We start from the raw sequence: 144,179 nt of genomic DNA, 5'->3' as shown, positions 1-144,179 counted from the left end.
AGCCAGCACGTGAGGGCCAGCTCTGAGCAGGCTTCTTTTATTGTCGTCGGCAGGCAGCGACATGTGGGGAGAGAGAGGTTACAATAGTGGCTCCTCCCCCTGCGTGGGACTCAGCAGTAGTGCCCTGCTTCCATGGCTGTCCAGTCTTCCTCCATAGGCATTCCCTGCTGCGGATTTCTTCCCTCCCGTCCCCTCAGTCCGTCTCCCCACAACCAACAGCAGTTCTCGCTCTGAGCCTGTTCTCCAATCCCCACACACCAGCTCCCAGCCCCCTTGCACACCTGTGAACACACATCCCAGTGCGGGGCACATAGGGCCGAGGTACGGACCGTCTGTGTAGTTCTCACTCTGTTCCATCTGCCACAGATCAGCAGCTTCAAGCTCTTCCGACAGCGTCAAATGCTTCCATTCTGTCCCAGTGGATTTCCCCATCGGAGAGGGGGTATCCCCATTACAGAGGGGGTTTCTCCGCATTCGGGAATCTCTCCTCTGCTTCAGCTCCCCCTCCCGAGGGTGCAGGTCCCATTCCGCTTCCTCTCCTCCTCTTTCTCCCTTCCTTTTTTCCATCCTACCCAGTTATGCAGGGATCTTTATAGTCCTTTACATTGTCCAAGGTCTTCTGCTAGTTTTCAACTGGCGTTCAGTGAGAATTGTTGCATCTGTAGATGTATTCCTGATGCATCCATGGAGAGAGATGAACTCCACGTCTACCTACTCCTCCGCCATCTTGAATCCTCCTAAATTTTTGTCTTAAAGTTACTCCTGTAGAAAAATACTGTAAACCTTGGAAAGTATGTGCTTATTTTATATAACCATTTCAAACTATATGATAAAAATCAAATTTTGAATATTAGTATTTAGCTCTCTCTCATCCCTTTTTACAATTCCTCCAGTCCAGTACTCCTTTATCTAGTAAACTTCCTTTCTGCGTTTCCAATTTCTATTCACATCACCCTCAGGTAAGTACAGAAATTTGCAGCCAAGTTGAGAGTATGTACCCTCCATTTCCAGAACAGCATTCAGAAAGGAAGGAAAAAGGCCAATAACAGGATGACCACACACTCAGAGCACTGTGCTCCCAGCAAAGCCACCTATGGGCAGGTTTACTAATTGACCCAACTGTGCTGTACAGCCACTGCCAACCTGCCAGGAGTGGAAAGGAGCATTTGAAAAGGAGAAGAGTCAGCAAATTATCTGTGTTGTGTCTGGAGAATGATTGCATTTTCATATGAAATTCAAAACATTATACACATTTTGAAGTAAAAGGATATTACTACAACTTTTGGCAAAATTAGAGTTTACTTACCAGCCACATCTACATTCTAAACATAAGATATACGTCAATGCATGTTTGTACATTTAAATAAGTTAAATGTGTTTATTTTCACTTCACAAAGCTTATTTTCACTGTTACAAAGATAGTAGTTTATAAACCTAATCAGGAAATACTTTCTTGTTAAATTCTATTCTCAAAGCTTCAGAAAAACACTTTGAATTTTTAAATTTCTTTAGTTCTCTTTATTAAGGTAAAATTGAAAGAATGTGCAAATACCTTAGCATGAAAAGGTAAATATGGGTTCCTATTTCTTTTTAAGTGTGCAAAAAAAAAAAAGGCATTCTTCAAAAAAAAAAAAGAAAAAAATCCAAATTTAATCATATTTTTCCCCCAAAGGGGCTAACTATCCAAAATGTGCATTAGTCATTTTCTTGTTCCTCTAGAAAAAATCTATAAACGTTGGATGATTTCAGCAGTCTCAAATAGTTTAGCTGTAAGACTACCTATAGCTCATGAGAATGAAATAAATGATTTTAAAATCCTTTCTAAAATTTCCATCATCCTAGAATTATATATTACCTCTTGGTTCCTTCCACTGGAACTAAAAAAAGTTAAAATGAGTAGCTCTTAAGCTCTGTGGGACTGATAATATGAAGAGGAACAAGAAATAAAAGATGATAACTTACAAGGCAGAGGTTACTCGATCCTGGAATGAATCTGGGGGAATCCAATTCGAGCCTTTCAGAAATATTGGAAGTCCATTAATTTTGAAATAGAAACTCAGACCACGGGATCCTTTTATGGGCTCTTCTATGAGTTCCACTGTCCTAAAATAAACCTGTTATTAACAGAATTAAATAATGAATACGAAATTTAAAACATAAGCATATGACAAAACCAAACTGTATTGTTTACTATAGCCTTAAAAAAATAAGCAAAAGAGGTTTTTTTGTGTGTGTGTGATACGCAGGCCTCTCACTGTTGTGGCCTCTCCCTCTGCGGAGCACAGGCTCCGGACGCGCAGGCTCAGTGGCCACGGCTCACGGGCCCAGCTGCTCCGCGGCATGTGGGATCCTCCCAGACCAGGGCATGAACCCGTGTCCCCTGCATCGGCAGGCGGACGCTCAACCACTGTGCCACCAGGGAAGCCCCCAAAAGAGATTTTTTTTAAAGTAAACTTCTGAGCAGTTTACAGGAACATAAATTAGTGTTAATTTTCTATCTGCTATGAAGTACTTAATATGGAAGTGCACATTTTAGAAAAAATATATATAAAGAAATTATTGCCAGGTCCTGTTATTTCTCTTTGAAAAGAAAAATACAGAAACCATTAAAGAGTGAAATATACTGTAGCCTTCCCCATGATGTAGGCATTTGCAATTATGTCAAAAGAAATATATTTGAGATAACACTTCAAAATTAAAACAAAAACTGATACTATTTCACGAAAGTGGGGAAAATATGTCACCAGTTAATCTGATGCATCTTTGAAAAACACATTCTCATTTCAGTGTTATTAAAATGTGCCAAAACATGCATTTTAGAATCAAAGAAATACAGTACAAGGTATTTCATAATCTAACAACTTTCCAATTTTAATAGCACATTATTATAAAGGCATTTTGCTTAATGGGCAATTTAATCCTAACTAATTATCACATCAAACTCAATGTCTGAGACAGCACTGGTATGGAGACTGGAGATGTAAGTGGTGCTCCAACTGGAAGAAAAGATGGAAGCACACAGTCCAGTGTTATCCTTGCTACGTGAGAAGAAGCTGAGACCTTTGTCCCTGTGACAGTCCAGCCAGGTTTCCCTACAGTTAAGAAGTGAGCAGCAAGACCCTAGATAGCAAAGATTGACATTCTTATCCAAATCTTCATTCTTTCCAGCCATAAACTGGATCAAGTACTGAGAGACACATTTCTATACCAACAAAGCCCTGTCTTGAAACCAAGATCATGCATTTCTTCTCTAGTTAAAAATAATTAATAAATCAACTTATTTCATGTAATAAAAGTGCCCACCATTCTTCCACTTTCTGACTCTTGCCCTAATTAATATGACATGACAAAAGATATCAGAGTTAACTTTATGAGAAGACACGGAACAAGGCCTGGATGAGGAGGATCTTGACATGGAATTACTACACCTGTTTTAGGATGCAAAAAAATAATGGTTACTGCCAGAGGTAACTTTTTTTTTTTTTGGTACGTGGGCCTCTCACTGTTGTGGCCTCTCCAGTTGTGGAGCACAGGCTCCGGAAGTGCAGGCTCAGCAGCCATGGCTCACAGGCCCAGCCACTCCGTGGCATGTGGGATCTTCCCGGACTGGGGCACGAACCCATGCCCCCTGCATCAGCAGGCGGACCCTCAAACACTGCGCCACCAGGGAAGCCCCAGAGGTAACTTTTAAAACATCTTGATGGTAGATTCAAACATCTAGAACAGCAGTTCTTTAAATGTGGCCAGGGGACCATATGAGATCCCTGGGAACCTTTCAAGGGGGTTCCTGAGTTCAAAATTATTTTCACAGTAAAGCTAAAACATCATTTGCCTTTTCATTCTTACTCTCTTTTGAGTGTACAGTGGAATTTTCCAGAAGCTATGTGATGTGTAATGACATGGTCATTCTGACAGCTAATGGAATGTGTGCTTGTGTATTCTGGTGTGTTCTACTTCTCTAGCAGAGGTTGAGGGTATGAAGAGGTACATTTCCAGAGATTAACTCAATTTGTTCTCAGTACTACTGTGCTCTTACTAGCTGCCGCTGGTTATTCCTGCTATAATCTCTGTAGCCTCATTACTGTTCAATAAATTCTTACTTTGAATCTCAAAGTTTTCCTTGCAACTTACCCAGAAACACAAAAGGACTAGGTACTTTTGTTAACTTGTTTCATGTAATATTCTTAAGTTTTCAAATAAAAACAAATTTTAATTTTAATTGAGACTCATTTAAACAATATTTTATCTCATTCTAAAAGAAAACTTACTTTTAATATGCTTTTCCCTAATTTTTGTCTTAAATTGTTGTCTTAAAATGGGATTAGAAAACTAACATTCTCACCTACAACCACACTGTCTACATTTAAAAGTGCTGAAAAAAATGAAACTGACATATCAGAGAGTCTTCTGACTCAAGGAAGGGAGGAATCTACTCCAAAGAAACTGGGTGAAATGATAAATAAGAAATGAGATTGTGATGAAAGCCATATTGCCCTCCACTTTGTAGATGTTAATAATTTATCTTATTGTATCTTATGCAATGGAACACTTAAAAATAATATTTATGGTGCCAGTTACGTTGTAGTATCATTTTGAGACCAATCATTCTAAGTATAAAGAAAAAGGAACTGAATATTTTAAACTTAGATGGATAAACTCTTCAAAAGGCTAACATTCTTTATTACGTTGTAATACATTGTTTTACATCATATTATAATGTTTTAAAAACTAGCAATGACAAAAAGCACTAGAGTATCTCATAGGGTTGGTTTTCACACTGCATTTGCTGGAGAAGCACACATATTAGCTGAGAGAGTTTTACAATGGGTAACACTGCTGGTGCCATGGCAAAAATCAAGGCAGTGCCTCCAAACTGTGCTAGTAGCCACTGTATCCTTCACTTTCATGCATTATTGGAGGGGGGAGCGGGGGGGCAGTTTCACTTCAGGATGTCCTTGATAAAGCAATAAAAATTATTAATTCTATTAAACCCCAACCTTGAGTACACATCACTGTACTAGACTGTATGATGAAATAGGAACTATGAATAAAGCATCACGCACAATGGATGTCTTAAGGAAAAGTATCTGGGCCACAGTTTGAGTTGTAAGCTGAATTAGCCATCTGGTTTATAAAACCTGGTTCTTTTAACTTGAAAGAACTGCCACACAAACTATGGTTATTCAGACTTGGTGACTTGGTAGACATTTTCTTGAAAATGACTGAAGTGAGTCTTGTCAGTTCAAGGCAAGTAACAGTTAAAAATTAGGATTTAGTAAAACTTGTATACACAACCATGAGCTTGACAGCTTCCCAAAAGTCATCAATGGTAATGTTAACAAATTTGAATGTGATTTATATACTAAAATGGTTTAACATTTGAAAACATTTAAAAATCTCTAGACGCCAACATTTTTCAAATAACCAATGCATTATATTACAATAACATATATGGATAAAAAAATCCATTATGGGAAGCAAGAAGAACTACAATCCTTCAGCCTGTGGAACAAAAACCACATTCACAGAAAGACAGACAAGATGAAAAGGCACAGGACTATGTACCAGATAAAGTAACAAGATAAAACGCCAGAAAAACAACTAAATGAAGTGGAGATAGGCAACGTTCCAGAAAAAGAATTCAGAATAATGATAGTGAAGATGATCCAGGACCTCGGAAGAAGAATGGAGGCAAAGATCGAGAAGATGCAAGAAATGTTTAACAAAGACCTAGAAGAATTAAAGAACAAACAAACAGAGATGAACAATACAATAACTGAAATGAAACCTACACTAGAAGGAATCAATAGCAGAATAACTGAGGCAGAAGAATGGATAAGAGACCTGGAAGACAGAATGGTGGAATTCACTGCTGTGGAACCGAATAAAGAAAAAAGAATGAAAAGAAATGAAGACAGCCTAAGAGACCTCTGGGACAACATTAAACACAACAACATTCACATTATAGGGGTCCCAGAAGGAGAAGAAAGAGAGAAAGGACCAGAGAAAATATTTGAAGAGACTATAGTCGAAAACTTCCCTAACATGGGAAAGGAAATAGCCACCCAAGTCCAGGAAGCGCAGGGAGTCCCATACAGGATAAACCCAAGGAGAAACACGCCAAGACACATAGTAATCAAACTGACAAAAATTAAAGACAAAGAAAAATTATTGAAAGCAGCAAGGGAAAAACAACAAGTAACATACAAGGGAACTCCCATAAGGTTAACAGCTGATTTCTCAGCAGAAACTCTACAAGCCAGAAGGGAGTGGCATGATATACTTAAAGTGATAAAAGAGAAGAACCTACAACCAAGATTACTCTACCCAGAAAGGATCTCATTCAGATTTGATGGAGAAATCAAAAGCTTTACAGACTAGCAAAAGCTAAGAGAATTCAGCACCACCAAACCAGCACTACAACAAATGCTAAAGTAACTTCTCTAAGTGGGAAACACAAGAGAAGAAAAGGACCTACAAAAACAAACCCAAAACAATTAAGAAAATGGTCATAGGATCATACATATCAATAATTACCTTAAACATGAATGGATTAAATGCTCCAACCAAAAGACACATGCTTGCTGAATGGATACAAAAACAAGACCCATATATAGCTGTCTACAAGAGACCTAGGGACACAAACAGACTGAAAGTGAGGGGATGGAAAAAGATATTCCATGCAAATGGAAATCAAAAGAAAGCTGCAGCAGCAATACTCATATCAGATAAAATAGACTTTAAAATAAACAATGTTACAAGAGACAAGGAAGGACACTACATGATGATCAAGGGTTCAATCCAAGAAGAAGATATAACAATTATAAATATATATGCACCCAACACAGAAGCACCTCAATACATAAGGCAACTGCTAACAGCTATAAAAGAGGAAATCGACAGTAACACAATAATAGTGGGGGACTTTAACACCTCACTTACGCCAATGGACAGATCATCCAAAATGGAAATACATAAGGAAACAGAAGATTTAAATGGCACAACACACCAGATAGATTTAATTGATATTTATAGGACATTCCATCCAAAAACAGCAGATTACACTTTCTTCTCAAGTGTGCACGGAACAATCTCCAGGATAGATCACATCTTGGGTCACAAATCAAGCCTCAGTAAATTTAAGAAAATTGAAATCATATCAAGCATCTTTTCTGACCACAATGCTATGAGATTAGAAATGAATTACAGGGAAAAAAATGTAAAAAACACAAACACATGGAGGCTAAACAGTACACTACTAAATAACCAAGAGATCACGAAGAAATCAAAGAGGAAATCAAAAAATACCTAGAGACAAATGACAATGAAAACACGACGATCCAAAACCTATGGGATGCAGCAAAAGCAGTTCTAAGAGGGAAGTTTATAGCTATACAAGCCTACTTCAAGAAACAAGAAAAATCTCAAGTAAACAATCTAACCTTACACCTAAAGGAACTAGAGACAGAAGAACAAACAAAACTGAAAGTTAGCAGAAGGAAAGAAATCATAAAGATCAAAGCACAAAAAAATGAAATAGAAACAAAGAAAACAATAGCAAAGATCAATAAAACTAAATGCTAGCTCTTTGAGGAGATAAACAAAATTTATAAACCATTAGCCAGACTCACCAAGAAAAAGACGGAGAGGACTCAAATCAATAAAATTAGATATGAAAAAGGAGAAGTTAGAACAGACACCTCAGAAATACAAAGCATCCTAAGAGACTACTACAAGCAACTCTATGCCAATAAAATGGACAACCTGGAAGAAATGGACAAATTCTTAGAAAGGTATAACCTTTCAAGACTGAACCAGGAAGAAATAGAAAATATGAACAGACCAATCACAAGTAATGAAATTGAAACTGTGATTAAAAATCGTCCAGCAAACAAGTCTAGGACCATATGGCTTCACAGGGGAATTCTATCAAACATTTAGAGAAGAGCTAACATTCATCTTTCTCAAACTCTTCCAAAAAACTGCAGAGGAAGGAACACTCCCAAACTCATTCTATGAGGCCACAATCACCCTGATAGCAAAACCAGACAAAGATACTACAATAAAAGAAAATTATAGACCAATATTACTGATGGATATAGATGCAAAAATCCTCAAGAAATACTAGCAAACAGAATCCAACAACACATTAAAAGGATCACACACCATGATCAAGTGGGATTTATCCCAGGGATGCAAGGATTCTTCAACATACGCAAATCAATCAGTGTGATACACCATATTAACAAATTGAAGAATAAAAACCATATGATCATCTCAATAGATGCAGAAAAAGCTTTTGACAAAATTCAACACCCATTTATGATAAAAACTCTCCATAAAGTGGGCATAGAGGGAAGCTACCTCAACATAATAAAGTCCATATACGACAAACCCACAGCAAACATCATGCTCAATGGTGAAAAACTGAAAGCATTTCCTCTAAGATCAGGAATGAGACAAGGATGTCCACTCTCGCCACTATTATTCAACATAGCTTTGGAAGTCCTAGCCACGGCAATCAGAGAAGAAAAAGAAATAAAAGGAATACAAATTGGAAAAGAAGTAAAACTGTCACTGTTTGCAGATGACATGATACTATACATAGAGAATCCTAAAAATGCCACCAGAAGACTACTAGAGCTAATCAGTGAATTTGGTAAAGTTGCAGGATACAAAATTAATGCACAGAAATCTCTTGCATTCCTATACAGTAATGATGAAAAATCTGAAAGAGAAATTATGGAAACACTCCCATTTACCATTGGAACAAAAAGAACAAAATACCTAGGAATAAACCTACCTGGGGGGAAAAAAAAAAAACCTATGTAGGGAAACAAAACACCTGTATGCAGAAAACTATAAGACAATGATGAGAGAAATTAAAGATGATACCAACAGATGGAGAGATATACCATGTTCTTGGATTGGAAGAATCAATATTGTGAAAATGACTATACTGCCCAATGCAATCTACAGATTCAACGCAATCCCTATCAAATTACCAATGGCATTTTTTATGGAACTAGAACAAATCATCTTAAAATTTGTATGGAGACACAAAAGACCCAAATAGCCAAAGCAGTCTTGAGGGGAAAAAAAACAGAGCTGGAGGAATCAGACTCCCTGACTTCAGTCTACACTACAAAGCTACAGTAATCAAGACAATATGGTACTGGCACAAAAACAGAAACATAGATCAATGGAACAAGATAGAAAGCCCAGAGATAAACCCACGCACCTATGGTCAACTAATCTATGACAGAGGAGGCAAAGATATACAGTGGAGAAAAGACAGTCTCTTCAATAAGTGGTGCTGGGAAAACTGGACAGCTACATGTAAAAGAATGAAATTAGAACACTCCCTAACACCATACACAAAAATAAACTCAAAATGCATTTGAGACCTAAATGTAAGACCAGACACTATAAAACTCTTAGAGGAAAACATAGGAAGAACACTCTTTGACATAAATCACTGCAAGATCTTTTTTGATCCATCTTCTAGAGTAATGGAAATAAAAAGAAAAATAAACAAACGGGACCTTATGAAACGTCAAAGCTTTTGCACAGCAAAGGAAACCAAAAACAAGACGAAAAGACAACCCTCAGAATGGGAGAAAATATTCGCAAACGAATCAACGGACAAAGGATTAATCTCCAAAATATATAAACAGCTCATGCAGCTCAATATTAAAGAAACAAACAACCCAATCCAAAAATGGGCAGAAGACCTAACTAGACATTTCTCCAAAGATGACATACAGATGGCCAAGAAGCACATGAAAAGCTGTTCAACATCACTAATTATTAGAGAAATGCAAATCAAAGCTACAATGAGGTATCACCTCACACCAGTTAGAATGGGCATCATCAGAAAATGTACAGACAACAAATGCTGGAGAGGGTGTGGAGAGAAGGGAACCCTCTTGCACTGTTGGTGGGAATGTAAATTGATACAGCCACTATGGAGAACAGTATGGAGGTTCCTTAAAAAACTAAAAACAGAATTACCATATGATCCAGCAATCCCACTACTGGGCATATACCCAGAGAAAACCATAATTCAAAAAGACACATACACCCCAATGTTCACTGCAGCACTATTTACAATAGCCAGAACACGGAAGCAACCTAAATGCCCATCGACAGACGAATGGATAAAGAAGTTGTGGTACGGCTTCCCTGGTGGCGCAGTGGTTGAGAGTCCACCTGCCGATGCAGGGGACGCGGGTTCATGCCCCGGTCCAGGAAGATCCCACATGCCGTGGAGTGGCTGGGCCCGTGAGCCATGGTCACTGAGCCTGTGCGTCCGGAGCCTGTGCTCCACAACGGGAGAGGCCACAACAGTGAGAGGCCCACGTACCGCAAAAAAAAAAAGAAGAAGTTGTGGTACATATATACAATGGAATACTACTCAGCCATATAAAGGAACGAAACTGGGTCTTTTTTTTTTTTGGTACGTGGGCATCTCACTGTTGTGGCCTCTCCCGTTGTGGAGCACAGACTCCGGATGCACAGGCTCAGCGACCATGGCTCACGGGCCCAGCCACTCCGCTCATGTGGGATCTTCCTGGACCGGGGCACGAACCCGTGTCCCATGCATCAACAGACGGACTCTCAACCACTGCACCACCTGGGAAGCCCATGGGTCATTTTTTGAGATGTGGATGGATCTGAAGACTAATACAGAGTGAAGTAAGTCAGAAAGAGAAAAACAAATATCATATATTAATGCATGTATATGGAACCTAGAAAAATGGTACTGATGAACCAGTTTGCAGGGCAGAAGCTGAGACACAGATGTAGAGGAGAAACGTGTGGACACCAAGGGGGGAAAACCGCAGTGGGGTGGGGATGGTGGGGTGCTGAATTGGGCAATTGGGATTGACATGTATACACTGATGTGTATGAAATTGATGACTAATAAGAACCTGCAGTATAAAAAAACAAACAAACAAACAAAAGAAAACAACTAATACTAAACTTTCTTTGGGTTATTTGTATGGAAATATGTTAATATAAATGTTTCAGACATTACATGAAATTTCTAAAAATCTTATATGTTCTGGTATAATGTTATAAGTCATAATTCTAGTTATTACTTTAAAATGTATATCTCAGAAATAACTAAATTTCCTTGCCAATTGCATTATTATGAACTTTCATCAAATCTTTAACCATGGTCATTTTTAAGTCTTTTGTCATTTACAGACAGTTTTGTGTGTACTCTGATGCTTTCACAAAAATGTTCCTATAAAAGGGTTTCATCTTCAAGGAATTCATGGAAAAGACTCTGACAAGTACAGGTTTCTGGTAACTGACTATACTGCTGAACTGAATGAATAAGCATTTTCAGAACTCTAATGGAAAACTGATGAACTCATAAAAGTGCTAACAAAAGATCAAGATGAAAAAAAATTAATTACATGCAACTGAGTGAACTGATGAGGATGATTATAATTTTTGTGAGTTTCTGTTTGAATAAAAAAAAAAATCCCACAAGGACTCAGAGGCAAAAAATATACAAATCAGTTTTCACTGCAAAGTAAAGGAGCTGTTACAGTGGAGGATTACTGGACTGAATGTCAATATTATGACATTGTATGAGTGTGTTTCGTGTTTGGTAATTGCAATCACTGTTGCTTTTGCTGTGGTCATCCATTTACAATGCTTGCTGTCAGTTTATTTATCTCTTGTAAAAATAAAATACAGTGTGTGTGGGGAAAAAAATCCATTATGAAGAGAATGGTCTCATACCATACACAAAAATAGACTCAAAATGGCTTACATACTTAACTATAAGACATGACACCATTAAACTCCTAGAAGAGAACATAGGCAAAACATTCTCTGACATACATCATACCAATGTTTTCTTAGGTCAGTCTCCCAAGGCAATAGAAATAAAAGCAAAAATAAACAAATGGGACCTAATCAAACTTACAGGCTTCTGCACAGCAAAGGAAACCATAAACAAAATAAGAAGACAACCTATGGACTGGGAGAAAATATTTGCAAATGATGCAACTGACAACGGATTAATCTCCAAAATTCACAAACAGCTCGTGTGGCTCAATATCAGAAAAAACAAATAACCCCATCTAAAGATGGGCAGAAGATATAAATAGACATTTTCCAAAGAAGACATACTGATGGCCAACAGGAACGTGAAAAGATGCTCAGCATTACTAATTATTAGAGAAACGCAAATCAAAACTGCAAGATACCACCTCACACCAGTCAGAATGGCCATTATTAAAAAGTCTACAAATAACAAATGTTAGAGAGGGTGTGGAGAAAAGGGAACCCTCCTGTACTGTCGGTGGGAATGTAAATTGGTGCAGCCACTATGGAAAACAGTATGGCGTTTCCTCAAAAAACTGAAAATAGAGTTGCCATATGATACAGCAATCCCACTCCTAGGCATATATCCAGACAAAACTATAATTCAAAAAGACACATGCACCCTTATATTCATAACAGCACTATTCACAATAGCCAAGACATGGAAACAACCTAAATGTCCATCGACAGAAGAATGGATAAAGAAGATGTGGTACATGTATACAATGGAATACTACTCGGCCATAAAAAAGAACAAAATAATTTGTGGCATTTGCCCATTTGTGGCAACATGGATGGACCTAGAGATTATCATATTAAGTGAAGTAAGTCAAAAAGAGAAAGACAAATACCATATGATATCACTTACATGTGGAATCTAAAATGTAATACAAATGAACTTATCTATGAAACAGAAACAGACTCAACCAGACAGAGTGGTTGCCAAGCAGAGGGGGAAGGGATGGAGTGGAATTTGGGGTTAGCAGATGCAAACTACTATATATAGAATGGATAAATAACAAGGTCCTACTGTATAGTACAGGGAACTATATTCAATATCCTGTGATAAACTATAATGGAAAAGAATATTAAAAAAGAATATAGGGCTTCCCTGGTGGCGCAGTGGTTGAGAGTCCGCCTGCCGATGCAGGGGACACGGGTTCCTGCCCAGATCCGGGAGGATCCCACGTGCCGCGGAGCGGCTGGGCCCGTGAGCCATGGCCACTGAGCCTGCGTGTCCGGAGCCTGGCTCCTCAACGGGTGAGGCCACAACGGTGAGAGGCCCGCATACAGCAAAAAAAAAAAAAAAAAAAAAAAAAAAAGAATATATATATATGTATAACTGAATCACTTTGCCATACAGCAGAAATTAACACAACATTGTAAATGAACTATATGCTTCAATTTAAAAAAATAAAAATCCATTACGAGTGCAAGATATACCAATAGATTTTAATGCAACGGAGTATAAACAGCTCATCAAAATGGTTTTACGCTCCACATTGCAACTAACCTTTAAGAAACCACCACTTGTTAAGTTCTAGTGCAGTACCAAAAAATACCTACAATTACCTGAAAAGGCTATTAAGATACTCCTCTCTTTTCCAACTATGTTATCTGTGTGAGGCCAGAATTTCTTCATATATTTCAACAAAAACAATATATTGCAAATTAATTGAAAGTAGAAGAAAATGAGAATCCAGCTGTCTACTAATAAGCAAGACATTAGACCTGTAAAACAATCATTATTCTCACTAAATTTTTTTATTCTATAAATATATTTACTTTTAATAAAACGACATATATTACCATGTCATGGGTTTAGTACTGTGAGTTGAAATGAATAAATAAAGATTTAAACCTCTGCTTTAATATTTACCCACAAACAAAAGCACTTTAGGGTCCTCAATAATTTTTAAGAATATGAAGCAGTTGAGTCCAAAAAATTTTGAGAATCACTAATCGAGAAAAGAGAACTCACTTATTTCTTTGTATCCATTAATGCTACAAATAGTATTAATGATAAAACACATCTTCTAACATAGTTTTTCATTTCTGTGCAAATTTTCTCATGAAAAGACAGCTATCCCTATCTCCCAGTTCCTACAATAACAATTTTATGACCCCAGTCAAAGTAAACCCTAACCCACCTGATAGCACCTCCGAGGTGAAGCAGTAATTACCAGGCACGTTTCCCTCTGCACATTCTTTGAGAGGTTAAAGGCTGGTCTGTCTATGATTAGTGTCAGTAAAACCATGTCCTCTGGCAATATTGACAGGTAACATAAAAGCCTTCTTCTACAGCAAGTGATTTTACCTCAGAGAAAATAATGGGCTCTGAGAAAGGTTTCTTGAAAAGACCCCTGAGTAACACATTTACAACCAGAGTGAATATACTATCTCCCTACAAAATCAAAAATATTTTAAACAGCTCAACAAAGTAAGTTACTGTCTAAAAGTAGAAGAGGGTCTAAATATCTAAGAACCTAAATGTGTAAGTCAAGCAGTTTGAATTTAAAAAATTTTTCATTTCCAAACTTTTCTATCTAATGTTGAAGGTTCTATTAGCAAGTCACTAAATTACTTTTTAAATTAGCTTCATGATCTCATTTTTAAAATAGAAGGATTAACTTTAAAAGTACAGGATAGCTGAACACATTTTTTTAGACAAGAGTTAGGAATATCTTAACTAAAGGGCTTAAGAGGTTTGTGACTAATAAGTAAATACCATATACTTCTCAAATTTCTTTCTCTGGCAGACCAGACAGATGATGATGTAATGAAGCATTGATTCATAAACTGAGTATTACTTCTCAGCTGTCTATAGTCAAATACTTAAAAAGCTGTCATAGTATCACTACATTTTCAAAAGAATAAGTTTCTTCTTTTTTTAAAAAAATAACTTATTTCTAAACATTGGCAAGTGTTAACTGAAATATTTTTCAAATAATTTTCATGCATTTCCAAAGTACACTTTCTAAAACAATTTCATCTCTACTGTCATGCATTTTTAGTGACAACCAACCCCACATTTCTGTCTGCTCTGAAAGTCCTCTAACATGCAGAAATACTGAGAAAACTGGTGCTGGATCTCCACAAAGAGCTCTCCTCAAACAGACCTGCACAAGAACATGCCAGAGTGGCTCTCCTTGTTGTGACCTAGAAGTCTGCAGACAGCAGCACAACCAGAAGTTAACAGATTAAAGTTCACATCAGCATAGTTACCTGATTGATATCTTTGTAGCCAGATGTATATTTCGTGTATCTGACACTAGATAGGATCACTTTTTAACATACCCCTCTTCTATATGACAAAACTATTTTCAGTAATAATAATGAAATAAAATGAATAATGATGGTGGCCAGAAAAAATGCAGACACTGCAAGGTCTCTTGTATTTAACTCCATATGAATAATCACACCGTTTTTTAAGTAAAATAAATGTTAGAGTATAAAAAAGGAAGAAGTACTGGATTCATGAATTTGATTATATTAATTTTTTTAAAAAAGAAACTAACATCTACATATTGGTTTGTTATAGTAATGGATAATATTTGCTAATTTGAGCCTTAACTTCTAAAAATGTCAAGAACCTTGTCAAGGGCTTCCCTGGTGGCGCAGTGGTTGAGAGTCCGCCTGCCGATGCAGGGGACATGGGTTCGTGCCCCGGTCCGGGAAGATCCCACATGCCGCGGAGCGGCTGGGCCTGTGAGCCATGGTCACTGAGCCTGCGCGTCCGGAGCCTGTGTCCGCAACGGGAGAGGCCACAACAATGAGAGGCCCGTATAGCCAGATTTGTCAATCTATCCTTGAATAATTGATGGAAAAACACATTTTATTAATTTTAATTTAGAAATGTTCTTTCAAATAAAGCCAAAGATATACAATATTTTGGGAAGGTATTAGATAAAAAGATAAGTCTGCCAGAGATTCATAAAAATTCCTCTTCACATTAAATTCCAAAAAAAGCTTAAGTATCCATGTCCATTTCCTTGAGATCCATTCAAACTGCTTACAAATGCCCCTGGGTTCAAAATTTTTCCACTTCTCAAGTATTTCTTCTGCAAAATCAGAGAAAATGGCTGAATGATAGTGAACACAGATATATGATCCATTGCTTTAGAGCAAATCTCCAGCTCTTGGTGAAAACGGTTGGTATAATTCAACATTGCTATTTTGATTTCTTCAGGCAACGTAAGATCAGCATCTCCTGTTGTTTCTCCCGGCACTCTTCTTCAAATTTTTATTCTTTTTTTTTCTATGTAAATGTCCATTTCCTTACAGTTTGTTTTTGAAAAATGAATAGCCTTCAAAATTTCTGTGCACTTATCTTCAAAGACGAGTTTTAAAAGCTTGGAATTTCACTGTACATTGCTCAAAGCATATATATTTGTATCTGATTAACCTCATCTAAAATTCTACACTAAGGAGAAGAAAAAAAAAAAAGATAATTCAGACGAGAAAACCCACACTAGCAGAGAACAAAATCTGAGCTGATTCACACATGTCCACATTTGCTTTGGCTCACACAGGACTTCAAAGTTGAGATTAGCTTTTCAAAATTTACCTTTATGGTGCCCTAGCTTCATAATGAGCATTCCTTTTGTCTAGGAAAGACTTTCTGCAGCTTTTTCCAATGATGAGGTGAGATTAAAAAGAATGAATAAAATTTTTCCAAACTTCCAGAAAATGTCACACATGAAGAAATGTTTCCAAAACAGCAAATTCTGCAAGGTTCAAAGAACGATTTTCAGGAGGCAGAAAAAATATATAGGATTAATCTCTTTGATTTTTGTATGAACTCCACTGTGAATACTGGCCACATACGCAGTACTCCTATAGAGCTGACCACAACAGAGGTTTAGAAAACCTCTAAACCTTTAGAAACAACCTCCTGTTGTTTCAAGATATCTTCTGTGAGTACGGAGGCAGTCTTTCCAGAAATAAAAGAATGACTTCTGTATTTCAATTGTACCACCTTCTCTACAGACCTATATGATTAAGTCACACAGTTGATCTCTGTATGAAGCATCTGGAGTGCTATCAAAAAGATTTCCAAGGTACTTTGGGGTTTTTTAATATCTGCCGCTACTAAAGCATATCACTGATGTCATGTTTTACTTTGATTCTTTAGTTTTAAAACAATTATCAAGTAAAAGAAGAATAAATTTCAACTCTGAAGGTATTAAAATTAGTAAAAGATTTCATATATGAACCCAAATATGCACTTACCAAGCAAAATATTGCATATTAACACATCATAGTTAACACTCTTCTCTATTTCAAGTTTTTTTAAATAACAAGTTTTTTAGAGCAGTTTAGGGTTCATAGCAAAAGTGAGCGGAAGGTACAAAGATTACCCCCGACCCTACACATGAATATCCACCCCCATCATCAACATCCCCCACCACAGTGGTACATTTGTTACAATCGATGAACCTATATTGACACCTCATTAATCACCCTAAGTCCATAGTTTACCTTAGGGTTCACTCACAGTGTTGCACATTCTATGAGTTTGGACAAATACATAACAGCAAGTACCCACCACTATGGTATTAGAGTCGTTTCACTGTCCTAAAAATCCTCTGTGCTCTGCCTATTCATCACTCCCTCTTCCTCCCGACCCTCGGCAACTACTGATCTTTTAAATGTCTCCGTAGTTTTGTCTTTTCCAGAATATCACATACTTGGAATCATTTACAGATTGGCTTCTTTCACTTAGTAATATGCATTTAAGGTTCCTCCATGTCTCTTCATGGCTTGACAGCTCATTTCTTTTCAGTGCTGAGTAATATTCTATTGTCTGGATAGACCACAGTTTATTACTTTATCTACTTAAGGACACCTTGGTTGCTTCCAAGTTTTGGCAATTAGAAATAAAGCTGCTATAAACATTGATGTGCAAGTTTTTGTGTGGACATAAGTTTCCAACTTCTTTGGGTAAATACTGAGCAGCTTGATTGCTGGATCATATGGTAAGGGTATGTTTAGTTTTGTAAGAAACTACTAAACTATCTTCCGAAGTGACTGACTGTACCATTGGACACGCCCACCAGCAATGAATGACAGCTGCTGTTGCTCTACATCCTCACCAGCATGTGGAATTGTCAGTGTTCCAAAGTCTGTCCATTCTTATGGATGGTAGTGTTATCTCTTGTTGTTTTAATTTGTATTTCCCTGACGACATACGATGTGGGGTATCTTTCCACATGCTTATTTGCTATCTGTATCTCTTCTCTGGTGAGATGTCTGTTAAATGTTTGACCCATTTTTTAATTGGGTTATCTGTTTTCTTATTGTTGAGTTTTAAGAGTTCTTTACGTATTTTGTTTAACAGATGTGTCTCTTGCAAATATTTTCTCCCATCCGTGACTTGTCTTCTCATTCTCTTAACATTGTCTTTGGCAAAGCAGAAGTCTTTAACTTTAATAAAATCCAGCTTATCAATTATTTCTTTCCATTTAAAATTTTAAACATAAAAATAAGAACTCCAACAGGTCACAATGAAGTAACTCAGGTTAAGTTTCTTCTTTTTTATAACTACTGTGCTACTGTTTCTAATCTACTTTTAAATGCAAGAATATGTAATAAGACAGGGACTAGGGACATGAAGTATGCCCAAAACAAGTTTAAACAATTCCAAACTGTTATGAACATACTTTCAAATTGACTGTATGAAGCTAAGTCCCCGTGAGCCTGGGGACAACCATATAAAAGTTCTCCAAATTCACTTCCATGTAGAATATAATATTTATTAGAGGGTTCATAATAAAAATATGCTACGTTGAAGCCTACACATATGGTATCAAAACTCAAGTACAATTGCACACATGGGTAAAACAGACCAACAAAAGATTTTGGGGGGAGGAATATTTTATCACTGATGTTGCAAAGAATTGCCAGAACATACTACTAATAAAAGACAGGCCACCTGTCGTCTACACACAATGCAACCACTTGCTGCCTACACCCAATGCTAACTGCTCCCATAGCCCACTCTGGGTAAGCCACTGCCTGTAGCCATTTTGGAAATGTTTAACTTTGACAGGGAGAAAGATAAAAGAAAGGTGTACTGAGTTGAGCAGTGTTTCCTCAAAATACATGTCATTCAGAAACTCAGAATGTGACCTTATTTGGAAATATGGTCTTTGAACATGCAGTTAGTTAAGTTAAAATGAGGTCATACCAAATTAGGGTGGGCCCTAATCCAGTGGCTAGTATCCTTATAAGAAAAGCAGAGGGACTTCCCTGGTGGTGCAGTGGTTAAGAATCTGCCTGTCAATGCAGGGGACACCGTGCAATCGCTGGTCCGGGAAGATCCCACATGCCACGGAGTAACTAAGCCCATGGGCCACAACTACTGAGCCTGCGCTCTAGAGCCCGCGAGTCACAACTACTGAAGCCCGCATGCCTAGAGCCCGTGCTCCGCAACAGGAGAAGCCACCGTAGTGAGAAGCCCACGCACTACAACGAAGAGTAGCCCCCGCTCACCGCAACTAGAGAAAAGCCCACGCTCAGCAACGAAGATCCAATGCAGCCAAATATAAATAAATTAAATTAAATTATCAAAAAGAAGGAATGATTCATTTATTGATCTGAAGGGGTGATAATGAGATACAGCTAACTGAGAAAAAAAAAAGAAAAGAAAAGCAGAGGCACACACAGGGAAAAGGCCATATGACAACAGAGGCAGAGATTGGAGTGATGCACCCACAAGCCAAGAAATGCCAAGGACTAGCAGTAACTACCAGAAGCCAGAGGAGACAAGGAAGGAGCCTCCCCTGAAACTTCAGAAGGAACACGGCCCTACCAAAACCTTGATTTTGGACTTCCAGCCTTCAAAATTGTGAGAAAATAAATTATTTTTATCTTAAGCTACTCATTTGTTATGGCTGTCCTAGGAAACCTGGGAAATACAGAAGGAAACACACTTCACATCTCTGTGGACCCTCAGTATGGATCAAAAGTACAGAAGTGGTCAGAAATACACCTTGATTATTCTGAATTCCATATTTTTTGGCTATGTGCTTTTAAGGTCTTGAGAGAGTCAAGAGTAGCACTTTGCAAGAGGAAGTGGCACTGGGACCTCCCTTTGAAAGAGGAAGTGGCACTGGGACCTCTTTCTGCCCTGTGCATATTGCAAAGATGAAACTGGGAACTCAAAAAACAAAGAACAAAGTGAAGTTTTTAAAAAACAAAACAGTAAAGGAAATCTCCGTTATTTTTCTAATTGTAACAGCTAGGGGCAATCTTTTACCTCTTCTGGCTTGGGAACTGTGCAATATAATTTCTGACTGTGGAATACATATGATTACATTTTTTTCTTTCCCTACAGTAATTTAATTGGAGAATCTTGATGCCAGGTCAAATATAAACAGCAACTACCTTCTCTTGCTTTCAGCAAAAAGATTTACCTTATATAGGGAATACTTGGAAGAGTCTTACAAAGTAAGTTGTGCTAAAGTGAAATATCAACTAAGTGATTTCCTAGTTTTCCAGAAAGGTAAACCATAACAGTCATTCCAAAATATTTATTATGCCTTTAACACACATACTACCTAAGCAATTCAATACAATCAATTAGTAGAATACAAATATTCAATTAGAGCAGAAAATGGCAAAAACAGTCATGGGGAGGAGTTTCTTTTTTATTCCATTTACCCAGAGTAGCCTCTCCCACTACCATTTAGACACAAAACTTTCTTTTGTGTTAAAAAATCAAGTTGGTTTCCTAAACTGATAAAGCCAACTCTCCCAGACTCACATTCTAAGGTCCCTCTTGAAATAACTTGCTTGACAGACTTTATAATATCCCAACATTTGCTTTTATTTTTTAATTAATTTTTTTTTTTTTTTTTTTTTTTTTTTTTTTTTTGCGGTACGCGGGCCTCTCACTGTTGTGGCCTCTCCCGTTGCAGAGCACAGGTTCCGGACGCACAGGCTCAGCGGCCATGGCTCACAGGCCCAGCCGCTCCGCGGCATGTGGGATCTTCCCGGACCAGGGCACGAACCCGTGTCCCCTGCATCGGCAGGCGGACTCTCAACCACTGCGCCACCAGGGAAGCCCTAATTTATTTATTTTTGAAGTACTCATTAATTATCTCCCCTCATACTTAAACCATTTGCTCCGAAGTTACTCCTTTTAACAACACCAACAAAAATCTCAGTCATCAAGATATTCTTTCCCGTCCAAAAGAAATAGAGTCAGCACTTTCCCTTCCCCACAGCACCTGCATTCTTTTTGTGACCCAGTACATCTCTGCCTGCATGGGCTGCAACCAAAATCTGTAACTTCCCCAAGGCGTTCCGTTGGAGACTGTGCTGTCGTCCTCTGACGTGCCCAGTAAACAAAAGATTAAAACGCATACGTCTAACGTCGATGGAAGACAGGCAAGAAAGATATAAACCTAGCAATATGGATTTCAGTGAGATACTTTAAAAACAGAAATATTTCTGCATAAAGCAAGCCCAGGATAACAATGAAACCATCAGGAAACATGAGCAGTAGAGAGCAGATAGGGAGAGGCCAGTGATGAAGGAAGAATTCCCCTCTGACACAGTACCGAGTGTTAGCGAACATGGGAGCGTGCAGAGTAAAGGTGAAATACAAACACTTTGGAAAACAATTTAGCAACCTCTGTAAAAGCTGAACCCATGCCTACCCTATGATCCAGCAATCCCACTCCAGCAGGAATGCTGTTGGGGGCATATGTGCTCCGAGTGTCATACGATAAAGTTCATAGCAGCATTATCCGGGAAAGCCAAAACTGGAAACTACCCAAATTCAACAGCAGAATGTGTAATACAATGAAATAGTACAAAGCAATGTAAGTAAACAAACTACAGCTACACACCACAACATATCTAAATGTCACAAATATAATGTTGAGCCAAATTAGCCAGTCATAAAAGAATATAAACTATGTGGTTCTATGTACATAACATTTAAAAACAGGCAAAAATAGAATATAGTGTTATAAGTCAGACAGTGGATCTTCGGGAAGGAAAGGGGGCAGTGACTGGGGAAGCTCGCACAGTGGGGAAGCTCTGAGGTGCTAGTAATGCTCCTGTTTCTGGATCAGGATGACAGTCACGTGAGTGTTCGTTTTCTGATCATTCGTTAAGTGTTCCATTTATGTTCTGGTTTTTTTCTCTTGTGTGTTATACCACACAATAAATAAATAAAAAGAAATCCCAGTCTGACACGTTCCCACCAACTAAAGGCTGGAAAGAAATCAAACTGAGAGATTCCCGCCAGGAAACAGATACTGACGGCACAGAGCAGTCGAATTTCTTGCTTGCTGAAACACGGGCAGGTCTGAAAACATTAAGAAATTCGGGACTGCCAAGAAACTGAATTCCCTGTAAGACCTACCCTGGATGGAAACAAAGGTGAATTAGGTATCAGCTCTCTTACCAAATTTGGCAATAACCTATACTTTTAATCTAAATTTCAAAAGCAAACATTGATTCCTGAAACTTGCAAAACAGCTCAAATTTTTAAAGCATCCTGGTTTCCTCTTTTGAGCAATCATGGAAGTGCAGGGAGGCACAAGAGATCATTCAATCCAACCTCTACCATCCCAGTCAAGTGGACAAATAGACAAACACTTCTTTAGCGTTCCCACTGCAAATGAATTCTGAGATGTTCCTCAGTTACCTGTTCTAGAATAAACAACCTTGACTAGGGCATAGCCTCTCCTGAGAGTAACCTTGATCTTATATGCTCCACTTCAAGCTCTCGTCCTGCCCCACACCTAAATGAAAAAATACCATAGGGCTTCCCTGGTGGCACAGTGGTTGAGAGTCCGCCTGCCGATGCTAGGGGACGCAGGTTCGTGCCCCGGTCTGGGAAGATCCCACATGCCGCGGAGCGGCTGGGCCCGTGAGCCATGGCGGCTGAGCCTGCGCGTCTGGAGCCCGTGCTCCGCAACGGGAGAAGTCACAACAGTGAGAGGCCCGCATACCGCAAAAAAAAAAAAAAAAAACACAGTAGGAGAATATTTATAAATAAAATAATGTGCAAAGTCTGGTCCGTTAAAAAATATAAATATACACATACCAGAAGCTTTTGAATGAATATAACTATTACTACTAATTATCTCTGAGTGGTGGGGTTGCAGAAGTTTTGTTGGTTTCTTCTTTTCCTACAAAGATCTGTATTGCTATTTTAACAAGAAATATACTTTTTTTTCACAAATATCTTAAAGTATTTGCTTACCTTAGCTGATTTTTCAAAACTTAAGCCTCCATCCAGCTTAAAAAGAACTGTCATGTTGTACCCAGTCTGGTTTCCATGTCCATGAGGCCACCAAGTTTCTATAGTAACACTCTTTAAAAAAATAATATATCAGTCTAAGTAATCTGTGGCATATTTTCAGCAAAATAATATAGTAATTCAGAGCATCACATCAATTTCTCATAGACGAGCACAGAGCAATATAAATCTCTCTCCTTGTATTATGCCAAATTATACCAATCCATAGATAATATTTAAAAATCAACATGCTAGGAGTTTAGCATGGATTAATATACCAGAAGGGAAGGGAAATAACAAAATAACATGGGCATTCAGAAAAACAGCTCTTCCCATTGCAACACTCAGCTAACATGTATTCTACATTCTTAACATTTAGAATTGGACTTTGAGGTTAACTCTTCTTTCAAGCCCAGAACTAGAAAAGCGTTTTGAGTTCTTACTTTATCTGAACAGTTACTGAATGCTGATTTGCTCTATCCTTTTCAGCTCACAATTGTCAATTAGAGGAATAAGAAAAGGTAAAATCCAGTTCACTCCTACTTACGAAAGATCATAAGTTTAGAATTAGAATTCTGTATGTAGAATAAGTACCAATATTCAAAATAGTTTACAAATACCAAAAATAATCACAGCATTGAAGTATGATGCTTAGAATGTATTTTGGATTTAGGATACTCCAAATACTGCAGAAAAGTTAAAATATAACACACCTGACTTTTTGAGAGGAGAGGATGCCAAATTAATCACGTAACCTCCGTTTTCTTAATCTTAAAATTTGGGAAAATCATTCCTTAGCTTGCACACACACAAAATGTATAACCGATTAAAAGTAAAGAAAAAAATGGAAAAAGTACACTTTTCTTTAATACTCAGGTCCTTTTTTCTAAGCATTTCTTTTGAACAACACTGCTTTTCATCTTAGTGCTTCTCGGGAAGTACCATCATTCACCTTGTCAATTTTCACAAAGAGTTTAACAATCCTTTCCCCATGCTGAAGTTCAACGCTGTTTGTCTGTTGTATTTTTAATTCAGGGATGGCTATAATCGCTTGACCCAAAACTGGCTTTGAACTGATAACATCAAAAGAAGACTCTATTTCAAGATTCCACTCCTGGATATTATTATCTAAGGTACAAAGAGAAAAAGAAAAAATACATATATATTATGTAGGATTCACTGAAAAAAAGGCCAACGCAGCTTCTAAACTATAAGTGCTCCACAAATGCAATCCTGATCAAAAGTTCAGTGAAAATTCTCTTTTAATGTTTAGAGTTTAATCCTTAATTCCGAAGAAGAATAACCAAAATTATATTTTTATATATACTTCTACTCTAAAAATGTTACAATCATAAGTCACAAAAACTTTATAAATACGGCACAAATAGAAAATTACAAATGAAAAGATAACATAAATCTTCCAAGATTTATCAGTCTTGATTTATCAAACATACTTGCTTGTTCCTTTTTATAAAGTAAAAATACTGAGGGTTTTTAAGCCATATAATAAGTTAGAAACTTAGGTGTATTCGAATTAATCCAATGTGGAAAAAATAAAGATGCATTTTAAATGTAATTATTTATCCAATAAATGTATACTGAGAACCATCTAAGTGCCATGTTCTTTGCTAAGTGATGGAACTTAAACAGTCACCAGGGTAAATAAACATGGCCCCTGCCCTCATGAGCTAAGGGTCTAATGGGATGTGGACAAGTACAAACGTGTGATAATACTAGGATAGGAGAATTAAAGGTTGTTTAGAAAAATATTCATATTCCCTTTACCACATTTTTATTGTTCTTATTGTTCTATAAGGTAAATTCCACTACTATCATCATTTTATAAATGAGAAAACTGAGACAGAGAAATTAAGTAACTTGCCCAAGATCACACAGCTAGTAAGTGGCAGATGTGAACCAAGACAGTCTAAAACTAGAGACCTCGAAAACATTTAACCTCTAAATTCTGCCAACTCAATCCACATAATTTCCCCCAAACCACATCTTAGTGGTGCACAGGAGTTTTACAGTGGGCAGAGGATCTTATTATATAGGAGAACATTTAACAATGTCAAGCTATGCTAGACATCAAATATGTCCTTTGGCTGAGTCTTTGACCAAAACAGCACAGATTCACAAAACTGGTGAACTAGAAGTATGCTGACAGATCACCTGGTCTACTTTCTGATGTGTTTGATTCCCTCTAGACCACAGGCTAGCAAACTATGGTCCTTGGGCCAAATCTGGACCACCTCCTATTTTTATAAATAAAATTTTATTGGAACACAGCTGCTATGGACTGAATTGTATCATTCCCCCCAAAATTCATATGTTGAAGCCCTAACCCCTAATGTGATTCTATCTGGAGAGAGGGTTTTTTTAGGAGGTAATTAGGTTAAATGAGTTCATAAGGGTGGGGTCCTATTCTGACAGGACAGTAGCCTTATAAGAAGAGGAAGAGATCCATTTCTTTCTTTCTCTCTCTCTCTCCCGCACACCCCCTCAGCCCCCAACCACGTGAGAACACAACTAGAAAGTTGGCCATCTACAAGCCAGGAAGCAGGCCCTCAACACAAAGCAAATCAGCCGGCACCTTCATCTTGGACTTCCCAGCTTCCAGCACTGTAAGAAGTCAATTTCTGTGGCTGAAGCCGACCAGTCTTTGGTATTTCGTCATGGCAGCCCAGCAGGCCAGACAGCAGCCATGCCCACATTTTACGTATTGTCTTCAGTCGCCTTCATGCTACAAAGGCAGAGTTGAGTAACTGCAACAAAGGCCATATGGCCCCAAAAGCGAAAATGCTCACTAGCTGACCCTTTACAGAAAAAGTTTGCTGATCTCTACCTTAATATATTTCCCCTGAAAGGCCATTCTAATCTGTCTTTAATATCTTTAATATAATGACAAAAACCTCTGCCTCCCTTTCTGCTAGCCTTGACTATTGGAAAGTCGTCCTCTACACTGATGTGAAATCCACTTTTCTTTCATTTCCACCTAGAGATTTTAGTTCTGCCCTCTAGGCCTCTCCTACCAACCAATAACCACCAAGTTCAAGCACGCTCCCTGGGACTTCCCTGGCGGTCCAGTGGTTAAGATTCTGCCTTCCAATGCAGGTGGTACGGGTTTGATCCCTGGTCAGGGAACTAAGATCCCACATGCTGTGCAGCATAGCCAAAATTTTTTTTAAAAAGGCAGGCTCCTTGGCCGTTTCCTATCACTTCTTCAGCAGAGAATCAGCTGCTTGTAAGGGCCTCCAGAAGGAAGACAAACAGAGTAATTCCCAAAGGTTACTGGCAAAATTGTCCAGTTTCTATTGCTTCTAACATGGAAGGTTCTAAAGTAAATCGGCACCCCTCTGGAGCTCATCCTGTTAACTCCCTCGGGTGCCACTAAATGAAAACACTAAAGCTGAGGAATTAAAAACCCAACATGAGGATTTACAAGCCTATCGTGTCATTACCAAATACCCTACAACAACATATTCTGCACTCTTTTCTTCTTCCAAATGAAGTACAACCCTTCCTTCCAGGAGGAGAATTCCATGGAGAATTTCAGTAGTTTAGGTTCACAGAGCATACTGAGAGTCTTAAATAATAATTTTCCTGGTATTACCTGGTCACTTCTTTTCACTGGCTAATTTTAAAATGTATAATCTTATTTCTAGTTAAGGAGAGTGCCCCCTTATAAATCAAGATCCATTTCTAGAATGGAGCTTCCCAGCATATCTCTTCCAGCACTAACAAGTTATCCTTTCCTAAAGAATACCTATCACCCCCAGCTCTCCTGAAGTGGAATGCAAGATCATTTCAAAAATGGACAAAGTACCGGGGATGGGATAAGAAAGAAGAAAGTTTACTAAATGACTTAAAATCCCCTCCCAGGTCTCCCTCTCAATGACACCAAGTTTTGCATCCTTCCTCACCCTGACTAATCAACCCTGGGCCCAAACAGGACAGGAACTCCTTATCAAAACAGGGTGGAGAGCAAGCTGATGAGCTCTCTCTACAACTTGAGGCCTTCCCTGGCCTGGAGCCTCAGCGATGTCCTAGCTGATGCCCTGCTCCCTGCAGAAGACACTACAGTCTATAGTTTGTTCCATTTAACCTCAACCAGGTGGGCAACCCAGGGCATGGCAGAGAATGTGGTTCTGGCCATTGACTCATTTTCAGATTCTTCCAAAGCTGATTCAGTGAGGTTTCTTCAAAAACAAACAAACAAATCACCATGAGTCTGACTCGGATGGGAATTTGTAGAAAGGGTAACCAGCCTCACAGCCCAGATGAACGTGTGCTGCTTCTTCATGCAAACAATCTTCAGGACAACTCCAATTTGTGTAGATGTGGCCAATACATTTAACCTTTTCTTCTGTTTTAAATTTATTTGGCTGTGTCGGGTCTTTGTTGCGGCACACGGGATCTTCGTCGCAATGTGCGGGATCTTTTGTTGCGGCATGCGGGGTTCTCTCTAGTTGTGGCATGCAGGCTCTACAGCACGCGGGCTCGGTAGTTGCAGCACAGGGGCTTAGTTGCCCCGTGGCATGTGGGATCCCTACCAGGGATCAAACCCGCATCCCCTGCATTGGAAGGTGGATTCTTAACCACTGGACCACCAGGGAAGTCCCAGTACATTAACTTTTAAAACCTTCTAAAATGTGCCAGCTCCTTTTATAGTCCCATATAGTCCACTTCTTTGTCAAGATGTGGTCAGGATAAAAATTAAAAAAAAACAAAAAACAGCTTTATTTGGTTGTCTAAGAGAAAAAAAAAAGTATAGGAAGACATGGAGGTAGAAAAATAAGAAGACGGATGAATTACATTAATTCAAGTGTGTCCATAACTACAGAAAGAGTTACTCTCAAACTACACCTTAAGCCTTGCTTTAACTGATTGTAATTAAGCCTCAAATATCAGTACCTTCATTTAATCATATATCTAGCTTCAAAAAAAACTGGTTCTTCCACACTTACACCCTCACTAGGCTGTAATGAGTGCTGTAATTTACAAACACAGGGAAAGAACTGTAGAATGTTAGAGGCAAAAGAAACTTGGCCATCTCCTAGTTACTTTGCAGTTGTGGTATTTGAGGCCTTGACTGCAGAACTAGCTCAAAGCTCCCGAGCCAGTGGACAGGACAAGGGCCCAGGTTTCCTAACTCCAGTGCTCTCTACCTTCCACTCATCTCCCACAGAGGCGCCTATCAAAAAGAAAGACACTAGCAGGCACGCACAGATTGAAATTTGCATATGAATAATGAGGAAGACCAAAAGCAAAGGTGCTTTTTGTCCTTCAGAATCCTAAGTCCTAATAGCAAATACGTATAATGTGAAACAAAGCATTTGAAGGGACTGTAACCATAAAATATTAGCCTCTGAGCGTCTTTCTAAAAAAGAAAAAACACTGAAATCTACAAACATAAAGAATGTGTCTGACCTTCCACTAAATGCATAATTACATGGTGCCACAGTTCCTCCATTTGTCAAAACACTATCTTTGTAACCTAAACTACCTGACAAAGGCATGACAACAGTTATGTGAGCATTTCTGCCAAACACTGGAAATATATTTCTTGAATAATTACTGTCTGTGAAACTTGACAGGCACTATAAATTATACCCCAATCACAAACAGCAAAGATGTTGAATCTACTTAAAGAAACAAAATACACCCGAAGGTCACAGTTAAGAATACAGGATGGGGCTTCCCTGGTGGCGCAGTGGTTGAGAGTCTGCCTGCCGATGCAGTGGACGCGGGTTCGTGCCCCGGTCCGGGAAGATCCCACATGCCGCGGAGCGGCTGGGCCCGTGAGCCATGGCCGCCGGGCCTGCGCGTCCGGAGCCTGTGCTCCGCAACAGGGGAGGCCACAGCAGTGAGAGGCCCGCGTACCGCAAAAAAAAAAAAAGAATACAGGATGGCATTTGGAAGGGCTAAGAACCAGCAGGGACATGCAAGCACACTCAGGTCAGCATGGGATGGATCTGCAAACATTGGTGGACGGCTCATGTAAGATGTAAAAGATGCTTCCTCTCACTGGGGGGCAAGCTATTCAAACATGGCTGCCCTGATTAGCCCTACTGAGCGCCTCCCAGCTCCGCCTCCTACCTGCTCGCTTCATCTTGCATCTTTCATAGGTGATGCAAAGCTGCAATGAAGAGATAGCCTTGTGCATCTGAAGGAACAGCAATGACAACGAGCCACAGAATGCTGAAATTCAAACATAGGATACATCCCCATGCTCCTGCCAGAATTAGAGGACAGACTACAGTAGCTGCTTTTCAAAGAGCTAACAGCTTGCATTAGCCAGAAAAGCAGGCTTATAGTTAGTTACAACAGCTGTTTTCCCCTTCTTTCCCAAGCAGCAAGATCTCCTTGCCTATTCAGCAGGACAAAATCCTCAAAGATGAAATCAAAACAAAACAGACACAAAGCAAAATCCCACCACCCACCCCCCCCACCAAACAACATAAATTGGTAAGTTCTAGAGAAAAAAAAAAATCGACTTACACAACAAGGCAGCTACTCAGAGATCATTCAAGCAACCTACCTACCCATAAATATATTTTCGAGGGTGAATACCATCATTTTATGGGTAATGAAAAAGTGATTCAAAATGAATGTAAGAAAAAAGTGAATGCATGCTTGCATTCAAAAAGGAATGCAATAAACAAGGCACTGAGCAAGACTGACAAATCTTTGCTACGTTGTAATATTATATTCTCTATATTAAGCTGTAAGCAAAGGGCAGCAATGACCTTCAATAAAGGCCACTGTTGGGCAGGCTAGGGTCTAGCTAGGAGCTAGGCCCACTCTTCCAACTCAAAGCCTATGTCTTCAAGAATGAAGAGACGGGGTGCTTTAGGCTAAGGCCGCAAGTAAATGTGAATACGGTCGGGAAGGCAGCATCTCTGAGGAACGGAATTGCCCAAGCACAGGTCAAAGACCCACAGCTCACCTCAGCTCAACAGGAAGATATACATGTTGAAAAACATCTCTATTTTATTTCTTTCTAACTGCGGTAACAGAAGATTAAACAATGCAGTGTTTCATCAGAACATACTTATTATATATTTGGACTTAATATGTCTATGTAACCTTAAGAAAAGTTCATAAAACTAGACAACCATCCCTCCCTAACAAATTTTAGGGCCTAATATGAACAATTTACATCAGATTACAAATATGAAAGACTTAGCATGGAGATGATCAATAAATGAATATATGTCTATCTCTCTCTCTCACACACACACACACAGACATTCAAATAAATATTTTCTAATGACGTTTTAGAGAAAGTCACATCAAGAAGTTGGTATCTCTCAAAACCCAGATAAATGACAAGAGCCTAAGAGATAATGAGAGTAACTCTTGTTTCCCTTTGACCTCAGTATTTTTTCCAAATATAAATTTGCTCTTATTACCTTAAATATTAAGAATATGTGAAAATCATTTAGGAAGCTGAGGTTAGGGCAAAATCAAACAAATGACCAAAGGATATTCAAAAGTATAAAAGTTTAGAAACCACTATGCTAAGGATTAAGAATGCAGAAAAGAAAATATATATATATATATATATATATACACATAAAGCAAATTAATTCACAAAAATTTCAAGTTAGTTTTTAAAAGTCTAACAGCCTTTTTTCTGTCATATTTTATACAATTAAACTGGGGAACTATGGTTGGTCATTTGGTCTTTAGGGTTAAACTCACTAATTTTAAATTAAGAAATAAATTAAACATTTGGAAAAGCAAAAAGGTTATTTTCTTCTAGCCTCAATAGGCAGAAAGCAGAAAGTGCTACAAAGTCAAAGTAGTTTAGCCTTTCATAATAAGCTGGCAGAAATCACTAGATACTAGATTAGTTTAACTGCTTTCTTCCCTTATTATAGAGGCAATATAGGCTCAATATAAAACTTTAGAAAAATAAAATACAAACTATCTGTAGTACTATTATACAGAGATTAGCCACTGCTTGCATTAGTTTTGACTAACCTCATTTCACACTTAAATTTTAAACATGAATACCATATTTGATTTTAAATAAAAATTACATGTATCTACTTTTGATTATGAACTAATCCTTTTAAAAAATGTTTAGTAACTCTCAATGCCTGCCTCAAACTGTGTACCAAATAAATGCAAAAAGTATCCAGAATATATTAGTTTATTCTCTATTATTTTCAACTTCTAAGTTTCTATTGATTTCAGTAATAATTGCTATCTTCCAAATACAAACTGAAAAAAAAATTTCTGAAAAAAATCCTAAAGGAAGTTCCTCTCCTAATGCTTTCATAAGTTTATGCTTCAATTTTCTCTATTACATCAAGTAACCAAACTGAAATCTATAAAATTAATCAAAAATATAAGAATTACTGCTTAATATACACAGGACAAATCTTCTGAACAGGAAAGATATTCTTCCCTATGTTAAGTACAAAATATATTGTAGTCATAAAACATCAAAAATGTAGTTGATATGGATAACTGATTACACCGAGTCTAAATTAAATTTTAAGCATCACTTAAATTGATTTAATTCAAATAAAATTTGCTCAGTCACTAATGGTGAATAAACTGAACCCTAATGACTCATACTCAGGAAGAAATGTTTAGCTTCATATTCAAAATTTTAAATTAAACTAGAGCAGTGTTATTCAGATTTTTTCAGATATCAGGATACCTGGAACTCACAGCACTTTTTGCTAACCACCTAAAACACTGATTAAACTTCAAAACTATTAAATAAATAACTTTTGGCAAAATCAGACCCCTTCTTACAGTAGGTTTTATTATATACACCTGAGAAAAATTACGGGTGGGGATGGGGGGCAGTGAACCATTATGTATTTGATTTCATAGCAAGGCTCAATTCGGGTTGAGCCTCTGAAGAAAAGTTTGAGAAACACTAAACTAGAAAGCTCTAAACAGCCACATTTATATGTGCAATTTACATTAGATCTTCCAATGCCTTTTAAGCATTTAAAAATGCCAGCAGCGGGCTTCCCTGGTGGCGCAGTGGTTGAGAATCTGCCTGCCAATGCAGGGGACACGGGTTCGAGCCCTGGTCTGGGAAGATCTCACATGCCGCGGAGCAACTAGGCCCGTGAGCCACAACGACTGAGCCTGCGCGTCTGGAGCCTGTGCTCCGCAACAAGAGAGGCCGCGATAGTAAGAGGCACAGGCACCGCGATGAAGAGTGGCCCCTGCTTGCCGAAGCTAGAGAAAGCCCTTGCACAGAAACGAAGACCCAACACAGCCAAAAATAAATAAATAAATTTATATAAAAAAAAAAATGCCAGCAGCACCTAGTAACTTCCTCAATTATCAACCGTCTCTGATATGCTTTTGTCTTCTGCCTTTAGAAAACACAGATCTGGCTCTATCAAAGAGCAATCTAGGGTCACCAGGGCCCTAAAGACAACAGAACTCTTGTATGGACACACCACATACTTGCTTACAGACTTCATCTAGTTAGGCCTGCAAGGAACTGGACTGAGCATCATGAGTTATCATTTAAAATCCCATTTGCCTCCACCTTCGCCCTGATTTCCCTAACTTCTCAAATCCTTTGATCTTGGTTTTCTGAACTACTAGGGCTGCCATCCCAAAGACTATGACACAATCTAGTTTGGCTTGATAATTGTTTATATCTCCCCTCCCCACCTCAACCAACTTGCAGGGATGAGTAAACACATTATACTTCTTTTCTATGCCAAATACACACAGTGCTGGGCAAAGAACTCAACAAATATTTGACCAGTTTTTAACCAATTCATTGACATCTGTGAGATTTCTGAGGTTTTCTTTAATGCTCCCTTCAACTGAAAAAGTAGTATTCTTTACCTTATAAGAGCTTCTTTAATGCCTTGTCTGTCTTCCAGTTTATTTTCAACTCTTAACAAGGCTGGTATGTCATGGCCTTCAGAGGAGAAAATGTGCAGTGACAGAAAGTCAGCCCAATGATTTAAGCAAACCAAGAACTCAGCACCATGGAGTTTTGAAAGTGACTACAGGGGCAGCAAAAAGGAGTGCAAGCCAGCAGCCCAAATTCTTTTAAGAAACAGCTTGGGAGAACAGAGCTTCCTTCCTTCCCTCCCTTCCTCTTTCCTTTCTTTTCTTTCTTTCATTCCTCCTCTCATTTTTTATTTTTCAGAATATGTTAAAAGGTAGGTACCCACCTACTTAACTGCTTTATACAGTAAATTTTCATGACAGGGACTTCCTTGGTGGTGCAGTGGTTAAGAATCCGCCTGCCAATGCAGGGGACACGGGTTCATGCCCTGGTCCAGGGAGATCCCACATGCCGCAGAGCAACTAAGCCCGTGCGCCACAACTACTGAAGCCTGTGCACCTAGAGCCCGTGCTCCGCAACAAGAGAAGCCATGGCAATGAGAAGCCGGCGCACCACAACATAGAGCAGCCCCCGCTCGCCACAACTAGAGAAAGCCCGCGCACAGCAACAAAGACCCAAAGCAGCCAAAAATAAATTAATTAATTAATTTTTTTAAAATTTTCATGACAAATCAGTTTGTACATATTTTTCACTTTTCTAAATTTAATGTGCCATAAAATTTTTTTTTAAATAAGTCTCTGAAAAGTACAGTTGTCCCTTGGTATCCACAGCAGATTGCTTCCAGGACCTGCTGGAGATACCAAAATCCACTGATGCTCCAAGTCAGCCCTCCACATCCACAGTTCTGAATCGATGGATTCGACAGACCTCGGATCATGTAGTACTGTAGTATTTGTTGAAAAAAATCCACACATAAGTGGACCTGCACAGTTCAAACCCATGTTGTTCAAGGGCCAACTGTATATATATTCAAATTATAAACCCAATTTTTATAACATAGAGGAGGCTCAAAAAAGAAAAACAAGAAATCACAGCTCTTAGCTTACCATATATGGGGGTAAATGTGAAGTAGTTCAGATGACAAATATTATAGGCTTCAATTCTAACATCTTTCCAGATGCCCTGGGTAGGAAAGGAAGGCCCCCAGTCCCAACTAAAGGAACACTGTGCCTGCAATTTTAAGGGAAAAAAAGAAGATCGATTCTAATTACCATGAAACTTAAACATTATGAAAACCTTTTTCTTTTAAAATATTATGTACATGTGTACTAGTTTGCTAGGGCTGCCGTAACAAAATACCAAAAACTGGGTGACTTAAACAATAGAAATTAACTTTCGCATAGCTCTGGAGGCTGGGAAGTCCAAGATCAAGGTGTTGGCAGGTTTGGTTTCCTGGGCTTACAGATGGCCACCTTCTCACTGTGCCCTCACATAGCCTTTTGTATACACACACACAAACACACACACACACGCCCCTAGTGTCTCCCTCTGTTGTCCAAATTTCCTCTTCTTATAAGGACATCAACCATACTGGATCAGCAGTAATCCTAACGGTCTCATTTAACTGAATCACCTCTTTAAAGACCTCATCTCCAAACAGAGGGACATTTTGACCTTACTGAGGGTTAGGACTTTAATATACAAATTTGGGGGGCACAGAATTAAGTCCATAATAGCGTGTGTGTGTCCCATATACAGCATCTAAAATGACCCAAAATGATCCTCTCCTGGTATTCAGGTCCTTGTGTAATCCCCTCCCCTTGAGTACAGATTAGACCTAATGAATCACTTCTAACCAACAGAATACAACAGCAGTGAGAGCACGTCCAAAATTAGGTTATAAAAGAGTGCACCTTCTGTTTTGGGTGCTCTGTCAGCTCTCTCTTGGCCAAGGGGGAAGTCAGCTGCCATGCTGTAAGGCAGCTCTGTAGAGAGGCCCACATGAGTGAGCCTGGAAGCCCATCTGAGGCCTGCCAATAACCACATGGGTGAGCTGAGGTAGGCCTCATCCAGGCTTAAGGTAACTGTAGCCCTGGTCCACAGCTTGCCAGTAACCTCATGAGTGACCTTGAGCCAGAGGTACCCAGCTAAGCCACACCTGCATTCCTGACTGACAGAAACTGTGATAATAAATGTTGTTTTAAGCTGATAAGTTTTGGTATAATTGTTACACAGCAATAGATAACTAAAAAAATAACTAATCTATCAACCTAGGAAACATAGTTAAATTTGGCAGAAATGTTCTAAGACCATAACATCTAATTATGTACATTTATTCTTCAAAAGCATATTACACTGAAGCAACACAATAGTTACTCTTTAAATTTCTCCCAAATATCTCTGCACCCACTATTATATTTAAATGTAATAACTATAAAGAATGAAGAAACATATTGAAAGATAAAGATACAACAGTTTAAGAAACTCTAACTAGAGTTTCTTGCCAACTCCTATTTCCTCCAGTATGAATTCAGAAATCCTGGTTTCTGAACTTACAGCCCAAAACCAATCAGTTCAACCGGGGCACAGTTGCAGAAGGCTAGTAATAAGAATCACTCATAAACATGAACCCTACAGTCTGGTGAAAAGTTTGATAAACCCAGGTGGTTTTTTAAAAAAATTGTAAAGGGGGAATTCCCTGGTGGTTCACTGGTTAGGACTCCACGCTTCCACTGCAGGGGGCATGGGTTCAATCCCTGGTCAGGGAATTAAGATCCCTGCAAGCATCGTGGCACAGTCAAAAAAAAAAAAAAAAAAATTGTAAAGGTACATTATCAGTCACCTATCTTTCTTCTTTTTCCAACGTTATCTAAGTTCTGAAACACTCCTCAAGAAGGAAACCTAGAAAGACAAGCTCTCTACAAAAATTCTTGTAATTTTTGGTTCTTATTTCTTTTTTTTTTTTTTTTTTTTTTTTTTTTTTTGCGGTACGCGGGCCTCTCACTGTTGTGGCCTCTCCCGCTGCGGGGCACAGGCTCCGGATGCACAGGCTCAGCGGCCATGGCTCACAGGCCCAGCCGCTCCGCAGCATGTGGGATCCTCCCGGACCAGGGCACGAACCCGCGTCCCCTGCATCGGCAGGCGGACCCCCAACCACTGCGCCACCAGGGAAGCCCTGGTTCTTATTTCTAATTTTTAAATCCCACTGAGGGGGCAGGAAAGAGATGCCCAACTTCTGAAATACAACTGGAGTCTTCAAACAAGCATTTCATATGCCCTCATCCCATCCTCAAAGCTAAAGCCCCTCCATTGCGAGACTGGTACCTTGCGAATAAAGTTGACATGGCATTCGCCATCCTGCACACGCGGAGGGCAGTTGGGGGGCACGCTGTAGTGAGTGTGAACTTTACTCCTCTGGTCCGCATATATCACTGGTGACTGGAAATGCACCTCAAGGATGTTTACTGCTTGGACCACACGTGTAATATCAAAGCTCTAAATTAAAGGGAAAGAACAAATGTGAAAGTAGCCTCCTGTGTAAAATTTTAGATAGAGGCAGAATGCATGAAAGATGCATAAAATAATTGACATCTTTAGGTTTAGCCTTTTGGCAGGAGAAAGCGCTTCTCCAAAATAGTATAACTTCGTTGCCTACTTTTAGTTATAACTGATCACATTCTCCTACGCAAACATAGATTTCTAGGTTTTCTCCTGCTATTTTTACTGACAGATGATGGTTCTAGGCAAACAGCGCAAGCAGAGACTATCTTTAGCCCTGGAATGTCTGCTCTGGCTATTCACACATGGCTTTGAATTGCCAAGGATTTCCTAGACACTTCGTGATAACCTGACTCTCCGCTATGCATAGTATGTATTTCTAAGTCATAAGTTATTTTCGTTTTGATAAGTCTACCCTTGAAAGGGGAGATCAGGATACAATCTCTTAAGGTAACTGTTCCAGAAAGGAAGGAACATTTTCTTTTAAAATGGTTTGTCAACTGTCATTTCCCATGAAACTCTGGATTACCAAATTAACAGAGAAGGGAACAGCATTTGTCAAACATTGCCTATGTGCCAAAACTAATACTGATCACTTTATATAATTAGCTCATTATATCCTCACAATAGTTCCATAGGGTTTGAGTGTCTTCATCATTCTACAAATATGGCAACTGAGAGATAAAGTAACTTACCCAGTGCATCCAAGGACCTGTACTTGCCACTCATGATAACAATGAACCCAAATACCTACAAGTGGTTCTTTTTAACCTGATGTCATTATGTACTTACATAGCTTCTGAACATGTTGTCTGTTTCGCCAACAGGAATATTATTGAGCAGGACTACTGTAACTGTATCGACGCCTTCAAAAACCAACTTTACTTTACGCCATTTGCTAAAAAAAGAAGATTTTTAAAACAAGATGTATAGAACATTAACTTAGATAATTAGCCTTTTTTTATTAGTTAAGAACGAAAGGAATAAATATTTCACAGAAAATATACATTCTTAGAAGGGAGTTTGCAATGAAATTTTCAGAAATATTGCTTTAATACATTTTTATGTTGAGTGATCCAGTTTAACTTTCTTCAAAATATTTCAATCACCATAAAATCATGAGCATGACTTCTAATTTCCATGCATTGACTTGTTTCCTAGAACTTCACAAATTCTTATAAGAACCAAGTTAAATAATAGACATAAAACATTGTCACAAACTATTATATTTACTAACACTAAGAGAACGCATTAACCAAGGAACAAGTATCTATGAGTAAACATTATGTGCCCAGCACTCTGCTAAGCCTTACAGGGAACTAAAACAGTCTCTGAATTTAAGGAATCTGCAATCTGATTAGCATTGAAGCCTAAAACACAGGAAACAAAGAGAAAGCTTTCAATCTCTTCTACTTTGTGGTACAGTCTTGTTGGATAGACTACAAGTGCTATCAGAGTTTATGTCATAAGGAAAGACTTCAAGAAGGAGACAAGAGTTTAAAGAAGAACAAAATAAATAAAATGTATACCCATACAATAAAATAGCACTCAGCAATAAAAAGAAATGAAGTACTGGTGAACATGACAACACGGATGAGCTTGAAAACATTATTATGCTAAGTGAAAGAAGCCAGTCACAAAGGACCACATATTGTATAATTCCATTTCTTTGAGTTTTCCACAAGAAACAAATCCACAGAAATAAAAAATAAATTAGTGGTTGCCTAGGGCTGAGAGAGGGATGGGGGATGGAGGTGCAGGAAGTGGTGCACGATTGGCAACAGTAAGCAGCATTTTCACAGACAAGCAGAGAAAATTAAACTTGATCTGCTAATCGAAAGGAAGACACCGTCATTCTTAAGCAAGAATGTCATGGTAAAATCAAAATTCGGGAAAGATGAATCTTATGTTTCTGCATACAAAAGACTGGAGAATAATAAAGGCCTAGGCAAAGGCGGAAACTTGGAAATGAGGAGGCAGGGGCTGAATCAAGAGAAATGATAGGCAAAAATTAACAGGACTCAGAAACAGACCGAATACAGGGAGATGAAGAAAAGATATGATGAGCCAAAAACTCCTTGGGCACAGAAGATTGGGAAGAAGGTATTACAGTAAGAGAAATAACGAGGTTGCTAGAATATAAAGCAAGCTTTCAGTGGGAAAGTCAATTGGTTAAATTTCGGATATGTTGAGTTCAAGGTGAAAGAGGACCCCCTATTAGAGACATTTTAAGTATTATCTGGAAATAAGAGCCTGGAACACAGTAACTCCATGATAGTGAGCACTATTTTCTGGCTTTATTTCTTTTTTAAGAAGCTAGTAAATAATTACCCGAAAAAAGGTCATATTAAAGGGACAAAAGGGTTTTTTTTTTTTTAATTTAGCAATAATGGTGGTAGATACAATCGGGTTACATTCTGCTACATAGAACATTACTGAAAACTATACCATGGTTTTCCTCGTGGCCTCATGACATAATCTAAGGCCAATGCCTTAGTTTCAGTGGCTGGTTAATGCTACACCAAACAAAGGATGTATCTCTGATCCTACTTGACAATATTGTAAATATATACGCTCTATGGATTACTAGGAGGGCAGGGAAAAGGAAAGGCAGATAAGAGAACTGACTAGGTCGAGGTGACTCCATTATAACCACCGGAAAAATGATTGAATAAGACATAATTTTGTGACTAATGATCAGTGGCACCACCCTCATACACAAATCAAAACATAAATCATATATATTCACTTTTATAGTACAGGCTTTAGTCTGACAATGTTCGGATAGGCAACCTAAAGAAACAGAAGACTATCGCAGACAGAAAAAGAACAAAAGTTCAAATAATAATAATAAATGGATAGATATAAATATAGATAGACACACATAAGTACCTCAGGTCAAAAGGGATTTTAAATTTCTTGATATAGGTCCAGTTATCCAAGGCGATCCATCGGTAGTTAAGGTTATTAAATCTGTAATAAGGATCCTGTTGATAAAAATTATGGTAGGTGATTAAAAATGCAAAAATAATTAATTAAATAAACACGAAATACACTATCAATGATAGCTATTTATTACCTAAAAATTAATGAACTCTTGGCCTAAGAGTGCAAGCATTTCGTACACCGACACATCCCATCCTCAAAGCTAAAGCTCCCTCTGTTTAAGAGCCCATCACCTTTCAAACAAAGTTGCCATGGCGTGAGCATACTAAAAATACTAAAAATAATTTTAAACGGAAAAAAAAAGCCCAACACAATCAAAATACCTGAAATGAAAGAGCTCTGAGATACAACTATTACATAGTTTCATTATGAAAGAACATGTGTGGAGATGAAGATTGGCTTCCTCTGTTAAAACCAAGCACAGAACCTGCAAGGTATCAGCAGAGAATGAACGGCAGCACTTCTCATGGTGCACAGCCATCAGACACTCACCGCCCTCTGGTTCTCACTGTGCGTTTTGCTGCCACTATCCCAGCTGGCCTCAAGAGGAACACTTCTCCTCTACTGCCCAAAGATGAGCAAAACTCCCACTCCTTGGATTTACTCAGCATTTACAAAGTTATTTTTCACTCAGCTTTACTAAGTGAACACAGAAAGGATCTCTGCAGAGAATATACAGGCAGCATAGATACCGTCAAACTTACAGACTTCAGGTTTCCTATATTAGCCTAGACTAGGTCAGCAAACTACAACCCATAGGCCTAATGCAGCTCACTGCCTGTTTTTGTATGGCCAGTGAGCTAAGAATGGACAGGTGTCAATAAAGAAAGTTTTACTGGAGCACAGCCAGGCCCATTCCTTTACAAATTACATACGGCAGTTTTCATGCTACAATAGCAGAGTTGAGTAGACACGACAGAGACCAAATGACCCATGCAGCCTAAAATAGTATCTGGCCCTCTGCCCTAGACAACTGGCCTGCTGGGTGTTCACAGATGCTCTTCCATCTCAGGGTCCAGCCCCAAGTCCTCCCTTCCATAATCCTTACCTCTTTCTTCTCCTACTCATTTTCTACCCTTTACCTCTCAGATGAGGGCTCCCAGGCAGGAGGTGGAACAGAAAATGGTAAGAGAAGTTTCTCAGTTCTAATGTCTGTGAACAACACCACGGCTACATAGAGGGACACAGCACAGGCTCAGAGGGCTTCTCCTTTCCAACTGGGACAGGTCCAAGGGTGATTGCCTCAGGAACTGCAACTCCACGTTGAGAGGGAAAAGCCAACTTTGTCTCAGTTCCACAGAGGTAAGGGCTGGCCACTGGCAACAACCAGCTGAGCACTTGCCCAGAGAACAAATCCGCAAGGGGCGCTATAACACCACGGGGTGCGTATCAAAATGGAGAGAAAGGCTTCAGCGAGAAACGGCTCCTGCCTGGAATAATTTTGATAAGATACGAAGAGGGTGGGGGGACTTCCCTGGTGGCCCAGTGGTTAAGAAGCCACCTGCCAATGCAGGGGACAAGGGTTCGAGCCCTGGTCCGGGAAGATCCCACATGCCGCGAAGCAACTAAGCCCGTGCACCAGAACTACTGAGCCCGCGTCACACAACTACTGAAGCCCGCGCACCTAGAGCCCGTGCTCCGCAACAAGAGAAGCCACCGCGATGAGAAGCCCGCGCACCGCAACGAAGAGTAGCCCCCGCTCGCCGCAGCTAGAGAAAGCCTGCGCGCAAAAACGAAGGCCCAACGCAGCCAAAAAAAAAAAAGATACCAAAGGGGCAGTCAGTGGTTGACGAGATTTAATAACAACCAATAGGGCTTCCCTGGTGGCGCAGTGGTTGAGAGTCTGCCTGCCGATGCAGGGGACGCGGGTTCGTGCCCCGGTCCGGGAAGATCCCACATGCCGCGGAGCAGCTGGGCCCGTGAGCCATGGCCGCTGAGCCTGCGCGTCCGGAGCCTGTGCTCCGCAACGGGAGAGGCCACAACAGTGAGACGCCCGCGTATCGAAATAATAATAATAACAACCAATAATCACCAAACTGACTTTTAAGGTCTGGTTAATGGTGAGCTTTTGTTCTGCTAAATGGGGTGTGCCAGGCCCAGCCCACTTGCTTCCTTTTCTTCTCCTCCCCACACGCAGGACTCAGCCTCTCCAATGAACTAATATGGAGTAAATATTTAAGGACACGGGTTTGAAGAGGCACCTAGTTATTAACCTGCCCATGTGTCTCCACCCAGCCCTATTTATAACTCTACACTGTGGACTTAATCCAATATATTTAAAAATATCATGACAAGAAAGGTGTGAAGGCTGATGCAGTTGCAAGACGTTAACCTGCGGAGCCTCAGGGCCGGGTGATGATCAGGCTTGTGGGGCACAAGACTCCTTCCTATCCCCCGGCTCCTTGAAGGAAGCTGCATGTCAAGCTCCAGAGGGTAATCTTTTCAGATAAATTTTTTCTAAACAAACAGAATTTAGAAGTTAAATATTTTCTCTTACTTAAAAGAAGCCAATCTGAAAAGGCTACAGACTGTATGATTCCAACTATATGATGCTCTGGAAAAGGCAAAACTATGGAGACAGTAAAAGGATCAGAGGGTACCAGGGATTAAGGAGGAAAGAAGGATGAATAGGCAGAGAACAAAGGATCTCTAGGGCAGTGAAACTACTCTGAATGATACTATGATGGTGGCTGCATATCATTATACATTTGTCAAAATCCATAGAATGTACAACACTAAGAATGAGCTGTAACATAAACTATGGACTTCTGGTGATAATGATGTGCCACTGTAAGGTTCACTGATGGTAACAAATGTACCACTCTGGTAGGGGGTGTTGATAGCGGGGCAGCTGGGCATGTGTGGAGACATATAGGAACTGTCTGTATTTTCCATTCAATTTTGTTATGAACCTAAAATTGCTCCAAAACAATAAAATTTATTTTAAAAAATTGCTCTAAGGGCAAATGCCTACCTCCCTAAATTAAAAGTTGCAGAGACTCAGATTACATTTATAATAACTACTGCAAATGCTAAGCAACCAACTTAATTTGGTTCCAGAGTGGTCTGATCCCCTTTGCTCATATTAAAATTCTGAGTCCTATTTAAAGCAAATAGGACTACGTTCAGCATTACGTCTGACGACTAAGGACTCATGTAAGTGACTGAGTTCATAAGCAAACCCATGAACCCTAAAGACAGTAACAGTATCACTTGTTGACCATTTACTTTATGTCAGCCTCCAAGATAGGCACTCATTCACTCTTATCTTCATAACAAAGATGTGCTGTAAATACCATTCTATAGAGGAAGAAACTAATGCTCCAAAAGGTGCAGTGTCTTTCCTGAGGTCCCATGATGAAGCAGAAGTACATCCAGGCATGAAACAAACTCAGTCCGACACCAAGGTCTACATTTTTTCAACTGTGCTTCAGTGCCTCACGCCATATTTACCTACTTTTCTGTGTGTGTGTGTGGTACGCAGGCCTCTCACTGCTATGGCCACTCCCGTTGCAGAGCACAGGCTCCGGACGCGCAGGCTCAGCGGCCATGGCTCACGGGCCCAGCCACTCCGCGGCATGTGGGATCTTCCTGGACCGGGGCACGAACCCGCGTCCCCTGCATCGGCAGGTGGAGTCTCAACCACTGCGCCACCAGGGAAGCCCCTACCTACACTTTTATACCAGATGATCATTGCATCTCGTACCTACCATTTTTAGTAGTGTATGTGTATATTTACAATATATTTTCTTCTATTTTTAAGTGTATATTTTGAGTGAGAAAAACTTTATAAAGGAGTCTATGCAGTTATTAAAAATTTTTCTAGATCTATATTTATAGACATTTATAGATACAGAGAGATGTTCTATAGATACAGAGAGATGTTCATCATATATTTTAAATGAAGAAGTAGTTACAAAACCATCTCAGGGACTGACTTCATCTTTATATTATTATATTTGTTTGTATATACTTAGAAAAGTCTGGAAAGATATATATGAAAATTTTTACCTCTGCTTAATAGTATGCTTTTTATTAGCTTTTTCCTTCTTTATATTTCTCTGCATCAATATTTGTACAGTAAGTATTAAGCATTTATTATTCTTTTTAAAAGAATTTTAAAAGAGAATAAGAAAATTCAGTATATAAGAATTTTGTGCATGATAAAAGTAATGTTTTGTATCAGTGGACAACAGAGAAATTGTTCAAATCATTTGATATAGAAAACTGTTTAACCATTTGAAAAAACTCAAATGGATCAAAATTTTAAATACAAAAGAGGAATTATAATAATACTAAAAGGAGGAAATATAGGTAAATATTTATTTAATTGGGAGAGAGGAAATTACTTCCAAAGCATAATACCAAAGACAGAAACAATCATAAAAGAAAAAAAGCTTAAAAGATTTCAACATATAAAACTTTAAAACATGTATATGACAAAATATATCATTAATAAATGGGAAATTTTTGAAAATATATAACAACAGGCCTAACAAATCTATATTTTAAAAGATGAATAGTCAATAGAAAAATAGCTAAAAAACAGGAATAAGTAAGCCCAAATCACCAATAAGCATGAAATAAACATATAAAAGGTGTTTAGGGCTTCCCTGGTGGCGCAGTGGTTGAGAGTCCGCCTGCCGATGCAGGGGACACGGGTTCGTGTCCCGGTCCGGGAAGATCCCACATGCCGCGGAGCGGCTGGGCCCATGAGCCATGGCCGCTGAGCCTGTGCTTCCGGAGCCTGTGCTCCACAACAGGAGAGGCCACAACAGCTAGAGGCCCGCATACCGCCAAAAAAAAAGGCATTTAACCTCACTAGAAAGTAAATTGTTTCTATTTTTATTTTTTAAAATAATATCCAAATCTAGCACTTAAAACAAGTACTCCAATAAAGTCATGATGGGAGTGTAAAACTGGTACAATTTTTATGGAGAACAACTTAGAAGTACATAGCAAAAGACTAAAAAAATGTACACTCTTTTGAATCAACAATTCCACTTTTAAAAATTTGTCCAACAGAATAAGGATGTACACTAACTAAAATGTAGCTAAAAATATCTTCCCATCATTGCAGAATAAAATCCAAAAGTTATTCCCAATGGCCTACAAGCCCTGCATGATCTGCCCCAGATGGCTACTTTGAAATCATCCACCTGCCCCCCAGGTCACAGGGCTACAGCCACCTGGCCTGCTTACTATTCCTGGAACTCATCAAGCATGTTCCTGCCTCAAGGGCTCTCCCCTCCTCACTGCCATCTTTTCTTCCTTTTTGCTGGGAATTCGCTTCCGCTTAAAACTGAACTCATCAAAAGATCTTTATCAAAATGGCTATCTTTAACCACCTTTTCTAAAATAGAATCTTTCCCAACAAGCCTTCGCTCTCTCTTCCTTTAACGTGCTTTATTTTTCTTCAGTGTACCCGCTGTCACTGTATTATCTATTAATCTGTTTATTGTCTATCTCCTCCACTAGAATGTCTATTGGGACAAAGACTTTGTTTTCTTCACCACTTGATTCCAAGCACCTGGAATAATGCCTGCCACATTGGAGGTACTGAATAAATATTTACGAGATAATTAGGTGAATGACTTCAGCAAGATATGTTTCAAGTTCTCATGTAAACACTGTATTTGGACCAGTGTCTGCTCTAAACTATAAAATATTTCCTAGGTCCACACCAAAAAGGGATGGTATAATAAAGCAGGTAGTATAACAACATCATATTACTCCATATTGATACTTGACGATTATTGTCAATAGGCCTGGAGTTCCCCAATCTCCAAAAGCTCCCCATCTCTCATCCCACTACCATTTAAGAACTACATCTACCTTTACTGAAACTTAAACTTTTCCTTAGAATTTCTTAACAGATTTAACAGACATTGTAAATTGTTCCCACGAGGAAAAGTCAGTTATTTCCTTCTGTGAGCACATCATTCACATTAACGAGTAACCAAACATTGTTTCTTGATATGTAGCCCTATAACATGAAACAGTAATCTGATTTACTACAGCCACTAATGATTTCCCATTGCCTTAATTTAATCAGGAAAATGAGGCAAGGAGAAACCCTGCAAAAGAAACACAGGCATTTTCAAAGCATGTTTAAGTGAAGCCTTGGGGTAACCAAGGTCACCTGTGGTCCATGTCATAAGTAGTTTGTTAACTAAAAATAGTTCAAATACTTAAGTCTGAGGATTCTTTACTTAAAAAATAAACAGGACCATGGTCAGTGTCATTTACATTTGCTTCCTTTCTGATACACATTTTTGAAAAAAGGCTAATTGTACCAGATCAGAAATTTTGCATAACCCTAGTTGACTGTCCTGTCATTTAAGTAAACTTCGAATTATATTCCTGACAGTCAACTCCAGTGCTTTAAAAACACATGATTTGTCAATGTGTCACACAGGGTAAGTGTCACACAGTACAGAAGGCTATGTAGTCAGGCCAGGCTGGGTTATAACTCCATTTCTGCCACTCTTAGTTGCTGTGTGATCTTGGGAAAATTCTCTAACTTCTCTGGGCTCCATAATTCATTCATCCATAAAATGAAGATAAGAAGACTTACTCTTTAGAGTTGTTATGCGGATTGGGACAATGCATGCAAACCGCGTATCAAGTACATCTTGTCCCAAGCAAAGCCATTAAAGATGTGCAGCAGATGGAAGGAAAAAGCAGTGGGAGGTGGCAGTCTGTTTGCAAACCTCTAACCACAGGCGGCCAAACAGGAAAACGTCCTCCACCAGAAGTCTAGAAATTGAAGCATCTATTGGGACACACACATCACATCACATCACACGCCCTGAGAGGAAACAGCATCTTTCTTCATATCCCAATCAGCATTAAAAATTATTTAGTCTGTACGCTAGCACTGACAATCCTACCCTTACACTTGCAGGTCTCATTCTCCTCAGCTTATGTGCTGCTGCATCAATTCCAAATCTGACTCCCTGGTGCCTAAAAGCGAAAATGAAAAACTGAGGCATTAATGAATACAGTTAACCCTTACTAGGCGAAAGACTATTGTCCTCTGCAGTGTTCGGGTAGTTGAAACAATAATCCCCCTCTTTAGGCTTTGTCAGTGACAACACGTCCTTTCTAATCTACGCTTCACTGGAGAACTGTGGCAATAACACCCCCAGTAGAACTGTCTGGACCTCCGCTTTCCTGAGTTGCTGCTGTCCCAGCGTGGGCGTGGGTCAGCCTCCATCTAGCCCGGACCCCAGCGGTGATCTTCGCCAAGAGTAGATACATTGCCTCGGCGTCCCCATCCCCACCCCCTCACCACCACCACCCCTAGACCACAAGACGCAAAGGGGAAGTTAGTGCCAAACGGAGGAGAACAGCCCGGGCTCGGGGACTGCCAGGCCGTTCCTGGGCCCCTCTCACCACGAGGGGGACGCGGGCGCAGGCTCCCGGCGGGGAGGCCGCACACAGTACCTGGATAAGCCTCTGGTGGAACAAGGCGCTGTGCACGCAACCGGGAACCTCCGCGGGCAACTCCAGCGAGCCGTTCCCGCTGCGGATCCTCCAGCTTCCCCGCAAGCTGACGCTGACCACCATGGCAGCGGAGCCCGCACCGCACAACGCAAGCAGCAGGAGCAGGCGGAGGAGCATGCCGGTGGCCGGTACCTCACCCACCCACGGGGGTAGAAGCCCCGCGCTTCGGTGAGCCGCGGAAGTTACCCTCTGTTCGGGAGGAGCCCGGGCTCTAGCTCTCCCCGCCCCGGGGCCCGCCCCCAGCTCCCGGCCACGCCCCCGCCTCTCGGCCACACCCCCGGGTCAGCTGAGCTGAAAGGACTTCAGCTGCTCCCCAGGCTCCGCAGGCTCGCTGGGAGCGCGGATATCGTGCCAACTGGCCGAAGCTCGGCGTCGCGAGTGTCGGAGCCGCCACCTCGTGCATGGTTCCGGGCTCGGACCGCTGCGGTGTGGGTCCTCCTCGGCTCTTATTCCAGCTGCTCCGGCGTCTGAACGGGAGGCGAGAACCGTGCACGCTAATTGGGACACACCAATCTCTGGACGCAAAGTGGCGCACAGCCTCGGGGAGCTCAGGGACAGACAGTAGTGTGCGGAAACTACAGCAAGAGAGGCTCCTCACTGCTTCAGAGAACCGAAAACCAAGACACCCCATCACTTCAGTTCCCCCCAGTTTCCCCACACTCATCAGTGCTGCAGGTGTCTGCCCGGCGCGAGTAACGCCCACCTCCGGCAGCTCTGCAGGTTTGTCTTAGAACAGTCTGCCCTTCAAACAATAAATAAGTACTAAAGTGCCTAATTCGTACGGTTGTTGTGAGAGCTGAGAAAATCCGTGTACAGTGTGCAACATAAGGCCCGGCCCAGAGAAAACACAGCACTTTGGCCTGATGTTAGTGGACTACGACCTTCTGTTTTATAAAGCTCTGCAGAGGAGGTTCCTGAGATTCCGGAAACCTGCATTAATGCGCAGGCAAATTTAAAATCCTCTGCCGCTCACTAGCTGTGGGACTTGGGCAAGCCACAAACTCTCTAATACCCCCGTTCCCAGAACTCAAAATTGGAGACAGTACTCCTTTTTGGGGTTGTGATAAGCATAAAATGAGTTAACATACTTGGCTGTTCCTAACAATGCCTAGGTACCCAAGAAATACCACAGGTTTATTTCAAGTCTCATAGTGGCGCAGTCTACTTGAGTCCCATTTTTGCAATAGGATGTAACTGCGATCTAGGAAGTTAAGAGGGAATTTCGCATTGCATAAAATAGACTAACGTATGACTGTGTTGATGTTATCTACCTTATTTCTGTATTTAAGCAGAAGTCTTTGAAGAGAAGTTCTCCCCCCATTAAATCCGAGCTTTGTTTTGCCTTAGAATGGCCCTGGAATTGCCTGAATCTGTAGACACTGGACAATATTTTGTTTTTTCAGAGTCAGCATTTTTCACAAGCCTAGCTAGCATCTTGGCTTTAGGGACATTTGGATTATTCAGCCCAAGCCTCTGGCTTTAAAGCTGAGGGAACAGGGTCCAAAGAAGTCAGGTGACTTGCCTGTCAGACAGTGGCAGACAGGACCCAAACTCTCCTTTCCAGGCCCATAGACTCCTTGCAGTAGAGCCCATTGATATTAAGGCGGAAAGGCTCTGGCTGGTTCAAAGTTTTCCTCACTCCAGGAGCATTTTACTTTTGATAGGAACGGAGCTCTCAATTCAAATTATATTCCCTGATTCATGGCATTAAATGGCCAGCCCTAGTCTGTTCAAAACTGATAACAAGACTTACGGCAGCAAGAGTGGCAAAGAGTTTTTGTTTGTTTGTTTGTTTTTTCATAAATCCCAGAGATCCCATTAAGTCAAAGGAAAATTCATTCCTGTGAATATGTTTGGATATACTCTGTTGTTCTATTAAGAAATATTTTAGGGAATCTATTTTTTTAAAAAAACAAGAATAGAGACTTATCATTCCTCCTTTCATTCCAAGACACAAGTATGACATCATTTGAATTACTTCACTTTGAAAACATACATTGGTCCAAACCCATAGAATGTACAACACCATGAGTGAACTGTAATGTAAGCTACAGACTTTGGGTGATAATGATGGTAGGTTCATCGATGATAACAAATGTACCATTCTAGTGGGGGGATGTTGATAATGGGGGAGTCTGTGCATGTGTTGGGGCAGGGAGTGTATGGGACATCTGTATTTTCTATTCAGTTTTGCTGTTAATCTAAAGTTGTTCCAAAAAATAAAAATTATATATATATATATATATATATACACATATATATACCTGTATGTATGTATATTCATGGGTCAAAGAAATAAAAGACTTCCAGTTACTGTTTTGTCATGTCAGGAGCTTGCAAGTCATCACTCCATCCTAAAAACAAGTAAAAAGCTGAACAAACTGAAAATCAACAGCTTTTGTTAGATCTGTCAGAGAATTCAGGTGAAAGGGCAAACTGCTGCCCCCCAAATTGGAGAAAAAGACAGGTGCATACAGAGAATCACAACTTAACCAAAGCAGAAACCTATGAGTAGAAAGCTCTGCGAAAACCAGTACTAGGGAAGGAAAATCTAAACTCTAATTTCTGGGACTTCCCTGGTGGCCTAGTGGTTAAGACTCTGCATTTCCACTGCAAGAGGCACAGGTTTGATCCCTGGTTGGGGACCGCATGCCGCAAGGCCAAAAAAAAAAAAAACCCCACACAAAATAAAAACAAACAAAAAACCTCTAATGGTTGAGTGGCTGGAGGCTCAGTGTGGACAAATTTGAGAGTTTAAAAACTCCACAGGGGACTTCCCCGGTGGTCCAGTGGTAAAGAATCCGCCTTACAATGCAGGGGACTCGGGTTCCAATCCTGGTCAGGGAACTAAGATCCCATATGCCGCGGAGCAACTACTGAGCTCGTGCACCTCAACTAGAGAGAAGTCCCGGCGCCGCAATGAAAAAGATCCCGCATGCCTCCACGAAAATGCCGCGTGTCGCAACTAAGACCCGACGCAGCCAAAAATAAAAATAAATAAATAAGTAATAAATAAATCTTAAAACAAACAAAAACTCCACCGGAATTCAGTCTTAGTGGGTCTCCCACAGCTTTGTGTTTTGTTTCCAGAAGATCTACCAGCTCTCACATTGAAGATTTGCGAGCAATTCCCTCATGCTTCCAGCAGAGGGACGAGGATAAGGAACCATTTTGAAATACATGATAGCATTCTCAAGAACTACCCTCAAGAGAAACGATTTTATCAGAGCCTAACCTGGGAGAAGGGAAGTTCCTCCTAGCCTTCTTGCCTTACCTAAGGGGCTAAAAAAAAAAGAAGCATTTATTAAATTCACAGCCCAGGACACAAGTTCACTAAAAGGCTAAGGCCTAATCATAAGACTATAGACAGCTTCCCCTCTCCTCATACCTTCCCACTATATCACTTAAGGCCTCTTTGCCACTGTTCATTTCACTGCACACATCACGTATGGCTTTCAACAAAAAATTACAAGGCAAAAAGAGACAGAGCAAGCCCTAGAACCAGACTCAGATATAGCAGGGATGTTGGATTACCAGGACAAGAATTTAAAATATTAGGCCAGCACTGGTCTAATACCAACACCAGACAAAGACATTACAGTAAAAGAGAACTATAGACCAATATCTCTCATGAACATAAATGGAAAACTCCGTAACAAAACAGTAGCAAATTGAATCCAAAATATATATATATATATATATATATATATATATATATATATGAATCATGACCAAGTGGGATTTATTCTGGGTATGCAAGGCTGGTTCAACATTCAATCAATTAATATAATTCGTCACAATAGGTTAAAAAATAAAAATCACATTATCATATCAATAGATACAGAAAAAACACTTGACAAAGTCCAGTACCCGTTCATGATAAAAACTCCACACACTAGGAATAGAGGGGAACTTCCTCACCTTAGTAAAGAACACAAAGAACTACACCTAACATTACACTAAATGGTGAGAAACTAAAAGTTTTTCTGCTAAGATCAGGAATAAGGCAAGGAGGTCTCCTCTTGTCACTCCTTTTCAACATCGTATTGGAAGCCCTAACTAATGTAGTAAGAAAAGAAAAGGAAATAAATAGTATACAGTTTAGGAAGACATAAAACTATCTTTGTTTGCAGATGACATGATTGCCTATGTATAAAATCAACAACAACAACAACAACAAAACACTGGAAATAATAAGCAATTTATAGCAAGGTTACAGGGTACAAGGTTAGTATACAAAAGTCTATCATTTTCCTATATACCAGCAATGAACAATTAGAATTTGAAATTAAAAACATAATGCTATTTACATTAGCACCCCCAAAATAAAATACTTAAGTATAAATATAACAAAAATGTTTAAAATCTACATGAGGAAAACTACAATACTCTGATGAAAGTAATCAAAGAAGAACTAAATAAATGGAGAGATGCTCCATATTCATGGATAGAAAGACTCAGTATTGTCAAGATGTCAGTTCTTCCCAACTTGATCTATAGAGTCAATGCAATCCCAGTCAAAATCCCAGCCAGTTATTTTGTGGATTTTAACAAACAGATTCTAAAGTTTATATGAGAGGCAAAAGATCCAGAATAACCAACACAATATTGAAGAAGAACAAAGTTGGAGGATTAATGCTACCCTATCAGGAACTAAGCTGAGCTGGAAGAGAGATCTGAGCTGTCAGGAGTCAGAGCAGACAATTAACGCAACAAGGAGCCGAACTGAAAGTAACAGTGAAGACTTCAACCGCTTACAGTGATAGTATAAGCAAGAGGCTAAAACTGGAGAAAATGCCAACTCTCCCCTGTTTCATTGCCCAATAAAATGGCACACCAGTTACGGGTCAGGTGGATCAGCACAGATGTGTGTGTTGTCTCACGTTGAGAGAGTCCTGAACAAAAGGCTCTGGCTGTTTTATGGGCCCTGGGGTAGGGGAGGAGAATGAGGAGGAAGGGCTAGGAATGGAAAATTGCTGGGTACTGAGTTTGAGTAGGAATAAATGTATTCAGGGTTTCCCACTTCTCCTCTCCAATAAGGAGATCTCAGTGCAGTCACCCGAAGATGACCTTTGCCCAAGGCCTCAGATAAAGAGAACAAGGAATGAAGTCAATGAAACTAGGAATGTAAATATGTGAAGAGCATGAACAGTCAGAGGGGCAATAATAGGTCCTTCACTGCAACTCCCTTTAGAGATTATAATACTTAGACTGTATACCAAGTCTGATTGGGGAGGACAGCTTTACCTCGTGAAGCCTTTCAGGTAAAGTCTTTGTAATTGCCTATGGTCAGGCCTGAAAAACCACACTTATATCATATGACCCAACAGATCTAACAGTGCTGGAGATATCCATGGAGTGTCTATGGAGCTTTGGGCAAGCTCTAATAGAAGACTCACAGTGTAGACCCTTATACTCTGGAGCAAGGCTATGTGCTTCACCACAGAGAACTGCTCTGTTGGAAAAATAGGTCCTACTGTCCTACTTGGTCTTAGCAGAGACCAAACCTCTGACTGTGGTACACCAAGGGACTATGCAGCCTGAACTGAGGGTCTGCAAATCAACCAAGCCATAAAGCTGGGCAGAGGCTGCAATGTTCCACAGTGGATAGAAAGTGATACATCCAGACTCAAACGGAAGTCCAAGAAAATTACATGAATTGGTAGTCTAGCCTTCCATGTCACCGTCTCTTCTGCACTGATGACGACACTGATGACCTCAAGGGGAGTTCCTCCTGCCTGATTGACAGAGGCCTGATTCATACCTGGGCTGGTACAATATGTATTGGAACTGGCCATAAAACGACTGCTGCCACATTACAGCCCCACTTAGGAGTGGCCCTGAATGACATTGGTGAAGGGAAATGTTCCCAGTGCACAGACTTGTGAGATATATGTTTGTTTTTCACTTCATGTGACAGGAGAGGTGGTTTGAGGCACAGTTATATATTGACACCTGGGCAGAGCCAAAAATCTTACTTGGTTGGTCAGGGCCTTAAAAGAAATAAAACTAGAAGATAGGTGACGTGGAGGTCTGGGTAGATAATATGCGGACGGACTGTAGGAGTGGGCACAACACATGCTGTTTCTTTGTAACTCACATTAATGTTCACAAGAGAACATGTACAGAGGAAGCTCTTGACAGCCAAGTACACAGAAAGACAGTCCTATGAATTTTAGCTGGCCTCTCTATGCACCATCCCAGTACTTGACATTGGGCACATGAAGAGAGTGGCCATGGTAGCAGGGATGAAGGCTATGCATGGACCCAACATGGGCTTTCTCTCACCAAGGATATCTTCCTACCTCTGCTGATTGCCCAACAACCCAGCAGCAGAGACTGATGCTGAGCCCTAGATAAAGGTACCATTCCTTACGAGGACCAGACAGCCACCCGTTGGCACATTGATTACATTGGACACCTTCCTCCTTGATTGGGGCATCAAATTGATATACTGAAATTAATAGATTCTGAATATGTTCTGCCTTCCCGGACTGCAGTGTCTCTACTAGCACCATCTGAGAGTTGATAGAATTCTTCATCTCTTAAAATGGTATCCCTACCAGTGCCTTAGAAAACAGATCCACTTGATGTAAAAGGAGATGTGAAGATGGGCAGGTGGGCTCATGACCTTGAGAAACACTTATTTTACCAAGTACCCTATCACAGGAGCAGCCAACCTCCTCTCAAAAACAACAACAACAAAAAACAACACAACAAAAAACCCAAACCAGTGGAATGGCCTGTGGAAAACTCAGCTTAAGGACAGCACCTTGCGGGGCTGGAGCACTTTCCCACGGGATGTGGTATATGCACTGAACTATGGTCAGCATGTGGTGCTATATCTCCCCAAATTAGAATTCACAGGTATAAAAACCAGGATATAAAACAGGAGTAGCCTCCCTCATCATCAGTCTCAGTGACTCACTAATGGAATTTGTTTCCTGTTCCTGAAACTGTTGATGCTGTTAGGTCAGAAGTCTTGGATCCAGAGTTGGGGAAGGTACAGGGTTCCACCCATTTGGAAGTTGTGACTAATACTGTGGAGTCACTCTGGGTTTCTTATTCTAGTGGACAAGCAGGTAAAGAATGAGCTAATATACTGACTGGGGTAATGAACTGATTACCAGATGAAGCTAGGGTTGCTACAACTCAGTGAAAAGCAGGGAGCATTATGTTTGGAACCTAGGAGAGGCATTGGAACATCTCTTACTACTTCCATGCCCAGTGTTAACTATCAGTGGGAAATTACAGTAACCATAACCCAACAGAGACAAGACAAGCCACCATGGCAAGATCCTCAGTAGCCCCAGCACCCAGGCTTAAACCAATCACTCCCTTGGTGATTCTGGCTTCTATTATCACTTCTAATCTCAGATGAAGCACCATGCTGCAGAACATGCGATCAGGCTTCCCCAGCAACTGCCCAAAGTTGTTTTTCCCAATTCCTCTGTCTTAATTCCTTTTTCCTACACTCTCACTATTCTGGGACTGTACCTCACAAAAATTAATTAATTAATTAAAAATTAGCAATTAAGCTTTGCCTCAGTCACTGTTTGCTAGGGGACTCAGGCAAAGACAACACTTTCTCTCAATTTATATTCATTAGGCTACTCAATCATTCTAGGGCTGTGCAATAAAAATTAGACATCCAGAGCAGTTCGATAGAATTATGTAATACTCATACGTAATTCAAAAATATCTAGTAGTCACATTTTAAAAAGTAAAAAGAAACAGGTGAAATTAATTTTAATAACACATTTTATTTAAACCAATATATTCAAAATACTATTTTAACATGTATTCAATATAATTATTGAGATATTTTACACTCTTTTTTCATACTAAGACTTCAAAATCTATTGTAAATTTTATACTTACAGCACACCTCACTTTTTTTTTTCTTTTATTTTTGCGGTACGCGGGCCTCTCACTGTTGTGGCCTCTTCCGCCGCAGAGCACAGGCTCCGGATGCGCAGGCCCAGGGGCCACGGCCCACGGGCCCAGCCGCTCTGCTGCATGTGGGATCCTCCCGGACCGGGGCATGAACCCGCGTCCCCTGCACTGGCAGGCGGACTCTCAACCACTGCGCCACCAGGGAAGCCCCTCACTTTTGATCTGTATTCAATTTCATAAATTTTGCAGTGAAAACAATTCACATACCCAATTTGTTCTGAAATATTGGAAGATAATTCTCTGATATTTCTGAACATCTTGTGAGCAGAGGCACTGGATTCTTCTGTTCCAGATGATCTTTTAATAAAGGATGTTTGTATATACATCAGCTTTGGAAGAACAGCCATGTTCTAACCTGTGTAGTTAGGCAGAGAGAAAATTATTTCTTCTTCTGCCTTTTTGTTCTACTTAGGCCCTCAATGGATTGGATGATGCCGATTCACAGCAGGGAGGACGATCTGATTTACTTAGTCTACAGATTCAAATGCTGATCACTTTTGAAAAGACCCTCACCAAATCACCCAGAAATAATGTTTAACCAGTTCTCTGGGCATCCTGTGGTCCAGTCAAGTTGACACAGAAAATTAACCATCACAGTGCACAGTTCAGTGAGTTTTGGCAAACTTATATACTTGTGTAATCACACCCCCATTAAGATACAGAATATTTAATCCTAGAAAGTTCTCTTGTGCTTCTCTCCAAATTCCTCCCATTCCAGGTAATCACTGTTCTGCTTTCTAGCATCATGGTTTAATTTTGTCTCTCGGATGTCATGCAAATAGAATCATACACTATGGTTTTTTTTTTACTTCTTTTGTTCAACAGTGTTTTTCAAATTTATCCATGTCATTCATCCTTATTCTTGAAAGATATTTTCCTTGGTATAGAATTCTAGGGTGATAGCTATTTCTTCTCAGTGTATTGAAGTTAATATTCCACTGTCTTCTGTTTCCGTTGCTACTGAGAAATCTTTCATTTTTGCTCTTCCATCAATCAACCTATTGACTTTTTTTTTCTTTTCTTTTTGCAGGTAATCTACTTTATTTGCAGAGGAAGTAACAGCTCTGTACGGACCCCTGGACTACAGGTGGGCTGCACACATGCTGTTCAGGTGTGTAATCCTCCAGGCCACAAGAAACTGTGTGCAGGCCATGCAGGAACTTTGGTTTCCATGTCAAGGGGGCTGCAAAAAGATTATCTCAAGGGGGGCTGCAAAAAGATTATCTCAAGGGGGGCTGCAAAAAGATTATCACCTGGCCAAGGCTGCAAGGTCACAGATGGATTGTGTTCTGGGTCTGTGGACATTTACTAAATGTCTTCAAACCCACCCCAGCCAACCCCCAGCGCATACCAGGAACAGCTGGAGAGCCTCTTTTTTCCTGCACTATCCCTCCAGTGCCTTCTACTGAGAAAGCTTAATATTGTGTTCGTTTTAAAGGGAAATCTTAAAGGAATTCAGTTGTTTATCACAGAGGATATATATATATATATATATATATATAGATAGATAGATAGATATAGATATAGATATAGATATATATATTTCTTTCCTCTCCCGTTTCGAAGCACAGGCTCCGGACGCGCAGACTCAGCGGCCATAGCTCACAGGTCTAGCCGCTCCGCAGCATGTGGGATCTTCCCGGACCGGGGCACGAACCCGTGTCCCCTGCATCAGCAGGTGGACTCTCAACCACTGCACCACCAGGGAAGCCCCACAGAGGATATATTTATTGAAATGTGCATTTAGGGCCTAGAGGCAATAAATTGAACTCAAGCTCCAATTAGACATGTTAGAGTGATTCACATCTCACTCCATGTTTCTTAGACTCTTTACATCTCTTTGTGCTACATTCAGAATTTCTTCATAACTTCCACTGCTCTAATTCTTTATTCATCTATGTCTGTTGGGATATTAAACCTGTCTTCTGAGTTTAAATTTCAGTTATTCTATTTTTTTTTAATTTCTGGAAGTACTGCTTTTGGTTAATTTTCAATCTGTCATTTTTTATAGTCTCTTGCTCTTTATTCATATTTGAAACTTTTATTTCTGGCATAATGATTAAGAGGTAAGACTCTGGAATTTCATTACCTGGATTTATATCCCAACCTCTGCCATTAACTGAGTAACCTTGGGTAAGTCATTTATCGTCTTTGTTCCTCAGTTTCCTCATCAGTAAAGCAGAAGCAGTCATGTAAATATATGTCTGTTAATTAAGTATATGTTTGTTGATAATAATGTAAGTGTAAGTAATAAGTATATGTTTGTTATGAGAATTAAGAGTTAAGAATTCAGAATTCAGAACAGTTCTTGGCACCTAAAAATTATTACCTAAGTGTCGGCTACTGCCTTTTGTGGCTGAGTTTTTGGATAGGAAATTCATATAACATGAAATTAACCATTTAAAAATGTACCATTTACTGACATTCAGTGTGTTCACAATGTTGTGCAACCATCACCTCTATCTACTCCCAAGGTATTTTTATCACTCACAAGGGAGACCTCATACGTGCTAAGCAGTCACTACTCATTCTTTTCTCCCCCGCACCCAGTCCCTGGCACATACCAATCTGCCTTTTGTCTCTCTAGATTTGACTGTTCTGGATATTCATAGCAATGGAAGCATACAATATGTTTCCTTTTACGTCTGGCTTCTTTCACTTAATATAATGTTTTCAAGATTCATCTACATTGTAGCATGTATCAGTACTACATTCCTTTTTATGGCTGAATAATATGCCATTGTATGGATCTATCACATTTTGTTTATTCATTCATCCATTGTTTCCATCTTTGACTATTGTGAGTAATGCTATGGATATTCATGTACAAATATGTGTTTGAACATGTTTTTAATTCTTTTGTGTATATAGCTAGGAATGTAATTGCTGAGTCATATGGCAATTCTGTGTTTAATTTTTTGAGGAGTTACCAAACTGCTTTCCATAGAAGCTGGATCTTCTTACATTCCTACCAGCAATGTACAATGGCTCTAGATTCTCCAAATCCTCACACTTATTTTCCATTTTTTAAAATTATAGCTATCCTATCAAGTGTGAAGTGGTATCTTATCTTGATTTGCATAGTAATGATGTTGAGCATCTTTTTCACGTTTGGTGGCCACTTGTACATCTTTGTTTTTTTTTTTTTTTGAGAAACGTCTTTTCAAATCTTTTGCCCATTTTTAAATTGGGTTTCTTTTTTTTTTTGTTTTTTAAGGATTCTTTATATATTCTGGATATTAGACCCTTACCAGATATGTGATTTGCAAATACTTTCTGCTTTTAGGTTGTCTTTTCACTTTGATACACAGAAGTTTACAATTTTGAGGAAGTCCTTTATCTATTTTTTCTTTCATTGCTTGTGCTTTTGGTATCATATCTAAGAATTTATTGCCAAATCCAAAGTCATGAAAATTTACTCCTCTTTTCTTCTAAGAGTTTTATAGTTTTAGATCTTCCATTAAGGACTTTGATCCATTTTGAGTTGTTTTGTATATAATGTGAGGTAGCGGCCCAAATTCATTTTTTTTTTTTTTTTTTTGCATGTTAATATCCAGTTGTCTCAGCACCATTTGTTGAAGAGACTGTTCATTCCCCATTGAGTGGTCTTGGCACCCTGTTGACCATAATACGTATATGAGCTTACTTCTGGACTCTCAATTATATTCCATTGGTCTATAAATTTATCTTTATGCTAGTACCATACTGGTTTGATGACTGTAGCTTTGTAGTAAATTTTGAAATCAGAAAGTATGAGTCCTCTTTGTTCTTCTTCAAGATTGTTTTTTTGTGCTCCTTTGCAATTCTGTATGAATTTTTGTATCTCCCATTTCTGCAAAAACAATCATTGGGATTTTCATAGGGTTTGCATTGAATCTGTAGATTGCTTTGGGGATCACTGCCATCTTAACGATAATAAATCTAATCCATGAATACAGGGTGTCGTCCCATTTATTTAGGACTTTTCAGAAATACCTTGTAGTTTTCAGTATACAAGTTTTGCCACTTCCTTGGTTAAATTTATTCTTATTTCTTTTTGATGCTATTATAAATGGAATTGTTTTCTTAGTTTCATTTTAGGATTCTTCATTGCTTATAGAAATACAACTGAGGGAGTTCCCTAGTGGCCTAATGGTTAGGATTCCAGGCTTTCACTGCCATGGCCCGGGTTCAATCCCTGATCAGGGAACTGAGATCCTGCAAGCTGTGTGGTCAAAAAAACCCCGAAAACTGATGTGTTGATTTTTGTATCCTGCAATTTTGCTGATTAGCTCTAATAATTTATATTCTATATCACATCCGCTGCCAATGTAGTTTTACTTCCTCCTTTCCAATTTGGATGACCTGATGTTTTTTAATGTCTGAAATTTTTGCAAGTCAATTCCTACTCATGGCACTATGTTGCTTTGTACTTTTATTTTCCTTTCTGATTTTTAACTGTGAGCTATTATTGAGTCCCTGCAGAGTATTTGTTTGCTTCCGCCAGCACTAGGTTGCTCTGACTTGGAACTTTAAAAAATAAACCTTCTGCTTGGGTTTTCTCAGACTACCCATGTAGTAAGATTTAAGGCTACAAATCTTCACAAAGGTCAAACTATTATTACATATTCTGAGAGAATACTCTCCTGCCACAGAGCATCAAGATTCAAGATATGCAAACTCCTCATCGTATGTATTAAGGATGGGTTTATCCTGTTTGAACACCACTCTTTGGATGCATTCTGGGCTTTGCAAAGGTCATGAAAATACATTTCATTGGTCTTCAAGTGTGTTCAAGATGAAAGCTAGTTTCTGATTATAGTCAGCTTCCTTTTTGGGTTCCTGTTTTAATTTGGTTTTGGCTTGAGAGTACTTTCTTTCTCGACAGATTTTTTTTAAAAACACTTTTTAGAAGTGTTTTTTCCCACCATGTTTAGTTGCTTTTTCACAGGAGAGATGGTCAGTGTAATCATCTATACTGAAATGTCCATCCACCCACTGAGGTGGCCTTTAAGTCAGTCAAGGTTCCATTAATTATTTTTCTATACTATACTGAAGTTTTTGGTTTTTGTACTTTTGGAGTTAAAGAAAAACAAGGAATACTTTTGGCAAAGCCTAATATTTAGCTCATAGTCATCTATTAAATATCTGACCACCTAACAATGTGCCAGGCAGTCACCTAAGTCATGTAGGGGAACAAAACAAAAATCCTGTTCTTACAGAGCTTACATTCTGGGGTGAGGTTGGGGAGGTAACAGTAAATATTACATTTAAGGTGGGTATTACAGAATATGCCACAGTGCACTCTATAGTGGCAGTGCTGTGCTGGTATTTTATATAGAATAGTTGAGAAAAAAACAGATGGGTTGACATTTGAACAGAGACTTAACAGGGAAGAAAGGGCTGTACTTTATCTTTGATAATTCCAGGTAAAGGGAAGAACAAGGGAAACATCTTGAGGTAAGAAAAAGCCCGCTGTGTTCAAGCCTCAGCAGAGGCCTGTGTGACGGAGCTGAGGAAGTTGGTGGGGAAGAATGATTAGGGAAGAAGTTAATGTGGTGGGAAAAGTCATTCCAGCCTGTAAATTGCTTTTAGGATTTTGGCTTTTGCTCTGAATGAGGTGAGAAACCATTAGGTTTGGAGCAAAGCGATAACACGATCAGATATGGTTTAAAAGGAATATGGTGGCTGCTGAGTGTGGGATAGATTACTGCAAAGTAAAAAGCAGGGACACTACTCAGGTTATTGCAAGAATCCAAGAGATGATGTAGATTTAGACCACTGTGACAGCAGTGAATATGGTGAATAGGTAGATTCTGGAAAAAAAAAAAAATTAGGTAGAACTGACAGAATTGCTGTTTAATTTGGAAGTGTGAGAAATCAAGGTTAATGCCTAGGTTTTGGGCCAGCGCAACTAAAATGTTTGTACTTACTGAGGACAAGAAGAGGTAGGGGCGTGTGTCTGCATGTAGAAATCAAGTCAGTCATCCTTTAGACAGCCAGATGGGATGATGAATAGGAAGTTCCTGAACAGGAAGTTCAGGAGAAATGGCTGGTAGGTCAACATATCACAATGGTTAACTGTGTTCTTAAGCAACTAGGGCATGAAAGTACTTCATTGTTTGGCCTTGACAATACTCAAATTTGATATGGTAAACAAGGAATCGAGGTTACATAGAGGCTCAGACAATAGTAAGAATGAAAAGTAGTTATTTCATAAAACCATTTTCTACAATACAGAAAAAAATTAAGAGGGCTCTTAAAATTTTTTAAATACATAATTTCATCCAGAAAGTGTACAACTTGGGAAGAGATTATCGACAACGGAATGTTAAAACAACATATTCCATGTAAAAAAGCAACTATCAGGAACACTGTGTACCAGAGTTATTCATTAAAAAATTCTTTAAAATGAGGCAAAGGAACTAGTAGTTTAACAGAGTATCAGGAAAGAATGCAAAATATTGGTTAATTACTGGGGACCTGAAAAAAAAACACTCGGCTAACTGCAATCTTCCTAGTCTTCCTAGAACTTTTTGACCTTTCAACACAAGTTCTTCCATAACTTTTATTTTGAAGGGGGAGGGGCTGTCATGTCTTAAATTTCTGGTCCAAATACCCTTACTGTTTTATTTTTCTGTTATATTGGGAGAGTAGAAAGTTTTAATAGCTACCTTAGGGTATGTTCAGTATCTTCTAAATTCAATGAAGACTGCTAACACCCTTCACATGACATCTTACATTTTCAAACCACCTCCCACAGCCCCCCAAAAGTTGCTTAGGCCACAGAATGAGACCAGGGCTCAAATCCTTGTTCAGCTAGGTTATCTAGCCAACACTTAGCAGGGAAACTCTTGCACCTGGTTACTCATTTTAACTACTACTTGGCTACTGGCTGAATTATGCATACCCAGAATAAAGTTAGGTCTTAGTTATAAATTTGAATGTCACTGGGTTAGACTGTTACTCAAATTAGTTCACTGTAGGATGTTAATAAATCTTATTAAGTAAACATGTAAATCAACCCACAGTATTAAAAGTACTATGAATTTGTCATTGTTAGAAATGTAATACTTGGGCATACAATGTAACAAGTTCTCTTACAGCCATGAAACATCAAGAGTAAAATGAGTAAAATCATCACAGGGTCGGAAGTATCAGGAACAGCCTTCACCTGGATGGTTTTTCAAAACAGGCCACTGGGTACCATTCCATAGTTTCTCAATCAGTGGCCTGGAGTGGGGTCTGATAACTTTCGTTTTAGAGAACTTCCCAAATGATACTGATTATTGCTGGTCTTGGGGTCACGTTTTGAGAATCACTGTCCTAAATTCTTTACAGACCATTGTTTTTGTTATAACTGTAAGAAATTCAAAAATAGAACTCACACACAGTATTAAGTTAAAGTGTGGATTTCATGTTAGCTGGAATTACCGAGTTAAGACCAGAGTGTCTTTAAACACAGACTTTAATGGTAACAATCCTTTAAGCTCTATTAACCTTAGCTATTACAAGTGTTATGCAGATGTCACTATTAGACAATATTTAGTGACTTGCACTGGGTTCCTCATAAAATAGAGACAAATTCACTTAAAACTGTAATCAACAATCATTTAACAGTTTTGTTATGCCAACACAAAACATGGCTAATTTGAGTCACTTCCAAAATCACTAACACAGCATGATCAGTATCTGAAGTATGTCAACTAAGCCATTAAAAAAAAAAAAAAAAGTGAGTGTTTCACTACCCCTGAGACCACCAGTTAACTGTGGTTCATACTTTAAAAAATTGTGAGTACACCCACACAAGAAAGCAGAGTAGTAAGTTATTTTTTTCTTTTAAATCTGATTATCACATTGCAAACCTGCCCAGGAACAAAAATGAGTCACTTAAAATATAATTTATCATTAACAGCTCAACTGGACTATAATCCCCATAGGTTAAGAGAAACTTAAGTATTTAAAATCTGAGTTATGCATTAAAAGACATAGGAAACAGGAAGAACCAAAATCAATTTTTAATCTAACGATCACTTCAGTCCTATACATGGCACTAGTAATATATATGGGGGGGGGGAGGACAAATTCTTGGATTCTTTTGAAGGTTTCATTGCAGATGATCTCAAGTCCAGTGTTCATACATTCAAAAATGTTGGTTTTCCAGGTACTTTACTGTTCTCTTAAACCTGGAGAAGCCTTTATGGCTTATTCCCTTAGAAGTGACATACGAAATATAGAAAGCATCAAGTCAAAGATACAGAGAACTGGACACATCTACTAATCATTATGACAATAGTTTAAGGAAGTCATCTCTATAAACACTTAAGGGCTGTCTATGGCTAAAAAGGTCAATTTGAAAGCCAATTAGGAATCCAGAAGCTCTGACAAGTATGTTTTATTCGTGGTTGGCTTTTAAGAAATGATATGCCTACTATAAAAGCTGTTATTTTGAGGGAATCTCAGTATTTATTCTAAAAATAGAGCCAAAAAAAGTTTCTTACCTTGTGGAGAGGTATGTTACTAATTTCTCATTTGTACTTTGAATCCAACAGTTTTAACAGTATGACATCTACCCTTGAGTTGTTTTTAAAGCAAAAGATAAAACGAAAAATTCACTCATTGGAAAATTGTATAACTGGATTGATATTTCTCAATGAAATGCTTATTACAGAATTAACAAAGCCAAAACATCTTCGGAAGGCATGCATTTCACTTTCAGTTTAGATAAGAACCTTAAGTCAATAAATCATGTCCAAACTACATATTAAAATGTTTATAAAAATCAAGCTTTAACATTTATTTTATATCTAACTTTCCACATCTGTGCGCAGACAAGGAATAAGATTGCACATAAGTGTAAGCAGTGCAAAAATGTGGAAGTGGAAAAGTCACAGATGTGCTAGAAATTGAATACAGGACTGTAAGAAAGCAATGGACAAATCAAAATAACTAGGAAAAAGTAATAAAACTATAGGGTCAGAATTAGGAAGGGTGAAGAATGATAATGCCCTTGTTACTACAGAAGTTAAATAAGTGGCACAGATAGCACTTGTCAAACAAAAAATAATCCAATAGCATTGACTTTTATTCATTCATGTTAAGTCACCTGAAATGATATCTGTTGCATTTAAATGCTCATTAATGTAAATGGCTGAACAAATTCATTTTAATGGATACTCACTCCATTAAAAAAAAAAAAAAACCTCAATATCCCACATAGTTAAGTCACTTCAACATAGCCTTATGACAACTCCCACACCAAAACAGTACTTTATTTTGTAAATTTTGACCCATTATTACTCCCATGTTACGGTTTTTTCAGCTGTCAAGTGTACAACGTGAAGAAAAAATTTAGTTAGATAGGGGTTGCACCTGGAAAATAAATTTCTTAAACTCCATATACACGTTTCAAAACTGCTGGGTCCCAAGTCCATCAATGAACTCCCGGGCTGCCAGTATCATGTGCAGCATACTAAAGCTACACTATCTGAATAGCTTATTAATTCTGCATAAATCAGGTCAATCAATGTGTCAACCTGTAACAGACTGCACACTTTTAACTGAACATGGCAAAATATTCACTCTCTAGAACTTTACATCATCATTTGATGTCAAACAATGAAGCAAATCCCAACAGTATATACAAAAAACAGCTTTGCATTTACAAAAGATTGTTTCCCATACTGATTAATCCAGGCAGCTAACTCATTGGTTTATGCAACTTTATTGAAGAAAAATAAATCAATTACTAGCAGAGCTATTAGTTGATCACTCATCCATTGACAACTTGCATCATTTATTCAGTGCTATATTAAACAGTGTATTGGAAGATAGATTAACTAATAGCTCCAAGCCTCCTAACAATTTAAATGAAAATTACAAAATGTTTGAGACCCTATTTTGGAATACAAAGGGTGTTTGACTTCCAATTTCCATTCTCTGTAGAACAAGAACAGGTCATTCCTTTATTGACATGCATAAAATACATCACATTTTCTGTTCTGCTGATGCTATAAATTCAATACCAATTCTCCAGCCACATCAGTTATGAGCATAAAGTATATCATGTAACCTCAAATCTCTAACAGTGGAAGGCTTACACAAGAATGGATGCTGCTAGAATAATGCTGCTTCCCTTGATGTGGCAACTGAGCATCCATCTCCCTCCCCCTCTGATGATTCTTCAGCATGTTAGAGCAGTGAGGAATGGTTTTAGTCTCATAACCAAGTTAGAGTGAAGACATTGGCCACATAATACACATGCTCCATTTTTTTAAAAAATTCTGAATCTTGGGCAACTGTTCTCTTGTAACTACTTTACAGTTTCTAAAAGCAGTTATTGTCCAAAGCTGGAAGAACTTAAGTCTTCTCAGATGAGCATGTGAATGAATGGAGGGAGGTAAACAAAAAATAAAATTAAAAAAGATGAGGTCTGATAGGGGAGCAGCCGGATAAGAAAATCAAAAAAGGAACAGTAATTTAAAGTTTATTCCAGCTATAATGCAGGTTATTCTGACTTTAAGGTAGCATCACATGGCATACTTCTGAGTCCATTCCCGAGATATTCTGTTGTACCTGTAAATAAAAAAGATGTTATTTAAAAAGTTAAAATAATTTTTAATACTTAAAAGGGAAGGAAAGAATCTATTTTACCTCTAGACTCACCAGGGAGTCACCTTTAACGGCTATGATTAGAATAAAGCCAACAAGGAAGAAAAAGCACTGATACTCAAAGCAATGTAGGAAACGAGAACTTTATGCTTCAATACAATGTCCTAATACACTGAAAGTAGTATTTTAATAAACACATAGAATGGCTAACAAAAATCAAAGACCTTTTCTGTCTCCTACCACTGAGCTAATGTTCTATTAGAAACTCTACAACTAGTATCCATTCCAACAAATTTTAACATTTAAAATTTTTTTTACAATTCATCAGAACAGCAGATTCTGTACATCTATAGCAATTTCCATTAAAGCCAGACCAAACAATGAACTAAAACATTTTTATCTGAATCCTAGACTTTGAAAAGTTACTTGACCCTGGATATTACCAAAAGAGAAAATGCCTTTGAGACTTCGGCACAGGCAGAAAAGTAAGACACTGGGTAAGGTGATGAAAGAGCAGTAACTTTCAAGACTAGGTGGGTGTCATGTGTTAATCAAAACCACATGTTACTTTTAAAGTGTGGTGATTGGCGCTAACAAGCCCCACTTGAGACCTGATGAATGAGACTCTGGAGTACAACTGGGGGCATCTTTGTTTTAAAAGACCAATAGATAATTCATACCTGAGCAAGGTTATTTATTACTGAGGAAGATCACTAATACTGATAAAATGCTATCAATTTCTCCTTGTATTACAACCATGCCACAGGCCACTTACCCGAACAAATAATGAAGTGATAACTTTAAGAAACAAATATATAAAAGGGCATAGGAGAACTTTTGATTTATATTTACAGTTTGACCTCTATAAAACATTAACTTCATTTCAAACTGAGAACTAAACATAATTCAACCATTTTTCTAACTTTAACATATAAAAATTCTTTGCTCCAATTCATGGTTACTTCATTTAAGGATACCTCTTGTAAAGCCAGCACTTTAAAACAAAGGTTTTTATTTAGCATACGGGGAGCCACAAAGTATAGCTGACACTAATGCATGCTTGTCAGTAATGAACATTTAGTATAGATGGTGAGGCTTAAAAGTGTTTCTCCCTTACATTGTTATCTCTTGGCAAAATTTTAACCAAGTTACCACATTCCATATAGTACTGAAGTTTAAAATATACCAATTTTAAAGTTAAAATTTAAATACTGTAGTAGTTTGAAAAAGAAACTAAAATTTTCTTTTCTTACTGGTGCTAGATAACTGGTTTGCCATGCAAAAATACTTTCAAGCAATAATGACTATTGGGTATACTTTCACGCTAAACAGAGATCAAGCAGTTAAATGTACAGTTTTCAGAAAACTGCCACATCTGTTACCTTTTGTTAGTTAATACAGTGCCTTAACGCATGCAGCACTCAAGTGCTGGCAGTACCATGAATAAGCGCACCATAGAGTGCAGATCCTCTTACCCTACAACATAGCGTATTTCTCTGTCCACTCTCTTGCTAACCTATTGTACCTAATTGAACAAGTATACTTAGCATTAATTATAACATACAAAAGTTATAATGGTAAAGTTGTACATACATAAAGAATTCAATATATAAAAAATTTAGACCAAATTTTTACAACAGTACCGATATTTTTTTTCAAAAACATAATTGGGGTGAAGAAAAAATACCTTTCTTCCTCAAAACAAAGTGACAAAACGTTGAACATGTTAGAAAAATAAAACATTTTAGATGGGCTATTTATTGCTACATAAACCAAAACCTAGTAATTAAAAAAAAAAAAATCACATTTCAGTAACTGGTTTTCTGCACATTTCAACTATCATCTTACCAGAAATAAGCATCAAGTCTTCTTGGTGTTGCCCTGACGACTTACAGCAAAGTATAAGCCTAACTCATTAAGAAAAGCCACTTTTTATACTGTTTTCTTAAACTAGTACATACTTACTTATCTCTGTCTGTTTTATAGATCCGTGCAATCTCTGGCACTAGGGGGTCATCTGGGTTTGGATCACATAGCAGTGAACAAATGGATAAAAGAACTGGAAGAAAACAAATGCCTGTTACCCATCATCAGGAATTTGGATAAATACAAGTATTTAAAAACATGTATTATAAACCTCAATCTTCAAAAGATTTTTATTGGTTTATATCTTAATCTCCGTAAGACAAAGCTTTACGGAGATTCTGCTTTATAGGAGACAAGTTCCTGGTAGGTAAGAAATACTAAAATAGATCTTTGCTGGCATCAAGTTTACTGATTAGCTATAAAAATCTGCCAAAATCAGGGGTTCTAAGACAGTCAAATGATGCCATATTAGTTTGTATTACTTTTTTTTTTTTTTTTTGCCGTGCTGCAAGCCATGTGGGATATTAGTTCCCCAACCAGGGATCGAACCTGTGCCCCCTGTAGAAGAGTTCTAACCACTGGACCACCAGGGAATTCCCTGTATTACTTTTTAAAATAAAGTGGTATAAGAATTTAAGTAACTGGAGTTTCTTGGTACTCTGCAGGGTGGGGGGACCTTGAATAAAAATATCTGGGGAACATCTGTGCAGTATTATTCTTAGCTGTTTGCCATGATAAAAAAAATCCACTTTCTGTCCTGCTCTCGAGGGAGTTTCACAGAAATTCACAACTGCCCCCACTGACTGTATGTTTTGTCTTCCTGAATTTATAAGGTAGAGACCATATCACAAAAGTACTGGTTAAATTTAACAACGTCAAGATCTATTACTAAGTGGGCCTTCAACTCTAGCTCTTACCCTGTCCTGTTCAAAATATCAACTTAAAAGATGCCAAGCATCATGGAACATGTACCTAATTCCTTCTAAATGTCTGTTATGTGCCAGACACTGTGCAAGGTTTTTATAAAAGTTTAAGATATAAAAGCTTAAAGTGGTCAAAAAACAACATTATTATCGCACATATAATTTTAAACCCAAGTGCGGGGGCAGATATAAAACTAAACCCACGTTTATAGAAAAAGTATTCAGTATTACAGTGCATTCCCAACAATGGTTAAAAAAATAACCTGGAACCTAGTATTAAAGCTTTCTTAATACCAGATATCTGGTGTTAAGAGAGCCTGATCTGAAAAGAAACTTGAATGTATCCAAGAGGGTGAGAAATAGGCCTAAAATTATGCCTCACTTAAAAGAATTACAGCAGCATTCACCCAAATTGTTTTTCTTTCTCCCCGCAAAAAGTATTTCCTATCAAATAAAATTTTGGGAACACTACAAAGTCCCTTTAAGGAGATTCAAAAGCACTGTACAAGCATATGAAAGGCTTTATGATGTCCTGCCTTAAAAAACAAATGAACAGGGGCTTCCCTGGTGGCGCAGTGATTGAGAGTCCACCTGCCGATGCAGGGGACACGGGTTCGTGCTCCGGTCTGGGAAGATCCCACATGCCGCGGAGCGGCTAGGCCTGTGAGCCATGGCCGCTAAGCCTGCGAGTCTGGAGCCTGTGCTCCGCAACGGGAGAGGCCACAACAGTGAGAGGCCCGTGTACTGCCAAAAAAAAACCCAAAACCAAAAAACAACAACAAATGAACAAACAAAACCAGTTTCACTTTGCATTTACCATACTCATAAAAATAAAACTTTTGGTAAAACACAATTAACTATTTCAAGAAGCAATAGTAAGTACTCAGCCAGAAATTGAGAATGCTTCGAGTCAGCTGCTATCCTCAAATATCTGAAATAATGTCATAATTAGCAACATTAAAAACTAATTTTGTGTACTAAGGAATGCCAATACCCCAAAACTGAAAATTACTAAAAGGCAGACTTCCTTCCCATTAAGTAGTTTTGTGTTAGATGATTTTATTTGTGGGGTAAAAGCGACATAAAAGCCACCAGGGTCATTCAAAGAGTAAGAGATGGAGAGACACTCCATCTCCATCTGGGATATTTACATGGAGACTGGACAACCTATTAAAGATGTCACATAATGGATCTCTATTAAAGTAGAAGAGCAGAATTTATCTACAGACCTTCCCAAGACTATACATTTTAGACTATTATTAGGTAGGAACAACCTACCATGATCACAAAACACCTAACTAAAGGTTTTTAAAAAAGGGTTTTCTATCTAAAAAATAATAAACACAGGAAAGCAAAATCACAATTTTTCTGTGAGAAAGCTCAAGTTTCAAAAGCTCTATTAACTTTTGGTATATCATTTTAGCTAAAATTTAGGCGACGAGTGAATGAGATGTGCAGGTGGCTTGGGACTGAAAAATACTGTAGAAATCAATTTGTTCCTTTCCCCACCTTTATCAAAAAGCTGTCATCATAAAAATACTCAGAAAAGTAGGCTCAAAAATGAAATTCCTTTAACTATTAGAAAATCAGCCTCTCAAGACTTTCTCTAAAACTATTTTACCTTTAGAAATAGTTAAAGCAGGAGACCACTGTGATCTTAGAATATCGAGACAAATGCTGCCATTACTGTTAATATTTGGATGATAAATTCTTGTTGTAAATGCAACCTAAAAATAAAAACAAAAACAAAAAAAACTTTAGATATTTTTCCCAAATAAAAACAAGCACCCTAAACTTTGGCAGAAGACTTTAGCAAGACTCAAAATACTGTTAAAATTCTAAAAAATCAAATAGCTAAAACCTAATTAATACACCTAAAAGGACCAAATATTACAGAAACTGGTTTCTATATTCTGACCAAGATCCCTCACGGGCTCTCCTATTTTTAATTAAAATGGAAAATACAACTTTGGGGCAAAAATTTTATTGTCAATGATATGGTGGGCTGTTCTGAAGGTTAACTTTTGGCCCTACCATATCATGAGTATCAAAGAGCCATTTGAAGGGTATTTAACATTCACTTAAAAATAAGAAACTTCCAGATGTAAACCAAAACACCCAGGCCAGCTCATTTAAGGCATCGAGTTACAAAGGTATGTATTTGAGCCTCCATTTCCACTGTACATAAAAAACACAAATTTGAATATCACAAAGGCATTTCATCTAAAATAACTGTCATATGCACCTATAATTGTGAAGATAGTTTTAGTGAAGTGCCAATGTTCTATATATATTATCTTCCATAGTTATTCATATAGATTGAGTTTATCTCAATGGCTCAAAAAGTTAAGGACCACATGCTTTTAATACCTATAAACCGGTCACCCCAGTGCATTAAGCAACTCTTGAGTTTTGATAAATTTACTGTTACGTGTGCAAGCTCAAAGCCCAAAATGTATTACAGTCTGTCTAAACCCGAATACAAATACGGTATAATTTTTAGCAACATGTGAAAATGCATACTGAAGTTGGATATTTGGAAGCCTAGTATTATAAGACACTAGGGTAATAATCCAAATCTGTATAAGCACAATAAAGGGGAAAATAAAAAAAGCTTTCACATGGTATATTTGAGGCTTGCAACATTAAGGATACGGCAATTCTCACCTCCACTTACAAAGTTCAAATCCAGATTCAGCTGCTCTTTTAACTAAAGGTTAAGAGTCAGCATTCAACATCAGTGATTCAACTCAATATATACATTCAGCCTCAATTATTCTTATTCACTATACATTCATATCAATTTAACCTTGACTTACACAGAACCCTAATTTCTAAGAATTAGAAATTCTTATTTTTGGAATAGAACACAAATCTATACTCACAAATTTGGAGGGGAAATACTTGCCTTAGGTGGTTTGAAGGGGTAGTCTGTAGGAAAATGAATTGTCAAAAAGAATACACCACCTTGATATGGGCTGTCATTCTGTGAAAAGAAAAATATGCTTAACTCTATTTTAAATGTTACTGCTAGATAATTCATGTAACATTTCTATTTTCTAAGCATTTCTCTAATATGAAGCAAAATTACCTATTTACACTGCAAGAGTCTAAATTATCCCACAATGAAGTCCGTATTAATGAAAAATCACAATATTTACTATAGAACAATGAACCCTACTTTACTTAGATCCTACTTTATGAAAGTTAAAGAAATTTAGAAAAAATAACCCAGAAACACAAGGTTCTAGACCCCAATTCTCACAAAGTATACTTAGCAATAAAAGTCTACATAATAATGTACCAAGTTATAATTTGAAAATATAAGTTTACATTTATTTGTAGAATATTTCTTCTAATGATAGTCATATATACACAAATGGCTTTGTACCTCAACAGGCTATTCTGGTTACTGGCAAACCAAAAAGTTAGGTCTTGTAGGTAACATAACAACTCCCTTCAGTAGGACAAGTAGAACAGAAACAGAATATGTTTTTAAAGAAAGTTTAGTTCCCAACTGGCTCCTCAAAATTCTCATTTAAAAACCATGAAGTCTTGGGACTTGCCTGGTGGCACAGTGTTTAAGAATCTGCCTGCCAATGCAGGGAACACGGGTTCGAGCCCTGGTCCAGGAAGATCCCACATGCCGCGGAGCAACTAAGTCCCTGCGCCACAACTACTGAAGCCCACGCGCTTAAGAGCCAAGTGCTCCGCAACAAGAGGAGCCACCACAATGAGAAGCCCGCGCACTGCAATGAAGAGTAGCCCCCGCTCGCCGCAACTAGAAAAACCCCGCACACAACAACGAAGACCCAATGCAGCCAAAAAAAAATTAATTAAAAAATAAAAACCATGAAGTTTTTTCTTCAAAAGCACAATACTGAGTTCTCTACAGCCAATCAATACACAGGATTACTAGATTTGGAAAACTGTGGAATGTTTGTTTGGTCCATTTCAATAGAAAATACAGAATTTTAAGCTATAGCACTACTTTTTCTCCTTAGCTGTCCTGCCCACTTTGAGTATGAAGAACTCCTCAGTAAGTAAATATTATACAATGTTAGTATGAAGTAACATTTGGGAGAAACTTGCGAGTATTTTACATTTATTAACCAATAAAAGGAAAAAGACGTTGTTCCCATTTTATGAGTTGAGTAAAGTAGGACTTGAAATAACTTAGTGAAGTATACAATTGGTACATGATAGAAACAGGATTCAAACTCAGGTCTTCTGAAAACCACTGCTTGACTCGGATCAAAGAATGATGACAAAGGACGGTGATCCAGTCAAGGATTTTAAGGTCAAATTTTTTTAAAAAAAAGAGATTGCATAATTGTCTCTGGATATGCAAAGAGCCAACCTGAAGACGTGTTTGAAAATTTGCAGTAATTGAGTTATTACCAACACCTATTCCCCTCCATTTGAGTGAGGATGTATACAGCACTAATATGAGCCTTTTTATATGCCCACTCTGTGAGGCAAATAACCTTCACAGGTCTGACGCTGTAAGTTCATTTAATCCCCAGACCTCTGTAAAGTAATTAAACATTAGTTGAATTACTTTAACTCTGCCGTTCTATTTACTAAGTATATGTAAGGGACACAGAACAATTTCTTATCTTGATGAGCTTACAGTCTGGTAAAGGGAGATACAGTGAAATGTTATAGCTATTATGAAAAATGAACGAGGGTGGGGTTCGCTGGTGGCGCAGTGGTTGAGAGTCTGCCTGCCGATGCAGGGGACACGGGTTTGTGCCACGGTCTGAGGATCCCACATGCCGCGGAGCGGCTGGGCCCGTGAGCCATGGCTGCCGAGCCTGCGCGTCCGGAGCCTGTGCTCCGCAACGGGAGAGGCCACGATAGTAAGAGGCGCGCAGACCGCAAAAGAGTAAGGTACTAAAGAGGAGTTTTCACATATTATTAGCCTTTGCAGGAAAAACATAATAAACAACATAAATTGAAAAATTCACCCTTATGTAACAATAAAACAATACCCACTGCTTTAGTTCAAGGTCTTACTTCAGATGGACCAAATATTTTACTTCAGATTGTTTTTGTATCTGATTCTGCTCAGGCTGCCAACAGTTACATTATTCACAGATACGGTACTTTCTTCTATGGCTATGTATCATAGATTAGATGGAAGTTAATGTGGTTCTCAAAATAATTTCAACAATGTCTTTCTGCCAGCTCCGTTTACAATTTAAAAAAGTCAGGCACATAAATATCAGAAACAATATGTAAGGAAGTTAGTTTCTCCTCACTGCATCAATTCTTCATGGAAATTTCCCTTAACATAGCACAAAATAACCAACAAAAGTTTAAAAACCACATAACAAGCAACACTGCCACCTTCTTTCAACGGTTTGTTTTTATCGGCATTTGTGCTTCCGCAGTATCTTGCCTTCGGAAAGAATAAGCTAGCACGTAGTTTTTAAGAACCAAGCATTTTTGTTCAACCATCAAGATTTCCTTACTATAATCCATCAAAATCCAATAGTAACTCTGTCATGAAACCTCAATTAGACGATCCACACCTTAGAGGGTCAGAAATCTTTAGTTCTGTGACACTGCCATCACTTTGACCTAAGAAGCACTCCAAAGCAAAAGTAATTTTGTTAACGTTTATTCTTCCAGCAAATCTGCGATTTATGGATTGTTATGCCACCACTAGCCCTACTGTTTTGGGTCACATCTGCATGCCACTTAGGGTAGGCATACTAACAAAATAATATTACCTAATCAAACTGTGACGTTCTGTCATAAAGATGCAGTCAAAAGCCAAAACAGCATGGTTGTTTCATTGATACACTTCATAGTAAGGATAATGATTAACCATTTACAAGCTGGCATCTAAACTTAGGTGCTTACTTACAAAACGTGCAGTTAAAACCTGCATTTTGGGTGAGTTTTTATAACTTTTGACTCACTCCTGAAATTACCCAACAGTGAAAATTAACCTCCTCAGAAAACAAGTACATTTCAGAGACTAATGTTACTAAAGCAGAACTATGCTGTTATGGTATAAATATATTTTTTGCTCTTGTTAATCGGGAATATTTAAATAGTTCTGAAAATCAAATATTTGTTTTCAAAAGCAGAAAACTGCTATTCCTTATATTAAAAGGTTGCTGAAAAAATTAGCAAAGCATAGCCATAATCTGAAATACATATAAATAAAAAATGTTTCCTGAAAATAAAAGCAAATTAACAGCTGAAAAATTCTTCAGGATAAGCAATCTTCTATTTTGTGGAAAATTACTAACAAACTCCTCAATTATGCTTCACTTTGATTTACTATAGGTGCATTCCTTACCTTTTGGAAAGGAATAAATAAAATAACGAAGTCTCAAAAGTCAAGCAGAAAAACATTACACTGATTTAAAAGAGTTGGTTTATTATGCACACCATCCAATGTTAAGTCTTAACTACCAACTCTTTTGTGCTTTATTAGTACAGACAACTAATTTTTATAATGAAACTATCTTAAAGCACTCTGAATCAAAGATGAGGTTTATTTGGTATAGATATGACAAGGCATTTTACTGAATTCCTTGCTTTGAAAATTGGTGATCTATAATGGGAAAATTCTAGAAGTTGCAACTCTAAGTGCCTAAGTGGACCTGGTAGAAATTGTGGCAGACACATATTTCCTGAAGAAAGGAGGCAGCTGCTACTCCACCCCACACTTGTAGAAGGAGGGTCTAGCGAGAGGGTTTTATGTTAAGATTATCAACATGTAAAACACTGTGTGGGCCAGGACCTCCCTGGCGGTCAAGTGGTTAAGACTCCACGCTTCCGCTGCAGGGGGCACGGGTTTGGTCCCTGCTCAGGGCCAAAAAAAAAAAACTTTGTATGGGCCAAACTGGGTAAGCCATGAGTTACTTAACTATATGTATTTAAGGGGGGGGTGGGGCGGGGGCTGGGCGGGAATCACAATTTTGTCACCAATTAGACAAAAGCAAGCACTTAAAACAATAAAAATAGACCTTGAGGTAACTGGAAACAACCCTGACTCTGTAGTTTTTTCATTAGGCTCTCAATCACAGACACATCTCAAATTGTTAAACTAAATATCCCCCCTCTATGTGATTTACAATCAGAACTGCTGAATAAACACTTGCTAAACCAACCCACCCACTGGCTAGCTTTTTTTTCCAAGGGCATTTCTTCTTTTAGAATTATAAATATCTACTTACTGACCATTATCTCACCTAGTACATTACTGCCAGTTATGTTGAGATTAAAATACCGAAAGGGGGAAGAAAGCAGAAAATTCAGTAACACACACACACACACACACCCCTCAGAACAGAAATTTAGGTGCCTTCCACGTCAAAAAAAAATGTTAAGTATTGTTCAAGATACAGTCTTACCCCAGGATGTTTTACTGTGCTCTAATTCTGTGAAACTCTTAGATGGTATCCATAATTCTGAATATTCAATTATCCAGCACATACAGTTTCTTATCTACCCAGGATAGAAAGGAATTTTGCTGTATTCAAAATATCACTTTCTAAGGACTTCCCTAACGGTGCAGTGGTTAAGACTCCACACTCCCAACGCGGGAGGCGCGGGTTCAACCCCTGGTCAGGGAACTAAGATCCCACACGCCGCATGGCATGGCCAAAATAAAATAAAGTATCACTATCTACCTAAAAATATTCAAATTTTACATGAAACTGAAGTTCTATAAAAACTCAAATATCAAAATAATACAATTAAGCTAGATTTTAGGCAGCTACAAGAAGAGAGTAAGATCTTTGAGTAATATCATGGTACAGCCAGAAAACTAATGGGCTATAAGTCAGGAAGCTCTGTGACAATACTTTACATTGCTATGAAAGAAAATTAGAATGGAAGAGGTATTTGATTGGTCATAGAAAAGCTATACATACTCTAGAACCTGAACACAGGGACAGACACTTACAGTATACTTAACTAATGACCAATTGTTTCTTTCAAAAGCAGTGCAACAACTAAGGCATATCTCAAATAAAATTACAATGTAATAAAATAAAGCTAAAGGCTTAATTAAAAATTACTAACTACATCAATGCTGGATTTTCATTAAAAGCAAAAACTTAATTCTCAGTACTTACAGGTCCCATAATTGTGGCTTGCCAATGAAACACTAGAAAAAGAAAACACTCTTGTTATTATCTAAAAATACACAAGCTTTTTTGAAACTAACCATAAAAATCAACTTGAAAATTACTTACTATCATCCCCAACTGGACCTGCAGAACATTGTGCTGGAGGGTCACGGGCCAAATCACTAAGTTCCTACACCAAGACAGAAAATGCTGGATCATGTTACCATAATAGAAAACACAAGCAAGTAAAGACAGTCGTCTGCTTCCAGTTATTTTTACACCATTCTTTAAGGGACATATAATCACAACTTACATCAACAATACATTCTATTAGGAAAGAAAACATAAGTAACCCCAGTCCAGTTTCTGGGACACACTAGGCACAGTTATTTTATGGACACATACCAAGACAATCATCTCGGCTAGGGGTTCATAAAAGCACACACACACATCGCTATGAAGTTTTACTGCAGGCATACACCTCGTTTTCCCATGCTTCACGGATACGCGATTTGGGGGGGGGGTTGTTTTGTTAAAACAAATGGAAGGTCTGCGGCTACCTGTGCCATCTTCCTAACAGCACCTGCTCACTTTGTGTCTTTGTATCCTATTTTGATAATTTCTGTAATATTTCAAACCCTCTACCAGTAAAGAAAGATTACAACTTGCTGAAGATCCAGACGATGTTTTTTTAGTAATAAAGTATTTTTAAATTAAGGTACATTTTTAAAGACATAATGTTATTGAACACTTAATAGACTACAGTAGTGTAAATGTTAACTTTTATACGCACTGGGGAAGAAATAAATGTGACTTGCTTTATTGTGATATTTGCTTTATTTGGGTGGTCTGGAACCAAACCCTCAATATCTTTGAGGTGTGCCTGTACATGAACAAAAGCTGTCCTCTTACAAAATGAAAAAGTTGTAATCAGACACTTTCCTAGGTTAAGAACTTAGGGCAGTTATCAACATTCATGTTATTTGCTGAGCTTTCAGACCATCTCAGAGGCTCTGTCTTAAATACTGTCTGCTGTCTTAAATACTCTTTTTCTGAACCACACTACCCAGTGACCACATTTTCTCCTTAAAAAATCTCTCATGGGGCTAGGTAAGTACCCCGTTTGGTTTGATCTCCTTATTCCTCAATTCAACCTTGTCTTTTACTTAACATTGAGTATATCTCTGGAAAAACCTTCCTCTCCAGGTAGAAAAGCACTGTGCTTTTTTTTGCTAAGAAGCAAAACAAGCAGTATCCACAATTCCATTTGACCTTATATTTCCAACATAAGTGTAATTTAGCCCTTCCATGACTTGTGCATAACCCATATGGGTAATCTAGTAAGAAAACAGTTGCTTCTTTACAAGTTTAAAAAAATTAATGATACAGCTTTATCTCTATACACCTATATATAAATTCCTACAGTACAGGGATTTTATAGACCTTTGAGATAATAATGGACTTCTAAGAAAAAGGCAGGGAATACACTGCAGGAAGACAGATCAAATATTTGCCTTTACTATGGGCAAAATAATGCACTTCAGAAAACAGCCAATTGTTCAGGAATATCAGTCTAGATTCACTCCATTAAAAAAAAAAAGATCAATGCAGAACTGTCCTTGAGGGGTAATCATTTTACAATATACATATATCAAATTATTATGTTGCACATCTATTACGTTATATCTCAAAAACAAAACTGGGACAAAGGAGTGCCTTGATATACACTTTGCCAATTTGCTTCTGAATCTCAAACTATGACTGCTTATAAGGTTATCAAGGCAGCCAGGGAATCCCAGGAGTCACAATCTTAAGATGACTGGAAGATCAGATCAGATTTTTATGCTTGCCCATGTAAATATACCTCATTTGTTCAACATATTTAAAGAAAGGGGGAAAATTCATTCCAGAAACTTAGATTCTGATCAGTACTAATTACAGAAGCTCTTATCTCGGAGTTAAGCAACTAGTTGAAAGAAACTGAAACTATGTACAGCTTTAGCTTAGAACTGAATCATAGTTTTTTGAGCAAAAAAAATATACTGGCAGCTTGAACTAATCAACTATCCAAATGACTTTTTCATAGGCCAGATCAACTCTCATAAAGCATTTATTTGCATTCCATGATCAGCCACTTTATTATAATGGCAAGCTACTTCAATACCATCTCAAGGTATATACTTTATTGCAGATAAGGATTGAGCATAGTCTAACTGATATGAAGAGAACTTTTTTCCATGTTCCAAAACTTATTTAACAAGTTCTGTTGTTTAAATGATCCACCAAAAAAAGATAAACCAGAAGCTAACTTATGCAGGCTAACTTCCTCTGCCGGAACATAAGGGTCCAAAGAAGTCTATTTTAAGATAAACTTACCTGTTCCAAACCACCCTCTCCCCTTTCCTACACAACAATAAAGACGTGAATTTTCAAAAATGCTACTAAAACCAAACACAAACTTGCGCATACAATTCAAATGCTCAAATATAGCATCATGAAATGAAGACAATGAATATGCACCTCCCTCAATATGGATCATCAGTCTGGAGTCTCACTTTTAATCCAATTTAGACCCACTGTTTCCTAGGCTTATTTCCGCATCTCTAAAACACAATAGAAATGCCTGTTGTTACAGAACTTTTGAAAGAATGAGTAAGATAAAGTACTTCAGCACACTATCTGGCATATAATGTATTAGGTGCTCAGCAAGTGGAACACCCACCTTGAAGGCAAGATTTCCTAGACAGGCACTCAAATCACTTGTTTACTAAACAAAAGCAAAACTGCTTTATAAATAGGGTACTTATTATAGCCTTAGCTTATTTAAATCTTTTGCCTGTGTGATGAATTTTTATGCTTTGTTGTCTATAACATACTCTTCTAACAATTATATGGCTCATGCTATGATATATGTTAATAATACAAGGTCAGCAATTCGAGGGCTATTTGTGGATAGGCTTTTAAAGAAACCATGTTATTGAGTTGTATGAAATTACTAATACTTGACCATTTCTGAACTGCAATTTCATATGGTTCTACCTAAAACTGTCAGGTAAGCATGTGAACTCAAATATTACTAAAATGAGTTTCTTACACGGATCTACCCCAAATTTATGTAGTTTTCTGTACTTACACACTTTTACATATGTTAATGATAAGAAAAATATCTAGCATTTTTAAATTAAAAAGTAATTTAATGATGGGTGGTCTAACAAAATACCCAAGTGATGCTGAAACAACATAAACTTCAGGAATCTATAAAGCTGACCTAGAATATATCAACATCCTACTTCGAAGTTGCACATTTTATGAAAAATCTAAGAAAACATTTTTTAACGAGTCTTCCTGCACATGGGGACATCTCTGAATCACTCAGCCTCTATATGCTGACATTTTCACTCCTTTACAGTGAATGTACAATTTCAGAGAGCACTGAATTTAAGCTCTTCACTCCCATAACTTCAGGCTCTTATTCCCCTCAGATAATTTCTAAATGGCTTATTTTCCAAGTTCCCCGTGACTAAGACACCTCTTAAGTAATACTCAAAGATGTAATATTCGGCCAAGTATGTACCAAAATCGACTTTAAAATCAACATTAAAAAATGACCTAAAGTAATTTTAAGAATCAAAATATCTTTTAAATCATATACCAGCACTTACCTCAAAGATGCCAACTAATTCTCATGACATTATTATGTCCATAGCAGAAGCAAGTAAGATATAAGAATATCTTAGCAGTGAAAATATATGAGAAAAAGCATAATAAGTCATCTCAGATGCTCTTCCATGCACCACTGTCTACTCAAACCCTTTTTTCCTACTTTCCTGGAAATGCTTTTCTCATACTCCACAGGTATGACTGTAGTGTTGGGGTGACTGTCAGCCACCATTAACCAACTACTCAGAAAGGGTAATCAGAGAATTTTGTTCCATCTATCCCTACCCAAGATTTTCAAATTGAAGCTGGAAAGGACACTTTTTCCTTCTCTAATCAGGAGCTGTAAGGATGTGACCCAGAGCTACTGGCAGGCATATGCCCTGAAATTACATGGTGAGTCCAAAGAAAAAGAGGCCACATTGGGCAGGAGAGATAAAGAACTAACTTGGCATACAGACACACAATTTCAGTTCCTGAGGTTGTAGCTTGCTCTAATTCCTACAGTTACTGCTTTGATTGTTAACCACCCCAGTTTTCTTCAAGGGGTGGGGGCAGCAAACACAGAGTAAGGAGAGATCCACTCTAAGCAGAGTGCTACCTGGGCCCCATTACCAATTATACACATTTTAATCCACGAAATGTGTTGCTTTAATCTTGCTGTAAAACATGTAAGAAATATAAATGAAGCAAAGTCTCAAAAGGAAACTAGAGGAAGCAGGGAGAAATCATGTGGCTTACCTAGTAAAAAGTTAAACTTTCAATAATAGGAACTAAAGATTAACTTAAATCCATTTCTAAAATAAAAAGTGTAATATCAGTTCAAGTTACACCCAACAAAGCATTTATTCATTTATATGAAGACTACCTTTTTTGGTGTCAAGTATGTTAGGTCTGAAAATACCAAGATAGAAAAGATAGAACATGAATGCCTCCCCCAACAGACTGAGCTAAAAAAAAGCGCAGACATAATACAAAACCAAAAAATTATATTTCAAACAACCTGAGTGCTTAAAGTAAAGACATTCAACTGCTTTGTGAATCCTGAAAAGGTTATCACTAACCTTGCCTGGGTTTAAAACAGTGACATTTGAACTGGGTCTTGATGGAAGGATAAGCATTCAAGGTAGAGAAACTAATTCAAAACCAGGGGTGTGAAAGAAAACAGGCTGTAAAAACTTGCTTGTAGTTTGGTATACCAGAGACACAACAGGGTACCGGTAAGGGAGTAGCAGATGTGGCTAGAAAGGTTAATCAGGGCTGGATCTTTTGAGAGTCTTGAATATTATGGCAAAGACTATTCCACAGCCAATGGGAAGTCACTGATTTTTAAGCAGGAATAGTTTTTAAGTAGGAGTAAGACAAATGAGATTTGGATTTTTTGATGTACTAGCAGTAGTACACTAGGAGTGACTGACTTTTTAAATTATTAATCCTAAAAGCAGTCATGTATCTGTGTACCTAGCCTGACATTACATTTTTACTATACCTCTTTCAGATTTTAAGTTTTGCAGATATAACAGAAGATCTCTCCTGTACTCCCCAGATGCCCTTCCCTTTCCCTGACAGGTTAAGACTATCCTAAATTTGGTTTCTGCCATTTCTCCACCTTTTCATTCACTACTACACATGTATATAGCATTGTTTGTGACAAGGTCAAGGACTTCTAAGAACCTGATGAACTACTGACCCTCTATCCCTCAAATACACATGCCCACACAAAATTTTACTTAATTTATGGGATGTCAAAGACCCTCCTCACCCTCCAAATTGTAGGAATACCTACTACAAAGGATGTATGAGTAGATAACTACATTAGGAAACTATAGCAGTAATTCAGGTGAGAGAACATAAACTAAGTCACTGGGGATGAAAAATATCTTAAAACACTGATCACTTTACCCTTACAACCACCTTATGGAAATAGGTCTCATCTCCATTTTACATTAGTGTCGCCCCCCCACGGCCGCCTTAAGAGGGGAAAGGAAAGACTGAGTTCAGATACAGGACATGCTGCGCTTCAGGATGGGCAGGAACGCAAAGTAGTGTATCTACTAGATAACCTGAAAAATAGGTCCAGGGATACATTTAAGGCTGCTTTCTCAAGAGTGTCCTTGCATCAAAGATGTATTTAAGTTAAAGAAATTTGATATGGTACTTGGCAAACTGGAGAAAAAAAATTTCAATCACACCAACCCAACTCTTCATCAAGACCACTGAAATAAAATAGTTGGCAGGGGAGTTTGGCACACACTAGCTAAATGCTCCACTCACCTTGAAAAGACACTGGATCAAGGACATATAATACAGGGTACGATGCTAAAAACTGTACTCTCCGTGAAAAAAAAAAACCCACCAAAGTTAGACACTTCTCTGCCACGGTGTACTCTTTTGGGGAAATATTCTCCTTTCGGGATCATCTTTCTCTGAATTGCTTCTCCTGAAACCTCCTGAACACCTGGCTAGTGTGAGAATCCAGGCCTTCTCCCACTGGGAAATACGTTTCTCCCTTCCCTTTAAAAGCCTAAATAGACCGATAGGAAAAGGAGTCAATCAAATTTCTCTTACAGGCAACCAACAGGTATAGCTTAAGCCAGTGAGTGTTCTCATCTGGAGGTACATGATTAAACATTAATGAGTCTGACCATTCATTATGTGGGACTCAAAACAGAAAGCCTACAGTTTGTTTTGAGGAAGATCTTTGCTTCTATCATCATGGGACACAGTATCTTTGACAACTGACTGTTGGAGATAAAACATGAAAAGGCTGAGAAAGACACTGGCCAAGAACAGAAGTCTAAACATACTGCTAAATATTTGGTTTTTGTTTCTCTAGTCTCTCTACATCTTCCTCACTCGATATGAAATGACCAACCACAGACTACAAAGAACAGGAAACCAAGGTATTGAACAGATTAGAGGCTCTGAGAGATGTTAGGGAAGTATAAGAAATGGTCACTGCCTCCAAAAGGCTTATAAACTGGAAATACAAGAACTATTTATGAATAACTATAGAGCAGCCATGAGTAGATGAGCCTTCAGTAAGATTTAAGACTTCCGGTAACTATTATTTACACATTCTGCTAAACATTCTTTCAATGACAGCCATTACTTATACATTAGATCAACATAACCAAAGTCAGCATTTATGAAAACAAAATTTGTTTAATCAGTTCTGCTACTGAAGTGTAACTCCCTGTATAACCTTTTCTAGTTTGTCCAGTTCCATCACTCTCCCAAGGGCTGGCCAAAATTTAACCCAGATGACTACTGTGGTAAGGTCAAGTACAGTAGTTAATTACGATATTAAGTACAATAATTACCACAATGTTCCACGATCATGTTATCCCAATCTCTGCCATCCATCTTGCATCATCACACAAAGTCATAATAATAGCAGTACGGATACATTTCCTATCATCACTTTTGGGAAAACTTGAAGTCCATCCCATTACTGCAAGTTAATTTCTTGTATTTTATTCAAGAGTCCATTTCTTTCAAAACTTTTACTTGACTTCAAGATTTGTATGAGCATGGGAATCAACACTATGAAGACAGCCCTTGGGACTTCCCTGGTGGCACAGTGGTTAAGAATCTGCCTGCAATGCAGGGGACATGGGTTTGATCCCTGGTCCGGCAATATCCCACATGCCGCAGAGCAACTGAGTCCACGTGCCACAACTACTGAAGCCCACGTGTCCTAGAGCCCGTGCTTGACAACAAGAGAAGCCACCGCAAGAAGTCCGCGCGCTGCAATGAAGAGTAGCCCCCGCTCCCTGCAACTAGAGAAAGCCCGCGCACAGCAACCAAGACCCAACACAGCGCCCCCGCCCCCCCAAAAAGGACAGCCCTTGCCTCTTAAACCTATACTGAGCAACATAAAATACTATCTTGGGAGCTGGATGAGATGAGGGCATGAGGTAGGAAGGAGAGTAAGTGCCTTTAAGAAATTCTGAAATAAGAATCACCCTCAAAGAACCTTTACGACCTAGCAATATAAAGGTATATATCTTGACCAATGATAGAAGTCAAAATGCAATAGTAATTACCCAATGAGGCAGACAATAATTGCTCTAGTTCTTATAAAGATCAAGTTTGCTATGAAGTAAACAAAAAGTTTTTAAACTTCAATGTTGTGAAATTTATTTTACATACCGCACGTGGATACAAATATCAAGGAAGGAAACAAGTATCTCAGAAATGCATGGTTACCGCAAGTCATTTCAAAAGAAGGAAGCTTGGCAAAAAGATTTTGGGATCTGAACAATTTCATATGTGGACGTAAGAATGGGAAGGAATAGTCCCCTTAAAAATCATTTTAGTTTGGAATTTGTGATTTCTTCTAAGAAATCCTGAAAGTTTCTTTTACATTAAAGATTAAGAGGGTAAGTGCTGCATACCATGTCTCATTACATCACTAACAAGAAATTAACTTCCTGTTTAGCTATAATTATGAGACAAGTATGCCTGTTCATTCAGACAAGGTACAAAGAATAGCTTGAATGAATAATACTGTAATTTTCTTTCTTTAGATCACCATTAAAAATAAGTCACCTCAGATTACTCAAAGCTGTTCTTTTGTAAGCAGTATCTCTAAATGGGCAAAGACAAAGAGCCAAATTTAGCTCCTAAGCTTTGATCCATGAAAGCAAATAAGGCATTTTATAGATATGAAAAACAAAAATTAACAGCAGTCCAGTGGTTGAAGACATTCAATTATACATTAGCCAGGAAACTGTAACAAGGCTAGGATTAATATGAGGTATTCCATCCTGAAAATGAACAAGTAACCAAGAAGTAGTGAATCACAACTAAGACCCAAAAGGTTAAATACAACAAATTTAACTAAGAAAAGCTGGCTGGAAGTCTCTGAATGATACAACACTATGTTCAAAGTATAGTTGGAGATAAAAATCCGATGTTTGGGCAAAGTATAAAATACTCATTTGAACTTTTCCCCTGCCCACGTAACAGGACCGAGGGTACCATTTTGAGACTAAATCTCATCTAACAACATAGACCAACAAATGATATACTCACTAAACATATCCATTTTTCATTACACTATACAATTTTGAAATAAGATCATTGTTATGGTAGCAAAACTAGCTCAAGAGCACAAAATTTCCAGTGAAATAAAAATCATTTAATTTTGTTAACACTAATTTGTCTTGGAAAGGGAATTAGTTATAAAAAACACTAAACAGTGAAAAAAATATATATAACTATATATATATAATATCGTACGGAAAGGCATTTAAATAAACCTATCTTTAATAATGGGTGAATCTGACATTGGAATAACGATTCCCCTTATTTTAAATAAATGCTTCCCTTACTTGATTTATAATAATTTTGAAAAGCTGTATAGAGTGACAAATACCAATTTATGTGTTTACATGCTCGTTTCCTTCACTCAAAGAAGACATCCTCATGGGTAGTAACAGGCTTCCCTATATTTTGTCCCCTGAGATTAGACTACTGTGCCAAACAGTAAGACCTCAATAAGTATTGATTAAATGATTATCCCTTATGTCTGAGGTTCTTAACCAGAGGGAGGCTTCAGAATCACCTAAGGGACATTTCAAAATTATGCCTGTTCCCAGAGAAATGGTTCAGTAAGTCTGGCAAGACCCCATGTACCTATATTCTTTTAAAAGCTGTTAAACATTCTGATATATAAATGTAACCCATGTCAAAACCCACATACACCAAAATCTAGTAGAATGCAAAAGCTAATCTAGGATTTGAGAATTCAATCTGAAACATTCTAATCTCAATACTAGGAATTTGGTGTCTTCTTTAATAAACGGATTATAGTGAAATGCTTTGTAAAATCCTCAAGAATTGACTGTTATCTTAGATAACAAAGGACACCTGAACGCACAGAGTTAACATACAATATGATAGAGATATCCAGTGATAGTTTTTCCCCAGTGTTAGCAAGAGTATTCAACTTTCCACTTGTATGATAACTACTAGAATTAACATTGATGGTGATCATGATGAAACCAAAGCATAGTGTCAACATCACCCTTATTCAAATAAAAAACTGAGGTCATTACATGATCAGCATTTCTCAGTCAACAAACGCCCTACAAACCAAGTTAGCTGGCTAAAGACAAGCCTTGAGACATGATGCATACAGTCTATAGGCTTACTGGAAAGGAAGTTTCTGATGCCCCTAGTGATTAGTCAGCACATAGTAGTTCCCTTAGTCCTTGAAGATACTAACCGAAAAGAAATTCACTACTTTCAAAACTTATGTTAGCTAAAATCTAAACTCATAAATTAGCTATAACCTAAGAATAAAGTTCAATCCCAATTATTTAAATGTGAAGTGGGAGGAGACAGCTTATTTCAGGAAGCAAGATTAAATTTAGGAATTGAAATTGTTCAAAATAGCAGACAGCATGGAGTTTAAGAGCTCGAGTTCTTGAGGTAGACTATCGGATTTGAATCTCAGTCCCTTACCAGCCATCTGACCACAGACAAGTAACTCACTCTATACCTGTTTCCTCACGTATAAAATGGAATGGTAAGAGCATCCATCTCATGTGGTTGTTGTGAGAATTAAGTAAGTAGATACTCATAAAGGGCTTAGAAACAGTGTTCAATACAGAGCAGATGCTAAGTCTAGCTGTTAGGAGAATGATGCATACAAAAGAAAACTTTTAGAATACCAAAACCCTAAAAAGATGACATGACAACGTAGTGGTTAAGAGCACACACTGCAGAGCCCAAATTGCCTAGGTCCTAATCCCAACTCTGCCATGATATGAGGACCCCCTTTTTTTTTTAAACCTCTCTGTGCCTTAGGTTTCTAATTTTAGAATGGAGATATTAATTATACCTACTTCCTTGGGGGTGTCACAAGAGTTAATTCAAGTGCTTCAAACAGTTCTGACACATTGCAAACACTCAAAGCATGAGCTATTCTTTCAGGTTTGGTTCATATTACATTTTATGTAAAGTTCTCTTTAAACATCCCCAAAATACATGCACTGTGGTCATTCTGTTTGATCAGAGTAGTAAAACTGCCTCTGGCTCCCAAACACCACCAACCAACTAGGGAGTTCACATATTTTATTCTTGTTGACAGCCTTATAAGACCACAGCTTGTCCAAATAAAGAATACAAGGGGGGGGGGGGGGAAAGAATAGGGCTGTTTGATAAGGCTGCTTGGTCTAAGAAATATTCAAAAAAACTACAACATAAGCTTTAGAAAGAAAACAAATTTAAAAGCTTAATCAAATGAACTGCTATTGATTAAAAATATTCCAACAATAAGCATTCCAATAAAATGATCAGTGAGGAACAGATATATCTTAACATTCAGAATCTGGGGGGCTGCAGACAAGAATAAATTAAAAATAAAAGAGAGGTGCCTAAAATAAAGAGCATCTCCCATCAGAGTTGTCCACTTGCTAAAACTGTTTGAATCTGGGACTTTTTTTTTTTTTAAAGTTTGACCATATGATTCTGACAGTGACAGCTGAAGACCAAACCACATGCACAACAAAACTTTTCTACAGGTTGAATCAAAAATGTCCCACATCAACACTGTTTTTTCCCAGTTTGGAGAGTGTTATGTCAAGTTTCTGTATTACACAGATCTTCAAAGTATTTACAAAAGGAGACAATCTGGTATTGATGAAGAGTACTAGACTCGAAAAGTTCTTTAATAAAAGCTCTTGAAAATTAAAGTTGCAGTAATAAATTGAGTGCCTTGTGCTAGGGGCCTGTTTAAAGCCACACATTAACTTATTTAATCCTTAAGAAAAATCTTGGACTCTAAAATTTGTTTTGCTCACTGCTGCAACCCTAGTGTCTAGAATAGTGCCTGGTACACACGAAACACTCAATTATTTATAGGTCATACACAACAAATATTCATTTTATAGAGGCACACAAGTAAATTTGCCGAGCCCTAGAATTCTAACTGGAGCATTTCTGCTCCGAAGTTCACACTCCTAACCATTATACTGCCTCTCTAGAGCTTTTAAATCATTAAAGTGGTGTCACAGCAGCTGGGTATCACCTGTAAAAGAAAAAAAATCAATGAGACCTTCCTTTAAAGTGTTCTGTTCCACGTGCATAAAAATCTATGGATTTGAAATTATTCCACATCTTAGTGGCCCGAATTAATTCCTATAGATAAAAGGTTTTGATTTGTACTGAATACTACGTTCAACTATATTGCAAAATATAACTATGCTTCTCCAGTGTGTTGCTGGCCTTCAAAGTGGTCATAGAAAGAGATGTTTAATAATCCTTTGTACTTTAAGCCTTAACTCCTAAACTCCTCTCTTTTTCCATGGTCTCAAAAATACAAAGACTGAAGTTTGTATTTCACATAAGCCCCCAGAAACAATGCAGTGATGGCCTAAATCAAAATTTACCATTTCAACATCAATACTTTGAATCTAAACTTTCATCATTCATAAGATACCAGTTTTGCCAAATAAGTTCCAAAGTCACACGTTAAATAAATGTAAAATTAAGCAGCATCAGGTCTATTTTTAGTAAAGCCAAGTCCTTGCCATTCCGTCCATGTATACTATTTAAAAAGCAACCTATCAAAACCAAAGTTTGTAATCCACAACCTCCTCTATTTCCTAGTTTTAGTAAGGCTGAATTTATTCCATGGCATTTTTTTCAAGTTAGCTGTAAATACTCCACCCTCCTCGATTGTGCAAGAACCAAACACATCACACACAAGTTACAAAAAAGGGAAATACAGTCTGAGAGTCTGAATATAGATAAGTCTCGAGCAGGAGATCTTAGGGCAGTGTACAACCTGATGTAAAAGTTAACATTTAACAAAGAATATTATTTCATATTATTACGAAAGGAGATGCCGGAAAGAGCCTGAACCACTTAAAGCAGCCGCCATCTTAAAATGCGGGATAGAAGTTAGAGCAAGAAAATGAGACTAAACCACCGGAGGTGGAGGTTCCGCTCACCCACCGAGCCTCGAAAAACCCTATTTTTTCCAACACGGATCCACAGTGTACCATCAAACCTCGTTTTAAATAACTTAACAATTTCCCCGGAGGCTGCTATGAAACGGACTGAGGCAGACATAGGTACACCTACCCTCCTCTCGCTGCCACCACACTCTCCCCCCCTCCCCCGCCAAAGCAAAACGGAGCTTCCAGAAGGGCTTTCCATCAGTTCCCGGCGCGCCTCTGATGAACAGTTTCGGGTGAAAAGCCGCAACTACAAAACACAGAAAGCGGCAACACTGTGTCAGCCCACCTCCTCCCAGCCCCACTTACTCCTGTGCAAGCTGCCCAGAGTCGAGCAGTTTCTGGCCAGGCCCATTCACTACTCTTCAGCCGGTGAGACTTCTACCCCGACCCCTTAATCACGTTCGGGACCCGCCGCATTTCTTAGGTCTTCTCTCCTCTGAGCTTCCCCCGTCTCTTCTTCCAGAAGGCTCGGAGCCTTGATCTTACAACTAAAATAAGTTTCCAAGCCCCGAGAATAGGAAGCGCCGTGACATTTGCGGGAGCGTCTCCCGGCAATTCCGAAGAGGGACTAAACTCTTCTCGAAGAATCGAGGCGCCTGCAATCACCACTCTCCCTCATCGCTAATTTGCACCGATTCCATTGAAACACGCTCAAGATAACACCTCACTTGCCGCAAGTGCTCTGTTCCTGAGTTTTCCCCCTCGCTTCTTCTTAAAGTACAGCCGCGTTCCCCATCCCCCAATGGACGAAGTGACCCAAGGAAGAGTCTTTCCGAAATTATACGCCCCCCCAATGCCAAGGCTCTCCCTCCCGGCTGGGCCTTCCTTTTCTCTCACGCCCCCATTCCCTCCGCCCCATGGGTTACCTTATTAATCCGTTTCAGCGCCATAGTCTGTGCTTTTCGTCTGGCTCCTCACTATCTCGGTGTGTGTTCAAAGTTCCGGCCAAAACTCTTGATTATCCCGGCGGCTGGGAAGGATTGTCTCTTGGTCTCACACCGGCTCTGCCAGACACAGGCGCCTTTTGCAAAAACGGAGCAGATCAGCACTCGCACAGGCCCTGCAGAGACCCTGACGAGTCCAAGTCCCTCAAAAACGGTCGCGATCCGGGGTGGGTGGGGCGGCAGAGCCACCGACAGCCTCTATGCCGAGCTTCGGCCCGAAGAGGGGGCGAGGGTGCCGGGAAGAGCGGAGGGGTGGCTCCAACTGTGACTTCCCGGCCTCTCGAAAGGAAGAGACCCGGGTGGGAAAGGAAGAGGCGTAGGAGAAAGGGGTGGGTGCGGGGCAGGGTCCGGGGCCCAGCAGAGGAGGAGCCGGGGCCTAGTCGGCGCTACGCCGGCGTCACTAGGGCAAAGAAAGGCAAGGGGGGAGGGGAGAACAGGAGACTCCGGACTGACGCCCGGCTTCTTTCGGCCGCTGCTCAAAAGTGCGGTCGGGGAGGGGAAGAAAATAAATCAGAGGCTGGATGTGTACCGCTGTCCCCGCAGCTAGAGCTATGCTGTGTCGGCCCTGACGCCACCATACACTCCGCCTTCCAGCGCGCTCCCGCGCGCTCCCGCCCGCCCAGCCACCGCCACCACGCGCCCGAGCTGCCCCTGAGGCTCCGGCTTAGGTGCGAGGACGCGCCCATTCCCCCTCCCCCTTAAACGGGAGAGGCCCCGGCGTCCCCAGCCTTCCCACCCTACCCCACCCAACAGGCTGGTCACTCAAGCCACCGAGGGCCTGTATTTCCCTCCTTACCCGGCCGGCCACTGGGCCGGCCTCCCTTCCCTTCCCCTAGCCGTCCACACCCACGCGTACAGAGGGGCCGGGGCCTCCCTCAAGCTGCGGCCTCGGCCTCCTCCCCGCGCGGCAGCTGGTGCCTCCCCGGCCCTACGGGGCTCACGCGCACGACACAGCCACAAGATGTCCGCTCTGACGGAACTACTGCCAGCTGCCACGCTCCGCCCCTCCCCCCTCCTCCTGCCTCTTCACCGCCGCGTATCAGTCCGCCAACGCCGCCGTCGCGAGCGCGGCGCGAATCTAAGGGCGAAAGAGGACGGCTTGTTCCCCAGGTCCTGGGCCGAGCGTATCTGTGCCAACCCCCTTCTCCTTTTCGGAACAGCACCTTCTTACTAAACAGATCGGAGGTTGGACTGGGAGGGCGGGGGCCGGAGGCAGGTCATGGGCTGGGGGGAAGGGTAGACGAGCGGCGGAAACCCTTAGACTCAGAGAAGCATCGAGAACCGGAAGGAGACCATGGGAGGAAGGTAATGGAAGCGGCAGCTGCGCGGTCGAGCCCCATGCCCCTCCCGACAGCGTCCCCCAATTTCCTCACTTGGTATTGAGGAGACGAATCTCGCGAGAATCTCGTGGCTGGCTAACAGGAGCTGTAGCGCTGCAATGACTTAAGGGCAGTTTTGTGCCCTCTTCCTGATAGGGGCCCGCCCCCAAATCCACAAATTCTCGCGAGATGCAATGGGGCACCGGATCGACCTGGGGCGGGCCGTGGCCGGGAAGCACCGCCCCTGAATGCTTATATTGGTGGGAGGGAGAGGAAATGGAGTTTCCCGCACTGGTAAGAGCGCGAGCCGACACATCCCTCTGTCAGGCGCTCAGTCAGGAATGTGCTGTGGGAGGTACTATGGGTTAATTACCGGATACCTTTAGTCTACGTTGACTCGGGCTTTTGAAGTTTCCGGTGCAGCAGGTGAGCGATATTGGCTCGCCTGCCGGCCTGGGCTGGTTAACCTGTGGGAGGAGTCGCCCCTCAAAATGGGAACAGTTATTTCAAATAGAACCGGGCAGGCAGCTGATCAGCGCTCCCACGTGCGGAATCCTAGTGCTATTCTGACCCTAGGGCCTAGAGGGTCAGCCCTGAGAACCGAGTGACCATTGACCAGACCCCAGAATTAGAGCAGCCTAGAAATCAAGCTCAACTGTGAATTGATTAGGAGGGAGGGTAGGGAGATTGGGACGGGCTGTTTACTTGCCTCTGTAATCAACGATCACCATCGCTAAGGTTTAGGTATGGGCGTAGGTTTAATACCTTTTTCTTCTGTTGCTGTGTTTCAATCCCTAGAGCCAGAAAGTTGCAAAACTCATTCAAGAAGTAAGAGTTTGGGGTCCGAAAAACTCAGTACTTACTGAAATATCCAGGGAGAGAAATACGGGGTTTTATTCTGCCAGTGAAAAGGATGGAGAGATAATTTTGCTTTCTGGTATATCATACTTAGGGCACAGGGTAGTAAGATTAATTTTATAGGGCATTGGAAAGTAAGAACTGACCTGCTTATGGTTTTCTAACGTTCCTTAATGACCCCACTTAAGAGAGTAGAGATCTTTAAGAATTAAATGGAAATATAAATTTGTTTTTTAAATATACTTGACTTTTAAGGGAAAGCAGGAAGCTATTTCCTCCTACTATAAATTATTACTTAATAAAAACTTATTAAGTCTGTGGTAAATTTGTATTATTCAAGTGACCATAACAGCATCACTAGAGCAATTAGTGGAACAGTTCTTTTCAAACTAGTATCTTGGAATCACCTAGGATGTGTTCGAAATGCTGATTTTGATTTAGTAGGCCAGGGGTGGAGCCTGAGATTCTGTAATTCTAACAAGATACAGATTACTCAGAGGACCACCCTGTGAGTACCAGAGCACCAAAGTGCTCACCTCATGGCCTGCTGGACACCTCTGCCCCCTCCTTTTTTCCTAAATAAGCTTCCTTTTGTTCTCTCTTTTAACCAGTCTAATACAGTAGAAACACAGGATTAGACAATTGGAGTGAAAGAAGAAATGCAGGTTTGAGTTCTTGTTCCATTGCTTCCCATTTGTGTGATATTGGTGTGGTTACCTAGTTTCTTCAACACTAAAGTAGGTATAATAATAGCTGTCCTTTCTCAGGGTTATCATATGCTTCAGATGTCATAATGCATGTAAAAGGGCACTGTAGACTACAGTACTGTATAAATGTAAGTTATTAGTCAAACATTAGCTGGCCATAGTGTGAAACAAATCTATAAGAATAATAATAAATATAAGTAATACTTATGGAACATTTATAATGTACCAGGTACAGTGCTTATTAACCTCTTTTCACAAATAAAGAAATTGATGTACAGAGAGATTAAGTTACTGTCCCACGGTCACAAAGCTGATAAATAGCAGAAGTAGAATTTGAACCCATGCAGTTAATATCAGAGTATTTATTGAATGGAGTATTTATTGTCTCTTAATTTAGAAAGTGGGAGGGTAGGATGTTTTAGATTTCTACTTTCAATACTACCCGAAGCTAATTTTATTTGACTTATTTCTCCCTCTATTTGTTTTGCTCTTTCGAAAGCCAAGTATAAGAATGGTAGGAAACATTCCTACCTACTCAGAGGGAACTCACAAAATCCAGGAGGTCCATGAAGAAAAGCCCTAGAGAAGCTAATTTGTACTACCCTAATCTAAACAAGCTTTGGTATGAAAATATAATGGACCACATCAATGCTCTGAATTAACAGAGCACAGAAGAGTGAGACAAATTTGAGGTCAGCGTTCTTAACTGTTTTTGAGCCACAAACCACATTAGCAGGCTGGTGAAGCCATGGACTCTTCTCAGAATTATGCTTTTAAATGTATAAAATAAAATTCATAGCATTACAAAAGAAAAAAAATTGAAACAAGCTCAAAATATTCAAGAAAAACAAACTTTTGATATAGGAATATATGGGCTTTATTAACACTGTAAGATCTAGTGTTGGGTCTAATAAAGACCAAATTTTTGAAATAATGATGAACATAAAATTACCAGAGTTTGCAACAGTTGTAATGTGGTATAAAGGATCTGTGATTCCTATTGGAGATACAGACATAGGTGCAGCTCTTTGGTGCTTTCAGTCATAATTGAAGGAAATGCTAATTTTCAGTTAGAGATTAGTAAAAATAAAGATGTAATTTTTTTTTCCCATTCAATTTCACACACCCCCGAATTCTATTCATGAACTTAATGTTAAAAAACCTTAGGTGGAATCAAGTAGGCATATTACTGTTGGTAGGCTTTGGATTGTGACATTTTAACATGGAAATATAATTGATATTCATAATAATAGTGATTTATTAAGAAAAAGTTTACCACTAGTATACTGTTGTTAAGAAGGCATGGAAGTGTGTAATAGGGTAGGAAATAAATTTATCCCATTTGTTGATTTCTTTTTTTTTTTTGGATACCTATAAAGGTACCCTATAATAAACTACTACCCCCGACATCTAAAAAAAAAAAAAAAAGGTACCCTATAGAAAATTTACCTATCCAGAATGATTCATTTCCCAAGCATTTTGGATAACTTAGGTTTTACTGTATCACTCTTACTTATTTGTAAATGCCTTTACAAATAAGACATGCTGGAAGAATTACAAAATGAAAATAATAACCAAAGATGAAAGAAATTAAAATACTGTGTATTTAAAATTCTAAATAACAAGTGTTAATAATTGTTATTTGATGTACTGTGTGCTGGGCCCTTTAATCCCCATTACACAGATGAAACATTCAAGGTCATACAATTACTAAGTAGTACAGCCAGGATTTAAACCTAGGCAGTCTGACCTCAAAGCTCTCACTCTTTTTTTTTAACTGAAATATAGTTGAAAAGCTCTCACTCTTTACTAAGGTGTTTATTTTTTTTACCCTTCGACTGTTAGCCGACTTTAATTTGCCCACTAGTGTAACAAATACATATTCACTGCCTCAAAATATTTTCACCCAGTGTCTAAAAGGAATTAAAAAAAATTTTATTGAAGTATAGTTGATTTACAATGTTGTGTTATAAAAGGAATTTTCTAAATTCTTCCTTTGCTGTGGTATTGCTTATATCCAACACTACCTTTAAAATAAGTGGGCTAGGGCTTCCCTGGTGGCGCAGTGGTTGAGAGTCCGCCTGCCGATGCAGGGGACACGGGTTCGTGCCCCGGTCCGGGAAGATCCCACATGCCGCGGAGCGGCTAGGCCCATGAGCCATGGCCGCTGAGCCTGCGCGTCCGGAGCCTGTGCTCCGCAACGGGAGAGGCCACAACAGTGAGAGGCCTGCGTACCAAAAAAAAAAAAAAAAAAAAAAAGTGGGCTACCAGTTGGGGCTAGAAAATAGTTTGTTTTACAGAAATTTTTGTTGTAATGGAATTTTGCTTAGAAGATGAAGAAATCCACTCATGCCTTTTCCTGCCCTACAAACATACTTTCATATCTGAAATTAAACATTTGTTTTATAATGGTGCTACTGTATTTTTTATATTGACCACTGTCAGGGTTGTATGGAAGAAATTATTGCATGTAAATAAATCCTAATATATGAAGTTCTAGATTATCTATGCTTAATGGAGGCAAGTGATTATGAAATCCCAAATTCATTTTTATTTGGCACTGAAGTGAATTTATTGGTTGACTATGCTTTCTATTTGTTTGTATTTACACTAGCATACTTACATTTCTACTCAGTTTTGCTAAGGTTAAAATTAAAACGACCATGGCCTAGAAGTATTTTGATGTTTTAAGAGGCAGTTTAGGATCAGCTCAAACTTTAAAACACTATTCACATGTCTGGTATTATAGAGAACTCACTTTACAGTTGCATTTGACCTATTTGAATTACGATGATAGCAACATCCCCATCTGAAAAAAAAGAAAGGAAAATAATCATTTTTTTATATAGCAGTGTGCAGTATGCTAAAAAAGACTATGGTTTTATATATTGAAAGAAACATTCAGAAGTTAAAAAGGTGCAAAAATGTTGAAGAAATAGCTAAACCAGTCCCTTCCTTCTTAATGAATATTGTATTGAAGTCTTTCTAATTATGGTAGGTCAGATTTTCTTGCAGGAAGTGGCATAAAACTGAAGAATATAAAGAATGAAGAAAATTAGCATAAAAGTGGCAGTGGAATAACTAATCCAAATTATGAAGTCCTAATATTATATGAATGCATCAGTGAAGCTACATTATTGTAATGTGAGTACAGGGGTTAATTAAAACGTACTTGTGAATAAACATCGTTAGCGTACACTAGTACATATACTTATGTTATTAATATTACGGCTATATTTTTAGATCTTTGTAATTTTGTCACAGAATTTTTTCTTCTTATTGAAGTATAGTTGATTTACAGTGTTGTGTTAGTTTCTGGTGTACAGCAAAGTGATTCAGTTATACATCTATATACACACTCCTTTTCATTACGGTTTATTTCAGGATATTGAATATAGTTCCCTGTGCTGTACGGCAGGAACTTGTTCTTTATCTATTTCGTATATAGTAGTCTGTCTGCTAATCCCAAACTCCTAATTTATCCCTCCCCCACCACCTTTCCCCTTTGGTAACCATAAGTTTGTTTTCTGTGTCTGTGTTTCTGTTTTGTAAATAACTTCATTTGCGTCATATTTTAGATTCTACATATAAGTGATATCATATGGTATTTGTCTTTCTCTTTCTTACTTCACTTAGTATGATAATCTCTGGGTCCATCCATGTTGCTTCAAATGGCATTATTTCATTCTTTTTAATGGCTGAGTAGTATTCCATTGTGTGTATATACCACATCTTCTTTATCCATTCATGTCGATGGACATTTAGGTTGCTTCCATATATTGGCTATTGTAAATACTGCTGCTGTGAACACTGGGGTGTATGTATCTTTTCAAATTATAGTTTTCCCTGGGTATATGCACAGTAGTGGGATTGCTGGATCATATGGCAGCTCTACTTTAGCTTTTTAAGGAACCTCCATACTGTTTTCCAGTGGCTGCACCAATTTACATTCCCACCAACAGTGTAGGAGGGTTCCCCTTTTCTCCACACCCTCTCCAGCATTTGCTATTTGTAGACTTTTTAATGATGGCCATTATGACTTAACATTGTTACAGAATTTTATAACTTGCTAAGGACACTGGCTCTAACACAGTTTATGCCATTTTATTAATTTAATTACATTATAAATGCTACGGTCCAGATTTAATATAAAACTATGAATATACAAAATGCATGTTTACAAATTCACTTGGAATAGGAAATATGGAACCCAACTCAACCAAACGTTTTTCATATTATTTGCATAAAAATCAAATTAGTTGGGCTTCCCTGGTGGCGCAGTGGTTGAGAGTCCGCCTGCCGATGCAGGGGACACGGGTTCGTGCCCCCGTCCGGGAAGATCCCACATGCCGCAGAGCAGCTAGGCCCGTGAGCCATGGCCACTGAGCCTGTGCGTCCGGAGCCTGTGCTCCGCAACGGGAGAGGCCACAACAGTGAGAGGCCCGTGTACTGCAAAAATAAAAGAAAAAAAAATCAAATTAGTCTTTATACCTTACCACTTCAGAATTTCATTTTAATGATCAAGACAAGTGAGTGTGGTTTAGGAAACTACTTTATTTCATACTGAGAACATCATTTTGACCTTGAGGTGGTGTTTGGCACATAATGAACCACGCCCAAATGTTAAAGCTAAAAATAAATTTGAGCATTTTCAATGTAAAAACTTGTATACATGAATGTTCAGAGTATTATTCATAATAGCCAAAAAGTAGAAACAACCCAAATGTCCATCAGCTAATAAATGGATAAATAAAATGTGGTATATCCATATGATGGAATAGTATTGGTTAATAGGAAAGAACAAAACACTGATACTGCTGCAACATGTATCTTGAAGCTTGAAAATATTCTGCTAAGTGAAAAAAGCCAGACACAAAAGGCCACGTACTGTATGATTCCATTCATATGAAATGACTAGTAGATTACTGGTTACCCGCGACTAGGGGCAGGGAAAATGGGGAGTGACTGCTAATGAGTATGTGGTCTTTTTGGGGGGAAGGTGATGAAATGTTCTTAAGTTGGATAAAGGTGTTGATTACACAACTCTGTGAATATTCTAAAATCCACTTAACTGTACACTTTAAAAGAGTGAATTTGATGGTATGTGAATTATCGCAATGTAGATTTTTTAAAAATAAATTTATTTCATTTTTGGCTGCGTTGGGTCTTCGTTGCTGCGCGTGGGCTCCCTCCAGTTGCGGTGAGCGGGGGGCCACTCTCTGCCACGGTGCGCGGACCTCTCATGGCGGCGGCCCCGGCCCCCTCCCTCTCCCCCTCCTTCCCTCCTCCCCCTTCCCCCCGCCCCCCCGGGGGCGCATGGGCTCCGTAATTGTGGCACACGGGCCCAGCCGCTCCGCGGCGTGTGGGATCCTCCTGGACCAGGGGTCGAAACCCTGTCCCCTGCATTGGCAGGTGGACCCTCAACCACTGGGCCACCAGGGAGCCCTAGATTTAAAAAAACTAATGAATTAGAATTAAAATGTGAGATCAGCCTGGAAACTTACTACTAAATATTTTCAATTTTCTGGTTACTGATGATAAGATAGCATCCTTTTTTTTTCATCCTTTTAAAATGTAAAAAATTTACATCCAGCAAGGTTTTTCCTTCAGTACAAACAACAATGTAATTTAGATTTGGTTTTAACATAATAAGCATTTGCTGTCAGTTAGTCTTAAATTTGGAGATATTTTCATCAATGTTATTTGCTTTGTAAAACATAGTGATTAAAATTAATTTTAAACAGCGTTATATTGGGACTTCCCTGGCAGTCCAGTGGTTAAGACTCCATGCTCCCAAAGCAGGGGACGAGGGTTCCATTCCCGGTTGGGGAATTAAGATCCGCACCCTGCATGCCACGTGGCTGGGCCAAAAAAAAAGCATTATGTTTTATTGAAAATTAAAGTTCATGATTATGATCAGAAATAGAATACATCTGATTTTGGCATACTCTAAATATAGAAAAATTTCTTTAAAATTTCCAATAAAAATCAAGTAGTTTGAAAATTGGGGGTAGATCATCTAGATAAGGAATTTGAGGGTTAGGTGCTGTCAAATGACAAAACTAAAACAATTTAGTAATGAGTTTGATGCCCTTTATTCAAGGGAAAACAATCTGTGGATTGAGGTTGTACAGTGTCTCATAATCAGTGCAACACTCTTTCCCTTCCCCAGAGATTTTGGGCAAGCGTGAGTTTTAGAGCCTTAGAAGTTTCAATGCCAAAACAGGGCATGACTGCCTAGGAAGTCGGGGATTTCCTTGTAAGGCCAGCAGGTCCTGTTTTCTAGGGTCAGGTGAGCTAGTTAATAGTTAAGCTGAGTTGGAGGATTGTGATTGGTGTATGTTAGATTTCCTTGACAGGTGTGTCATGTAATTGCAGGCTGACGTAGATTTAGATTTGTGGTGTGGGCTGAGCCACTGGGTTGGCCTCTATTTTTTGGGTCCCGAAATATGAATTAACTTTAAAAGTACTTAACTAAAAGTAAGGAATTCAAATTAAAATTACTTACCAACAATAATTATAATCTTTCTTGTTTCAGTAACAATCTAAAAAGTCTAAAGTAAACAGAGGTGTGGTGTGATTTAGACCAGAAATGATCATTATTTTACCCATATTGAATTTGATTATTTAAATGTAGGTGAGAATTCTTTAGTAAGAGAGTGATGATAAATTTAAAATTCTTCTATTAGAGAATTTTAAGTTAGGTGTGATTATAGGAATGTTGTACACAGTGGTTCTAAAGAATCAGATCTATATAGTATCTAAGTGGCTTAATGGAGCAACTTATATGAGGCTTTTAGTTTTTAATACTATCTAGTACCTGTTGATTTTTTTCATTGCAAGAAGTACTGATTTTAGCACATGGCACATAAGAATGAAACTTACTAAGAAACATTCCACTACATCTAAAAAAAATTTTAAGAATTTGGCTCATTTGGTGTTGAAGAAGTGTGACAGTTTCAGTGATATCCCATCATCAAAACATATTAAATCTCAAAGTTAATGATTAAGTGAATGGGCTTTATTATATATACCCAGTAAGAACAGTATGATACGGATTCTGCATCTTACAAAAAAACCTATTCAAAATAGAACGCTGGGTGCTACAATACTTGAAATTCAATTCTCCAACAGTAATTTAGACAAAAAGGCCAAGAGTTGATATAAGTAGATATTTGCAGATTTGTGTGAATTTAGCTTTGTCTTGTTTTCCTTCTTTCTATTCTGCACTAATGGAGAGAAAGGGAAGATTACCCTGGAGCATTTTAGGGGTAGGGCTAAATGCGTACCCCTGGCTCAGACAGGGTTGTAAGTAGGGACAAAAGGCAAGGTAAGGACATTGGAGACTAGATGGAGAGGTGTGCAGAAATAAGTGGGAAGGAAAATGTCAAAGGTGGACTGTCCTTGGGGGAACTGGAAGTGAAGAGGAATCCTTTTTTTCTTCCTGTTTACTCAACTACTACAAGGTCTCCTACTTTAGAGAACAGAATTCAGGGTACCACCCTTATGGTGGTTCAGTTTTACATAACTTTTTTGTACTTGCTGGCTTAAAATCTAGTCACTGTAACATGTTCATATATATAATAGTTCATTTTGCCTTCTGAAAAACTTCCTTATTTACAGTTTAAAAAAACGTGGATTTACATTATGGGACTGCTTTTGATGTAAGTTAAGGAAAGTTATACAGTGTGTCAGTCAACAATATTTAGGTCTGACTAGGCTAAGCAGTGTCTTCAGGTTTAGGCCGAAGGATGTTAATGTAGTAGAGATCTGTTGATATAATCACTCCCATCTTTTTAAGTGTTCATTTTTAAAAAAATATTGAATGCTTAGTATGTGCTAGGCACTGAGCTAGATGCTGAAGATACATAGATGAAAGTCAGATGTCACCTTGAGGAAAAATTTTTAACTGGGGAGACCGTTAAGTATCAGACAGTCACCATAGAGTGTGTTCAATGACATAAATGCATGCATAGAGTAATATTAATGTGCCCAATTCACCAGTGGGGGGGGGGGGTTATCTGCAAAAGGGAGCTGTATTTAAACAAGTGAAAAAAAGGGCATACCAGGAAAAAGAAAAGGGAGAAATGCTCCTAGGCAGAACAACATGCACAGTTTCAGAGAACTTGACCAGGTAAGTTTTAGAAATAACAAGTTTCCAAAACTTACTTTGGAAAGTAAGTTTCCAAGGTACTTTGGAACTTTAGAAGGTACTTTGGCTGTAGTAGTAGTAGTAGTAGTAGTAGTAGTAGTAGTAGTAATAGTAGTAGTGGTGGTGGTGGTGGTGGTGTGTGTGTGTGTGTAGGGGGTGGGGGGGATGAATGAGAAAAGAGACAAAACATTGAAAGACAAGGCTGGGTATCTTGAGGGCCTTATTAACAAGCCATGTTAATGAGCTCAGATTTTATTCTGAAGGGTATGGGATGAGCAAATTGAATTTTTAGCATAAAGTCATGATCAGATTTTAATCATGAAAAGATAACTATGATAGCAATGTGGAAGATGTAACAGAAGTGTATGTAGAGGTAAAGAGACCACTTGAGATTCTACTGAAATAATCTGGATGAGTTGTGATTGTGAGAAAGACCTAAAATAGTTGCAGTAATTGCACTAAAGACCCATAATACAGGAGGTATATTTAGTGTATTTAATGGGTAGAGCTGACCTTAAGAAAAAAATTTTTTGAGGCTACCCCTCCAGTTATTTATCAGAATGTTATAATAAAATCATATATATACACACAGACACACACACACACACACGACGATAAACTATAATAAAATTGCAAAAAAAAATAAAGCAAAATATACTTATAAACTTGGTATAAACTCCTTAAGCTCTTAACTCTTAAAGAACTATGAAACTAAAGTTTATATATTAAATGTGGAAAAATGTAAACTAATAAAATTAATATCTGTGTGCTACTTGATTTTTATTTTATTTTTTACAAATTGCCTCTTGAAACAAATACAGAGCTGACTACTGCAGTTTAGGTACTTTTAAATTTGGCACGTCTATACTAACTGCTGTGTTCCATATGTAATGACCAGCCTTCTCTACAGAACCTTTAGGAGACCTTTGTTCATTCTTTCACTGATGTCATTTAGCTTTCACATGCCCAGAAATAAGCAATTGTTACCTATTTCTGTTCTCATTTGCCTAAGACAAAGTACTGTTACATGGTGCCAACAAGGGCATCAACCTAAACACAACACAGGCTCTGGAATCACATGGCAGTGCTTAGTTGTAAGTGGGAATCAAGGTGATCTGGACTATATTAATTACTATAGATTAATGAAATAAATCAACATGAGGAAAAATATCTGGTAAAGAATTCAAAGATTCTAGTTTGAGAAACACTGATGTAGAGGTTATAAAAATCCTTTGTCATATACCTAAAGTTGAATTTGTTGAGTCTGACCTTGTGACTCCTCCATTGATTCCGACTTTACGCATCCAAAAAATATTTGACCACCTACTGAAAATATCAAGTGTCAAATGGTATAGAAGGTTCAAATATACTAGGGATTAGAAATTTGTCAACTAAGATTTGTTATTGAGTCATCTGTCACTGAGTGAAGTGGTTTTGACAGTTTAAGGAGGTCCGGGAGTGAATGGAAAGAGAAAAAAATGGAGAGCTTGGCTATGATAAGAAATTAGAAGGTAGGGTATTAGCTTAAAGGAACTCAACGGAGAATACTGTTTTTTAGAATGGGAGAGATTTGAGTACGTTTATAGTCTAGCAGGAGTCATGAGAGAGATGAGATACAGAATAGAGATATCAATCAATGGAGCCAGTTTCTTCACAAGATGTGACTGTAGGTCAAAAAGTATTTGATTTTGTACAAGGGGTAAACTTACCAGGGACTAGAGGGGAGATTAGAATGGGTAAAAATGAAGATAAATTCTAGGTGGGAGGAGGCAGGAGGTTGACCATTAATACTCAATGTTCTCACCTTTCTTAGTAAAATAGGAAGGAGTGCTATGGATGACAATGAGTTGGGCATGAGAAAAGGAAGTAAATGTGGAATCACTGAAGAGGGAAGCTGAAGAACTAACTAAAGAAAGGAAAGAAAGTCCTTGTTAAGGGCCTAAGGTAGAAGATCATGAATTTGTCGGGGCAATTTTCCATGTGGTTGTATACTTGTTTTCCCTTAGCCTTAAGAACTTTTCACATGTGTGTTTAATGCCCATAGGATTTGTTACTACATGCTTACAGGCTTGTATTGCTAATCAATGTGTGAATATATTTATGTGTGTGTGTGTGTGTGTGTGTGTGTGTGTATATATATATATATATATATATATATCAGTGCTTTTAAAAAATGGTATACTTTAGTACCTTATGTTGGTACTTTTTTTAAAGTGTAAGATCAACAGCTCTTCTCAAAACTTAATGTTCCCATCTCAAGAAACTCAAATGACAGAGTAAAAGTTTTTATGCCAAATGAGAAAGAGAGGGAGTGCGGAAAGAAGTGAGAGGCATTTTACATTTAATTATGATTCATCTAGCAGATATTTATTGAGCACCTACTGTGCATCAAGCTCTGAGCTTGGCTTGTGGATAAAGTTTACATAGTTTTCATACTTTGTTTTTTCCCCAGGAGTCCTTAAGTCTGTAAAACTAATAAGTTGCCTGGGTTGGAAGCTGAAGACTTGCCCACTCGGATTCTTTATCACTTTCCTTCCATCTCCAATCCCCACTTCCACTCAGGATACCTCAGATGGTTCTGTGGGTACCCCTAGTGTTCATTAAACACAGTCTGAAAAACCAAAGGTCTAATGAATATTAATACTGAAGCCTTGTTATAAGAATAATAGTCACATGTAAAACAAATAATATGAAATTTATTAGGGATATATGTAAAGACAGGCACTCAGATGAAGAGAATCTGGCCTAACAGCAGGCATGTGCTAAAGACAACAGCAGTGTGCTTAGGGTTGCCCAAAGAACCTATACAGTTTTACCCTGAAAGATGGAACTGAGTTATCCAGAACAAAGCAGTTACCTTTTACTCATCTCTCCTGGTCATACCACAGTAGATTTTGTTTTTTAAATAGCTTTATTGAAGTATAATTGACATAAAATAAATTGCACATAAAGTATACAATTTGATAAGTTGACATACGTATATACCCATGAAACTATCACCAAAATCAAGATAATGAATGTATCCATCACCACAAGTGTCCTTGTGCTCCTTTGTAAACTCTCTTGTTCCTATCCCTCTCTCCCCTCATCCACAGGAAACCACTGATGTGTTTTCTGCCACCATTGATTAGTTAGTATTTTCTAGAATTTTATTTAAAAAGAATCATACAGTATGCCCTATTTTCTTGTCTGGCTTTTTTCACTCAGCGTAATTGTTTTGAGATTTACCTATGTTGTGTCTCTTAATAGTTCATGTTTTAAAAATTGCTGAGTAGTATTTTGTTTTATGGATATGCCACAATTTCTTCATCCATTCACATGTCAGTGGACATTGGGATTGTTTGCAGTTTCTATTATGAATACAGCTGCTGTGAACATTGTTGTATGACTGTATGGACATAACGCTTTCATTTCTCGAGTAAATAGCTAGAAGTGGAATGGCTGGATCATATAGTAGGCATATGTTTAACTTTTTAAGAAACTGCCAAACTCTTTTCCCAGGTGGTCGTACCTTTTTACATTCCTACCAGCTGTGTATGAGAGTTCCAGTTCCTCCTGACTTCTTATGATTAGTCTTCAGTCGTAGCCATTCTAATAGGAATGTAGTAGTATCTCATTGTCCTTTTAGTTTGCATTTCCCTAGTGACTAATGATGTTCAGCATCCTTTTTTTTTCATTTTTCTTTTCAGCATCCTTTCACGTGCTGCTTTGCCATCCATGTATCTTCTTTGAAGAAATGTCTGTCTATATATTTTTTATCGGTGAATAATGACAGTTTTATTTATTTCTAATTTTTATGCCTTTCCCCTTTGCTTTTTTTAAAAAATAGATCTTTATTGGAGTATAATTGCTTCACAATACTGTGTTAGATGCTGTTGTACACCAAAGCGAATCAGCCATATGCACACATATGTCCCCATATCCCCTCCCTCTTGAGCCTCCTTCTCATCCTCCCTATCCCACCCCTCTAGGTCATTGCAAAGCACCAAGCTGATCTCCCTGTGCTATGCTGTCTATATTTTTTTGCCCATTCCTTGTTGGGTTCCCTTTGTCACTATTTATTTACAGGCAACACAGATTAAACATGTACAGCAGCCTTAAATGATTTTAAAAGTAAAGTCATAACAAGGTAATATATACATGGAGGAATATGAAAAAGGCATGAAGGACTTTACTTTGTGAGATGGTGGAATTTAAGGGTTGACTATATGAATCCGAGTATTTGTTTTTTATCATTAGCTAGCAGAACCACCTCAACTCATATTGCTTATTCCTTGTTACTTCCACAACTAAGAGTGTAGGCCATAGTATGCTAGAGCTGGCTTATGCTGCCTTATGAGTGCCAATTTTAAAATTTTTAGGAATTTTGCAAGCTGACTGTTAAACATAGCCTTTATTAGAAAATAATTGTATAAACTGAAAGTTACAGTAAGATCCAATATAGGACTTAATAATAAATACTTGAAACTCATTTCCTAGTTATTTTGCTGTTTTATTATTATCCACGTTTTTATGAGTATGTCTATTGTGTCCACATGGTGGAAGTATTATTATTTGACAGTATACGCCTCTTTCCAACTCTGTGTTCAGTGATGTCCTGTAGTAGCTTGAAGTGGGTCACAGTGGGAGTATTTACCCCAGAGAAATTTGCAAACATTACAATCAGAACTTTCCCCCATCCTGGAGGGAGTTGTTAAACTTACTGGCATACCAGTAAAGACAGAGCCCTTTGAACTACACTAACTTACTGTCCATGATGAATAATTGAAGCTTCAGTTACACAGAGAATTCACCTTTGTGAAACACTTAATTCCTCAAGAACAGATCAATATTTCTGCTACAGAATGAAGGTTATAACACCTGTTTTCCTTGCTGCTCAGTTTTTTTCTTATTTCCAAGTTCCCTAAGGTTGAGAATGCCAAAGTCTAAGTACTGGATAAGGGAGGGTGCTAATACATTATTTTTGTGATCCCAAATTTAAAAATACATAAAGTACTTTTTTGGAGTAGAACTAGAAAGGATGTTAAATACAGAAAATTGTAATGGGCAAAAAAGTAGGAAAGGCAAACAGCTCTATATAACCAAATTTCTATTCATGTAGGAATAAGGGAAACTAGACTAAAATGAGAAGGAGCAAACCATGATACAAGAGGAAGTACAAACTTAAAAAAGATGCTGGATGTTATTGGGAATTTAAAGTTACCCATTTGGTAACACAGTACAGCAGTCTAGAGATAATCAAACTGGGGGGGACAAACTATTAGTCCAAAAGATAAAGTGACTGATACGGTTGAGTGTCCATTACAATTAATTTTTTTAAAGTACTAGGAGAAGGGGGATGGGATAACTTGGGAGATTGGGGTTGACATATACACACTACTATACATAAAACAGGTAACTAATAAGGACCTACTGTATAGCACAGGGAACTCTACTCAGCACTCTGTAATGGCCTATATGGGGAAGGAATCTAGAAAAGAGTGGATATACGTAAATGTATAACTGATTCAGTTTGCTGTACACCTGAAACTAACAACACTGTAAATCAACGATACTCCAATTAAAAAAAAGTACAAGGAGAAATGAAGAATTTCAGAAGGAATAGAAACCATCTTAAATTTCAGGATCTAAATGAAAGGCATATACATTTAAAATATAAAACAGGGCTTCCCTGGTGGCACAGTGGTTGAGAGTCCGCCTGCCGATGCAGGGGACACGGGTTCGTGCCCCGGTCTGGGAGGATCCCACATGCCACGGGGCAGCTAGGCCTGTGAGCCATGGCCGCTGAGCCTGTGCTCCGCAACGGGAGAGGCCACAACAGTGAGAGGCCAGCGTACCGCAAAAAATAAAAAAAAATAAAACAAACATATGCATATGACTTTCAATAAGACATTTTTTTATGTCTCACATGGAATTCAAATAGAAGTTAAAGAAAATGTTTGCCTGGATTATGGTAAAGGTACTATGACCTTAAGGTACTGGTAGTGACAACTTTTTAGAGTAATGTACATAAAGAGTAACAGTTTGGTATTGGAGGGACCAAACAAATAATCCTTAAACCAGTCAATGTCCTGTATAATAATTTTACCAATAAACTGGACAAAAATTTTATCAAATTAATCAGGTACAAACGTTTTGTTTTTTGTTTTTAAATGAGGAGGTAATATAAATTCCCAAGGAGATAACTTCCTTCTCTCTCTAGGAACTTAAATTTTTATGAAGGAGATTGAATGAAATGATCTCATATGAAAAATATCTAATAATATATGAAACTAACAAATGTAACAGAGAACCACCTGATGAACATTTCCACAATTAAAATTAAGTGAATCATTATTTTCTTACTAACCTTTTCCTTATTTCCAAAATCAACTCCTCTTCTGTCCTATTTAGATGAATATATTTTCTAGTGTCCAAGATTCAATATCAGAGTAATATTTTTTCTTTCACCCTTACCAGTCTCTACTGTGGGCCTTCAAATACATATTTGGACCTTATATTTTATAACATACAGTTTAAAATATTTTCATCATTGTATTTGCATAACCACTCTGAGTTAAGCAGAAGTTACTAACATTTCATCATTCTGTTGAAGAGCCTACAAGGTGACTGGCATGTGAACAGGAAGCAGAATAAGAGGTTAAATGACTTGCCCAAGTTGACAGGACCAGTAATTACAAGTCCTGTGATTCTAATGTCAACATTCTTTTATCTACAGACTAAATATATGTACAACTACTACCTGTGTGTTTTGATGGAGAGGGGGTAGGGAGCACCTGGTAAAATTTTTGACATTAAATAAAAAGAGTCCTTGCAACCTAAGTGTCCATCAGTGGATGAATGGATAAAGGAGATGTGTTACATATATATATACACTGGAATACTACTCAGCCACAAAAAGAATGAAATCTTGCCATTTGCAACAACATGGTTTGGACTTGGAGGGTACTACTCTCAGTGAAATAAGTTAGAGAAAGACAAATACTGTATGATTTCACTCATATGTGGAATCTAAAAAATTAAACTAGTGAATATAACAAAAAAGAAACAGACTCACAGGTATAGAGAACAAACTAGTGGTTACCAGAGGGGAGAGAAGTAGGGCGAGGGGCAAGATAGGAGCAGGGGATTAAGACGTACAAATGACTAGGTATAAAATAAGCTACAAGGATGTATTGTACAGCACAGGGAATATAGCCAATATTTTATAATAACTATAAATTGAATATAACCTTTAAAAATTGTGAATCACTATGTTGTACACCTGAAACTGATATAATATTGTACATCAGCTATACCTCAGTTTAAAAAAAGAAGAGTCCTCTTCAGTTCCACCTCTGGTAACGAAGAACTAGATGGTTTTGATCATGCTTCTGCTGAGAACAACTAGAAAAGCTGAGCCAAAACAAAAAAATACATCTGTTTAAAGGCACTGGAAAGCTACCAAAATGGTGAGGATTTCAGGGCCAAGTTCTAGTAGATGAAGACAGGTTGGAGATGCTTGTAGCATCTCTGCTGGAGGCATCTGTCTCTTCCAAAAGCAGCTAAGAAGGTGAACAGAGCTTTTTGCAAGTTCACAGGCCTAGGTGTGGGTGGAAAGGGAGAAAAACTAGAGTTGGGCTCACCAAGAAAGAGAAAAACACCTCAGTCTTACTGTTGAGATTCTAATGTGCTGTACCCTAGGAGTCAGAGTGAACTGAAAATAGATTGGAACTGGCAGGGACTGAATCATCTCAGGTCCCAACTGGATTGTAGTGATCTGAGGGTACTAATGGCCCTAGCTGCCTAACTGAAGTAAAAGAAATCCTCTCTAAAAGAAAGTAATGCTATCCAGAGCGTCAAAATATCTATACAATATTTTATATGTAATATCCCGCACACAGAAAACCATAATCAGGTGTATGAGACGATATGACAAGACAGAGAAGCAACCACAGAAACAGGACCCACAGGGATTATGAAATGAAGACTTCAAAATACTACGATTAGGGAATTCCCTGGCAGTCCAGTGGTTAGGGCTCGGCATTTTCACTGCAGTGGCCCGGGTTCAATCCCTGGTTGGGGAACTGAGATCCCACAAGCCACGTGGCGTGGCTAAAAGAAAAAAAACATATACTATGATTAATATGTTTAGGAACTTAAAATATAGGACTAAGAATGATTGTAGAGAATGGAAACAAAACCAAATGGAATTCTATTATTGAAAGATATAACAAATTAAAAACCCAGTGAATGCATTTATTAGCCAATTACACAGAGCTGAAGACAAAATTGGAGAATTGGAAGAAAATTCAGAAGAAAATATGCACACAGATTAACAAAGAGACTAAAGGATGAAAAATGGAAAAAATTTAAAAAGTAGAAGAGATAGAGTAAAAAAGAAAGTCTAACGTAGGTTTAATTTTTTTTTTTTTTAATTTTTGGCTGCGTTGGGTCTCCGTTGCTGCATGCAGGCTTTTTCTAGTTGCGGCGAGCAGGGGCTACTCTTCGTTGTGGTGCATGGGCTTCTCATTGTGGTGGCTTCTCTTGTTGCAGAGCACAGGCTCTAGGCGCATGGGCTTCAGTAGTTGTGGTGCACAGGCTTAGCTGCTCCACGGCATGTGGGATCCTCCCGAACCAGAGCTCAAACCTGTGTCCCCTGCACTGACAGGTGGATTCTTAACCACTGCGCCACCAGGGAAGTCCCAAATGTAGGTATAATTAAGACCCAGAAGGAAAAGCATGAGAGACTGTAACAAAGTGATACTGGAAGAGATGTCTCAAACAAAAAGCATCATGCCTCAGATTCAAGAAGCACTATAAACCTTAAGGAAAAGGCAAAGAAAACAATACCTAAGCACTTCATATTAAAACTGCTGAAAACCAGAGAGAGGAAATGTTGAGCATCCATAGGTATGTTTTCCATAGAAAACAAAGTATTCTATCAAATGAATGACAATAAGACAGCTGCTTTGCAACCAAATGGTGCTATCTTCAGAGTAAAATAAAATGTTGCCAACTTAGAATTCATATTCAGATAATATAACTTTCAAAAGTTAAGACAATATAAAGGTATTTTCAAACAAACAGAAAATGAGAATTTGTCACCAGCATCTCTGCCTTGGAGGAAAGAGCAGCCTTCGAGCAGAGAGAAATGATCTCAGATGGAAGCTCTGAAAGGGATGAAGAACAATGAAAAAGAAAATACATGGGTAAATCTCAATGAATATTAATTTTACAAAACAATGCTGATATACTGTGGTGTTAAAAACATACAGATTTAAAACATTAACACCACATAAATTGAGAGGAGAGGATAAAGTGGTCTAAGGTGTTCACACTGTCTTGGAAGTGGATAAAGTACTAGTATATACTAGACTTTTAGATGTCCAGTATGCACATTCTAATTTCTAGAGTAATTAATTAAAGAATAGTAAAAGAACATATAGCTAAGAAGCCAATCAAAAGGAAAAGGTGGAATAAAAAAACCTGATCTATCCCAAAGGATAAAGAAAGTAGAGAAAAAAGAGTGAAGAACAGGGGAGACAAGAAACAGTAGGATAGCAGCTTTAAAGCCCGATGTATCAGTAATTACATTAAGTGTAAACTGATTACCCCAATTAAAAGTCAAGACTGTTGCCTTGGATTTATAAAGATACACCTTTAACCTGTTTTCAAGAGACAACCCTTAAATATTAGAATGCAGAAAGTTTAAAGTGGAAAAATATGCAAAAACGAACAAAGACTGTCGCTATGCTAATATCGAAGTAGATTTTAGGCAAGAAGCAATACAAGGATAAAAAACTCATGTGTCAAGAGTCCTAACAGGAAACAAATGATACACTCAAGGGACTTCCCTGGTGGCACAGTGGTTAAGACTCCACGCTCCCAATGCAGGAGGGCGGGGTTCTATCTCTGGTCAGGGGACTAGATCCCGCATGCATGCCGCAACTAAGAGTTCGCATGCCACAACTAAGGAGCCTGCCTGCCACAACTAAGACCCGGCACAACCAAATAAAATAAATTTTAAAAAAATGACGCACTCAAGATCATTTAAGGAAGCTGTTTTGTTTCTTTTTTTTAAAGAGAGGGACTAATTACAAATTTGTGTATAGGATATGAGAATTACAAGGATAGTTCTGTAACCCAGGGCTAACAGCAGGAGAACTATACCTCCCTTAATCTCCAAGAGACAGAAGAAGTTAAGCAGTCTCGAAGGAGAGAGAACTGTGAAGAGTTCATCGTGAGAGAGGCAATGACCTTTGGTCAAGGTACACATCCAGTTCAAGGCAACCTCTAATGGCAGGAGCCAGGAGGAATATAAATGCTCATCTCACTCTTTTCCACCACAGTCTCCTTCCATCAGCTACAATGTGATCATGGGGTGTCAATTCAGTCATACTCTCATCGGAAGCCAAAAACATTATCCACCCCAGAATTTTTCATACTTGGTAGGGGAGAAAAGAAACAAGTAACAAAACATAATCATAGTTTCATAAAACCTGTGTTTTAGCTGGTCATGAGGACTAGGTTCATAAGCATAGCTGCTTTCTTTCACCACCCATTCTAGGTTTCTCCCACTCAGCTTGCACCTAAATTGAATGGAGTTCTTTACCACGTGTGGCGACCCAAACATTCATTCGTATAAGATGAATCTTAGTGGAGGTCCTTTTTGGGTTACTCTAGTTTTCTTATTGGACTATCAGCCAAGAAAATACTAAGAAGCAATCTTCGTGAATATCATACATTCCATATATAGTCCTACTTACTCCACTGTGTAGCAGCAATCCAATTTCCCCCTGTTAAAAGGAATCTTTCACCCTTGGCAGTAGTGATCCCCTCCCTCCTCTCTCTGTTGATTAGTGATAGAAAAAGCCCAAACCTGCCAGCAAGCACTGTCCACTTCTAATTCACTGAAACCATGTTTCCTAGGAAGCATTCCTCCCTTGAGTACTAAAACCTCCAAAACCACCAAGTCTGAAGTTTCAGGGACCAAAAAATTCCTCAAGTGGTTTATTAGGCATAATAAAAGAACCCAACACAGATGCATACATATGTACACCCAAAGACATACACAACAATGTTCACAGCAGCTCTCCTCCTAGTAGCCCAAAAATGGAAACATCGGGGCTTCCCTGGTGGCGCAGTGGTTGAGAGTCCACCTGCCGATGCAGGGGACACGGGTTCGTGCCCCGGTCCAGGAAGATCCCACATACCGCGGAGCGGCTGGACCCGTGAGCCACGGCCGCTGAGCCTGCCTGTCTGGAGCCTGTGCTCCACAACGGGAGAGGCCACAACAGTGAGAGGCCCGCGTAACGCAAAAAAAAAAAAAAAAGGAAACATCTCTGATGTTTATCAACAGTAAAATGGATAAATAAATGTGGTATATTTATAAAGTAGAATACTGTATAGCAATGAAAATGAATGAACAACTGCTCCAGGTAACAACGTGGATGAATCTCACAACGTTAAATAAAAGAAGCCAGACACTAAAGAATACATTATTCAATTTATATAAAAGTTAACCACTGTCATGTATTCAATTTATATAAAGGTTAACCACTGTCAAACCTAATCTTTGGTGTTAGAATTCAGGATGATGATTACCTTTGGGAAGGAAGAAGAGCAATGACTAAGGGACATAGTTATTGATGTGGGTGGTGATTACATAGTTATCTTCACTTTGTGGCAAGTCATGCTGAACAATTATATTTGTGCATTTTTCTATATGTTATGCATCCTTTTAAAAAAATTCATATAACTGCCATCTTGTGTATAGTGTATAATTTCTCTGGATGCTTTTAAGTGTTTTTCTGAATTAGTTTTATCAGTTTGACTGTAACATGATAGGTGTGACTTTCATTGCAATTTTTCTGCTTGTGATTTACTGAGCTTTTGTGGATTTGTAGTTTTATGCTTTTCACCAAGTTTGGAAAACATGCCACCAGTTGTTTGTTTTTTTTTTTACAAAATTAGTCATACTGAAAATAGAGGGACTACTCTCATCTCCACTCTGCATACATTTTGGGAAAGGTGGCACCAGATACTGATTACTGATTTTAAGTATATACTTAATTCTTTAGGTCAGCATCCCCAATTTGCAGGTTATTGTATCCCAGCTGGCCTCATAAATGGAACCAGCTTTCCAATTTGTTCTCTCCAAGTTTTTGTCTAGCCTGTCAACTCATAAGCCGCTGACAACAAACCAGTGTATACCCTTACCTCAGGCCATGTCTCCTAAAATTCTTCCCTATGGAAGGATTTCCCTTTACTATTCTGGGTCAGGGCCACTAATGAGTGGTGGTGGTGTGTAGTGACCACTCACATCCAGCTATTGCCAGCTCACTGCAGATTCTTCCATGAACAAACAGGACCCATGCTTTTTTCTCTTCCATTAATTGGTCAGAAAGAACTCCTCATGAAGCCAATTTATATGGGTTTGGGGGGAAGTGCTGAAGGAGTAGAGTCAGGGACTATAGGAGTCTGAGTCACCTGCTCATTTAGTTTAATTGTAGCCATGTCCCAGTCTCATAGGGAGTAGACTGCTTCTGTGCTCATCCAGTTGTATGGTTCGGTGAATCAGATAACACCAGTTCATGATGGGTGGTTTTATTATTCACATGGTCACTTGATGTCCCATGATCAGGTGTTCCATCTCTACCAGGTAGCAGGAGCAAATCAGGAGGTGCTTTTCAAAGAAACAAAACAAAATGTTGTTGGCTGAGGCAGATACATCCTTACTCCAAAACCAAAGGGTTTATGTTGTAATTCCCCTATTGGAACTTACCCAAGGCTTCATTTAACATCTCTAACACATGAACTTCCAATACCATTGGATCTGCCCAATCATAAGGCCCAACTGGCAAGACAGTTTGCTCTGGGCCCCACTCAAAACATGTAGTCTTATAGTTATCTGAAAACAGATAAGAGCAGGTCACCCTAATATACTTTATTTTGTTGCCTCCAGAACCCCAAAAGGCCTGCTACACATTTTTTCCTTCTTCTTTGTTATAATGGTAGAAAACACAACTACCTGTCATTTATTTGAATGGATATCCTAACATGTCTTAGGCCACTGCACCCCTAGAAACTCGGTGCAGGTCCTGGAAGTTTTGCAGGGTTTATCTTGCATCTTCTGGCAGGCATATGTCTTATCAAATCATGCAGAATGCTTGCTACTAGGTTCTAGCCTGCTCACTAGGTTCATTTAACATAATTTCATTGCCGTAATAGACCAGTGTGATAGTCTATGGTACAATGATATGGTCAAGGTCCCTCCATACCATAGAGACAACAGGAAAGCTGACACAGCCCTGAGACAAGACAGGGTGTACTGTTGTCCCTGCCAGTTAAACGCAATCTGCTTTTGGCTTTCTTTCCTGACTGGAATCGGGTGGGGGCGGGGCAGAGCGCGTTTCCAGATCCGTACCTGTGTACCAGGTCACAGTCTGTACTAACTTCCTCCAGTGCAGGTACCACACCTGGATAGCTGCAGTTGGCACCCCACCTGATTAAGCTTTGCAACAATCCACTGTCATTTCTCACTACCCATCTGGTTACCACACAGGGAATTTAAATGGGAATCTGGTACGAATCACCATGCCCGCATGGGGGCACTAACTTCTGTACTGCTTTTCTTTTACTGTCTTGGGAGGGAGTGGTAACAAGCAATTCTGAACTTCTATGTAGTCCTTCCTACCATAATGCTCAATCTATTGGTCAGAAAACCAAAATGAAGATTGCTTCAATTATTAAAATATATTTATTCTTACTACACATCTGGGGCTGGAAAAATAACCAGTGTGGGTCTCTCTGGGCTCACTGTTAGCTAGACTCTGGCCAGGACTCCATCTGTCACTTGACTTTCTTAGGCCCCCTATTTAACCAATAAATAGCCACCGGAGAAGGATTAGGGCAGTGATTACCTAACTTGCTCACTGGAATTACCTGGGGAGCTTTAAAAATACAAGTGCCTGGGTCTCACCCACAGAACTTATATGAGTTAATTGGCTTGGGGTGTGCCCTTGGCTTTAGAATTCTAAGGTCTTCTTATGTGCAGACAAGTTTGGAAACCAGTGGGTTAGGGGAAGATTCATGGTTATACCACTGGGGCTGCATTGTAGGTTCCTCCGCTAAAGGACCAAATCTCTCCCGATCATCAGGAAGTACCAATTTAACTGTAATAACACAAGTTAGTCTACATCTCAGAATTTTTCCACCTAAATATGTCAAGCAGCACCTTAATAGGTTAATCTATTTTATTTCCAGGGACCTCAAGATCATTTAGTATCCATTACTACTTTTCCCTGTGGGTCAAAACACTCTTGTTCACATTTTCGTTTTTGGCTTATTATGGTAATTGTGCCCACCTTGTCTCTGACGGTTGTACGCTATCATATGATCTCTACCACTTTAGACTTCTTTATTCCCACTGAGGTCAGGAAACTCAATTCTACCACAGCTTTCATCACCATCATTTTTGCAAACAAAGGAGAACCACTTCAGAGCTCTTTGGGAATGCTGGTGCTCCCATCACCAATGCTTTTTTTTTTCGTACGCAGGCCTCTCACTGTCTTGGGCTCTCCCGTTGCGGAGCACAGGCTCCGGACGCGCAGGCTCAGCGGCCATGGCTCACGGGCCCAGCCGCTCCGCGGCATCTGGGACCTTCCCAGACCAGGGCACGAACCCGCGTCCCCTGCATCGGCTGGCGGACTCTCAACCACTGTGCCACCAGGGAAGCCCCACCAATGCATTTTTTAATGACTTGGTGAAAGTTGAGGATGGCTAAGGAGCCACTGTACTCCTTCCTCTATGGTATGCCAGGGGATTTCTGATATTCTGAAATTATTATTTCAAATTTTATTTGTAGGCCGTTTATTTTTATTTTTTATTTTGGGAGCCATTTATTATTTGTAGGCAGTTACTGAGTCCAAGGCTCATCCTAGCAAACTATTAATGCCAACATATTAAATCTTAATTCTCAGGTAAGTTTGCCTTGATTAAACCTTATGTCTACTTTCCCTCGGTGTAACACCCTTAGAACCCACTTCTATATATACTCCCCAGGTTCCTGCTGGTCAAAACGACAAGGTCTTAAACTCCTCTGTAGGTAGTCTCTTGCCAGAGCAGGATGCATACTTCCCTGATGGGGAGGCTATGTTGGGATGGAACTGGGAGGTGGTGAGGGTAAATTCTGAGGACAATAGGAATCAACTTATAAGAGAGCTGCCCCAAATGTAGTCACTGAAAGCCTCTATGCAGAGGAGGCTGGTTTCCTCTGAGAGCAAAGGAAGTTCAGGGGAATATGAAGGTTCAGAGTTCTCAGCTTCTTTCTTGTCTGCCCAACTATCCCCATTCTGTGTCTCAGGGCCCACTCCTTTCCCATCAATGCTAACCTTAGTGTAAGAAAACTGGAAGAACTGAGCATTTAATTAGTACTACGAATCTACCTTATCTGCCCACTGATTACAGAAGATGAAGGACTCCTTCAAAGCTACAGTGGAGGAGTTCTGATCCCCTACAAGCATTCTTAACTATATATTAATAGTTTTCATATTTTTCTTTTTCCTATGTACAATGTGTTTAGGACCATAAGAGAAGCCTGGTGGGTTCAGAATCTTTATAATTACTATGATTACCATGGTGATACTTTCTCTCCCCTCCCCTCCATCTTCACTCCATCCCATGCTATTAATGGTCATCACAACAGTACTGTAAGCCATGGATTATAACCTGTGGTCCTTGTACCTATAGCAATGAGGTTATCCTTGTGATTGATTTTACATGTGTGTGTATGTGTGCATATAAGCCAATCCCAGAAGCCCATTGTGAGGATCCATTTCCTGTGATAACTCCTGGTACCAATTAATCTATCAATTAGGGTTATAAAAAGAAATAGAAAGCACACTCAAAATAAGAAAGGAAAAGATTGGTAAAATATATTAAACTTAAGAACTTTTTTCCAAAAGATGCTATTAAGGAAATGAAAAGACAAACCATGTTATGGGGAAGGATATTTGGTGCACATATATTTGACCAAGAACTCATATCCAGAGTACATAAAGAAGTCCTAAAGTTCAATAAGGAAAAGAATGACAACCCAACAGAAATATGGATAAGTGACTTGAACAAGCACTTAAAAAAAAGAGGATCCCCAAATGGCAAATAATGTAAGATGGTGTTCAAGCTCAATAGACATCAGGTAAATGCAAATTAATGCCAAATGAGATACCACTACACACCTATCAGAATGGCTTAAAAAAAAAAACAAAACTGACAATACTAAGTGTTGCCTAGGGTGTGGAGAACATGAAACTTTCATATACTGCTGGGGAGGATATAAAAAACATAAACTTTGGAAAACTGTCATTCTTTACAGTTTGAATCTACCTCAATGACCAAGGAATTTTAACCCTATGTACTCTCTCAATAGAAATGTCTGCCCACGTACACCAAGTGACATATGAAAGAATGCTTGTGGTACCATTATTTGTTAGTAGCCCCAAAGTAGAAAAAACCCAAATAGCTACAACAGAATGGATATATTTATTTTATCCACATAATGGAATATAGCAATGAATATGAACAAACTACTTCTACAAACAGATGAATCTTACAAATATAATGGTGAAATGCATATTTAATCTCTCATGTATGATTCAAAACCAGGCAAAACTAATCTATGGTTAGAAATTAGAATGAGTGGTTACATTTGGGGAGGACGGGCAGGATTGTTACTGGGAGGTCACATAAGAGGTTTCCATGTAACTGGTGATATTCTATTTCCTGGGTGATGGATAGAGGAATATTTTTACTTTATGATAGATACTTCATTTATTTCTGCAGTATGCTGTATTTCAGTTTTTTAAAAGGGTGGTCCTAATAAGATTAGGAACTACTGGTTATGCCTACTTGCCCTTCTCCATCAATTCAAACACTTCTTCCTTCAACGCCCAGTTCAGATTCCACAACTTACTTGAAGCCCAACAACTTCAGCTAGACTTATCTTTCTGCTTGGTTTTCATTACATTTCCTGGGAGACAGTATAATACAGTAGAAGTGGTACAGGCTAAGGGGCTTGGGCTTTAATCTGTAAGGCAATAATAAGCAAGAGAGTGATGTGGTCATATTTGTATCTGCTCACCATGAATTTAACTTATTATAACAGTACTTATTTACATTTCTTTGAATATGCAAACAAAAATTTACATACACATATAAGTGTAAAAATGTCATGTTAGACTGTTACAATATTTGCTCCCAATGAATCATGCCTCCTTTGTTTATGCCTTTTTGCAATGTGCCTTTGCCACCTTAACTAACAAAAGGTAGTTTATTTCCCCATTTCTTGAATCTAGGCTAGCCTTGGGACTTGTTTTGACCACAGAATGCAGAAGCTGTGACTCTGTGCAACTTCTTTGGATGAGGTTTAGAAAGGCTTTACAGTTCCTTTTTCACCTTTTGGAACACTGCCCTGGGCCACTATGCTGTGAATAAGTCTGGGATGAAAGACCACGTGAAGGGAGCCATGTGAATGAGCCCAGAGAAAACCAACAGAAAAACTTTCTAGCCAAAACACAGCATGGTGAGAAATAATAAATCATTATTGTCTTAAGCCATTAAATTTTGTGGTTGATTTGTAATGCAGGAATAGATAATCTAGTCTATTATGGCAGAGACTGCTATTGTCTCTCAGTGTCCCTTCTTCTCCCTCATCCTTTAGTATTAGAACCCCCAAGTTTTGGCTTGGTACATTGCTACACAGGCAAGGACTATATTTCCTAGCTTCCCTTGGAGGTCTGGCCATGTGACTACATTTTGGCCCATGGGCTATAAGTGGAAATGATGGCTGCAAATTCTGTGACATGCCCTTAAAAAGAAGAGGTATACTGTTTTTCCATTTCCCATTCCCAGATACATCTTGGCAGGAGCTGGAACAACCACCTTAGGCCATGAAATAGAAGGCGCATATTGAGTATAGCTGATTAACAAGCCTGGATCCCTAACACCTGAGGCTGCTGTATCAATCTTGAACTGATTATTTCTGGACTGTTACGGAACAGAAAAAAAAAACCTTCCATCTTATTTAAGTCATTATTATTTCGGCCTTAAAGCAACCAAACCTATATCCCAAGTAATATGTATTTTCCATTATTCCCCCCATATAGTTATATACAAATACTCATGTGTGTATATATACATCTACAAATATAAATATTTTGAGCGTAAACAGGCACAAACACAAATATGCAAACCATTTATGTGTGTTGACGATTATGTTTTATAGACTGGGATCATATTATACACACTTTTCTTCATCTTGTTTTTTTCTCATTTAAGCAGTAGTGTTGGATTGGCCAAAAAGCTCCTTCAGCTTTTAAGTAAAAATAAAAGACACATTTTTCATTTTTACCAAGAACTTTATTGAACAACGTATTCACCGTTTTGTTCCACTAACTTCTGCCATTTTTCAGGCAACTTCATAATTCCATCTTCCCAAAACTTTTTATGTTTTTGAGCAAAGAACTGTTCCATAGGCCTTTTACAGTCTTCCAGGGAATTGAAATTTTTTCCATTAAGAGAATTTTGTAAAGACCGAAATAAATGGAAATCCGAAGGTGCAATGTCTGGTGAATATGACGGATGAATCAGAACTTCCCAGCCAAGCTGGAACAGTTTTTGCCTGGTCATCAAAGAAACATGCGGTCTTGCTGATGGAAGGTTATGCGTTTTCTGTTGACTAATTCTGGACGCTTTTCGTCAAGTGCTGCTTTCAGTTGGTCTAAGTGGAGGCTGTACTTGTTGGAATTAATCGTTTGGTTTTCCAGAAGGAGTTCATAATAGAAGACTACCTTTCAATCCCACCATATACACACATCACCTTCTCTGGATGAAGACCCACCTTTGGTGTGGTTCATTTCACTTGCCCCACGATCTCTTCCATTCCACATTATTGTACAGTATCCACTTTTCATCACCCATCACAATTTGTTTTAAAAACGGAACATTTTCGTAATGTTTCAGTGGAGAATCACATGCGGAAATACGGTCAAGAAGGTTTTTTTCACTTAACTTATGTGGAACCCAAACATCAAAGCGATTAACATAACCAAGCTGGTGCAAATGATTTTCAACGCTTGATTTGGACATTTTGAGTATGTCGGCTATTTCCCTCTAGCAATATCGTTGACTGTTCTCAATTAATGTCTAGATTTGATTGCTATCAACTTCAACTGATGTACCCAACCATGGAGCATCATCCAGTGAGAAATCTCCAGCACAAAAGTTCGCAAACCACTTTTGACATGTTCGATCAGTCCCAGCACCTTCTCCATATATTGCACAAATCTTTTTTTGCATTTCAGTTGCGTTTTTACCTTTCTTGAAATAATAAAGCATAATATGCTGAAAATGTTGTTTTCTTCCATCTTCAATATTAAAATGGCTACATAAAAATTCATCAATTTTGGGACTTGCCTGGTGGCACAGTGGTTAAGACTCTGCACTCCCAATGCAGGGGACTGGAGTTCAATCCCTGGTCAGGGAACCAGATCCCACATGCATGCCGCAACTAAGAGTTCACATGCCACAACTAAGGAGCCCACCTGCCGCAACTAAGGACCTGGCGAGCTGCAACTAAGAAGCCTGCCTGCTGCAACTAAGGAGCCCACGTGCTGCAACTAAGGAGCCCACCACAAGTAAGACCCAGTGCAACCAAATAAATATTTTTTAAAAATTCACCAATTTTGATAAGGTTTTTTAAATGCACACTGATATGACAGCTGTCACATACAATCTAACAAAATTGTTTTGAATGAAGTTAAAGACAGCTAAGCGCTATTAAAGCTGTCTTACAGGAAAAAATCGAATCAACTTTTTGGCTAACCCAATATCTTGTGGAAATCACAATTCAACTCATACTGCTTTAATTTATTCCTTTCCATAAGATACAAAAACTGTAATTAATTCAACCATTTTCCTATTAATGAGCTTTCATTTTGTTACTTGTTTTTTGATACTATGGATGATACTACAGTGAATATTCTCACAGATAGACCCTTACGTAGTATTTTATACCTATAGGACAGATTCGCAAGAATGATGTAGTTAGGACAAAAGATATTTGTAGTTTAAAACATTTTAACACAGGTTGCCAGACTGTTTTGCAAATAGGTTGAAAAAGTTCACATTTATACCAGCAATGTATAATACCCTTTTAGTTGGATCCCTACTGGCAACAGGTGCTATTGGTCATTTAACATTTTGCCCATTCTGAAAAGATGTCTCACTTCACTTGTAACAGGAGAAATGCATAATACTACACTAAGATTAAACATTTTCACTTATCAGTCCCAAATCCAAAAGTTTGATAACATACTCTAATGACAATGCTGTGGGGTCACTCTTCCATGTTGTTTATATAACACAGGGAAATCTGGCAATATCTATCAAAATCCCACACACATTACATACCCTTTGATCCAGCAATCTTATTTCTGTGAAATCTTGAACATGTGAGACAAAATTATAAACAGTATTATTCATTACTACACTGTTTTCAAAAGCAAAAGACTGAAATCAATGCAAATATCCATCATAAGGGCTGGTAAAATAAATTCTGGTATTCTTGTAGTGAAATACAATGCAGCTGTTAAAGGATAAGAACTCTCATTATGGAGCTACTTACATAACTCTGAGTTGTGGAACACAGTGCATTATTATAACCTTTGCTTTTTTCTTTTTTTTAAGGAGAATAAAATAAACTCATATTTGTATAAAAAAGCTCTGGGAAATACTTGAGAAACTAATCAAAGTGGTTGTGAGACGAGTGGTGTTGGCATGGGAAATGGGTGGATGGCAGATATGTGGGGGAAACTTCAACTCAAAACATAAATACCTATCCACCTATCTAGATACACAAACACACATTACATTTGAATGAATTGCTCCTCAAAAGGAAAAGAAAAAGAAAAATAGTTCCAGTAGAGTGAATTCCCCAGTTTCCTTTATGTGATTTTTGTCAAGTCAATTTAACTATCTGATCCTCTTTCTTCAACTGTAAAACAGGGATAAGATCTGCTTCACAATGCTTTGGTGAGCACTAGATTAGCTCTGTCACTTAATAAACTGACACTTAATAAATGTTAGTTGAATTTAAAAAAAAAAGGTTTGCCAATCTGTTACATAGGCCTAATTGGCATCTCATTATTTCAGTTTGCAGTTTCCTGATTTCTTCTCTTGTTTCTTTTTTTTTTTTTTGGCGGTACGCGGGCCTCTCACTGTTGTGGCCTCTCCCATTGTGGAGCACAGGCTCCGGACGCGCAGGCCCAGCAGCCATGGCTCACGGGCCCAGCCGCTCCGCGGCATGTGGGATCATCCCGGACCGGGGCACAAACCCGCGTCCCCCGCATCAGCAGGCAGACTCTCAACCACTGCACCACCAGGGAAGCCCATGATTTCTTCTGATTTTGAGCATCTTTTCACATTTGGATTTACCATTTGCTGAGTTCGTATTCTTTGCCCACCCATTTTTCTGTAGAATTGCTTGCTCCCTTTTTTTTTTAATATCTTTTTTTTTTTTTTGGAATTTACAAAATGGTCCCATACTGTGTATATCTTTTCTTTTCTTTTTTTGGCTGCATTGGGTCTTTGTTGCTGCACACGGGCTTTCTCTAGTTGTGGCGAGAGGAGGCTACTCTTCGTTGTGTGTGGGCTTCTCATGCGGTGGCTTATCTTGTTGCGGAGCACGGGCTTCAGTAGTTGCAGCATACGGGCTCAGTAGTTGCAGCACGTGGGCCCTAGAGCATGCCGGCTCAGTAGTTGTGGCTTGCGGGCTCTAGAGCACAGGCACAGTAGTTGTGGCACACGGGCTTAGTTGCTCCGCGGCATGTGGGATTTTACTGGACCAGGGGTCAAACCTGTGTGCCCTGCATTGGCAGGCGGATTCTTAACCTCTGAGCCACCAGGGAAGTCCCTGCTTGTTCCCTTGATGTGAATTTCTAAGAGCTCTTTTAATATTACAGATGTTAAACTTCACTGTACATATTTTTCTAAATGTATTATATACCTATTAACTTTAACTATGTTTATATTTTTGCATACAAGTTATTTCTTACACTGATAAATGTCTCTTTTAGAAGAACGTGTATTCTGCTGTTGTTGGGTTAAGTATTCTATAAATGTCAATTAGATCCAGTTGACTGATGGTACTACAGAGTTCAACTATATCCTCACAGATTTTCTGCCTGCTAGATCTATTGATTACTGAAAGAGGGGTGATGAAGTCTCCAGCTATAATAGTGGATTCGTTTATTTCTCCTTGAAGTTCTGTCAGTTTTTGCCTTAGCTGTCTTAAGGCTCTGTTGTTAGACATACACACATTAAAGGTTGCTGCATCTTTTTGGAGCATTGACTTCTTTATCATTATGTAATGACCTTTCCTATCACTGATAATTTTCCTTGTTCTGAAGTCCGTTTTGTCTGCATATAGCAACTACACTTTCCTTTGATGAGCATTAGCATAGTAGATCTTTCTCCATTCTTTTACTTTTAACCTATTTGTGTCTTTATATTTAAAGTGGGTTTCTTATGTACGGTTCCTGAGAAAATAGAGATCTAGTAAGGGATGCTGGCTTCCTCCCTCCAAATTAACCCTGGGTAGGTACAGAAAGGAAGTAAGGGCTTGAGGAATAAAATCAAAAACTGTGAAGAAACCCTAGTTAGGGTCAGAAGTTTTTAAGTATTGTTCCTGCCACTCCCCCACTGATCATCCCACTTTGGGACAATCAGTTCCAGACAACTGATTACTACACAAATCAACAGCAACAGATCAGGCTTCCCGGCATAGAATAATGTCTGTTAAAGTGAGCTGCTGATGAAAAAGCGTGTGGGCTGACCAGATATTCTAGAGCGGTGGACAGTCACTCCACCATTCCTTCCCCAAACCTCCAGGGTTTTGGTGGATTACAACAGCCTTCTGCTGTTGAATTACGAATTTCAAGGCAAATCTTTACTAAAGGAGTTGTCCAGTGAAACAGGAACCAACAGAGATAGAGCACTATACTCTTCTGTGGTGCCTGGAGCCTTCCGCTCTCTATTCCTTCAACTTGTGGGAAGGGGTAAAACTAGGGTCTACCCTTTTGCTTATCCTCCACATCCATTATGAGAGAGAGCAGTAGAGAACATGAGCCTGTGAACCAAAATATCTAGACACCTGAGGAGTATGATCACCATATGACACAACAAATTAAACAACATATACCAACTGAAACAGAATTATAGGAACAGATATTTAATTTTAAAAAACAATTCAAATTTAATAGTTTAAAAACAATCCAATTATTCATTCAAAAGATTTTTATTGTGCACCTATGAACTGTCAGGCACTGAGGATTCATCAGTGAACAAGACAGGCAAAAATCTTTGTGTACTTTCTAGTGGTGCAAAGTGGCCTGGGGCACAGAGACAAAAACATACAAACACCTAAATATCTAACTAACCATTAAACCATTTTAGAAGGTAATAATTGCTTATAAAAATAAAGCAGGTAAAGCAGATTGCAACTGCTTAAAAGGGTGAATAAAAATTGTGACCCTAATTTTAAAACGAAACTGAGCCTAAGACAGGAGTCAAGAAGATGCTGAGTGGGAGGTTACTAATGTGTGAAGAAGGAACAAGAAATCATAAAACGGTCATAAGAGAATATTAGGTATAAAAATATGAGTTTATGGGCTTCCCTGGTGGTGCAGTGGTTGAGAGTCCGCCTGCCGATGCAGGGGACACAGGTTCGTGCCCCGGTCCGGGAAGATCCCACATGCCGCGGAGCGGCTGGGCCCATGAGCCATGGCCGCTGAGCCTGCTCGTCCAGAGCCTGTGCTCCGCAACGAGAGAGGCCACAACAGTGAGAGGCCCGCGTACCGCAAAAAATAAATAAATAAATAATTTAAAATTATAAAATAATATTGTACATGGTAAGAAATTTAAATAAAAGTAGAAAGTTAAAGACCTCATTAACTCTTCCTTTCCATAGAAATAATCATTTTTCTGTGTCTCCTTCCAGAAATGTCCTATGCATAATCAAATGTGTGAATGTGTATAGTTTTAAAAATCTATAAATAGGATTTTATACAAATTTTCTGCAACTTGCTTTTTTTCACATATATGGATCTACTTTGGAGATACAGGTTTTGAAGGACAGTAAAAATCTCATTTAAAAGGCAAAATTATAGTGATAATAAAAAGATCAGTGGTTGCCAGGGGTGTGGGATGGGAGGGGCAGGGATGAATAGGTAGAACGCAGGGCATTTTTAGGGCAATTAAACTATTCTGTTATAACACAACGTTAGATACGTGAAACTATGCATTTGTCAAAACCTACAGAACTGTATGACACAAAGAGTGAACCCTAAAATGTAAACTATGGACTTTAATAGTAATGAATCAATATTGGTTTATCAACTGTAACAAATGTGCCACACTAATGCGAGACATAAATAATAGGAGAAACTGGGTGTGTACGTGTATGTGAAGTGTCATATGGAAATTCTCTGTATTTTCTGCCCAATTTTTCTACAAACCTAGAACTGCTCTAAAAAATAAAGTCTATTAAAAAAAAAAACCAAAAAACCTTCATTTAGGAAAACTATTTTTAAAGCTTTGCATAGAGTATTTTAGAGTTGGAGGCTCAAAGTCAAATATTGGGCAGGTTGTTGCTACGGTCCAGGCATAAAATGATTAGTGCTAGGCTTCCCTGGTGGCGCAGTGGTTAAGAATCTGCCTGCCAATGCAGGGGACACAGGTTCAAGCCCTGGTCTGGGAAGATCCCACATGCTGCGGAGCAACTAAGCCCGTGCGCCACAACTACTGAGCCTGTGCTCTAGAGCCTGCCAGCCACAACTACTGAGTCCGTGAGCCACATCTACTGAAGCCTGCGCACCTAGAGCCTGTGCTCCACAACAAGAGAAGCCACCGCAATAAGAAGCCCCCACACGGCAACTAAGAGTAGCCTCGACTTGCCGCAACTAGAGAAAGGCTGTGCGCAGCAACAAAGACCCAATGCAATCAAAAATAAAAAATTGTAAATAAAATAAATTTTAAAAAATGATTAGTGCTAAGGTAGCAAATGAAATTAGTTTGAACTATTAGATTTGCTAATACCTAAGAAAATTGCACCTCAGAAAATCTTAAGTGGAATTTAAAGTTTCTGATTTAAAGAAGTAATATGTCAAAAATAGTATGTTAACCAGGAGTAGGAAAAAAAAAATGCTTAAGAATTAAGTGGACAAAAGAGAGATGTGGCTGAAAAGATGCGAATAGCCATAAATGACATGTTAAACATTTTTTAAGTTAACATGACATGGAGGAACCAGGAAATTATCCATCTAATATACTTGGTGTGGCTTATGTACTTAAACTGTTTACTTCCAGATTTTTACAACCTACATATTTTCTAAACATAACAGTCATTAACAAGATATATTGGGTGCACTCAATCTGAATAGTGTTATTCTATATAAAATGCAGCTATCTTTGAGTTTACAAGCTCAAAGGCAAATATAAATTCAAAAGTTAGATAATATAAAGCAACATATTATTAAACGCACAGTGGTATAACAAAGCATATCAGATTCCTGTTTTCTTTAGTTCCTAGTTCATCAGCACTTGGAGTAGGCTAGTTCCATAAACTCCTGAGGTAAATAAGATTCTACCTTATTTTTTTAATGATTATATATCAAGATTACAGTAAGCGTGGAATTTCTAAGACAAAAAAGGTGGCTTCCGAAAAAGAAAAAGAAGCTTCAAAGATCTACATAGAATTAAGCTCTTTATTATGTATGTATACATAAATTTTGTATCTATTTACTTTTTAACTATAATCTTTTTCTAGTCAGTGACTACAAAAGTGGCATCTCAATACACACTCATAGAAATTACAGAATAGAAAGGTTTTTTCCAAGTTCACTCTATTCTACCAAGTGTCTCTAGGAATTTTCTATTAGGCAATTCTATATACTGCTTGTTTTTAGCACCACAAGCATTATGGAAGAAGACTTTTAAATAGTTTTACCATTTGTTATTAATTTAAAGATACCAAATTTGTTTCTCTAGTTTTGCTTTTATTTCCAGTTTGCTGCATTTCCTCTTAACCCTGTGGGTAAGGTGGGCAGTTAAAATGTGGTTCCTCAAAAACAAAAGGGAAGTATAATATAAGAACACCAAAATCAAAATCCTCTTTTTAAAAAAGTTCTGTTTATCCCTTTAAAAATGTCTGAACACATAAACTGACAGATTTAATAGAAATCCTTTTTAAAAACTTGCTTAGTTTCTCACATAATAATCATTAATTTAACCCCAAACTTAAATCATTAATTTGAGCCCAGGAGGGTAAGTCTCCTCTCAATTTGTTCAAACATATTAGGTGTTCCATTAATTTCATCTTATTGTTTCAATCTATCAACCTCCAATTCCTTTACCTCTCTCTTACTTTGGGCTTCTTATTTGCTTGATTACATGTCCTACTTCTTCTTGGTTTAATCCACACGTAGGTGGTATCCATCCCCCATTAGTTTCTTGAAAAAGGATGAATGAACTGTATATTTGAGAGACTTCAGGATTGAAAATAACTTTATTCTAGCCTTATATTTGATTGACAGCGTGACTTATACAGAATTCTAAATTAGAAGTAATTTTCCTTCAGAATTTTGAAGCATTGCTCCATTACCCTTTCGCTTCCAGAGTTGTTATTAAGTCCAACACATTCACCTCTGTATGCACCATATGAAACCTCTATCAACTTTTTTTCTATCAACTTGTACAATTTACTCTTTGTCTCTCTACTCGTTATCTTCGTAGAGTAGGGAAAGGGGAGGTGGGAGATACATAGGAAATGAGCTCCAGAAATCAGCACGGGTCCTCTTAAGCATTTTGTACTTATAGCAATCTTAATTAGGTCCCCAAGAGCCACATGTGATTAGCACTGGCATACTGCACTATCATACAGACTGTGCAGCCCTAGAGCAACCACTGTAAGAAACAAAACGAGGTTCAGCGACAATAAAAGAGGTGTGTTGGGCCTTCCCTAGTGGCACAGTGGTTAAGAATCCGCCTGCCAATGCAGGGGATACGGGTTCAAGCCCTGGTCTGGGAAGATCCCACATGCTGCAGAGCAACTAAGCCCGTGCACCACAACTACTGTGCCTGCGCTCTAGAGCCCGCGAACCACAACTACTGAGTCTGCGTGCCACAACTACTGAAGCCCGCGCTCTGCAACAAGAGAAGCACCGCAATGAGAAGACTGTGCACTGCAACAAAGAGCAGGCTCTGCTCACCGCACCTAGAGAAAGCCCACGCGCAGCAACTAAGACCAAACGCAGCCAAAAAAAAGAAAGAAAAAAAAAACATGTGTTGATAGCAATGTAAAAATAATAATTATGACGAAGATAAAAGCTAACACTACTGTGCATGTCTATGTGCCGGGTACTGTTTTAGTTGCTTCATATATGTTAATCACTGAATTAGTATATACAATACAACCTTAAGAAGTAGGTATTGTCTTCATTCTTATAGGTTATATATTTTACCCTGGCACAGCCAGAATTCTAAACAGTCTAGCTCCAGAATCTTGTGGTCTTAACTATTATGCTATATTGCCTTCCAGTAGCAGATGGTAGTCATTTTTTGTTGTTTATTATACTACTTTTAAATATCTTTTCTTGACAAAATAAAGTTGGCAAACCCATGTTGATTTCCTCAATTAAAAAATTTATTGGTTGGTGAAATGTGAAAGCCTGGAAATCACCAGTTTGTAGGGCCAGTAGAGAACAAGAAAATGAAAATCTGAGAGAAGGTAACTGATGGAGCAAGGTCTTGGAGGATGAGTTCTAGAACATAGGGAGGAGTTAAATTTAAAGGACAGGGCAGACACTAAGTACAGGAGGAATTATAGTCACATTTAGAGATGATGGGGAAGAAAGATTCTCTAGTAACTAAAAATCAAGGTTATCTGAGCCCAAAACAAGCCTGATAGTATCAATTAGAAGGCTTAAAAATAATATAGAATGGTGAAGAATTAGAGCAACTTTTGTGAGGAATGGGAAAAAATAAAGCCGGGATTGGACGGACAGACTAGAAAAATAGAGATGGTTTCAACACTAAATATCTTGAAGAAGTCGAGAAATAAGGTTAGTGGGAGTAAAGGAGTGGACGATGTATAAACAAATAAATGAGGTTGTGGTTAGAAGGTAGGATTTCTGAATTTAAGATCTCAAAGCCAGAGGTAATGCTCATTCATTGCCAACGATGAAGACGATACTGCTGATAATAACCATTCATTAAGCACACTAAAAAAATTAATTACATATAGTCATAACAACCATTACTATCAGCATATTACAGAGAAGAAACTGAGGCCCTAATGAATTTTCAATTAACACTCAAGTTTTTTATAGAACTTAACAAGATGATGCTGAAATTCATATATAGTAGGAAAGGGCCTGTCATTCCCTAGAAAATTTTGAAGAAAATAGATGAATATTAACTATTGTTAATACCCTACTGGCTATTAACACTTATTATAAAACAGCAGCAATTATGATAGTGTGGTCACGTTATAGAGGTCATACAAATTGACCAATGGAAAATAATAAACAATCCATGGATGTGTGGAAAACTGATTTGAAATCAATGACATTACAAACCATAAAAGAAAAGTTATACTATTCAATAAATGCTGCTAGAACAATTAATTTTTCATATATAAAATAAATAAAATAAATTAGATCTCTACCTCATGCACAAAAATAGGTTGATTAAAAAAAGAATAAAACATGAAGAATAAAAGTTTAAAACTTTTAGCAAAAAGATAAATGAATATCTTTGTGATTTTGAGGTAGGAGAGGATTTCTTAAACCAGACACCCAAAGCACAAAATATAAAGGAAAAGATGAATAAATGTGACTACATTCAAACTAAATTTCAGTGTAAGAAAAGACACCACAAACAAAGGCCAAAGAAAAGGCACAGACTGGAAGATGAGAGGCAACAATATAACCAACAATGTTATTAATAACCATAAAACATAAATCAATGAAAAAGATGAGTATAGCAATAGAAAAATGGGCAAAGATGCCCAGAGATGTCCAGGAGGCGTTTGGGATTAGTACTAGAGACATCTGGGCTGGAAACAGAGATTTGGGATACATCAACTTATTGATCATATTTGAATTCACGGACTAGATGAGTTTATAAAAGGAAAGCATGTAAAGAAATTAGAGATCTGGGCCTAGCTAGGACATAAAGCAGGCAGAGGATTACCAATCCTCACTCAAGTTCTTAACACTAAATAACTTCTTTAAACTTATCCACATATTATTTTGTCTTGCCTTTTCTGACCATAACTTTGTCTTTTAAAGATGGGGTCTAAACACAAGAAACAAACACTTATAATAAAACCAGATTTTGTTGGACACTACATCAGAAGGTGGTCAGATAAGCCTGCCACTTCTGTTTAGAGCAATATTACCTTCAGCTCCTCTGTTTCATGTATTGCCAAGAAGGCAGGACTGTGGAAATGCAAATTAAAAATTAAAACAAAACAGGATTTAAAATTTAAAGTAAAGGGAATGTAAGAAAATATTCCCAAAGTGCACAATAAGGATTTTTTTAATTGGTGGGGTTAGGAACTATCTCCTTTTAGTCATTAGCATAGCTCATTTAATGCATCAGAAATAGGTAATGTGTGCCTACACATCTTTAAATTTTAAGACAAAAAAGATGAAAGACAAGAAGAAAAATGTTTCGTCCATACAGACTTCTGCTCATCCCATTCCTTCTACTTAGAAATAGCAAACCAGGTATCCACTGCTCAAGGGAAGCCAGTCACAAAAAAACAACTACATGCAGTATAATTCCTTTTATATGATATTCAAGAACATGCAAAGCAAGACAGAATAGTGGTGGTGGTGTTGGTGGTGGTAAGAAGATGTGGTTAGCAGGGACATAAAGAAGCTCTATGGGGTGTCTGGTATTCTGTATATGTGGATCTGGGTGTTGGTCACATCAATTTATACATTTGGCACTTGAGCATTTTACTATGTTCTGTCTTTTAACTGAGGTATGTATTTTTTATTCCTATAAAGAAAAACTTCTTAGAGACCTTAAGAATCTCACTGAACACAGCTTGTTTCGCTCTTGTCAAGATAACAAAACCTCTAATTAAGAAACAAATATTTAGTGGCCTTCTCTCAACTTGTCTTCCCCTAATGGCCCCACTCCCTCAACCCACCCCTACCTCAGCCATCTCCCCAACAGAACAGGCTCAAGGACAAGGACGTCTGAGATGAACATTTTCAGCATCAACAAGCTCCAGGGTCCTTCTTCCACCAAACCAAAAGTAAGCTCCTAAGAGGAAATTGAAAGGAAACTCGAATGTAAACACCAACCTTTAATCATCACTTTGTGAATCATCTTCTACACTATCCTAGCTCATGAACATGAACCTGTATCTAAACATCTTTGTAGAAATTTCCATTGTAATTTTACTTTGACAATTTTGACCAGGGTAAAATGATAGAAAATAGGCTTATCTAGATTTCAATTAACCCTCTTGCTGATGGTTATTTTTTTTAGTGAAGGACAGTAACAAATATTAAATGTAAACAGTCCAGAGAATGCTTTTAAAAATAACCTTCCCTTTCTCACTTTAGCATGAAACACCAAGGAAAAAAATAAAAGATAAAACCTATATATTACAGCTGCTTGTTACAATGAGTCATACAAAATGCAATATTGGACCTTGCGCAGTTCATTGTTTTATGCTGCTGGTCAAGCGGGGTTCAGAATGGTAATGAGACAGGGTATTGAGATACAAATTACTTCGGATATCTTACTTCAGCAAAAACATGAAACAAAGTCATGTCAAGTAAGATGCTTCCAGGGACTAAAGCTATCGCCTTTCCTCTGCTTTTTTTTTTTTTTTTTGAGCTACCTCCTTTCGCTCTTTTTTTTTTCTAAACAACAATTAAAGTTCTTCACGGATACCTTAGTTTGTAGCAGAAGCCCTGCAACATGAAATAAAGGAAACCCTAAGCCTTTATGTTCTTTTACCACTTTCCCAGTTTTAGGTAACCGAAAAAAGAACAGATCTTTAGAAGGAACTGAAGATTATCTAAGGAAGGACTCTAACGGGTCTCGTCTGAATGGCAAATACTTCAAGGTCTCGGAGCAGGATTATACCAAATGGCCAAGGGGCAGAGCTGTAAGCAGTTCCTAGTTCAGCGAAAGTATTTTAACTTCTTTAAAACAACAACAACAACAACAAAAAAAAGACTTGTAGAGGGAAGAGAGCGAAATTAGGCGCCGCGGCGGGTAGAGGAGAAGGGTGCTCTGAAGAGAATTTGCAGTTCTGGGGCCGCGGCTGGGAAGAGGCCGAGACGAGACGGGCCGAGGTAAAAAGAGACGCCAGGAGAAACTCACTTTTGAAAGGCACTTCCCGGTTACAAAGCACTCTCTTGTGCTTTACCTCCTCCGACACAGTATCCTTTCTGCGGACCTCCAGCGTCTACAGACGTGAAAGGCCCACCGCAAGAGCCCTCTCCAGCATCGAGATTTCGAGGCGGGCCTCGCTACCCGTCAGTCCCCGCGGCCGCCCGCGCCCCCTCGGCATCCCCCGGGCGCGCGCACGTCACCCGCCCGCTGCCAATCGGCGCCGGGCAGGTCGCCTCTCTTCGCGTGCCCGCAACCCCGCCCCGCCCGGTCCGGGCTGCAAGCGCCCGCCGGCCGCTTCCGCTCTCGGCGCAGGCGCGGCAGCTCGGCCGGAGAGCGGCGGGGGTCGGGCGAGGAGCGGACGGCGCTGGCCAGGATGGTGCTGGAGAGCGTGGCCCGCATCGTGAAGGTGCAGCTCCCCGCGTATCTTAAGCGGCTCCCAGTCCCCGAGAGCATTACCGGGTTCGCCCAGCTCACAGGTAATCTTTGCCTTCACCCAGTCCCCATCCTTGTAAGCTTCCCAAGGCGGAGGGTGGGGGCGGGCATCTAAAAACCCTCGGGCCGAGGGGCGGGGCGGAGCTTGGCGGATGGCTCGTGACCCTGTGAGTCTGCGCCCCGAGGGAGGTGGGCGTGCGCCGGCGCTGCTGCCTGGGAGCGTGTGTGAGGCCACCTCTCGGTACTTGGCGGCCCGGGGTGCTTATCCTCGTGGCTGTAGCCAGTATCTTTACGTGGCGAGAGACCAGGTTTTTGCAGAGAAGGTGCTGAGTTGGGAACGGGCCCATCTCTTTCATCTCCATCGCTCCCTGCAGTGTGCCTGTTTAAAGCAGGGTAAGTCATCGTTATCTAAGGCACTGTGTATCAGACTGTCCCAGCTCTTGGCTGGGTTTTACCCACGTCGTGTGGGTGTGACTGTGTGGGAGAGAAACACAGACATGCACATAATATGTATTGCTGTTTTATTTATCAACAAAATTAGAAAATAAACTCTAATCCTATAGGAGAGAGTTGACCTATCATGGGGTCATTTGAGGTCACCTCCATTACTACGGGCCTGGAGGCAATTTAGTTTCCTGGAGTTGAAAGAAAGATACCTTTGCTAGTATGATGGACCAAAAATTAGAAAATGAAATTTAATGAATATATGTAACATCCTGTACTTAAGTTCCCTCCTTTACAAAATAGAACCCAGAACTCGGGATTTCACATCTAAAGGATGAAAATTTCCAGAATGCAGTCAACACTTGGAAGATTTTGTTGGGTTCTGAGCTTTACAATGTAAGTTGGGATATTGGTGAACCAGACACAGGGACTGATTAGGATGATGAGGGGGGGGAAAACATATTAATAAAGCAAACATTGAATTCATATGTCCTGACTACCAGGGTATGTAAGCATGAATTAAGATAATTCTGAGGTAAATAGGGCTGCTTAGCTTGGAGCAGTCTGGAGATCTATGGTAGCTGACTTAAAATACAGTATTTGGAAGGCTGACCAGCGGAAGAAAAATAAGATTTATTCTGTGTAGACCAAAAGACAACTAGGGCCAAATTAGTGATAGTTATTTGAACATGGATTTTAGCTCCATGTTCAAGAAATTTTTTTTCTTTAATTAGAGAATACTTTACCAAACAAATGGTGCTTTGAGAGCTATCCCCTCTCAGAGATTAAAAAAAAAAAAAGCAGTGTCTGGAGGTGGATAGATTAAAATGTGATAAACTAGATGACTGTTCTAAATCTAGAGATTCTTTGCATAATGGTCATAGACATTTGCTCTTGACAAATGGATTGTGAGATTTTTAACACTTTTAGATGTTAAGGGGTTTGATAGAAAGCATGTAATTGAATAGAAAGAGTGGTAACTGAGTAATAAACATTAAAAAGAAATATCTAAACATAGGAACAACATAAAAGTAACAAAATGAAAAAACTTTCAAATCATGTGTTTGTAAACATCAGAGTCTTCTGTTGATTTTACTAGTTTATTCTGATAGATTGCAGCAATTATGTAAAATTTTGCCTTTTTCTCCCCTTATCATTTCTTTTATTGAAGTACTTTACATATTTTAATGTATTCCTTATCTTGTTGTAATAACTACGTATGTATATAATCTTATTATAGATTAGCATCACAGTAGGCCTAACCATTCCCCTGCAGCTGGAAATTTGGAATGTTTTTATATATATATTTTATTCATAATGTTCAGTGGTAAGTAGCTCTGTACCAATTGTTATTTTTTTCCTTCTTTGAATTATACCCTTGAATATATTCACTAAATGGTAATACCAGGTCAAAAGGATGTGATCATTTTGTGACATTTGTTCCCAGTTGCCAACTTACCTTAAATATTTGCATAAATTAACAGCTGAGTTTTTAATAGTCAAGAAAGAAAAAAGTCCCCTTGCTCCCACCTCAGTCCAGTTAAACCTGAATTATGTGTGTTGATTCTGATTGTAGCAGGTTTTATATTCATTTCAATTTTCTGTAAACAGAGTATAGTTGAAGCAGATTGGAAAGTACGATATTTGATTTAGCGATTAGAAGATTTTCAAACCTTTTTTTTTTTTCTTCTCAGGGATTCCTACTGTCTTTCTTCTCAGAGATTCCTAATTCCTTAAAGGCATTAAGGAAACTCAACCTAAACCTTTTCCCTCTTGAATCAATAATTTATAGTAGTTTCTTCTTTAAAGCTGTTAAATAGTTAATGTGAAGACCAATTCTCAGAAATAATGACAATTCTGATAAATATCTTTATAGTGCATATTTAACTTAAGTCCCATTACGATGGGACAATTTAGTTCTCATTGTAATGTCCATTTATTTAGGAAACGTTAACGTATTTGTAATAACTACTTTATGACAAAAATGAGATAGTCTGTTTGGCACTGGATAATGAGAATATAACAGTTGCAGAATCTGTTTGGGAGCACTATGAAAAAAAAATTGCAATGACCAATTTCCTCTCTGGGTCTCGCCTCCTGATTAGATGGTAATAGCTAATGACATTTGGCTCTCTTGAATGAACTTCTTGTAGAATCCATCTTAGACTTTTTTTTTTGCTGAAATTAAAACCTGGAAGATAACTTTTCAATATAATTGTTTAAAATGTCTACCGGACCAAAAATATTTTCATTTTCTATCTATGACAATTAGAGCAAAAAAAAAAGTTTCAATTCTCATTATTGTTGCCTGTTTTTCCTTCCCTGTTTAGACCCAGTGGTTTTTTTTTTTTTTTTTGACCCAGTGGTTTTTTAAAAGCAATGGACTCTCTCATGATGACTCTGCGTTCTTAGTAAACACTTGAAGATCCTTAATTACTATACAGTATTTATAGATAGCCCTTATCTATCAGAAATGCCTTATCTATCTTTGTTTAGGTTACATTGTTAAGAGTGAGGCTTTTAAGGTAAATTAGTGTAATTCTGCCCTTTGGAAGTATAATGTACTCAAATACATTGACTTTTAAAAAAGCTTTCCCTGTCATATAAACTTTTAAACTAGAATAACAAAACTTTCCATTCAAAAGTCAGAAAAGTTTATATCTAGATTTAAAAGCTAGCTATGAAACTTTGAATATAGTAGTTCTACCCCACTTAAACTAGGTAGCTGCTTTGAAACGTAATGGTTTTGCTCCTAAAGACAAAGCAATGAATCCTAAGACTATAATAATAATATAAAAATAAGACTAATATTTTTCCCAGAGTAACACAAACATGTCAGAGCTGACCCTTCAAGGGCATTAGCTCTAGAAAGGGCCAATTTTGAGCAAAGAATTTAAGAAATGGAACAGAGTTGAAAGCATGTTCATAGCAGCCTTATTTATGATAATCCCAAACTGTAAGCAACCTAAGTACCTAGCAACAGGAGAGTCGATAAAGGAATTATGGTATATTCGTAGAGTGGAATACTGATTAGTAAGTAATAAAGAGGAACAAATTAATCACTGGATGAATCTCAAAAATTTTATATTGAGTGAAAAAACCTTCGGGTATAGGAATCAGTGGTGGGGAGATAGACTAGAAGGGGACGGGAGAATACTTTCTGGGGTGATGGAAATATTTTACATATTTTTACACATTTTCAGTGGAGGCTACAAGGGTATATTTAATTGTCACAGGTCAGAGCTAAACACCTAAGATCTGTTTATTGTATGTAAATTTACCTCAATTGTTTTTTTAAACAAATAGAACAAAAGGTGAGTTTTCTTAATAAGAAAGGGTAACAAATCATTAAGTTCAAACTAAAGAGTTGCATTTATTAACATGTAAATAATAAAGGTTATTTCTGAAAGATTGAAGAGTTTTATTTTAGAAAACTTTTATTTTTGAGAATTTGGGAATATATTTACATAGTTACTGTAAGTTGTAAAAGTTTTTTCCCCTTTTCCTAGGTAGACCGACTGTATTTAAAAGTCAGTGTAATTAAAGATTATACCAGCCTTTGTGGAGAACAATTTTGATGTCATTAAAACATTTTCTTCCATGTAACCACTCTGCAATTTAGAATTCCTCAAGTCATCAAGTATTTATTGAGCACTTACTATGGGCCAGGCAGTGCTCTAAATACTGGGACACTGTTGTATTTATAGTCGTGAGTGGAAAAAAGATTTTAAAATTGATTATTAATTTCATTTTATTGGCCCTTTGGTCCTGAATAGTGTATATTAGGTTTTAAGTGGTAATAGTAATGCCATCCATTAAAAATATTTTACTTTCATCTTTCTGTGGTTCAGAAATGAAGTCATTTCTATGTTTTACCCATAATGATACATAAAAAAAGTTATGAAATTATCAGCAGTCAAGTTGCCAGTATTATTTTTATAGTATCATTATATGCAACCTTTTTAAAAAGGAAAAAAAATACAGCAAAATAGAAATACAACAAAATGTTACCAACTCTTGAATGGTGGGATTAAAAGTTATTTTGTTTTTTACAACTTTTCTAAATTTTCAAATTTTGTAAAATAAATGCTATTTCTGATAATACTAAAACAATTTAAAAGTGTACTGTACAAAATATACATTATACCTAACAGTTAGTAGGTAATAGATTTCCCTTCACAGTACCTAATATATCTGCAGTAGCTCAATATATATCAAACAGGTTCATAGGAAATAGCCAATCTTAAAGGTTGTTTTTTTAATTTCTTGTTTGATTTTTCTGTATTTAATATTTATTCATCAAAAATCAGCCTTAATAAATGTACTTAAAATGATTTAATTGAGCTTTACAGACTGTATTATTTTCCTTTATTATCTTTTCTGTAGTTAAATTGAAGTTTGTCATCTTTAAAAAGTAGATTTTATTAAACAAGACTGTTGTATAAATTGTTACTTTGTTGTAGGAAATAATAGTACCTTTCATCACTGTATTACTATAGAGTAGTGTTTTACCAAGGAATTAAGTGTGGAAGGACAATGTTTTCTGAAGTAGATTTTAAAACAGTATTAATACCATTTATTCCCTGAGATTTGTGTGTTAAGCTAGGAAATGCTAAACTTAAGAATCTAAGTTAATGTTTTCATCTTTACATTCTCATTCATTTACTTTTTTACTTTGAGTCACTTAACCTCTCGTGACTTTTTAATTTTGTAGTATACATAATAATACTTAATGTTATTCTACATTCAAAAAACATGTATTGAATAAGTACTGTTTCAAGATACTATACTGGATGTTGGGGCCAATAACAATCTAAGATATTTATTGCCTGATCTAGAAAATAAGTATAAATAAATTACAGTACAATATGGCGAGTGAGAAGGGGACTGACATTTATGCTCTACATTCATTAAGTCACTCATTTAACATTTATGAGGTATCTACTTTGCGCCAGGAAGAGTAGTACACAGCTCCTTTTCCTACAGGCTCATGGAAGAATCAACTTTATAAACAGATAACAGTAGTATGAGAAAAGAAACTTCGGAAAAGGGGCTTGGAAGCAAAGGAGGGAGTGATTAATTTTGCTTTGGGAAATGAAGAAAGATTTCTGGAGGAGGCATATTTGACCCCTGTTTTAAATGGTCCACGTGAGTCAGGCCACAGATAGAAAGGCAGGGCAGACAGAAGGAATTCCTTATGCAAAGGACACAGGAAGCCTGTCACTGGGTAATAAGTAGCTTTGGCTGGCTTCAAGTACATGAGGGATGGGATATTTGTGGGAATTGAAACTGTCAAAGTAGCCTTGCCATGTTATAGAGATGGTACTTTATAGGAACACTGGTCTATAGCAGCACTATCCAGAAGCCTTTCTGTGATGATAGAAATGTTCTCTGCTGTCAAATATGGTAACCACTAGCCACATGTAGCCCTTGAGCTGCTGAAATGTGACTGGTATGTCTTAGAAACTGACTTCTGAATTTTACTTAATTTATTTAAATAGCCACATGTGTATTAATTGTGTTTTTTATTTTCTATATTTTATGATACTCGGACAACTTGGGGGCCATGCTGGCCAGGGAGGACTTGCCCCCTCCAAGGACTGGCTAATGCCAGGAGATAGTAAACTACTTGCCTGTGAGCATACTTTTCATATGCAAACCAACCAATCCAAAGCCTACACTCCAACCACTTCCTTTATCTAACTCTCACTTACCAAGCCAGTATTTTCCCTGCCCTAAATCACCCAGGGCCAGATATGAGACAACTAGGGACCACCCCTATAGCCCAGAGCCCACTGAAATTATTCAAGCCAGCCAGTCCTAAATGTTTACTCTGCCCTACCTTGCCTTTTCTGTAGAAACCACACTAAAAGCTTGTGCCCTTTTACCTTCTGCCTGTGACCAAGCCTCGTACTTCCCCATGTGGTCCTGGGTGGCACAGTGTGCCCCCTCCTCTTGGGAATTGTAAGTAAACTTTTCTTTCAACGCAGTTGTCTCCATGTCTGTCATCTTACCATACCTGAGTAAAACAGAATCCTGGGTACAAATCAAAACAGTGTGGCTAGTGGTTACTGTATTGGACAGCGCAGATCTGTAGGTAGACCCCTCCCCCACAAGAAACAGTGCTTTGTCATTTCCAGAACTTTAATTCATTCAAAAGATTTATGTGGGGCTTCCCTGGTGGCGCAGTGGTTGGGAGTCCGCCTGCCGATGCAGGGGACACGGGTTTGTGCGCCGGTCCGGGAGGATGCCACATGCCGCGGAGCGGCTGGGCCCGTGAGCCATGGCCGCTGAGCCTGCGCGTCCGGAGCCAGTACTCCGCGACAAGAGAGGCCACAGCGGTGGGAGGCCCGCGTACCACAAAAAAAAAAAAAAAAGATTTCTGTGGAGTCTTTCCACTCTTGTTATGAGAATAGAACAGCCAGCTTGACTGGCAGGATCTTACCGTTACAGAATTTCATTCTGGTGACTAAAAGATTATATCCCCGAAGATTTCTACTATATGACATTGTCAGGTTTAGTTAGCAAAAGATTTTTTTCAGGGGAGTTGCTCCAATCTCCATAATCTTAATAAAAACTACCATTTATTGTGTATCCTTTCTGTGCCAGGCACTCTTACAGGTGCTATTCATACGTAAATAGGTTGATTCGTCCACAACTCATAACAAACCTTTGGCGTGGTGTTGTATCAAAAATAATTTCATTTTGGAAGAGTTAATATTAAGCCAGTCTTTGAGTAGTTTTACTGAGAGAAGAACAGATAAAAGTTTAGATCTGGGGGCTTCCCTGGTGGCACAGTGGTTGAGAGTCCGCCTGCCGATGCAGGGAACACGGGTTCGTGCCCCGGCCCAGGAAGATCCCACATGCTGTGGAGCGGCTGGGCCCGTGAGCCATGGCCGCTGAGCCTGCGCGTCCAGAGCCTATGCTCCGCAACGGGAGAGGCTACAACAGTGAGAGGCCCGCGTACTGCAAAAAAAAAAACAAAAAACGTTTAAATCTGTTGAATTTCATTCATAGTGATTGAGAACAGGCTTTGCACTTACTGTCCTGGACTAAACCTGCTTAAGCTACAGTTTACGCACATGAAAAATGGGAATAATAATGGTGCCTACCAAATACAGTTGTTTAAACTAACACAGTGTTAAACGAGGTAATACAGTTGCACTCTTAGCATAGTCTGTTCATTTATCATTAATATTTATTAGTGTGCCTTAGCACATGACCTTCAATTTTTCTTTTTCTCCACTAAGCTATTTCTACATAGTGTTTATTAGCAAGATATCAGGTTAGCATTCAGTGAAGGATGACAGGTGATAACTCTTTAAAGGCAAAGGATTCCCTGCAGAGCCCAGCAGAGGCAGGGTACTAGCCAACATTTGATAAATGCATGCTGAGACAGTTATCTTGGCTTCTGGTGTGTTTGTCTCCACAGGCATAGGAGAAACATATCATTTATAAGTGACATAAATTTCATTTATATCACTTATATTCCCTATCCCCCTAAGACAGTGCTGAGTACTACAGAAGGCTTTCATGAACACTTTAAGATGTATCTAATGAGAATATTCAGGGTGTGAAAATTTCGACTAGCTCTTTAAAATAGCTTTTACACAACATTTAGGTATTTCTTTAGGAATCACTATGCCTTACCAAAAAATGTAAATTAAAGCATTGAAGACATGTTCTTTCTGAAATTATAAATCAGTGGTAAGCTATTACGGGATATTCTGTTGTATGCTTTTAGACATGGTGGAAATGTTTTCTAAACCTATAAAATATATCACATTGAATTTAGTTTATAATTATGGTGATCATAATTCCTGAAATAAAACTAAACACAAATATACTTAGTGAGGATAATTATAGGATATTTGGTAGAGGACCCATTTCTGAAAATTTTGTTTTCCAGTTTCAAAAGTCTCAAGTCAACCCACAAATAAAATAAGGTGGTCCTAGGTATAGGTGCCTTATTCACAGTTTTACAGATAAGTTAGTTAAGAAATTAAAGTGAGAAGTGAAGAATAGATAAAGAATAAGCTCAAAGATAAGACATGCTGTTTAAGTTCTTTTTTTTTTAATTTTTATTTTTTGTTTTTACAGTAGGTCCTTGTTGGTCATCTGTTTTAAACATGGTAGTGTACATGTCAATCCCAATCTCCCAATCCATCCCTATTTGAGTTCTATTACAGGAGCACGCAGACTTTAACAAATCTGTACATGTTTAGTTTCAGAATGGCTTCGGTTATTGCCTTTCCTTGGTGTACTTGCACTACTTGGCTACCTTGCGGTTCGTCCATTTCTCCCGAAGAAAAAGCAACAGAAGGATAGCTTGATTAATCTTAAAATACAAAAGGAAAATCCCAAAGTGGTGAATGAGATAAACATTGAAGATTTGTGTCTTACTAAAGCAGCTTATTGTAGGTGTTGGCGTTCTAAGACGGTAAGATGTCCATTTACGTGTCCACTAAAATTTTGTGCATTTAAAATGGTTTTGCTTCTTAAATCCCCAGTTTTGTGGTCCTGTGAGATTAGGGATTTTTTCATAGTATTCAGCACTGAAAGTCTACTCTAAATTAAAGGTCGCCTCTTAATGATCACTATATTTCCTACATTAGAAAAGTTAGACCAGCACAGAAACTTGGTTGGGCAAATTACTTAATCTTTATTACTCTGATCGTCAGGTGTTTTAAAATCTGATAATATATCAATATCACAGAAATTTTTGAGGATTTAGTGAGACGATGTATGTACAGTGCCTTGTATGTAGTATGAGTTAGTAAATGGTAAGTATAATTACGGATGATTTTTAATGTGGAAATTAAAAGTGAGTTTGATGGATGCAACTAGAGATTATCTTACTAAGTGAAGTAAGTCAGACAGAGAAATACAGATATTGATACAGTATGATATTACTTATATGTGGAATCTAAAGTATGACACAAATGAACCTATCAATGAAGCAGAAACAGAATCACAGACACAGAGAACAGACTGGTGCTTGCCAGTGGGGAAGGGGTTGGGGGAGGGGTGGAGTGGGAGGTTGGGGTCAGCAGATGCAAACTAGTATATATAGGATGGCTAAACAACAAGGTCCTACTGTACAGCACAGAGAACTATTCAATATCCCATGGTAAACCATAATGGAAAAGAATATTTTTTAAGAAAAGAATGTATGTATGTGTATAACTGAATCACTTTGCTGTACAGTAGTAATTAATACAACATTGTAAAGCAACTATACTTCAATTAAAAATAATAAACCAAAAAAAGGAGTAGTTTGGAGTGATAAATTATAAGTAGTTGATGAGATCTAGTTTGATCGTAGGCTATTTGAGGCTTTAAATACAATAATGCTCATCATCGCATCCTTTGTAATAACAAAATCTTAGAAACAGTCTAGATATCTGATAATAGAGGAATGGTTAAAGTATGGTATAATACAAGTGATGGGATATTAGGAAGCTATGAAAAGCCATGTTTTTTAAAGAATATTTAATAACATGGGAGCATGATGTAATATAAGCTAGAAAAGCGTATTACAGTATGATCTCAATTTTGCTTAAAAAAAATGAGTACATAGTAAATACAGAGGAAAAAATATACCAGAATGTTAATTATTGTTACCTATGAGTAAGTTTTTAAAAATATTTTTAAAGTATTTTTTAAGTGTTACAGTGTGCATGAGTTTTATAGTAAGAAAACGTTATGAAATCATTTATTTTGAATTTAAATTACATCCTTTTAAAATTTAAAATAAGTAATGAGGTGAGCTCAGATTTAGAGCTTTATAGAAAATAAGAGCTTATTTTGATGTCCTTTTATAACTATTGTATTGACTTGTTTGGAATCATCCAAAGCTTTTTATTTAAAATCTACCAAATAATTAAATACTTAAATTTGTTAGATTTGCTGTAGTATTGGAATGTACTTAGGTTAGATAGAGAATATATCTGTTACTCAGGAAAGCTATCCCCCCAAAGTAATGGCCTTTTCTTTATAAGAGCATGTCACAAATATTTCTATTTATTGAATCATTTAAAGAATAACACTTGTAATTTTTTTCCTTTTTAGTTTCCTGCCTGTGATGGTTCACATAATAAACACAATGAATTGACAGGAGATAATGTGGGTCCACTAATACTGAAGAAGAAGGAAGTATAATAGTAATGAATTAGAGTGGAATTCAATTGTGTGCTGTAAAAACTTATAACAGTATTTTTCCATTCTTTGTTTATAGAAGATCTTTCAAATGGTGGTCTTAATTATTGCTACTGGTTGAATAATTATTTCTGCCAATTTATTTTCTTGTTACACTACTGTTTATATTTGATACTTTGTATATTCAAACAGTCATTTATATAAAAATTAAATTGTGCAACCCTTTCATTCTGACTTCAAAGAATTAATGTATCTTCCTACAATAAAACCAACATGTTTAAATTTTAATTGAGAAAGCTTTTGACAGTGAGTCCAAAGCTGTTTGTTTGAATGTCAATATTTTCAAAAGAAACTGTACTTTAAAAATTTCTCTCTACATTATTAAATATATTATTTTTTAGTGCTCTTCTGTTTTGATCATTTGAAGTGATTTTTCCCCTTTTGGCCTTCCGTATTCCATGCTTTTTAGATCAAAAAGAAAACTATTGCTGTCAAGAATTGCTTGAGTTTTCAAAGAGAAGCTCTTTACTTTATAAATATTGTTCTCTATAAATATGAATATCCCAATTTCAGAAAAGACAGGAACTGGGTATAAAAAGTTTCAACAAGGAACGATTATTTACATTATAAAAGACTTGTTTACTTTATAAAAGACTTGTTTGTGTCTGTTTACATGTGTTGTGTGTATGTCTGACTCAGTGACAGGGTGGGGTGGCAAGAACACTTACAGCTAAACCTCGTGAGCTGCTGCAATTTGAAGGTCAATTAAAAATAAAGTAAATCTGAATTTA

The 144,179-nt window shown here is 38.5% G+C and overlaps 3 protein-coding genes and 1 long non-coding RNA gene across 9 annotated transcripts in view; 1 reads left to right on the top strand and 3 right to left on the bottom strand.

The window, feature by feature from the left end:
• The window catches only part of MANBA (mannosidase beta), a 114,058-nt gene extending 67,016 nt beyond the window's left edge, over positions 1-47,042 (bottom strand). Inside the window, exons 1-8 of one of the 3 annotated variants that reach the window (XM_079920761.1) lie at positions 46,791-47,042; positions 39,288-39,382; positions 37,188-37,293; positions 36,222-36,392; positions 34,004-34,127; positions 24,060-24,235; positions 23,072-23,182; positions 1,963-2,114 (exon numbers count right to left, since the gene is read on the bottom strand). In XM_079920761.1, coding sequence (XP_079776887.1) covers positions 1,963-2,114; positions 23,072-23,182; positions 24,060-24,235; positions 34,004-34,127; positions 36,222-36,392; positions 37,188-37,293; positions 39,288-39,382; positions 46,791-46,967 — 1,112 coding nt within the window. In that variant the 5' untranslated portion in view covers positions 46,968-47,042. Of the gene's footprint in view, positions 1-1,962; positions 2,115-23,071; positions 23,183-24,059; positions 24,236-34,003; positions 34,128-36,221; positions 36,393-37,187; positions 37,294-39,287; positions 39,383-45,918; positions 45,940-46,234; positions 46,271-46,790 lie in introns of those variants that run through there. The other 2 variants (XM_079920762.1, XM_079920763.1) reach the window with 2 other exon arrangements.
• Positions 47,043-62,235: 15,193 nt separating this feature from the next.
• On the bottom strand, positions 62,236-91,508 carry UBE2D3 (ubiquitin conjugating enzyme E2 D3). Of its 4 annotated transcripts, none has more exons than XM_079919675.1 (8): positions 91,231-91,508; positions 89,780-89,934; positions 76,408-76,471; positions 76,288-76,319; positions 71,094-71,171; positions 69,807-69,912; positions 67,362-67,455; positions 62,236-65,360 (listed from the first exon to the last, which is right to left on the bottom strand). In XM_079919675.1, the coding sequence occupies exons 2-8, from the start codon at positions 89,801-89,803 to the stop codon at positions 65,315-65,317; spliced, it is 444 nt and encodes a 147-aa protein (XP_079775801.1). In that variant the 5' UTR covers positions 89,804-89,934; positions 91,231-91,508; the 3' UTR covers positions 62,236-65,314. The 4 variants fall into 4 exon arrangements, with proteins under 4 accessions (XP_079775801.1, XP_079775802.1, XP_079775800.1 ...); XM_079919676.1 differs by lacking the exon at positions 91,231-91,508 and adding an exon at positions 91,021-91,208; XM_079919674.1 differs by lacking the exon at positions 91,231-91,508 and adding an exon at positions 90,714-91,006.
• Positions 91,509-107,254: 15,746 nt separating this feature from the next.
• On the bottom strand, positions 107,255-132,482 carry LOC307185434. The gene is made up of 3 exons (XR_013828078.1): positions 132,343-132,482; positions 131,159-131,268; positions 107,255-113,560 (listed from the first exon to the last, which is right to left on the bottom strand). It is a non-coding gene; the product is annotated as an uncharacterized lncRNA (long non-coding RNA).
• A 133-nt stretch (positions 132,483-132,615) lies between these two features.
• CISD2 (CDGSH iron sulfur domain 2) lies at positions 132,616-143,754 on the top strand. Its single transcript, XM_079921056.1, has 3 exons — positions 132,616-132,830; positions 141,456-141,670; positions 143,302-143,754. Exons 1-3 carry the CDS (start codon positions 132,728-132,730, stop codon positions 143,389-143,391), a joined length of 408 nt encoding a protein of 135 aa, XP_079777182.1. The 5' UTR covers positions 132,616-132,727; the 3' UTR covers positions 143,392-143,754.
• The last annotated feature ends 425 nt before the right edge of the window (positions 143,755-144,179 follow it).

The sequence above is a fragment of the Stenella coeruleoalba genome (genome assembly GCF_951394435.1).
Source record: "Stenella coeruleoalba genome assembly, chromosome: 4".
Classification (NCBI taxonomy): Eukaryota; Metazoa; Chordata; class Mammalia; order Artiodactyla; family Delphinidae; genus Stenella; species Stenella coeruleoalba.
The sequence above is the reverse complement of the archived record's forward strand: the minus strand, read 5'-3'. Positions and strand labels throughout refer to the sequence as shown.

What these genes read in the sequence shown, in the direction of transcription:
- UBE2D3 (XM_079919675.1), bottom strand. Translation starts at nt 89,803, where the DNA reads ATGGCGCTGAAACGGATTAATAAG. An exon ending in AGGTCCAGTTGGGGATGATA is followed by an intron (nt 76,320 to 76,407) that starts GTAAGTAATTTT and finishes TTCTTTTTCTAG; the next exon opens with TGTTTCATTGGCAAGCCACA. An exon ending in ACCCCTTCAAACCACCTAAG is followed by an intron (nt 69,913 to 71,093) that starts GCAAGTATTTCC and finishes TTTTATTTTTAG; the next exon opens with GTTGCATTTACAACAAGAAT.
- CISD2 (XM_079921056.1), top strand. Translation starts at nt 132,728, where the DNA reads ATGGTGCTGGAGAGCGTGGCCCGCATCGTGAAGGTGCAGCTCCCCGCG. An exon ending in CGGGTTCGCCCAGCTCACAG is followed by an intron (nt 132,831 to 141,455) that starts GTAATCTTTGCC and finishes GTACATGTTTAG; the next exon opens with TTTCAGAATGGCTTCGGTTA. An exon ending in GGTGTTGGCGTTCTAAGACG is followed by an intron (nt 141,671 to 143,301) that starts GTAAGATGTCCA and finishes TTTCCTTTTTAG; the next exon opens with TTTCCTGCCTGTGATGGTTC.